This window comes from Lygodium microphyllum, chromosome 5 (genome assembly GCF_053477565.2).
Source record: "Lygodium microphyllum isolate KBCC chromosome 5, Lygodium_microphyllum_v1.1.10, whole genome shotgun sequence".
Taxonomy (NCBI): domain Eukaryota; kingdom Viridiplantae; phylum Streptophyta; class Polypodiopsida; order Schizaeales; family Lygodiaceae; genus Lygodium; species Lygodium microphyllum.
The window spans coordinates 95,175,565-95,319,743 of record NC_141139.1 but is presented as its reverse complement, the minus strand read 5'-3'; the positions used below and the strand labels follow the sequence as shown (position 1 = coordinate 95,319,743).

The window sequence follows — 144,179 nt, the reverse complement described above, 5'->3', positions numbered from 1 at the left end:
TCTTTTCCTTTTCCTTCTGCTGGGGGCGGGGGTGTGATTTTCGGCACACTGGTACTGGAACCAGGTGCCTCTGTTTGGTGCAGGCTCTCTGCGCCTTCCTCGTCTCTTTTGTACTACTCCTCAATGGAGCGACGAGTGGCCAGCGTTATTTCTTCCTCTTCCTTCCTTCTCATCTCCTCTTCAGTCTTCTTTTTTCTCTCCTCCTCATCCCTGACTAACTCCCTTCGACCCCTCTCCAGATCTTCATTTTCTTTCTTCTTGCGCTCCTCTTCCCTCTTTCCATGCAAGGCTTTGGTTCGTTGTTCTGCGTGCCTCTATGGGCTGCCCTGGGACTCTCCCTCTTCATCTTCGTCAGTCTCCGTTTCATCTGTTGACCTTCGCTGCTCTTCTGTGTGAGGTGGGGATTGTGACGGTGACTCGTCACTTCCTTTGTCGCCTCCCTTCTTGTCTTCTTCTTCTCGTCCTTGCCCTAGTGCTTCTTGGATGATGGCCGTAAGGACACCTCCAAACCCTATGGTTGCGGCTTTGGAGGATGATGCCTTGCGGGTTGATCGGGATGATCGGGATTCCCCTCCAGCGGCTCGTCCTCCTGTTGCTAGGGCCTTAGCCGAAGCCTCTATGGTTCTCCTCACAAACCCATTAAGGTTCACCTCGTCCAGCGATTGTGCCGCAATGTTGTCGAGCAGAGGTACGTTGATTCGGCTCATTATGCTGTTGTACCTCTAGCTTGAGAACAAGGCATGCACCATTTTTGCCTGCAGCTGGATTTCTGGGTTTAGGATGTCTGCCAGGCTAATCCCATCATTGGTATGGACCTTCACCTTGTCCATTCCCAACATGGCGTAGATGTCCCTCTTTGGCTTTCTTTCCACCTTACTCGGCAGCCCTAGTGCCCTTTCCACCAACTTCGAGGTCAGCTCGATCTGCACTTTCCTGGTGGCTTCATTCTCACGCACCGTGATGGTGCCTCTGTTCCCCTTAAAGGTGCGCAAGAAGTTAGTGCACTAAGTGTAGTCCACCCTCCGGCCCACTGCATCTAGGTACTTCTACAGGTGGCACTGATCTATGATTTGGCGCAGTGTCGACTCTTCGACGGCCACGTCTTCAAGGTTGAAGATGTGGCGGAACTTCAACTGGTTGAAGGCTCTCGTCTCCACCGTGAGGCCGTACTTCGCTTGCTCCTCCTCCGAGAAGGGGAGCTTGCCCGCTTTGTCATGCCTTGCCATGATCGCTACCTGCAAGTTTAGCCATTTCCACTCTTAGTGCTTTTTGACAAATAACTTGCTGAAAGAATAAAAGCATAGCAGATTTTATTGATCATAGTCTTAACTTTTCTTTTCAGACTTTTACCATTACATCTTACCCTTGCATTTCAAAATTAACTGACGTTTCATACTTGGTTTACTTTTTAGATTCCACCTCATTACCCCTTCTCCCTTTGGAATGAGAAGAATTCATCCCTGGATTGGAGGTTGAGAGGCCAAGGGCGTTCAGCATAAAGGGCATCGGTCTATTTGTGCAGGAGCCATGCATAGAAGTTGGGGTTATACTCTAGCTAAGCTTCCCTGTCTAATTCGAATGGGCAAATACCAACATGCGTGATGTAAGTCAAAACATCGGTTAGGATATTGCCAAAATCGACCTGACTTGCAATGTGGAGCTCTTCCTCTGTTAAGAGGCCGTCAAGGTAGGGATGCCCCTTGATGTGCTCTTCCACGGGTTGGCCACGGAGAGTGGTTAATACTCGATACGAGGTTGGTGCGACATAGGTGGGGTCGTACTCTGTTGTTTTGATTGCGCTGCGCTGCTCAGCATTGGTCATTATGCGGCACCCATCGACTTTCCATTGCAGCCTAAGAGTGTACCAACGCTTCAAAAACGTGGAGTCTGTATCAGCGAGCTTGGATAACTCGGTGATTTCCTGATCAGTGATAGCCATAAGTGGTTCGCTGATCGTAGGATGTGATGAGATGTTGTTTAATGGCTTGCTCTTTGGAGATCTCGCTATGCTGAGCAACTCAGCCAGTAGAGTGAGAGGCTTTTGCAAATGCGAATTCAAAAGTCTCCCAAGAGTAAGGCATATTGCGCACTTCCATTGCAAAGGGTTCTTCTAATAGGCCCAAGTCCAAAAGGTCATAGCTGAGGGCGAGCGACACGAAGGTGACATCGAGTCGTTTAATGTAGTCCACCACATCATCACCGGTGTCCTCGGCAAGGTCGATGGCTAGTGCTAGAAATAATTTCCATTCATAGGAGGGCATAAGGCCGACGGGCGGTTGAGGTTTGCTACAACTAGAGGCCTTGACAATACATAGTTGCGGTTGGGAGCTTCCTTGAGCCTGCAGTTGGGTTGTTTGGACTATGGGTAGATTAGTGTCAGCCACAACGTATGGGCTGCTGCAGTAAGCTTTGCCGTGGGGAGTCGGCTTGACTTGGTCGGGTGATGCCGCCTGGACGGTGGCTGTTGCTTGGGCCGATAGGTTTGTGCGTCTCTCTTGTGCCGAAGCGTAGATGAGACGGATGGCTGGGGCTCTAGAGAGCGCTGCGGCCTATGGTTTTGAGGCATTGGGGGACATGGGCTGATCAATCTTGAGGGTGGCGTATGAATAGTGCCCTTGGCCGTGGGGACCTTTGGGATCCACAGCCAGGTATTTTCCTCGTAGTAGCCTTGTGCATGCAAGATGGATTTAGGGACCCATCTTTGCTTGATTACGTGGCGCTTTCTGTGACTGCGTCTTGGTCTCCTAAGTTTAGAGTTCTGGGTCTTACGAGGATAGGTGCGTCGACTCCTAGGTGGTTGTTGCGGTTGTTTAGGCACCCATTGGAAGTGAGGCTGTTGGGTCTTCGCTTTGATCACTATGGACTGCGATTTATGGAAGTTGAGGAGTGGCAGCCACGCACTACCCCCCTCCTTAGTCGTGCCTACGGATGTTTCTATCGGTGGCTTTGCGAACGGTGATAGTGTCGCGCAGCCCTTGCTAAAAGCTGTGACAATGCGCACGTTGCCTATTGCTAGGTGGATGCACTGCGACTCATAATCAATATTGCAGTGAGTCTGCTTTTTGAAGGTTCGCCCTAGTAGTGACTCCGTGCCTGCATCTGTAGCGCTTGGCAACACGTAAAAAAGCATTGGAACAGTCTCAAACTCGATAGAAACGGCAACTCTGCACTTGCCGAGAAGTGCGTATGATTGAGCCCCATATGGGTTTAGCTTTGCAATTGTGGGTTGAAGTAGTGGTTTGCCAAGTTGGATCCAATGATTGTGGGTTAAGACATTGAAGTCTGCTCCCTGGTCGATCAAGGCGTTGAAAGCGCATGTTTGTTTGGCAGTGACCGTGACATGGAGGTAAGCGTGTTCTATAGCTTCCTCATCATCTTCGTTGATTTCAGTGATTGTACCTGCTTGTATTTTGATTGGCAGTTCTAACATTGGTGGCTCATGCAAAGGATGAGTGGGAGGGAAGTACTTCTTGACACAACTGCCATTGAAGAAGCCTATTCCTTCACCGTCTAGGGTCTCAAGCTCGACATTGTTGGTTCGGCTGATTGCCCGAACCTTGAAGGGTCCGAGACCTCTGAATTTCATTTTTTGCTTATGCCCTTTAACTGAGTAAAGGGGCACTAAGTCACCTTGTTCGAATTCGTGCTGCTTGACATGCTTGTCGAACCAGCTTTTGCGTCGGGCTTTCTCACAAATCAGCGCGTGGGTGGCTAGAAGACGAGTTTCTGATAGGCGTTCAGCTCGACCAGGCATTGCGTCCATGCCTCCTTCCCTTCCCATCATTCTTGAAGTGCTATTCTCAAGCTAGGAACAAAGAATTCTAATGGTAGAATTGCCTCAGTCCCATAGGTCAGCCTAAAGGGGGTTTGGCCGCGACAACCGTTTTATAAGTTGTGCGGTAGGCCCACAAGGCTGCCATCAACTTGTTGTCCCAATCGCTTCATAAGGCTGAGACTACTTTAGTCAGGACATTGATAAGAATCTTGCTAGTTGATTCTGCCTAGCCATTAGCTTGAGGGTAGTAAGGTGAGGATTTGCGATGGATGATGAGAAAGGTGGATAGGAGATGTGCTATCACTTCGTTGATGAAGTGTGTGCCTTGGTCGCTAACCAGTTCGATGGGGCAACCGAAGCATGAGATCACTTGCTCCTATAAGAACTTGGCAGTCATCCTAGCGTCGTTTTTTCATGTGGCTCACAATGTACTTGGCTTGTGAGTACTGCGCCGCAGGGCTGATAGGTCCTATGAAGTCAATTCCCCATTTTTCGAAGGGTTGGCAAGCAATAATTGGGGTTAACTCCATTTGATCTTTACGAATCAGGACTTTTGTCCGTTGGCACTCGTCACAATGCTTGACGAATTGCTTGGCGTCGTGGAAAAGTGTGGGCCACCATAGTTGAGACTCCAGCACCTTACGTGCTGCCGTGTCTCCGCTAAAGTGTCCTCCCACAATGCCGTCGTGCGCCTCCGAGAGCACATCATGCATCTCATGCTCACACACGCACCTATGCAGCAATCCGTCTTGCCCCAGCCTATAGAGTTGGCCTGCAATCAGCTGGTAGGGCTGGATCTTCAAGATCAAGCGCCTAAGTCGGGCCTTTTCTATTGGTCACTCAAGTATTCCGTGCTTGAGCACTTGGACTATGTCGTCCGCCCAATACGGCATTAGATCAGCCTTAAATAAGTCTCTCTCGTCACGCTGGACAGGTGGAATAAGTGGGCGTCAGGTAACTCGTCAACGATGCCTTGTCCCAGCGGCTTCTCCTGTGGGGATGCGTGACATGTGATCAGCCATGTAATGTTGTTTTCCCTTTCGTACTACCACAGAGAAATCGAACTCTAGGAGCAGGAGGAGCCATGGAGCTATGCGCCCTATAGCACAAGGTTTGTTTACTAAATAGAGCAGGGCTTGATGGTCCACAAAGAAGATGAAGGGTGTGGCCAATAGATAATGTCAGAATTTTTTCACAGCGAACACCATGGCTAGTCCCTCTCTTTCTGCTGTCGAGTAGTTCATCTCCATCTCAATGAGTTGTCTGCTAGCAAAGCTCACTGGATAATCTAAGTTGTGCTCACCAGGTTGGCACAACACTGCCCCCATGGCAAACTTAGAAGCATCGATGTGCACGTGGAAGGTAATGGTCCAATCTAGGGCTCGTAGAATTGGTGCTATTGTTAGAGCCTTTTTCAATTCTTCGTATGCCCGTTGGCATGCCTCAGTCCACGTGAAGACAATCAGCTGCTTGTACAATGGTCTGGCGATCAACGCGTAGTTTAGTACAAACCGCCGATAGTATCCTGTATGACCTAAGAAGCATTGAACTCCTTTGTAATTAGTTGGGGGTGGAAGGTCCACAATAACCCTGACCTTCGAGAAGTCGGTGGCAATGCCATTCTTCGACACTACGTGTCCTAAGATGCATCTGTGCTTTACCCAAAACTGACATTTCAAGGGGTTCAAGGAGAGACAATATAAGCAGCACCGTTCAAAGACTGCGCGGAGTTTGTCTAAGTGTTTGATCCAGGTCGAATGGACACACAGGTCACCGACAAAGACCTCTAACTCCTTGCGAAGCATGTCCTTAAAGATGGTGCACATGAGGTGTTGGAAAGTGGCAGGGGCATTGGTCAACCCAAAGGGCATGACCATGTATGAAAAAGATGCCCCACTCAGTGGCAAAGGTGGTCTTGTGCCTGTCGGCAGGATGCACTTGCACTTGGTTGTACCCTGAGAAGCCATCCAGAAAACTGTAGGCTTCCTTGCCTGCCACCCTTTCAAGCATGTGCTCGGTGTACGGCAATGGATAGTTGTCTCTCTTCATAGCAGCATTCACCTTCTTGTAATTGACACACACTCGGATTTTTCCATTCTTCTTCATCACAATGACTATGGGTGATACCCAATCTGTGTGGTCAATTTCGTAAATGAATGCCGCTCTCATCAGCTTGTCAATTTCCTCTTTGATAACATGAGCTTGTTTTGGATTCATATGGTACGGTCACTACTTGACCGGCGTTGCGTCCGTCATCATGGGTATATTGTGAGTCACAACACTCGGATCTACCCCTCGTAGCTCTTCTAAGGACCAGGCAAACACGTCTATGTACTCCCGTAAGAGAGCGACAAGACTCATTTATTCTTTACCAGTCAAGTCATCAGCAATGAACACTGGTCGAGGTGTTTCCTCTTCCTCGGCTAGGTCTACCTCCTTGACCTTGGCTGGTCCTTCAATTGGTTCGCTTGTCTACCCTTGACGTTTGGCACCTAACAGAACTACTACCCTATCCCCTTTTTTGAATTTCGTGAAGCGTTTAGGGAGATCCTACGGCTTTCGCAATTCTTCTGATTGTGTATCCCTAGGGTGCTTTGCCTTTTCCTGCCTTAACCGTCTGCGCCTCGGGTGGACAGGTAGGTCCCCCTTGGTGCGTTTGGTCATGGGCGGCCTAGGGATCTCTGGATCACTGTCCGAAGTAACTTCCGATTCGGAGTCAAACCCTCCATCTTCATTAGAAGAGGTGGTCTCCCCTAATGGCCGCAATTCAGATGGTGATTCAGTCCTAAGTATTGATGTCGTTCCTGGCTGGGCTAGGCCTGCTTGCTCAAGGTCTATGGCTCCTATGCGTTCCAACCAAGCGCGATCACATTCCATGCGCATAACTCCTCACTCTACTCTAAGGGCCTGCCTTTTCTGCGGCTTGGCATCTGCTCATATCTACTCAATTTCTCGTCCTTCAGTGTCGTATTCTATGGTATCTACTTCACCTTCGCTCTCATCGCTCACTGAAGGATTGGCAGTCTTCGTATTCATTGCTGGAATCTTTGTCATTCAACTGCTCGTCGTCTCCTAGGGCTTGGTATGCCTCGTGTCGTTGGTCAGGAACTAGTGCCCAGTTATACATGAGGTTTAACTCGTGCACCCTAGTCCATTGCCACTTGGAATCCTCTAAGAGATCCTGGAGTGGTTTGAAATTTGCAGCTGGATTGCTAGCTAGCTAGTCCGTTAGGTATTCCAGTACCCCCTGGAGTTCCCTCTTGTTGGATGGTACTAGGAAGGTGATGGGCTTAGGCTTTCCATGGAGGCTTGCTGCCATCATGCAGACTGGTGCAGAGAGTGCTTCGTTAGACTTGCCGATCGTTTTGATGGCTTGCTCGTACGTCTCCGGATCTGAGAATGGCAAGTCGATTGTAGCAAGAACGTGCATCCAATCCCGCTCATCCTCTGGGCATGGGATATACTTGGTCAAGGGCCCATAGGGCTTCTTGACCTGAGTGTTTCCTTTGAGCATAGCAGAGATGGCATCTAGGTCGACTGGTGAGGTCTTCCAAGTGTCCATCTCTATCCTTACGGCGTCCATTCTATTGCCAAGGAAGATCAAGCCGTTACCCCAATCTTCGATGACTCTAGTGTTGCGCATCCAGGGTTGGCCTAATAGGACATCGTAGTCCACTCCCTTCATGGCTATAAAGTCAACAGAGTACTGGACACCTGCGATCTTCACTGGCCAATTCTTCAGCACCCCGAATGGCTTCACTCTCATGCCGTTTGCTAGTGTGACATTAAACCTAGCAGCCTCGATAGGTGGGTTTCCCCAATTCTGAAGCACTGCGTGGCTAAGCACACTAACCCCAACTCCCGTGTCTACGATTCCCTTTCTTGTTGTGTCATCCAAGGCTAGGACCAGCAGGACCACGTGCATGTCAGAGCCTTCCCAAAAGGCGTTGATGTGCAAGGATTTAGGCATGGAGTGCAGCGTCAAACTTGGCAATTGCGTTTCTGCATCATGGTCTCGAGGGTCTTCCGTGACCTGCTCTTGTGATCCTTCGACCCATTGCTTAAGGTCTTGCCATAGGGTAGGGTGCTGCTTAAGCAGATTTCACAGGCTAAGTATTCCAGGGGTGGTCACTAGCGTGGTCAGGAGATCATTAGACACTCGTCCTTCCCCTAACCTAGACTGTCCGGGCCAATGGCCGCGGCTAATCTGCGGCTCTATTGCGTCTAGGCTTGGTCTTAGTGGCACTGCTTGTGGCATAGTTGCTCCTGCTAACTTAGGTTGTGGCGGTGATATTGGCGTGCTTATGCTGGAGAGGTCATCGATCTCGTCCTCTATGATGGGCTCAGTGTCTTTGAGGTGCTGTTGGGCCTCCTTCACCCATTCCTTCACCTTTTCTATGGCCTCTAACTATCACTTCGGATGCGGGTACTCCCCTACCTTAGTGCTTCCCTTTTCGGCCATCTTAGGGGCTGAAGTCTCTGCCTCTGCGTCTGAAACCTTCTTTCCTGCAGGTAGAGTCGTAGCACTCTCGGTCTTTAGTGTGACCTTAGCTTTCGATCTCTTCTTTTTCCACCTACGGCTTTTCTTTCCTATCGAGGTTGCATCAAGATTGCTAGGTCCTAGCAGAGAGATGCCAGCCTGCTTCGTTTGGGCTCAGGTCATAACCCGCAATGGAATAGGTGTGGCCTCCCCATCGGGATTTTCGACACCAAATAGCCCCAATGGGACGGATGGCAAGTTGGCTTAGCTAGAGGACGGCTTTCGCTTTGGGCAGTCTATGAAAAGATGGGTGATTCCGCACTCTGCGCACCTTTGGTCAGCCTTGTCCCTGTGCTCTCTTTCAGGGCAGCACGATGTGACATGACCGGGGTGTCCGCAAGTCCAACAAGTGATCAGATCCTATGGCCGCCCTCCTAGGCCCCTACCTCATCCTCATCCTAATGCCATCACCGGCACGGGTCGATAATCCATGAGGACCACATTGCCTTCATCGTCGCGCGAGACGTAAGGGTATATGTAGGTCTATTCATCAATCGGCTCCTCCACATAGTGTACTGGAGCGTCGCTCGATGGGTGGGTCACGTAAGGATCGGGCGGTCTAGGAATGCCTGTAGGATTTATGTCCATTCTAGGGGCGGCTAGTTTCATATCATTAGGTGCAGGAAGAGCCAATGGGACTCCCCTTCCGAAGAATGGCTGCGCCCTGTTCACTAGGTAAGGCTGGCCGTAGGGTTGCGAGTATGGAAGTCTTCTTGGTAATCTACAATGCGCGACATCATGGCCGAACCTACCGTAGTTAGCACAAGGTCTTGACCTAGGGTCTTGACACTCGGCCGGCAAGTGGTTTCCGCCACAGTACATGCATTGGACGTGTGGGCACATTGGTCGTCTCAACATGTCTTGTAGCTTGGCTAATTCCATCTTGACCTCAACCAAACCTTGGTCTGTCTCAACGGCCTTCCCCTTATCTTGGGATGATGGGATTGACCGCTCACTAGAGGCTGACATTCTCTCTGAGCTTCGTTGGTTGGTCTCTTCTAGATTTGAGCTCCTAGAGCTTTGCTCTTTCAGCTGGCCATCGACTCTGATGGCTTCCTCAAACACTCTAGCCACCACGTCCTGCTGTAGGCTTGAATTGTCTGCCAATGCCTTATATAACTCCTCGTCTTGAATTCCCTGATGAATACAGTCGAAACTGCTCTGTCGGTCGGTCGCTCACCTAGAGGGATTCTCTTAAAGAGACTCCTCACATGGGTCATGTAGTCGCGGATGTCCTCCTTCTCTTTCTGCTTGACGTTCATCAAGCACACCAGCAGGTTATCGAAGTATCCGAGCTCGGCCTTAACGAAGAGGTCCTTGAGATTATTGAAGTTGGCTCGCTCTACGGCATCCAGGCTTGTATACCACATCCTACCCTTGTTGCCTAGGCAAAGCTCGAATGCTTGCGAACGTTGAGTCTGGTCATTGAGGCCGTTGGCTTCGTAGACTTTCTCAAACTGCTCAACAAAGCTGTATGGGTCGTCATGAGGTTGGTACTTATCGAGTTTCTTGGTAACAATGGGTATTTTGGCCTGGCTCTTTGAGTCTTAGTTTGCCCCTAATCCTGCAAGCAGAGACACCGCTAGTGCGGTGGCACTCTGCTCTACTGTGGTGTTATCAAGTAGCCGTTTCATGAGGAGCTCGCTCAATGTCAAGTCTCCCTCTAGTGCTCTCTCATGGTCCATTTGGTTTCGGCCAACCAAGTTCAACACTCGCTGCGCCTCATGCAGCTCCATGATTTGCCTTTGGCTCCTAGCCTACTGATCCCTATTATAATGAGCTATTCCCTGCAATGCCTTGCGGGGTAGCCTTCTCTCCTCCTCTAGGTCTACAATGATTGCGTATGTTGTCCTGCCGCGATGCTCGTACCGGGCGTGCGCATCGTAACTGCTCACCAGCTTGCTGAATAGCATCTGGGAACATGTTCAAATCAAGCTCCTCACTAGACCGATGGTCGGAGCTCTCTTCCGTGATGGTTGAGTTCTTGCGCTCCACTACGCTATCGATCAGGGTGAATAGACTTGACAGATCCTCGTCGTTGGCGCTCCTTGCTTGGTCCTACCCTGCGCTTCAATTATTTGTCTATGTCTTGGGCTCTCTCCTATTGGTGGGTTCCTTGAGTGGTTTATTTGAGTGAATTCCCGTAATTATTGAATACAAACCTCAATTTATATTCACTCGGTGAGTGTGTTGTTTCTCGTGCACTTGTGCCCAATCAGGCTTTCAGCTTTCTTGAGTGTACTTCAAGTGAGGACATTCAATGTGAGTGCCGCAAGCAATTCCTCAGCGTCTTACACACTCTCGCTTGTTTCGGGCCTGATAAGCTTCGTTCTCAAGTCCCGGCCGCTCTAGCGAGTTCTAGGGTCTGCCCTCCTTCTTGCCGTTCACTAGGGGGTCGATCACAGGTCCTCCGATTGGATTTCCATTCTCAACGCATTAGGTCGCTAGGGAGTGCTCTAGCACTGTCCCCCTGTACCTTGGTCTTGACTCCTACTTCAAGAACTGCCTACAAGGCGTTCGCCATGTTGTCCTGGAGCGGGTTGCGCTTCCAGTCGATCGTAGGGGTCAATTTTTTATGTTTCCCCCCCTTTTTTTTTAAACCTAAGGGTATGTTCGTTTCTGAGAATCGGACGTCCAATTTACCAATGGTCCGATTCTACGAATCGGACTAGGTGGGTCTGAGTTTGAGCCATCCGAGTCTCAGAATCGGACAGGGGTTAGGTGTCCGATTTTCAAAAATTGGACAAGTGGTCCGATCGGACCAGGCGTGTGGTCCAATTGCTGATGTGTCCTAATTCGTGAGTCCAATTTCCTCGATCGGATGATCGAGCTTAACGTCCGATCGGACGGGGTTGGTCCGAGTGTCCGAGTGTCCGAGTCCGAGTGTCCGAGTCAGAGTGGTCCGAGTGCCCAAATCGGATGGGTTGGTTTGATCGGACGGTTCTTCAAGCGTCCGATTCTCAAAATCGAACACTGAATCGGGTGTCTAATTTCGCTGGTCCGAACGCACTTTCAAGCACAAATTCGTTCAAAATCTCAAGATATTGATGATTATAGACTACAAGATTCACCAAGAATGATGTTGGAGTGATGGGGGAGAGATCTATATACCTAGGGATCACCGATAGCAACATCACTCCTTGCCCTGATCGATCGAACAGTTCGCCCAAGCTCTCTCTCTCTCTCTCTCTCTCTCTCTCTCTCTCTCTCTCTCTCTCTCTCTCTCTCTCTCTCTCTCTCTCTCTCTCAGCTGGTTGCAAATGAGGATTCCCTTGCCCTTCAAGAACTTATAACCCTGCTGGACATTCCCCAGATGTTACCTATCACTCTCCTTGCGATTCCTACACATTCAAAAGTGTGTTTCCTCCATTTTCTCCCTGTTTTTTTTCCTATTTTACAGCAGCAAACCCTATGCCTCTCGGGTGTGATTTCCTACTATTAACCTACTCTAAACATAACACAAATCGAAAGCAAAAAAGTTGACTAATTTCTCCATGTTTTCCAATCATCAAACAACCAGAATATCCCAAAATTCTTACATGTTTTGAAGATCAAAAACACCCACACTTCCTACCTATCTCAAGCTCCGTTTCGGAGATGAATATCCTACTTTGATGCTCGATATGAGGCGCGCAAGTGCTCAAGCTTGAATCCGTTGGTCCCGACAAATGGAACCGAAATGTGGGAGCTTTCGCTCAGCCACCAAGACCCACAAACCGCTTATTGTTTCAAGCGTCCCAAGCAAGCTCTAATGGCTATCTCTCACCTAGCCGACGCGCCGTCGATCCTACGAGTGTAGTGAGCTTACCTTGATACTTGATCGAGTACCCTCCTCTCTCTTGCACTCGGTAGATCCACGATTCTTGATGCTAGCTCAAGCATCCTCAAGCCTCCTCCATCTCCAAGCTCCATCCTCCATAGCCGCGCACGCAAGAGAAGAGAAGAGAAGAGAAGAGAAGAAGAGAAGAGAAGATGGTGAAGAGCTTCACCCTCTTGATCCCTCACTTCCACACACACTCACTCCCTCACACTCTCACACTCCCTCTCTCAAGAGCACACACAAGCAAGAAGGAGAGAAGAGGAGAGGAAGAAGAAGACTATTTTTGCCACACACCAAAGAATGAGCTTCTCATTCACTTTTCAACTTTATATACAAAGCCCTAAATTCTTTTTGGGCGGTCATCCCCTTTTCCCTTTTTTACATGGCCAGCCGTAGCCTAGGCCCTTTTTCCCGTTTCCCACCATTCTAATTTATCCTATTCCCAACTAATGCGTACACTTTGCACAGGAGCGAGCCTGGCGCTCTTTTACAAGGATTCGGGGACGCTCCCACATTTTAATGGTGCGCCCTTTTACTCTTTTGTTGTCTTGCGGCGACACCGAGGCTTTCTGAGGGTCGTGCCCAAACATTTAAATTTTTCAGGGTCTGGTTACCGGTCAAGGCACCTTTTTCTACTTTTATCCTGCGCCTTTTTTGCTATTTCCCCTTTTTTTTCCATTTTCTGCTCCTTTGTGCTGCGGGAAACACGGTAACATCCCTCCTTGGATTTTTCTCAATCGTGCTACTGGCTAATAAACCCAGGGCCTTCTCCACCATTGCAGGGCTCTCCACCTCTACTTGACGAGCTTCTTCTCCTCTTCTTACTGTCACCATGCCATAATTTCTTTCAACATTGAAGCTCCTCAGAAATTCTGTGAACTCGCTGTAATCAATAACCTACCCAACCTTCTCTACATACTTCTGTAGACTGCACTGGTCTAGGAGTTGTTTTACAATTGGCTCCTCCATGATGGCATCTTTTAGGTTTAGGGTAAGCTTGAATGTAAACTAGCTCCTCACTTCCACCATTGAGTCATACTTTGCTTGCTCTTCTATCGTGAGCGAGAGCTTGCCACCTTAATCTTGCCTCGAATGTAGAGTCTGGCCAAAGCATCTAGGGCCATGCTCATGCAATGTGTGCTTTCTGTAGGGGTGACTTTCTCTTCCAGCAATGGGGCTTCCGTCATGGCTCTTTGTTCTTAGTATTTATGCTGGTTTCCCCATAATGGTTCTTTGTGGGGTTGGTGGTCTTGTGGTGACTTGGACATTTAATGCTTTTGTACAGAGACTTGTGTCGACCTACATTCACTTGGCAACTCATGAAAGTGTTGAGATATCGAGCTCCACTCGTGATATGACAGGGTGACCGTTGTGCATTTATGTCACCGACGTGTCAGTTGCAGATGTGGTTAGTACACCGCTCATGAATAATAGCTAGATGACAGCTATCCTTATCTACTCTAGTTCGTGGCTCAGTTAGTATGCCACCTTAGTTAGTTGAGTTTGGTTTGAGACCCATATATAGGGTTCTTCTATTTCTTTGTACTTGAGTTCTTTTGGCTTACACAACTAAGAAGAGGAAAACTGTTTTCAGCCTCCACCTCTGTGTGTATTCCCCCATTGTGCAAGCAAGAAAGCTACAAGTGAGACTCCTTCCTTCTCTCCCAAAATCTTGACATGGTATCAGAGCCTTGTTCGTGGTAAGGAGCTCAAAAAAGCAAGCCAAGCTCGTGATATTCTGGTAAGAGGAGCAGTGTTGCTTTTATTTTCTATTTTGGGAGCAGATCTCTGCAGGCAGCACAGCCGAAAAGTGCAGGAGTGCATTGTCTCAGGTTGAGACGCCCTTCGCAGTGAAGCAAGAGGGCAATATATACTGCGGGTGCCCTCGACGACCCTTTTTTTTTTATTTGAGGCCTTTTCGGGACCTGTTTTGGAGGCGGAAATTTTCTGCACGCACTCAGGAAAAGGCCCTGTTTTATGCTGTGCAACCACTGTTCTACAGGTTGGTGAAAAGTTACCACAGAAATTGCATTGTATGCTTGTATGCAGAGACATTGGGAGTTACAGAATCATCCTTGGTTCCTGTTTATGCAAAATCGTCACTAGGAAGTGACTGTGTGGCCAAATACCACATTCACCAGTTTTGCACATTTGCCCTTGTGAGGGTGAAGCTGTGTTTTTTGCAGTGACTGAGAGCGGAATTTTGGTGCCGGAAAGTGCTCAAAAATAGCTAAAAATTATGAATATCAAGGGAAAAATATTCACCGTCAAAGGCGGCGGCTCGATCTAGGACGATTTTAAGCGTCAAGCAGTCGATGGGCGCCCAAGCGACACGTCCGGATTTCTAGTAATTTTTCTGCCAGTTGAAACGGGACGCGGGAGCTGCAGGCCTGTCCGGGATGCCGAGACGGACGCCCAAAATTTTACAGCACGACAATCAGAGCTCGGACGAGGAAGATAGCCAAAAATCGGTCGGGGCACCCAAGGGAGTTGCCAAATTGGAGAAATGAAAAGGCATGATTAGTGGGGGAGTGCCCTTTGGCTTCCCCACCCCCCAATTTTTTCATGGAGGACAAGGAAGTGCCATGATCTGATCTGCGTCGAAAAAAACGGCGCCCCCCCCACAAATCGATTCTCAGGCTTCAAAGTGAGCCATGGATTCAATCAACCACATTCGATCTTTACTCTGCATCGCTCCGATTCACGCGAGGAATGGTAGCCTGTAGAGGGAGAGAGAAAATCAGTCTTTCTCTCTCCTCCCTCTCTCTCCTCTAAGAGGGAATTCATGTGGGAAGAGGAAGGAAGAAGAAAGAATGGTGGAGGCTTGTCCGGCATGGATCGGATTGCTCCACGAGCTGGAAATGGTGATTTGTGATTGTCATGAGCATGAAGTGCTGCTGATTCTCAGATTTGCAACCATGGACATGAAACCCGAAACACACAAATAAGCGGTAATTCAATTTTTTCAAAGGAAATTTGAGATTTCATGGCTTTTGATTGATAAAATGTTGTTCATGTGGGCTAAAAATTGTTTATGTTGCTGTTTCCCATGAGTACTTGTTGATCATAATCAGAAAATCAGAAAAATATGCATCTTGTGACTCAAAATAATACACTAAAAGACGTAAAATATGAAAAATCAAGGGAAAATGATGCTTTTGGGCATAAAAATGGGAAAATGAATAGGAACACCAACTAAATTTTCATTTTTGCTGCAAGAAGGAACTAACGGCCACAGCCCATAACCTATTATGAATTTTCAGTAATAAAATAATGCGAAAAGTAAGGGAAAATACAAGAAAAATAGAGAAAAACCACAAAAAATAGGGAAAAAATACATTTTGGATGCAGAAAATTAGTGAAAATTAAGAACGATGTTTGTGAATGTTTGTGGGGATTGAAGCATGAGGATTTGCCTCATTTTAACCCCACCTTCTTATTCTAGTGTGTTTTTCTCGCTTTTTACACATAAAATGATGGCAAAATGCCCTATAAATCCATACCACAATGCAATATTTGATCGATGGGAGGGTAGAGTGGTTAAAATGTGTCTAAATGTGGAGTAACATGATGAAAAGATTGCTGTTTTTGTTTGCATACCATATAGGTCGGCAAATAATTATTAAAATAAGAGCCTAGTAGCACGAGGGTTTCCTTGGTGCTAGGTTTGTGCAACGCCGCATAAGAACGGTAGTTGAAAATCATTGAAAGGATGTTTTTCGCATTTGCACAATATTGATTTCATAATTGTTTGAGCACTTGGCATCCACACTATGCATAAATCATGGAAATATTTAAAGGTATCAGAAATCCTGGATGCACAGCAATTGTTTTCATTAGGACCTTGACCTACATTGAGTGAGAGACAGGACACCCTAAGCCATAGGCTAGCCGTGGGGTCTAAGGGAAAGAGAAGTAAGGACAATGGTACATTCCTATATACGATTAAATGGTACCTTGAGTGAATTTTGTGCGACATGTTTATATGTTGAGCGACGCATCGAGGGGCCAATCCCCAAGGTGTAGGAGAGCCGCAAAGGGTTGACGGCATTCAGCCGTAGGAGGAACCCCATGTGTATGTGATTCGAGCCTTTTGGCTATGTGAAAGGGACTCCCTCTGAGGAGTAATATTGGGTTAGGATCAGTTGGACTAAAACGTATTACAAACGCAATGTTTAGGAAGGCAGAGATTTTGATAGACGCTCATGGCCGCGAGGCCGAGGGGTTGTCTTGTGCATAGTGACGAGGCCCGGCTAGTGCATGAGCCAGTGCCGGTCCATTTTTAGGTCCATCAGTGGTGCGTCTGTCGGGAGCCGCTTAAAAGTGGCGGTCCTCGAATCCTGGTTGTCTAGGGACCAACTAGTAGTTTATGCCAAAGGACACTGTGATTGATCCGTTATTTATTGATAAGCATCGTCTAGCAGAAATCCAAAAGCAAGAGAGAGATGAAAGAGCTAGGCGACGTGCTGAAATTTTTAGGAGATATTCCCCTAAGTGTAGCGGTGCTGAACCCTTACAAGGGAGTGGATCTAGTGGTCTAAGTGCCACAAGTAGTAAGTTAGGAGAAGGTGGAAGCTCTAGTGCTCCTCTTTCTTCCATAAGCCAATCTACATCAAGTGCGGGAGGTGTAACCCCAATATTGGTTGCGTGTACTCAACGTGACCCACCAAGAACCACACGAGGATATTCATGCTTATGCGAAGAAAATAAAAGAGGTTTTCCGTAAGTTGGACACCTCTATTCCTATCCCCGCAGCTGCCCAATTGCAATATTTCCTACATGGTTTGGACTTTAATATCCAATTGCAGTTGAGTAGTGTCCCCTTGGGGGATATAAATACTGCCATTACACGAGCACAAGAGGTGGAATCCCAACTACAAGCAGCCTATGCTTCTCGAGGCAATTCGAATATGGGTTTAGTATTGGGAAACAATATGGCGACGGCCAATGGCAGTGGTAGCCAAGGGATAGCGATGGCTAACCCTAATGGGAGAGGGAACATGATGCAGAATGTCCCTTTATTACCAGCTCCCCCTAGCATGTCGATGCCTATGGGCAGTCAAATGGCTCCAAATGGTGGAGGCCAAGCGGTCAATTCTAATGCCATGCATGTGGCTCAACAACCAGTGCCTAATCGAATTGTTAGGCCGATGGAACGACATGGTAATGACCAAGGCTATGAGTCGAGCGCTTCCAATGTTCTTGGCGAGGTTAAGGACATGATGAAGCATTATACCGACATGATTACGGAGCAATATCGACAAATAGCCGTTGATGTCAACTTCCTTAAAAAATAACAAAATTTGATGGGAAGTAGATACCCAGATGAGGGTGCACCTTCAAGGTTTAGTTGCAAATGGTGTGGTGGGCAGCACTATCCAAGAAATTGCCCAAATGTTAAGTGCGACATTTGTGGGAAATCCGGCCATTTAGCAGCTACTTGCTGGAGTAAGATCAGTTCCCTCCAGCGAGGTAGTCGGCAACTAGGGACTGTTAATCATCGTGCGCAAGGAAATGATTCCCAGCGAGAAGATGGGCCTAAACAAATACTTCAACGACCAAAGACTATAGTGGAGGAGCTACCAAGTGGTAGTGGGGTTAGTTTGATTGAGGCTGTACGCGTTAACGATGCTGAAACCCAAAGGAACGCAAGTTTTGGATCCTGCCATGGAAGGGGGACCTTTGAAGCCCGTGGAAAGTAAAGCCGATAAGGAACCACCAAAGAAGAAGGTGAAAGTTAAGAAAGAGGCAATAAAGCCGGTTCAGCGACCTAAAGAGCGGATGGTTTGGCGTGAAAAGCGAGCTCTATCGAACTATCATGAATTTGATTTGGCGAGCTCTCTTTGCAAAGTCAAGCCGGATGTGAATCTCTTACAGCTTATTAAGCTTTCCCCAGGAGTACGCAAGGAATTTAGAAAGATCCTACGTACCGGATATATCGTAGAACCTTTGGGTATTGCGCGAGTTGGTGATGACTGGTTCGAGCATGCTGAGAAGCATTGCCCAAGGGTTGCAGCCTATGTCGATGGGATATTAGTAGATTATGCCATTGTCGACACGAGATCATCTGTTAACATTATGAGTTCTGAACTGACGGAAAGGTTAGGTCTTGCGATCCAGAAAGATACCTCCACAATCCTCAGGATGGCAGATGATAGTTTGAGACAGCCGGAAGGCTGCATTACTAAGGTCCATGTCACTATTGCAAATGTAGAATGCCTGTTGGACTTTAGGGTGATTCGTTTTGCAGGCCGTCCAAGTTACCAAGTATTACTTGGACGACCTTGGATCTTGCAAGCAGACTGCCAAGTAGATATACCTATCGGTCGACTAATATTCGGCAGAGGTGCCCAGCGTGTGGTGGTTGATGCTTATCCTGAGTCCCCGCAGAGTGAGAGAGCTCCTCTATCTTCTACAGAATTGGAGACATTAGAAGATTTATCTGCCAGTGAGACATCATCGAGTGATGAGTCCAAAGAGGGATCCACCACGGAAGATATCTATCAGATTACTTTGAATGAGCTGATAGAGGGCCAAGATCGTATAAGAGATGCAGATGTTATCAAGCTAGACCTTGGTACGCCTGATGATTCGCGGCCAATCAAATTAGGTTCTATGCTCAGCACAGCAGAAAGGGAGGACTATGTGGCCCTGATCCAGGAATTCCGTGATATCTTTGCCTGGAGTTATGATGAGTTGAGAGGCATTCCTCCTAGTCTTGCTGTTCATACAATTCCGTTGAAAGAGGGCAGTCCTTCTGTACGGCAGAAAGTAAGGCGCATGCCTTTCGAACTGAGGGACGGGCTGTTTGAAGAGTTACAGAAGCTTCGGAAAGCAGGTTTGATTTTTCTGGTGCAACACACAGAATGGTGTTCGCCAGTTGTGATTAGAAAGAAGAAGAATAATCAAATCCGATTATGTATAGACTTTAGGGAGTTGAATAAGCAGACAGTTAAGGACTACTACCCGTTGCCATTTATTGACCAGATTTTGGATCAATTAGCGAGTAGGGAAATATATTCGTTCATGGACTGCTTTGCAGGATATAACCAGATGGCAATTGCAGAAGAGGACAAGTTGAAAACAACTTTTATTACTGTATATGGTACTTTTACGTACCATGTGATGGCCTTTGGTTTATGCAATGCGCCTGGTTCGTGGCAACAAACAGCAGATAAGACATTCGGTGGCATATCCCCTGAAGAGTTGAAGGTGTTTATTGATGACTTAGGGGCCGCCACCGTGAGAGAAAGGTAGTTGATCATTTTAAGGAAATGCTTTGAGCACTGTAGACAATTTTGCATCGCTCTAAACCCACGGAAGTGTGTTTTTGGAGTACCTTATGGGCTATTGTTGGGTCATGTGGTCAGTTCGGTAGGAATTGTGACAGACCCCGAGAAGGTTAAAGTTATAGTTGCCATGGGTCCACCACGCACTCCGAAAGAAGTTCGTAGCTTTTTGTCTTTGGTTGGTTACTACCGTAGATTCATCAACGCCTTAGCAGAAAGAACGTTGCCACTTACAAATTTATTGTCCTTTAGCTGTTCGTTTGTATGGGGTGACCCTTGTAAGATAGCATTCGAGGATGTGAAACATGAGCTAGCAAGAGCGCCCGTTTTAAAAGCACCTAAAAGAGGTGAGGTGTTTTATATATTCTCAACAGCCACCATGTATAGTATCAGCTGTTGTTTAGCCCAAATTTGGGAAGAGAAGTGGTACCACCCGATTGCTTTTGCTAGCCGGAAGCTGGGGGTATCCGAAATCAATTATACTTACATGGAGAAATTGTGTCTAGCGATGGTCTTTGGGACCAAGAAATTCAAGCATTATATTCTCTATGAGAAAGTCGTGCTTTATACGAAGGCGGAGGGGCTTCGATTATTGATGAATAAGCTACAATCGCCTGATCGTCTACCGAAGTGGTTGATCACTTTGTAGGAATTTGATTATGAAATCAGGAGTAAGCCACCAAGGTTGCAAGGCATCGTGGAATGTCTTGTGGACTTTGGGAAGCCAAAAGAATCTGTGGCTGAAGGTAATGACATGGAGTTGTTATTTAAAATAGATACGGCATCTATTCCCTCCTGGTATGCTGCAATAATGCATTATTTATCAACGGGAGAGGCGGGATCCGAATTATCTAAAGCTGAGAGAAGGAAAATTAAGCAGCAAGCATTAAAGTTTGCTTTGATCGCAGGTACATTATATCAGCAAGGGGTTGATGACATCTATCGTCGATGTGTGATGCCTGACGAGGTGCCATTCATTTTGGAAGAGTGCCATGATTCTGCTTGCCGTGGCCATTTTGCTGGACGGCTTACAGCACAAAAGGCTTTAAGAGTAGGTTATTGGTGGCCTGCCATCTTCCAGGATGCGTTTGCGTATGTTAAGAGATGCGATATTTGCCAACGGCATGATAGTCGAGAGAATAGGAAACGACCACTCACCCTTATTATGGCGATACTTCCATTTGAGAAGTGGGGAATAGACTTTGTGGGTCCTATTACTCCGTCGTCGACTACGCAAAAGAGGTACATCATTGTAGCAACTGACTACTTCACAAAGTGGTCAGAAGCACGTGCAACAAGGAAATACGATGCTAAAGAAACTGCTAGTTTCCTTTTAGAGCAGATAATATGCCGTTTTGGTCTGCCAAAAGAATTAGTGTCGGACCGCGGAACCCATTTCCTGAATAAGATAATCAAAGGTTTGACAGAGATGTAGCAAATCAAGCATAACAAGACAACCCCATATAACCCGCAAGCCAATGGGCAAGTTGAAAGCACCAACAAGCAGCTTGTGGGCATCTTGTCCAAAATTGTGTCGGAAAACAAACGGGATTGGGATAAAAAGTTATACGTGGCAGTATGGGCCTATAATACGACCTTCAAACGAGCAACTGGCTATACCCTGTTCAAGTTAGTATATGGGGAGGAGTGTGTCTTGCCTTTAGAGATTGAGCTGTCGACTATTCGGTTTACCATCAATCATTCTTTGAGTGATGAAGACGCACTTTTTGAGCGCTTGACGACACTAGCACATTTAGATGAGCTTAAGCTGCAGAGCTTATTGCACCAAGAAGTGGCGAAGCGCCGAGTGAAGCAGCTACATGACCTTAAAGCCAAGAAATACACCTTCAAGAAAGGACAGCTTGTTCTGTATTATGACGCACGACGTGAATTATTTCCAGGCAAGCTAGAGCCCAAATGGGATGGGCCCTATAGGATCGTTAGAATAGGAAAGAATAAATCCAAAGTATTGTTAGCTGACCTTGAGGGGATAGAATTTAAAAATAAGGTTAATCTTAATAAGATTAAACCTTATTATTTCTGATTGCACTAATACTATGACTGCCTTACAGGTCTAGGAGAGATCGATCAAATATCTGCAAGGAAATCGTGATAGAGGTTGATGGGTCGCCTGATCCCTTATCTAGAACACCCATATTTAGAACAGCGGTATCACCAGGGAAAGCTCATTTGGTGGAGCAAAGGATATAAGGTAATTGAGCAAGAAGGCGGGACATTTATTTGGGAGATCAAGGTCTTTTGCCATCACTGCCTACAAATTTTGACGAGCATCCCTGTTGAATTCAATGATGATGGAGGGATGGAGCCTACAGTCCACCCATTGAATATGCTGAATTTCGATTACCATAATTACGAGTAGAGTTCCGGATGGCGGGATATGTAAACCCTTTATGGACGTACACCTTGTACTTTGATGGGGCGTCCAGGGGTCCATGCAAAAAAGGAAGTGTAGGAGTTGTCATCCGAGACCCCCGACAACGCATTGTCATGAAGTTAGCTGCTTATCTCAGGGTGAATTTTACCAATAATATGGCAGAATACAAAGCCCTGATTATGGGTTTGAATATTGCAAAGAAGGGTGGTATCCGTCAGTTATTGGTGAAAGGGAACTCTCAGTTGGTTTTAAATCAACTCAATGGGACATACATGGTACGAAACCCCATCCTTTGCATGTACCATCATACTGCCATAGCCCTGCTAGACGAATTTGATAGAGTGTCTTTTCAGCTAATTCCACGGAATTGGAATCAGTTTATCGATTCATTGGCTAATTTTGTGTATGAAGAAGACCTCTTCTTTAATTGTGGCCCTTGTCCCGATATATCTATTGATGGTGAGACAGGACCTGGTTGTTTGTGGGTATGCTTTCTGAACATGCCCTCTTTGGCAGACGATGGTTGATCTGGGTGATGCAGAGGGTAAGCGAGATGCATCTGCCTTTATTATCTTGGACCCATAGACTGATTAGATGACATGTGATGCGAACACCTCTTGCGATATACGCAGGAGGGATGGGTCATAATTTAATGCACCTAGTTTAGGGCTACGAGCCTTTGTTTCCCTGGGAATGGTATGCTTTGATGTCTATCATAGTTGTTTCCAGGAGGATGTTATGTGTAGTATTGTTGGATTTCATTAGGCCAAGAGGGCCGATTCAGTTTGGTAGCAAAGTCATGTCTGATTTCATTAGGCCAAGAGGGCCATTTCCCTATCTAGTGCGGGTGCGTTTAATTGGATTTTTGTTTGAAGTGTTGTGCTGGACAGGTTTCGTGGTTCATGGAATTTGGTGGAGCCTGGAGGAGCCTTTGCTGCGATGGAAGCTTCTTGTGGCCAATCCAGGTGATACCTCTCCTTTACGAGTACCTTTCTTTCCTGTTGTATGTGTATTTGTACTTGTCGAGGGGATACATTTTTGTTGGGGACCGGCAATCAAGGCATGAGGTCCCAGGTTTAGGCTAAGTATGTTTGAGGGAGGTCGGAGTAGTCATTGCCTCCTGTAAAGACATTGTCAGGCATCGAAAGACCTATTTTAGAAGGAAGTCCTAGTGGCCCTGTTCTGCTAGCCTGCTAAGTAGCCATCCTAGGAGTTCTTGTTAGTAGTGAGGCAGTTAGCGAAGTCTGCCAGAAGATAATAATGATGATGCCAAGAACCTTGTACATCCTAAAAGATGAAAATAAATACGAAGGTGTGTAAAAAGGGGTTCTAACCCCTATCAAAGAAAAGAAAAGAAATGAAAATGTATAAGCAGTTGATCATTGCCTTGCGAAGGCCTGGTAGGTTCCTGGGGACGAGTCAGACCCGGGGCCGATGCCTTGTCTTCCTAGGGGTGGCTTCTTGCTGAAAAATGAATGACAAAACAAGGAAGGTTGGAGCGAAAATAAAAATGAGCGTTAGCAAAGGATTAAGTGTCGCCTTGCGAGGGCTTGGTAGGTTCTTGGGTGCCGAGACAGGTCCTGAGACCGATGCCCTGTTCTCCTTGGGGTCACTACGCTCAGCTCCCTCCTTTTTACATGCCCAAGTATGTTGATAAAATAAAAACCCTAAAAGACGAAATGTACTGAAAGAAAATATTCCTTGAACAGGCTATAGGAGTCCTCGCCTTGTAGGAGCTCCTAGTTGTGTTATCTTTAGTTGGTAAGTAGTTCAGACTACCATTTAGGGCAACCTCTTTGATAGGTTTTTTAGTTTGGCTGTGTTGGAGCAGGTGGTTAGTGACTCGCTTCGGATCTTCTATTAGGTGCTGCTAGGCCTACTCCTTGCGGATGTCATGCCTTGGTTCTGTCAGGGGGTAGGGGGAGCATTGTGCTAAGTTTTATTATATATTTGTTTTGTATCAATTTGATGATTCTTTGGTTGTTTATGTGCAGATATGTTCGTGGATTCGACGGGCTGAGTCGCCTATCCCGTGGTCGCCAATGAGAGCGGAATTTTGGTGCCAAAAAGTGCTTAAAAATAGCTAAAATTTATGAATATCAAGGGAAAAATATTCACCGTCAAAGGCGGCGGCTCGATCTAGGACGATTTTAAGTGTCAAGCAGTCGACGGGCGCCCAAGTGACACGTCCAGATTTTTAGTAATTTTTCTGTCAGTTGGGACGGGACGCGGGAGCTGCAGGCCTGTCCGGGATGCCGAGATGGATGCCCAAAATTTTACAGCACGACAATCGGAGCTCGGACGAGGAAGATAGCCAAAAACCGATCGAGAAGTCCAAGGGAGTGGCCAAATTGGAGAAATGAAAATGCATGATTAGTGGGGGGTGCCCTTTGGCTTCCCCACCCCCCAATTTTTTCATGGAGGACAAGGAAGTGCCGTGATCTGATCTGCGCCGAAAAAAACGGCGTCCCCCCCCCCCCCCCCCCACAAATCAATTCTCAGGCTTCAAAGTAAGCCATGGATTCAATCATAGAAGGCAACCACATTCGATCTTCGCTCCGCATCGCTCCGATTCACGCGAGGAATGGCAGCCTGTAGAGGGAGAGAGAAAAACAGTCTTTCTCTCTCCTCCCTCTCTCTCCTCTAAGAGGGAATTCATGTGGAAAGAGGAAGGAAGAAGAAAGAATGGTGGAGGCTTGTCCGGCATGGGTCGGATTGCTCCACGGTCTGGAAATGGTGATTTGTGATCGTCATGAGCATGAAGTGCTACTGATTCTCAGATTTGCAGCCATGGACATGAAACTCGAAACACGCAAATAAGCGGTAATTCAATTTTTTCAAATGAAATTTGAGATTTCATGGCTTTTGATTGATAAAATGTTGTTCATGTGGGCTAAAAATTGTTTATGTTGCTGTTTCCCATGAGTACTTGTTGATCATAATCAGAAAATCAAAAAAATATGCATCTTGTGACTCAAAATAATACACTAAAACACGTAAAATATGGAAAATCAAGGGAAAATTATGCTTTTGGGCATAAAAATGGGAAAATGAATAGGAACACCAACTAAAATTTCATTTTTGCTGCAAGAAGGAATTAGGGCCATAGCCCATAACCTATTTTGAATTTTCAGTAATAAAATAATGCAGAAAATAAGGGAAAATACAAGGAAAATAGAGAAAAACCACAAAAAATAGGGGAAAAATGCATTTTGGGTGCGGAAAATTAGTGAAAATTAAGAACGATGTTTGTGAATGTTTGTGGGGATTGAAGCATGAGGATTTGCCTCAGTTCAACCCCACCTTCTTGTTCTAGTGTGTTTTTGTCGCTTTTTACACATAAAATGATGGCAAAATGCCCTATAAATCCATACCACAATGCAACATTTGATCGATGGGAGGGTAGAGTGGTTAAAATGTGTCTAAATGTGGAGTAACATGATGAAAAGATTGCTGTTTTTGTTTGCATACCATATAGGTCGGCAAATAATTATAAAAATAAGAGCATAGTAGCACGAGGGTTTCCTTGGTGCTAGGTTTGTGCAACGCCGCATAAGAACGATAGTTGAAAATCATTGAAAGGATGCTTTCCGCATTTGCATAATATTGATTTCATAATTGTTTGAGCACTTGGCATCCACACTATGCATAAATCATGGAAATATTTAAAGGTATCAGAAATCCTGGATGCACAGCAATTGTTTTCATTAGGACCTTGACCTACGTTGAGTGAGAGACAGGACACCCTAAGCCATAGGCTAGCCGTGGGGTCTAAGGGAAAGAGAAGTAAGGACAATGGTACATTCCTGTATACGATTAAATGGTACCTTGAGTGAATTTTGTGCGACATGTTTATATGTTGAGCGACGCATCGAGGGGCCAATCCCCAAGGTGTAGGAGAGTCGCAGAGGGTTGACGGCATTCAGCCATAGGAGGAACCCCATGTGTATGTGATTCGAGCCTTTTGGCTATGTGAAAGGGACTCCCTCTGAGGAGTAATATTGGGTTAGGATCAGTTGGACTAAAACATATTACAAACGCAATGTTTAGGAAGGCAGAGATTTTGATAGACGCTCATGGCCGCGAGGCCGAGGGGTTGTCTTGTGCGTAGTGACGAGGCCCGGGCAAGTGCATGAGCCAGTGCCGGCCCGTTTTTAGATCCATTAGTGACAGAATTTTTTGCAGTGTTCTGTAATGGCGTCTGATTCTCTTTCACAGATTGTCACTGAAAAGCTTGACAAGAACAACTTCCAAGCATGGAAGTTTAGAATGACGAATTTCCTTATGGGAAAAGGATATTGGGAATTTGTTGCAGGAAATGAAGAAGAACTAGTTCTTCCTGATGTTCCCAATCAACAGCAAATGCAGGCATTTAAAGCATGGCATGAGAGAGCCAGGAAAGTTATGTATTGGCTGTCTATCAGCATTTCAGACTCTATGATTGTGCATATTCAGGATGCAAGTACGCCAAAGGATGCATGGAATACTTTGTCAAAAATGTATAGCACAAATACGCAAGTTAGGAAAATGCAGCTCAAGCAAGAGTTGCATAATGTGCAAAGAGAAAATATGAGCATCAATGACTACCACATGAAGGTGAAGAAGATTGCAGATGCACTTGCTTCCATTGGGTCGCCAGTGGATGATGATGATTTAGTTTCTGTGACCTTGAATGGTCTAGGAAAGGATTATGCACAGTTCCAAACATCCATTTCCATCCGTGAAAGATTTTTTGATTTTGAGGAGTTGATTGCTCTTCTAATTTCTGAGGAGCAGAGAAATGGTGGTGCATCCTCTTCAAGAGGAACTTCAAAAGAAGCTGTCTTCTACTCAAATGCTGAAAGAGGTAGAGGCAGAGGTAGAGAAGGCCGATTTGGAGGCCGTGGTAGAAATCAGAATATGCAGCAAACTCAAGAAAACCAATCCTATGGAGGAGGACGTGGTAACTCAAGAGGCAGGGGGAGCCAAAGAGGTTGTGGTGGATGGCAAAGAGGCCAAAATGCAAACAGTAATGTTGAATGCTACTACTGTGGTAAAATGGGTCATATGGCTAAAGACTGCTATAAAAAGCAGAATGACATCATGAATGGAAAACTGCAACAAGGGAATTATGCATCTTCTAGTAGACAGGGTGATGACAGAAATGAGCATTTGTTTATGGTGCAGCACATGAATAATTCTGTGACAAGTGCAGAAGAAAGCAACGATGTATGGTATGTTGACTCAGGTGCATCAAACCACATGACAGGTCATGTAGAATGGATGGAGGATGCAAGGAAAATGGAAAAACCAGGATTTGTGGAGACTGGTGATGATACTGCACATCCTATTGTGCAGATTGGAAAATTTCCTTTGTCTATGCAGGATGGGAAAAAGAAATACATGTTCGATGTATTTCATGTCCCCAATATCACCAAGAATCTGGTTTCTGTTGGTCAAATGGTTGAGCAGGGCTTGCAGGTCAGATTTAATCCTCATGGATGCTTTGTTGAGGATATGAAAAATAAAGGTCGCTTGATAGCAAAATGAAAGAAGAGGGGCAGAATGTTTACGTTGGATGCAGACATGCCTGAATTGAGTGCAGCAATGTTTGCACATGGGACCGATGTAGTTGCAGATATTGATATCTGGCATAAACGCATTGGTCATGTTAATGTACAACGACTTAAATCAATGCAGGCCCAAAATATTGTTGCAGGATTGCCCAAATTCAAGGTTGCAGAAATGCATAAGGTATGTGAAGCCTGTCAATTTGGAAAATAGGCAAGGAAACCATTTCCTAGACATGTTCAAGAGAGTGAGAAGCCATTGGAATTAATCCACTCTGATGTGTGGACTACTAAAGCTGCATCTCTTGGAGGCTGTCATTATTTTGTCACTTTTATTGATGACTATAGCAGAAAAGTTTGGGTGTATTTTATGAAAAAGAAAAGTGAAGTTTTTGGGCATTTCAAAACTCTTAAAGCCATGGTTGAAAAAGAAACAGGCCTGCAAATAAAATGCCTAAGGTCAGATGGAGGGGGAGAGTACCTCTCAAATGAGTTTGCAAGGTTCCTGCAGGAGCATGGCATAAAGCAGCAATATTCATGTAGTCATACCCCACAACAAAATGGAATTGCAAAAAGGAAAAACAGGCATATTGGAGAGGTATCTCGTGCCATGCTCAACGAAAAAGACTTGCCAGATTTTAACTGGGCTAAAGCAGTTGCTACAGCAGTCTATATAATGAACAGGACTCCCACTGCAGCAATACATGGGATGACTCCAGAGGAGAGGTATACTGGTAGAAAACCAGATATTTCTCATTTGAAATTTTTTTGTTGCATTGCCTATGTACATGTGCCAGATGAGTTGAGATCCAAGTTGGATCCAAAAATTGAGAAGTGCATCTTTATTGGTTACTTTCTGCAGCAAAAAGGGTATAGATGCTATAACCCTTCTACTCTTAAGTTTACAGTGAGCAGAGATATTGTTTTTGATGAGATGAGTAGCTGGTATAAACCAGTAAATGTGATTGATGATGTAGATGCACAAAATGGTAATGCTGCACAGAATTCACAGCAGCAGACACAAAATATTAGTGGACCTGGAGCGTCCTCTAGCAGTGGTTCACATTCTTCGCCATGGACAGGCAGATTGAGATCAAGAGAATCTTCTCAAAGCAATGCAGATAGTGGTATGCGGGTATCACGAAAAGGAAAAGAGAAGGTTGATCAGCCCATGTTTGATGTGAATGCAGGTCACTCTTATGTGGATGGTGAATCCAGTGGCTCAGAACAGAGCATTGATGATGAGTTGGGTATTCCTTCTATTGTTACACCTGGAGTAAGGAAGACCAGGGATGTTTTGAGAGCACCTGGGAGTGAACCTACTTTGCGCAGGTCTACCAGAGCTAGGTATCCTGTGGATAGGCTGAAATATGATGGATTTACAGCCATTCACTATGCATATATGGTTAAAGTGATACAGGAACCAGAACCCACTTCTTTTGAGGAAGCCATGGAAAAAGAAAAATGGGAGAAAGCCATGGATGAAGAAATGGATGCCTTGGAAGCAAATTCTACATGGGAGTTGGTATCTCTGCCTAAAGTTAAAAATGCAATTGGTTGTAAGTGGGTTTATAAGGTAAAGCACAATGCAGATGGTTCTGTGAACAGATACAAGGCAAGATTAGTAGTCAAGGGGTATGCACAAACATATGGCATTGACTATGAAGAAACATTTAGTCTGGTTGCAAGGATGGCAACCGTAAGAGCAGTCATTGCTATGGCTGCATCAAAGGGATGGTCTTTACATCAGATGGATGTAAAGAATGCCTTCTTGCATGGTGATTTGCAAGAAGAGGTCTATATGGAGCAGCCACCAGGTTATGTGCATGCTATTCATCCTGAGTTTGTTTGCAGGTTGAAGAAAGCATTGTATGGCTTAAAGCAAGCACCTAGAGCATGGTCTGACAAGATAGGACAGTATCTTATCACTATTGGCTTTCAGATTTCCAAGGCAGATTTCTCACTTTATGTGAGAAAAACAGAGAAAGGTATTATGCTGCTTGTCATTTATGTTGATGATTTGATTATCACAGGTGACAGTGATAAAGATATCCTTTATGTGAAAATGCTATTGAAGCAAAAGTTTGAGATGAAGGATTTGGGAGAGCTGCGTTATTTCTTGGGCATTAAGGTGATTAGATCACCAAGTGGGATACAGCTCTTGCAGAGGCAGTATGGATTGGACATGCTGTCCAAATATGGGATGACAGGCTGTAAGCCTATTTCAGTTCCTTTGGAGCAGAATGTGAAGCTAAGCGCAGATGCAGGTGAGCTTCTGGAAGACCCTACTATGTACAGATGCATAGTAGGAAGCTTGATTTATATGAATATTACCAGGCCAGATTGGAGCTATGTTGTTGGATTGGTAAGTCAGTTTATGCAAGCTCCAAGGAAACCGCATTTGGATGCGGCTAGACGCATACTCAGGTATGTGAAGTCCACACTGCAGAATGGACTACTTTATGTGACTGGGGTTCAGATACAGTTGCATGGATACACTGATGCTGATTGGGCCGGTAGTATTTCTGATAGACGATCTACCAGTGGATATGTGTTCTCTTTTGGGAGTGTTGCAGTCACTTGGAGCAGCAAGAAATAGCCTACAGTTGCCTTATCAAGCACAGAGGCTGAGTACAGGGGTGCAGCAATGGCTGCATGTGAGGTAGCTTGGTTGCATAAGCTACTTTATGATATGCATCAGTCTACAGATGGGCCAGTTGTCATTTATTGTGACAACATGAGCAGTATACACTTGGCAAATAACCCAGTCTATCATGCTAGAACAAAGCACATTGAGGTGCATTATTACTATGTGCGAGAGAGGGTTTTACTAGGTCTTATTGATCTAGTTTATGTCAGCACAGAGGATCAGGTAGCTGACATATTCACGAAGGCATTGGGCGTAGAGAAGCTACGCAAGTTCAGAGACCTGCTTGGTGTGCAGGAATTGGGATTGAGCTCGAGGGGGAGTGTTAAGATATCGAGCTCCACTCGTGATATGCCAGGGTGACCGTTGTGCATTTATGTCACCGACGTGTCAGTTGCAGATGCGGTTGGTACACCGCTCATGAATAGTAGCTAGATGACAGCTATCCTTATCTACTCTAGTTCGTGGCTCAGTTAGTATGCCACCTTAGTTAGTTGAGTTTGGTTTGAGACCCACATATAGGGTTCTTCTATTTCTTTGTACTTGAGTTCTTTTGGCTTACACAACTAAGAAGAGGAAAACTGTTTTCAGCCTCCATCTCTATGTGTATTCCCCCATTGTGCAAGCAAGAAAGCTACAAGTGAGACTCCTTCCTTCTCTCCCAAAATCTTAACAGAGAGTACATGCAAGTCATATGCTTCAACCACCATAATGAATAGGTGCAACTCAAAGAGACATCACTTATCTGAATCCCATGGTGTTGACTTCAATGCACATCACCTGGGCTTGATTATCATTGCTTGTGTATATGCTAGATTTGCTTTTTTGGTATTATTTATACACAGTCACAAAACTCGTTGCTTATTTATATACATGTTTATGAATCCATGTCACTTTATGAGGATAAAAACCAATTGTAGAACTTAGGATTGTACTAGAGTGGGGCACACCCATCTAGTACTCATAGTAGCCTACTCAATAACAACAAATATTTTGCAACATCAAGTAGCATAATACCTTGTCTGAGTCTACTAGCAACATGTAGCTCCTCCTTAGTGAGAATTTTTTCAATTAGAGAGTTCTCTTGGGTAGCTCCGGCTAAGTCCATACCCCGAATGGCAGTTAGTACTCGAAGGAAGTTGGCGCCACATAGGTTGGGTCTCTTTGTGACCGCCTTTTGGCCAGTCGCTCCACTAAGACTGTCATAATCTATAGTCTAGGCTCCAAGTTCGGCCATTGTAGCATGGTTTTCAAACCGATGTTTTTCAAATTGACTTCGACCCTCTGATTGTCACTTTAGTTTCTCTATCTCTAAGAGATTTGGTTGGCAAAGCACTTCGTTGAATGTCATAGTTAAGCGTAGCTCGTTGGCTTCCTCGTCAAAGATGAGTTGCATGCATTCATGTAGGAGCTTGCCATAGTGCTTGTTAAGATATTCTTGCTCTTCCCAAGATAGCGAATATGGCAAGTATTCCTCAAGCTGATCCCTAGAGAATGTGCCCATGTCCGCAAGGATGTAAATACATGCAAATAATTTGAGTTTAGCCTCCCACTCAGTCAAGCACTCTATGACACTTCTATGTTCTATGAAGTCTTGCTCGATTGCTATCTCATGCAAGGTTCTGGGATTTTTCCTAGGCTTTAGCATAGTTGGGGGTTCAAGCCCTAGGATTGCTTTTGTTATTGGGGTTTTCATGTTTCTCCTGAGGCTTTGCTTCTATTATGTCATGGTTCTCCTCAAATGTGACTGATATAGTTTCGTCAACATGTTGTGACAGTGTTGTATCCACTCTTGATTGGTCAATGCAAGTTATGTTGTTGTCAGTGGATTGAGTGTTGCAAGCAACCGTTGATAGTAATGGTTGCTTTGACAGATGTGTCTGAGGTTTCACCACTGTTAGGAGAGATGGAAATGGGTTCATTCATCGGTGGACTCGATGCCTTATTCATCATCTCTTCAGCACTCTTGGTCTCAATCTTCTTGGTGTCTACATCCACTTGCAACTGTCGTTGTTTTCGTTGTTTTGTCCTCTTTTTCTTGGGCAATCGAGGTGTATCCTTTAAAGACTTAGGACCCTGAACTAGGTCATCCCCCTTTGATGTGCCTGGTTGGACCTCAGCATTCTCTTTCTCTAATGTGTCCTCATGGGACATAGTTGCGGCCTACCGAATAGCCTCGCTAGGTTGTGAGGGTACAACTGCCTCTCTTTTTGGAGAGTCTAGCTCTTCAGCTAATTCTCCTCTGTTTAGCTCCTTATCCGATTGTATTGGCAATTCCTCTTGGTTAGGGGGCATTTGCTCTAGGCTCTTGTCCTTACCCATTGTTGGAACATGCCTCCATTGCTTCTTATCAATGCAGGTGTTGTGTTTAGAGCTGTTTTTCTCTTGCTCAGGAGGTTTGGGTGACTCTAGTGTAGAACCAAGAGATAATTTAGGGTTCTTGTCATGTAAGCTTGGACGAAACCAGCTAAAGAATTCAGGGTTGTATTGATGGGAAGCATAGAGATCTAGGATTGCAGGGTCTTGAGTGAGGCATAAGACATATGCACTAACATCAAGAACCATGCTCCCTACTCCTAGCATGCTAGCCACGTGTAGATCTTCTTCTAGAAGAAATTTATCGTACAAGGGATGTTTTTCGACAGTGGCAAAAATTTGGACCTCATGGACCATTGCCAACACTCGTATTGAGGTTGGGGCAACATACGTGGGATCATGTATTGATGTCCAAAGGGCTTTCCTTTGCTCAGCGAGTGTCATTAATCGGTGGCCAATTTTGGCTGCCAAACTTTGGTTGGACTTTGGTTGGAGTATCATTTTTGCACAAAGTCACCTTGTCCCTTCCCTTTTTGTTTGATTTCTTCGAGCTTTTCCTTGTTTGTCTCACATTGAGTAGTATAGAGTGAGGGCATCAGGCACAATTCTCTAGCTGTGGCTTGTGGGATATCCTTCATGACTTCTTCAATGACATCTACATAATAGGAGTAAACATGTTGTTGCTCATCCCAAGTCAGGGGTTCGACTATGAGCTTTGTGTGCTCTGGTATTGGCCTTCTGATGTCCACATGGACGTACGCACATGTGATGGCTATCAGCTTGTGATCAAGCTTCATCATGCACTTCATCCTTGGTTCATTGGTTAGATGCGCCATCTTCTTGCCAAATCTCTGATGGAGGTGGTTTAGCAAGGTTTTTGGTACCCAAATCCATTGGTTACCTACGTAATACCCTTGAGCACGTAGCAACATTTTGGATATCCATCGCAGCGTTGTGCTAGCTCTCCATCGATACCTTCGTCTATAAGGCTTGGGTTTTTTTTGTGGTCTTCTACAATATTTATAAGTCCAAAGCCTATCCTTGGCATTGACTTCTGACCTTCTTATTTCAAGCATGGCCTCGCTCACTAGTTCTCTCTGTTCAACATGCGCTTGTATCAACTCTTTCAAAAAGTCCTTACTCTTATTACTAGGCTTGCCTGGTATGTCAAAATGTTCCTTGTCTTTCCCTCGAGGTTTGATGAGGTCACCCTTACTAAAGGTTGTGATTATCCTCACACCCGGTAGTGTCAAGTGTATCCTCTGTGCTACATAATCGGCCTCACACTTCGTCGCCCTTTTGAAGGGTCTTCCTAGGAGGGTTTCCTTTCTACAATTAGCACTATTTGGAGGAACATGGAATAGGATAGGCAAGCTTCCAGTTTCAATAGTTACAAGGATTTTGCACTTTCCTATAAGTGCTTGTGGGTGTCCCCCATAAGGACTATGAGTTGCATTAGTCTGTGTGAGCTCTAGTTGGCCTAATAGCATCCATGCTCCATAGGTCAAGTTATTAAAATCTGCTCCTTCATCGATGAGAGAATCGACACTATGCTCTCTTTTTGCAGTGAGTTTGACCATAAGATAAGCTAGCGGTACCATGCCTTCATCTTTCGAGTCTTGCCTTGTAAATTCAAACCTTCTGATACATGCCTTTGGGTCCTCAACTGCACAACCAGATGGGGATTCTCCACTAATGTCTTGGGTCATTTGTGCAGTGCCATTCAAGGTGCATCTATCTTCAGGACTGTCATGTCTAGTCATCCTTGCAGTTGTAGCTTGATGTTGTTGCATTCTACTTTGACTAGATGCAATTCGAACGCAACCTATACATGTTTTTGTGGCATGGCATTTTTTCCCTTATTAGCTAGATTTGCCCATTGAAGTTCTAAGGTCTCTGTTTGTCTTTGTTCGGGTATGGGCTTTTGGTTGTTGTTTTGCAAGTGAGAATCTATGCTTGTGTAGAGCCATTACTACACTAGGATCTAATTTGGAGGACCTATCATGGTGCACATTTTCTCTCTAGCCCACTTGGGGTAGGTGCGGAGAGGGCAGCCCCCTCTATGGGGGTCCCCCTATCCCACCAGGCCGTTACACTAAACACCATGCGTGATTTGAAGGACCGTTCGTAGCCAAGTTTTGAACTACTTACTCTAGATTTTAGTTCGATGATAGATCTATGATGTGCTTTCGGCTCTATTCAGTCTCTGGGTCGATTTCAGGGTCTACAAGTTAAAATTTTGAAAAAAATCCAAATTTGGCTTTGCAAGTTAGAATTGCAGGGGTTGATGCCAAATTTCATCCTCGTCCAAACGGCCGAGGGCCGAATGCAACTAGTCCAAATATCAAATTCGGTCAGTCCGAATGTGGTTGTCCAAGGGTCGAATGGCCGAATGGCCAAGGGCCAAGTCAGGTGGGCCAACGTCCAAATGAAGATTTCGACCACAGCTTGTCCGAGTGAGGTTGGTGGGACAAGTCAATAGGGATGAAGGCCAAATCAAGTGCGCCAAATGCCAAGTTGGTCCGAATGGTCGATTCGGACGCGCCGAGTGATGGGCATCTGAGTGGTAGTGGGCCAAATGTTCGAATACAGGAGGGACAAGGGACGATTCTGGGACTCAGCCCCCCAGAATCCTCATCACTCAGATGGTCCGAATGCGGCACGATTTTGACTGATGCAACAATAAATCACTCGAATCACACGATTTAGATCATGGCCTATCGCACACACCTCTAGATCAAAGCTATGGATAGAGGGAAAGAGTTGTATATACCTTGAATAGCAATTAGGCTCCAAAATGCAAATCGGCAAACAAATCAAACACTTTGCCTTGTTGTGACAACAAAAATCGTAATGCTTGTTTTTCTCTTTTTTCTTTGTTTTTTCCTATCCTAATGCATCCAAATCACAAAGAAAACACCTACATTACTCCAACCTACTTTTCCAAATCCAAAAAACTAAAAACTTACTTGCTAAGGAGATTGAATACCTCTTTAAACTCGCTCCCTGTCTATCTACCTCAAGCACCGGTTCGGGGATAAAACCCTTACTTCAATGCTCGATTTGAAGTGCGCAAGCACTCAAGCTTGAATCTGTTGATCCCGACAATGGAACCAAAATGTAGAGGCACAAGTGCCAAGACCCACTGATTGCTTATTGTTCAAGTGTTCCAAACTGAGCACTAATGGCTACTTCTCACATAGCCAATGCGCTATCCATGTCTATGAGTGTAGTGAGCTTACCTCCATGCCCGATCGAGTTGCCTTCTCTCTCGAGCACTCCGGTAGCTCCACGATCCAAGTGCAAGCTTCAAGCAAGCTCCATGCTCCAAGCTCCATTGCCGTGACCAAGACAAGAGAAGAGAATAGAAGAGAAGAGAAGAGAAGAAGAGAGGGGAAGATGGAGATGGTCCTTTACCCTCACACTCTCATACTCCCTCTCTCATGCAAAAGCTCAAGAAAGCAAGAAGAAGAAGAAAAAGAAGAAGAGGAGGAGGAGGAGGAGGAGAGCTACTTTTGGCCACATAGATAATGAGCTTCTCATTCACTTTTTAACTTGATATACAAATCCCTAAATCCCTTTTGAGCGGTCATCCCCTTATCCCATCTTTTACATGGCTGGCCGTGGCCTAGGCCCTTTCTCCCATTGTTCTCCTACCTTCCTAGCTTCCTTCCTACCACTCATCTACCTTTACAATTTGCACGGGCTCAGCACTTTTACAATAAATCATAGTGCGCCTTGCACTCTTTTACAAAAAGTATTAACTTGTGCTTTTTCTTGTACACCTTTCTCCTTGATTTAGGACTTTTCTGCACTTCTTGTATTTCCATATTTTTCTTGGCGCACATTCGTCTTCCGTATCACTTTTCCCTTGGTCTTGTCTTTTGCTTTAGATTTTTCGAATTTTCCACCTTGTTCGTCTAAGGGTTAATAGGTACATTGGATGAAGAATGGCAGAAAGCTATTGTTCAAGCTGAACTAAGATATAAGCATACAATGAGAAGATTGACAAGAGTGGTTGAAGATGAGGTTCAGCAGGTTAACTTGAATATAGAAGGAGAACCTAAACCCATCAAGGTTAGCATTTTTGTGGAAGATAATTTCAAGCATGATCTAATTCATTTGTGTAGAGAGTTTCAAGATATTTTTTCTTGGGATTATACATATATGAAAGGATTTAATCCTAGTATAGGATAAACTTGAAAAAGGACACTAAGCCTATTGTTCAAAAGAGGTATAGAATAAATCCTGATTATGCCAAACAAGTCAAGGAAGAAATTGACAAGCTTTTGAGAGTTGGGTCTATCAAACCACTTAATGAGGTTACTTGACTATCTGCTATTGTTGTAGTGCCAAAGAAGAATGGGAAGATTAGAGTTTATGTGGATTACATGAAATTAAATGCAGCTACTATCATTGATCCCTTCCCCATTCCTTTTACTAATTCTCTTCCGGATGATGTAGCAAGTCATGAGATGTACAGTTTCCTAGATGGTTTTTCAGGATATAATCAAATCAGGATGCATCTAAAAGTTATGGATAACACAGCTTTCATTACAGAGTAGGGAGCTTATGTTAGAATAGTTATGAACTTTGGATTGAAAAATGGACCGCCTAAGTTTCAAGGAGGTACTCACAAAACATTTGAACCATATTTAACAACTTTTATGAGAGTATTCATTGATTATTTTTGCATTTTTGGCAACAAAAGTGAACACTTCAAACACCTTAGATATGCTTTCGGAGATGCAGAATGTTTGGCATGTCATTGAATCCTTTCAAGTCAATGTTTGCAACCAAAAGAGGTGTGTTGTTAGGTCATATCCTGTCTGAAGAGGGTATGATTATAGACCCCAAGAATATTGCAGTTGTTCAGAAGGCTAAGGATCCAAGTAATTGCAAGAAATTATGAGGTTTGTGGGAAAAATTAAGTGGCGTAGCAGATACTTAAGGAACCTGTCACATATTTGTTCTCCTCTTACAACTCTCACAAAGAAAGGGATGCAGTTTGTGTGGAGGGAAGATTAAGAGAGAGCTTTTCGTGTTTTGAAAAAGATGTTGGTGCTGGCTCAGATGTTGGTGGTGGCTCTAATTTTGCAACCTTCAACATGGGGTTTACCTTTCCATATTTTTGTTGATGAATTTGATTTGACTATGGGAGCTACTCTTATGGAAGATAAAGTGTCGAGTTGGTACAAGCCAATTTATTATGAAAGCAGGAGATTGAGTGCTGCTAAAATAAATTATTCTGTCACTGAAAGAGAAGCACTTGGAATGGTCTTCTCAGTGCAAAAATTCAGACACTATTAATTAGGAAATCAGGTTGTTTTCCATGTGGATCATCAAGCACTGTTATTTTTTATTAACAGGCCCCAATTGACAGGTAGATTGGCTAGATGGATGATGTTGTTGCAAGATTTTGATTTTAAGGTTATTCACACCCTCAAGAAAGAGCATCCCACTGCTGATTATCTAAGTAGATTGCAAACCGATGAGTCTAAAGCAAGGATTTATGATTAGTTGCCAGATGCTGAACTTTTTGAGGTTCAAGTGCTTGACCTTGATTCATATTATGACCAGATGTTGCATTTCCTAAAGTTAGGAATTATGCCTGCACACCTTTCAGCAGATCAAAGAAGAAGGTTGGCATTAAAGAGTAGATTATTTCATGTCATTTTGAACACACTATATAGAAGGGAAGTTGATAATGTATTGAGAAGGTGTGTTCCTGAATTCGAGCAACCAGCAATGTTGCATGAAGCTCATTCTGGATTATCAGGAGGTCATTTTTCAGGAGAGATTACAAGTAGGAAAATATTGCAGGTAGGTCTTTGGTGGCCTACTCTATTGAAAGATGATCATCAATATGCCAAAGAGTGTTTGCAATGTCTGAAGGAAGGTCAACCACTTGATAGGGATAGGATGCAAGATCATCTTGTATTATCATTTGAGCCATTTCAGAAATGGGGAATTGACTTTGTCAGGGCCCATCAAACCAACAGCTAAACAAACATGTAATAGATACATTTTGGTTTGCACTGACTATGCTACAAAGTGGATAGAAGCTCATGCATTAAAAGATAATAATCAGCAAATGTGGCCAAGTTTTTATACTCTAACATTATGACCACATTTGGTTGACCTATTGAGCTTATTAGTGATCGGGGAAAACATTTCTTGAATCAAGTGATCAGAGAATTGACTATCATGCATATGATTCTGCACAAGAAATTGAGTCTATATCACCCTCAAGCTAATGGTCAAGCTGAAAGTTCCAACAAGATTTTATTCCACATCTTGAAGAAAATTGTTGAGGATAATAGGGAAGATTGGGATACTAAACTTGATTCAGCATTGTGGGCTTTCAGGACAGCATACAAAGTTGCAATAGGGCTTACACCCTTCAGACTTGTCTATGGTTTAGAAGTTGTGGTTCCCATGGAATTTGTGGTACCACATTTGAGAATTGATGTTATCCATAACTAGGAGTTGGCTACGAATTGTGTCTTGCTATTGGCAATGTTCCTTTGGTATCTTGCGCTATTCTAGGTCTGAACTCTAATATAGGAATCAACTATAGGTCCCTTATCGCTACCAATATCTTTACTATCCACTCAGACACTTGGTGGTGAAAATTTTTTTGTTTGTCCTAGGAGATTCTTATGGGCTTCTCCACTATTTCTTTGAGCTTTTTGCTTGATGGGGTAACCACATTGACTTTTGGCCTAGGTAGCTCCTTGATCTCCATTGTATTGATAGATGGTGAGGAATGCTAATCCTAATTTTTCTACTTCTGATGAGCATCATATTGTTTGGCTTCCAAGTACTCTAGTCTCTAGTGTCCTTTTTACATACAAAAGAAGCATTGTTTATTTGGGGAGTGGTAATATTCTCCTCTACCACCTTGATTACTTCCTCATCCTCCACAGTCCACATTAGGAGAGACAAGTAATCTTGTTGCGTATAAGCAACTATTGGCGCACTATTGTCAATGGAATGGTGGTATTCTAGTTGGTAGGCTATGCTTATCGCGCACCTTATCATGCCCTAGGGTGTCCTATTTGACTCCTGGTATTGTACCAGTAAACCTCCATGTTGTGGATATCTACATGGCATATGTCACACCATCATTGATTAAGAGTAGTTGGTCACCAGATAACTCAAATTATTGTACTTGTTATGCCAAAAGGCTTTTATTGTAGGTTTTTGGGCACCTTTTGAGGGTTTGCACCCTTGTCCTTCCTCTTGGACTTTATAAGCTTCCAGCATCCATCATTCTCAGAGTCTTTTTCTTCAATTGCTACTCTCTTTCTTTAGGTCGGACTTTGTATCTAAGTCACTAGATTCCATACAACGAGGTTTATCAATGGATTTAGTTGATTTTTTTCCTCTCTTTTTTTTAACTTCTCCTTAGCCAAAAATATCTTAATGTAAACAGTGCATTGATAAAAATACTCCGAGTTATGACCAGATAGATCTTATGACACCAATGCTTTAGTGAGTGCAACATTTCACCAGTGGGTTGTGTGTTTGGGGACACTCTCCTTCTTAAGACTTTAAATTGAATTGTATAGCTTTGAACTATAACATTACCTTGTTTGAGACTATGGAGTCTCCCCAACTTAGTTAACCACGAGTGGAAGGCTACCTTGGCATCATTAAAAGTTTCCCAATTGTTTTTTGCTACAAGCCAAAGCCCTTGCCTTTTTCCACATTGATGGCTTGAATACAACCATCTTATGGGTTGAATCCGCTTGGGCGGCAAAATTAACTGTACATGCCATCTCGAATTACCTGAGGAAGGCATCTGGGTCCTCAATTAATGAGCCAAAAACTTCTAAAATGGAACCCATACTTGGATAGCCATCCAAGTATGGATTAGAATACCTCAAGGCAAAATGGGTAAAACCACAACACATTTATCTGGCACAAACACCTACCATGCTCACAAGAGTGATTAGCAAACTGGGAAGTACATCCTAAGGTCTAGGAATAGAGAGGGAGATTTTTTGTGGGGCTCTAGAGTGGACTTCTCCATTGGGAAGGCATCATCATCACTGAGGAAAGAAGTGGGGCTCTAGGGTGGACTTCTCTGTTGGGAATTCATCATCACTGAGGAAAGAAGTGCTCTCAAGAGATGGTACTTGATGCCACTACTCGTGCTTCAACATGGGTTAAACATCGTCTAGTGAACCCTAAAATCACGTGCACATGCAAACCTACACTCATGGGAAAGATCAACATGGTTGTAATTAGGTCCAAGTACAAGTTGCAATCGCTAAATGCAAACATATTGCACCAACTCTATGGGATGGCAGAGTCCTAGCATGCTTAGATCTAACATTGTGATATGCTAACATCACAAGTTTAACAGTCATATCATATTTAAAAAAGACTACCAAAATGGGCAATCATAGATAATACTTTGATAGAAAATAAATGCTCATGTATTCAAATAGCACAACTAATGTAATCTATACAAAGTATCATGGTCTCTTAAGGAGACGATCATAAGCATAGACAAAAACTCAAAAATAAATACATTCAAGGATGTAACCACTTAGAGAAATACAAGGCATAGATTAGACAACCATGGCTAGTAGCAATAGTCGTAGTCACAACCCGTATCACTTCCTCTTTGCTCCTTTTATACTATTTGCTACCCACAATGTCTTGAAGTTCTTCTACTATATCTTCAGCTAGACTGGCACCTTTCATTACTACATCACTGCAGTCAACATTGATTGCTACTTTTAGCCACTTATCTACCATGTCCATCCTAAGACATGTGCAAGCCTCCAAGAAACTCTAGCCACCTGACTAACTAGAGCTATAAATTCAATGGAAAATCATAGTCAAATGCTCTATGAAGAAACCCTTATGAAGCTATCCACCATTGACTTGGACATAGCACTGTATAGTGAAAGCTAACATAAAGTGAAAATGGAAGCATATAGGGATGTTATGACAAAGCAACAAGAAGTATTCAGAGAAGCTGCCTTGTTGGCTTGCATTCCACAAATAGAAGATATGGAAGAGCTCAAAGCCTGACTAGACTTGGTGGCTGGTACCTTAGAAGGATTGGAGTATATTCAAGGAATCAACCTATTGGCTATAGAGCAGATCAAATAAGATTTCATCTATCATTTGAAATAGAAAGGGTAGGGGAGAGAGCGTTAAAGGCAATAGGTCTCTTGTAGCTAGAAACAAGTCCCTTAGAGCCTCCCACTATCCTCGAGCCACCAATTGCCATGACACCACCCACGAATTTGCCCAACATGCTAGACTTTGATTTTGAAGAATCAATGGAACAACAATGGAGGAAATCCCATAACAAAAGAAGACTTCTAAAGCCATGATTAAGGAGTTGATAATCGTGTTTTATCCAACCTTTCAGTTTATCAAGGTGCTTGTGATTGTGTCATATGAAACATCAATTCAATGGTACTATTACTTGTTCGATGCCACCAAACTCATGTTTCATACATCAAGCCTTTGTTTATGCATATAATATTTGATTTTTCAATTTTTGTTGCTCGTAAGGATATGCTTTGCATTTTCTTGCTTTTGTAGGGTAAGGATGTCAAAGAGAAAGCTATCCCTTGATGGAATGGAGCAAGAGGAGTTGAAGGACTATTGTGATGACATGCTTTTTGATTTCTTGCAAAAGATAGGGAACTCATCTAAATTTATGTACATTAGGAATATGCTCAATGTTTCTTTTGGTTTACAAGAGCTCTTGGAAGATCTTGATGAAAAGCTTAAGGACTATAGAGAATATGCTAGACATGTAGAGTCTCTCACAATTGATAATTATGTTCATTTTGATGATGTGATCTAAGTAGCCAATGCTTCTAGGAGAACTTTGATTACTAGGTATAATCTTATTGATGAAGAGTTTAAAATGTGTGAAACAAACTTCCTTTTTCATAGGGATTAGCAAACAATGTCTTTTGATTTAAAAAGACATACATTCTCTTGTATTTCTCTAATGTATAGAGGATTCTACTTCAGAGGAAGTGCAAGAGAACAAGGGAAAAGATGCTACATGTATAGATAAGGAGGTTGAAGAGAAGACATATTTCAAGAGGATATTAAGAACCAACTGGTATAAGATTTTGATCTTACTATATTCAAGAGACAAAACATTACAAAGGTAAAAGAAGAGGAGATAAAATTGAGTGCAAAGATTAAAAAATGCCCTTTTGATTGTATCGCTACATTTCCTATCTACCTTATCAACAAAAATATATATACATTGCTCAATGATATTCAACATCTTTTTTATCTTAGAAAATATTACTTCTTAGCCATCCTAGCAGCACGAGACCATAAACTAAGATAAGGATTTTATAAGTTATGAACCATACCCACCACTAGTAGCTTTGGATATTGAGGGGGAGAATATCAAGATAGCACCATGGCCTTAAACACATGTATTAATTAGATTATGGAATATGAAAAGAAGGGGCTATCCACAGAAGAAGAGTTCTTAGAGGTGCAAAAAAGGCTTGGCATTGAGGGCATGGAGTGTGAAAACACATTGAAGCAACCATAAGAGAATAAGCCAAAGAACTCAATAAATCTTTATGATGAGAACTTTCTTAAAGATGATGAAAACCCAAAGGTATTAAAGATATTTCTAAGATCTTCCTAGGCTTAAGAGTAGAGTTTTGTTGTGGCTAATAGATAAGTTACATTAAGATTTTCATACGTTGACAAGGAAAACTTTTTTTTTCTTATGTAGATTGAAATTGAAGATCCTGATAATTTTCTTGGAGATCCAAGGGTCTAGACCACTAAAGTTTGGGAAAATTCAAGGACTTGGCCACTATATTGGAAGTTTAAATAATCAAACTATTACAAATTATCACAACAAATTCTCAAGCTCTCAAAGTTTGCCATTAATGGATTTAAAAGCTATTTTCAAAGTCAATGGACCTCAAGTTTTCAGTATAGGAGTGGATAATATAATTTTGGTGGAAAAGAAAGAACTCATAAGGATTTTTTGCTACATGCCTAGTTGTAATGGATTTAGAGCTGGATACTTTGGAGTTCTTAGCTCTTATTTACTCTCCCATATAGGAGATGCAAAAGATTTAAAGCTTCTCTGAGACTATAGAAAGCAAGATTTTTTGAAATGTAGAGGCCTTATTGAGTGAAATGAGGCCAAAGATTCCTCTATGAATAGAGACAAACTAAAGAATATTAAAGAATCAAGGGTTTCTTGAAACCCATCTTTTGTCTTCTCTTTGTTTAGTTTATAAGCATTTGTTAAAATATTTGTTTTGTTCAAGAGTTTAGATATCTCTCTTTCTTTTTTTGGGTGACCATTTATATGGTTTTTGCCAAAGATGATGCATTGCATGATGTGATCATATATTTAAGCTTGAATTTATATCAAATTTGTCTATAAAACCATTGAAAAACCTCTAATAAATTGTTGGCTTTGACTCTTCTTCCTCCATGTCTTGTGTACCAAAAGTATTTTATTCTTGCTTGATAATGTGATTTTTCCATACCTTGGGTTAACCAAATAGATAGACTTCCATATTGTTTGATGAAATATGGAGCATGGTTATATAAAATATATTACATAATTTAAAAATAGATTTAGTTAAAATCCTTATACGAGTTAAACAATCAAGAAGCATAACAATTTCTTACCATACAAATATAAAAACTCCTTATCACATAGTGAGTGAAGTGTTGATTCTCCCAAGCTTTTGTCATTGCCTTTTTGAAAAGATTCAATTAGTCTTTGAAGTCTTTGAGATCATCATCTTTTCATTTAATTTTATATTAATAAAAAATATTTTATCTAGTATTTTTTTTATTTTTGACTTTTTTGTTCCGATCCTATCCATTATCAGTAAGATCCTTGATTGCATTATGTAGGGATTTCCATTGATTATATTCAATGGTTGAACCCCCATTTCTAGAGTTAATATTGCCAATATTTCCATGAAAGCTTAGGAACCTTCTAGCCTTTACCCCACTAATAGATGGATTTTTTAAAACATAATCTTCATCCTTGGACTTTTGAAGATTTGGTTCAATAACAACATCACCTCCATATAAACCAATTGTAGATAAAACTTCCTCAATCTTTGTTATAACATCTTGTCTAGACTTTTTAATAGCAAAAACAAAGAAAATACCATAGCTGATAAGGGTTCTAACTTCCAACAAAATCTAGTAAACATGAACAAGCTTTTCAATTATTCACCCAAAATTTCTATCACCTTGTCATTAACTCTTTGTCTAATAGCCTTCACCATTGATGGCCTTGGAAGTAAACAATTGTGTATGTGACCTTGTTTTATATTTGATTGCATTAGCTAGAAATTTTGAGTATATGTATCTCGACTAATACCAATATTGTCCAAAGTCTTCTGCACTACCTCAGAATCCAAAGAATGATGCTTAATAAAAGAATCCAAGCATTGTCTTTTTACTTTTGTTAAACTTCTTCTCAAGAATATCCTTTGGGATTGCTGAGAGCAAGAGATGATAATAAAATAAAGATTCCTTTGAAACATCTCCCTCACTTACATTTGATTGAAAAATATACCTAAACAATATCAATATTACAGCTCAAATACTATTTTAAGTAAAGTTATATTTAACATTTCTTAAGTAAAAAGATATATCTTGATGCTTGGATTCTTTTACCACAATCACCTCCTCCTTGTTTAAGATGCTCAATATTCTTGAGAAATCTTTGTCAATTTTGAAGGCCTAAAATAGTTTTTTTCAATGATATGCTTTGATGTGTTTTTCCAATGAATGATTTTTTTGGTTGACAATCTTGTGCTTTTTGCAATAACTCATCTCTATGTTTTGTTAACAAGTGATTCTCCAATCTAAGAATATCATTCTCTGTAGCAATAAGATTAAGTATATAGCCTAAAAATCCATTATAACTATCACCAATAAATTGTATTAGTGAAGAAGTATTATAAAAAATGAGAGTACTATTTTTTATAAGATCTTTGAGGTAGAGCCTTCCATCTAACCAAAGATCAAGATTTTTTTTTCCTTCAAATCAAAACACATATTTCTTGGACTTTAAAACAATATTTTGTTTTATTATTTTCTTGATTGGTTCATACTCACATTCTAGCTTAATGTGAAGATGATAGAGAGCTCTTTTATTAGTGTTACAAGAACCATTAGATGATTGATCCATAGCCAAAGATGTGATTTACAACTTTGAATATGAATACTATGTGAATTAAAAAAAATAAAAGAATGAGTAAGTAACTAATGAGGAAAAGAAGAAGAAAAATAGAGAATGAGAATGGAGGGAGGCAACCAAATGTCGAAAAAATTCAAATTGAATATTTACTTTCACTTCTATTAAAACAAGATAGGATCTTCATAAGTCAATCATCATAATCTTTAGAACGATTGATATTTTTTAATATATTTATTTATTAAAATTTAAAATTTTCAAAAAATCCAAAATGATTTCTATTTTTAAAAATAATTTATCTCTAAGATCTTTTATGTGGCATTTTTCATATCTTAAATTTTTCCTAATGCCAACACAAGGTCAGATTTTCCCGGATACAAAAATATTGAGTCCAAACTCTGAAGCAGAAGTGGCTCAAGTTATGACTATAGCCAAATCAAATGCGGTAGATATGCTCATACAAGAAAGAGTATTTGAAGCAAAAATGTAGAAGGCAACCAAAGTCACGAAGGATTCTCTCTCTACATTAGTCTATTTAAGTCCGAAAAAGAAACTAGGCCAATATAAGTCAGTGCTCACTTGTAGCTTAAATTCCAAGAGTAGCTCATTGCTCTCATGATAAATTTAAAGATACACATTTATTGTGCCATCTCTTCTTTCCTAGTATATTTGCACTTAGTGACCACGTGTACGTACGTTATGGTACTTTCATAAATAGTCTTTTATCATGTTATAGACTTAGTTCGTTTGTATGAAAAAAGAAGAAGAAGAAAAAAGAAGATTTTTAGTCATATCTCTATGTATTCTTAAGTCTCCATTGCTTTGGTGTATGTGTGTGCTCTTGAGTGCTTTACATGTCTCCCCCTCTTATCTATTTTCATGGTATCAGGGCTGTCCCACGGTTGCGCGTAGCTCTATTGAAGATTGAGGCGAAGACATTAAAGCATGAAAACAAACAAACAAGCAACGGGTAATAAACTCTCCCATCTTGCTCGATGTGCCTTAGAAGATAGATGTAGGAGGCTCTTGAGGTTGGTAGGGCTATAGTCTCCGATTGCAATGAAACTTAGTGAGCATGAAGAACAATATATATACATTTCAGCCTCTATTCTGGACCTATAAGAACAATGGATCGCAATGAAACTTGGTGAGTAAGAAGAATAAAGAGAGAGAGAGAGAGAGAGAGAGAGAGAGAGAGAGAGAGAGAGAGAGAGAGAGAGAGAGAGAGGTGAATTTTAATATACTAATATTAATATACTTTATATTAATTTATATTTATATTTATATACAAACTATACACACACATGTAACATATATGCATAAACATTTATATGTAACATACAATGTTATGTATATTAATATGATTGTGTGTATGTGTATATAAACACAAACATATTTACACACACACACACACACACACACACACACATCTATATTTTTATTATATATATGTGTGCTATATATATTCTTCAAAGCCACGATATCATGTTCATATGGTTTAATCTAATCTCATTTCCTTTTAAGACTAATAAAAACTATAAAGAATTCCCATCACATGTGTGAACCCCTTCTAAATCCCAATTCCCACATCTCAGTTATGATGGTAGTACCGGAATTTTGCCATATGGTTCAAGAAAAGGCCAATTATAAAGCAATGGTTGTTGTGAACCCCATGATTTGCTAATTTTGGTCCTTTTGCTCGTTCTTTGTCTAGTCTAACTTGCAAGTAAATCCCTTAATATGTGATTTATTTACAAAAGAAAGCAAAAAAAAAAAGTAATACTTACAAAATATTTTACTTGCTAGTGAATCCCTCAACATGTGATTTATCTACAAAAGAAAGCCAAAAGAAGCAATACTTACAAAAGTTTTAAGCAATACTTACAAAATCTTTTACTTGATGCACTATTATTTAAATGTTTCTCTTTAGCAATGCTTTCAAAGGCACACAATTTGCCATTAAACTCTTGAATTTGTATTTTTCTCCTTCTCAAATGTCAAAGGCCAAACACACGTATGCATGCACTCAAAACTTAGAAGCTGAGAAATAAACAAAAACAATAAATAATAGCAACATGCATTATATTCTTTTTAGCATTAACCATTGTACAATATTCTTCATATTCTTTGTGGCTCGAAGATTGACTTCCAAGGCAAGCGTACACAAGTTTGAGGCATTCACGTGTAAGTCAAGGCTAGGTCACAGGTGGATCACGAGTTGTAGACAATCATGCAAATAGTTGAGTGGACGTGATAGTGAATAGTCGGGGCAATCGTGCATCCATGTGAGGGGGTTGGGGCAATTGTGCATGCGTGAGGGGGCAGTAGGCAAGTAACTAATGGCACCCATACCCTTGCATTCTCAATCTTTTGAGGGAGCTAAGGATTGCCACATGGTGCCCCTACCCCCCTCCTCTTAATATTATATAGACAGCGCTCTGCCCTAGTATCCACACAAGCACAGGTCTTCCTTAAGGGGACTTGAACCCCTTGTAAAACCATGTTGGTTTGCTCACCTAGAAGCTTCTCAACACCCATATGTTAAACCCACTCAAAAGAAATTATGTGTAGACTTGAAAATGGAAGAAAGAAAACTAAGACACCACACCTCTCTATGAGCTCAGCACATGGAGATCGCCAAAAGCAAGAGGATGGAGTCACCAAAATTGTATTGGAATCCAAATGTATCTTAACAGAACAATTTTATTGATTGAATGCGTTTAATAAAAACCCTTCGATTTGCTTAATGATTGATTAAAAATTATGGATCAATCGCTCTGGTCTACATTCTAAGATTATTATGTTTTTGGCATATTCTGAGTTTATTATGTTTCTTGCATACTATGCTTTCAATAATACAATTGACTACTTTGTAGTTGCTAATTGATTGAGAGGAATGTAACTATGAATAAACCCTTACGCAAGACTTATATAGGGTTATCTTGTTTGTGTTGGCATAGCAAGTTCCATTTCTCTGGACTACACATGACATTGCAAGCGTTGGATGTTTTGCGATTCTCCATGCACTTACAACCACACATGTAGCTACCACCTTACTATGCAATAGTAGACCCCTCTTGGCATTGCCTTTCACCATGGCTAGCTTGGGTTGGGCACTTGGCTTGGTAACACTTTTTCTCACAATAGTGGTGCCTTTCTATAATAAATGTTACTTGCTATCCCTATTCCCAAAGGAGTTTGAGACTCAAGAAAGTGATGCAATAACTTCTAGGATATTGCTTACAAGGTAGTAACTTGTGGGATATTTATTGATTGTGACATCATTAGTACCTATATAATTGAGAGAGAGAGAGAGAGAGAGAGAGAGAGAGAGAGAGAGAGAGAGAGAGAGAGAGAGAGAGAGAGAGAGAGAGAGAGAGAGAGAGAGAGAGAGAGAGAGAGAGAGAGAGAGAGAGAGAGAGAGAGAGAGAGAGATTTACATGATGATGTTAGCATACTCATGATAGGATCAATCTTGTCTCGATATTGGAGCAACATCTCCTCTTTGCAAGTGAGACAACTAATTGAGAATTCAAAAACTTGGTAGAAATCATTGGTTCAATCCAACATACACCATGAATATGTGTATGGGGGCTTTGTCATAGAGAGCGACATAGCCTATCCTCCCAATGACACTATTCATGATGTGCATGCATGTGTTTGCCTCTCTTTACCATCTTATCACCTCCTATGTTCCATCTCAACTCCACCATTGCTAGCACTAAATAGATGACCCTTTCTTGATGTAGCTCTCTCTCTCTCTCTCTCTCTCTCTCTATATATATATATATATATATATATATATATATAGAGAGAGAGAGAGAGAGAGAGGCCATAGATTTCTACAAAAAAAACGACCGTGTTCATGCATAACACAATGCAACGAAGCTCCATCAGGTCTAGACATGATAAAGAGAGACTATCCATAGATGTATCCACACAAAAAATCATTTTGATCATGCATGGCATGACATGAGTGTATTTTGCATGATTATGAGTATAACCAAGGATGCATGATGAACATTACATTACTTTGATGGTCTTATGGTTGCCTAAGGCGATAAGACATTGGAGCTAGTGCCACATTAAGATGACGAAAGTGGAGGCCTTCTACTATATTGTTGTCATGCTGAAGATTTATATCAGCATTAGTGTGGTTCTCAATATGATGTGCAAGATAAGAATCAATACCTGTTCCATGTAGTTCACATGGAGAGTACATTGATTACCATGTATTGTATGAGGGATGCAATTGCGGATTATCCAAGGTTATGAGAGAACTTCTCTACATGAGCTAGAATAAGAGCAATCAAGCAAAGTGTTAAATAAAGCCCCAATGAGAGAGAGTTTGTGTTTTACTAGAGATAGACATCAGTATGGACAGGGGTCCAATTTTTATCATTCCTTGAGACCAGCGCACCCTATAGGCCGGTTTTTAATCTAACTATGTTCAGCGAGATACTGAGGGCCTCAACGGATTAATCATACACATTCTAACTGCAATTTGTGGGCCGTCGCCATGTGGAGAGAGATCGCCCTAATAAAAAAGAGGTAGAGCGAGATGTTTCTATTTTGAGAGAGTGCGTATGTGTGCGTGCATAAAATGACTTTTTTCAAGCATGCAAGGTGAGGCATTTTTACATTTAAATGAATTTTAAATTCTCTCTCAAAGTTTTTGGGATGCATCTCACATCACATTGTGCCAAGTTCGATAGGAGCTTCTCTAAATGTGAAAATAAGAGATAGTATTGATTAGATAGATGCTCATGTGTGAACGCCCGAGCTAGTGGAAGAAATCACACAACGTGCACCATGCTTGCACCAACGACCTCTCACACCCACCAAGCAACCCTTGTGCAGTGTTGTGTTGCTTAGCAGGCAAGGCCATAGTCCTCATAGGCCTATGCAGCTTTCACTTTAGTGTCGAACCAAACTCCTCTATAGTGCCAACACGAGTGTCGCCCTCAACATGAGTGCTCGAGTGGCCCTGGTCCATTCAAGATTCTGGGTCTCCACATGCATCTGAGTTAAGTGTTCACTCAATTTGCACTTCTCATTTGGTCTATATATAGTGCAACATGTATTGACCAATGTTCATTTTATGGTCATGTTCATAATGTGGCATGTTAATAAGGAGCTACTTTTCATTATAACCCTACAATTTGCAAACAGAAGGCCACATTGCTATTTCCACGCTTGTTGCTTATTTCAAGGATCCTAGCTGGGTATCCCCATTTGCATCCCCCACCTTCTCCACTTCAATCGCATATTCTCCCTCATCAACTGCAACATGATAGTGACTACTCTCTCTCTCTCTCACACACACACACACACACAACACACACACATGCATCATAGTACATACCCTTGTTTGGTTGAGGGCAATGTTGACATACTATTGTCTCCCCCTTTCTTGCTCACTTGCTTGCGTGCTCTCTCTCTCTCTTTATGTCCTTGTTTGGTAGATGACAACAACCTACTACACAAAAACTCTCTCTCTCTCTCTCTCTCTTAGTAGTGATCACCAAGTTACAATGCTATAGTAGAGCATGAGATTCTCTCGTTAGGATGTTTATATTTTTACTTCAGTATACATTTCTACTCCACATTTTAAGAAAAACCTTGTGGATGAGAATCCACCACACAAACAAAGAGGTATTGACCATATGTGCTAAAGTGGCCTCTAGTACTCATGTACTCAAATTTTCAGGTTGTATCTACTTTACTTTCGTGGATTATACCTTACGTAAGATGTACATATAGAAATCACAATTGCCATTACGTCCTTTCATCCAATATCACCCCGTCAAGAAGATAAGAAGGGGGAAAGTTTGCACGGTGGACGAAGAAGAGAAGCTGGCATGAAGGCTGGCTGCCTTCATGCCACATTTTGATGCTAGGAAGGCCTGTTGCGTTCTGTGTATGTGCGTGCCTATCTTACCAGGGAGAGCTCGTTAGAGCGGGCTTGCTGAAGAATCGAATCTACTTTGCCTGTCCTCCCATGGCGATGCACGCGAGCCTGCCACCTCCAATGTAAGTCAGCCGTTAACGCTCCACCTTTCTTTTCCATTGCCTCATTGTCTGATGAAGGAACAAGCAAACCTGAGGTCTCTGTAGATTTCAACTCTCAAGGTGGCATTAGAGCAATCCATTTGAAGTCAGTGGTTTTCTTGCAAAGTTGGACGAGACCAGATTGTGAAACAATGCCGCAGAAACAAACGCGATCTTTTTGTTCTGTGTATCATGATAGGTAGTATGCATGCTGCAGGTCATCCTTAAGCTGGCATAGACCAATTCAAATATGTTATCATTTGAAGAGCTCATCAAGATCGCTACATCAAAGTTGGTTGAGGAAATACTTTTCTCTGTGCTTCCTTGTAAGACAAAGTTGCTTATTTAGTTCTAGGACACTGTAAAATTTCCCTCCATTGCAAGCACAAACAGTGTCTTCAGGTAGGTTCATTAGCAGTTAAAGCAATTTCTATTGTAGCTTCCTGCACATTTTAGATGGTCAATCTATGAGATGGATGTGAAGTCTGCTTTCTGAAGTGCTGATCTATGTAAAAAGATACACATTCAGGTTTTGCATAACTGATTATGAAGACTAAGCATACCCGCTTGTAACAAGGTGTAGTGGCGGTTAAGACAAGCACCAAGGCACTGTATTATATCATATGCTAATGTCTTTTAGTAGCTCCACAGCAGTCCACTTATGATTTTATCACCTACATACCACTACATATCTCTTCACCATTACTTCATTGACACCATTGTACATGACTGTATACATACTCTCTATTTTGTGATTTGTAAGCCGATCATCTCATCTCCCATAGGCATAGTTTCATCCACAAAGGGGGGGCTAAAAAAAGGTTTAGCCATAGAGGCATTCATAGACAGCTCTACCATAAATTTTGGCAGATAGTTGTAGCTTGGGCTTAATTTTACATTCTAGTAAGGGGCGATCATATTTGTTCAAATTGTCCCTTTTGATTTGGAGAGCATAAGGCAGATGAATGAAGGTTTTCAAATAAGTGGGAGGGATTCTTAGATGTCGTAAGTGTAAGGCTTTGAATGAATTGGTTGATACACTACCTTTGCAGGTATTGATTGGCTACTAGGGTAGTTGATGAGCACCCTTTGTCCAATGCCTTGATCTTTCTGGGGTGGCAAAACCAAAGCCTCTTTAGTCTTGGCAAATTCTTGGGTAGTTGATGTGTACCCATTGACCAATGCCTTTGCTGCTTTGGGGTGGGACGTCTCGGGGTAAAATGGGGTGAGCTTTGCTTGGCAATCCTTCTTGGTTCTGGTTTTGGGCTTGAGAGGGGGTGTTAAGCTAAAAAAGGTGCATCACACATTAAACATTCATTAGCTCATTAAATAGCCCCAAAACTCAAATGCACTACTTAGTGTGTTTTACCATAAGCTAACTCCTCTACTTTTGGTTGGTTCCATCTCTATAAATAGAGAGTGTGCTCGGTCATTTGCATTTCTATCTATACCAGTTTCTTTTGTGTCATCACATGGCTGCCAAGTCCATTGCTTGCTGCTGCCCACTTATTCCTCATCACCTCTAGCTATTGCCGTGGACATCCTTCAGCTGCCCTTCTGTCTCTGATGGATTGCATTTGTTTCCAGCCAGCTGTTGCCAGTTCCCAGCTCCTGCACTGGCCATCCTCAGCTGTCACTTGCCATCTGGAGGCATCTAGTGGCTGCATTTTTCCACAACTGCTGTCATCATCAGTTCCAGCATCATCATGACCACTTTCAGACTGTTTTTCTATTGTTCCCATCAACACCTAACTACTGGTCACTCTTTGCATCCATTCGACAGCCTTCTCAACATCTTTTGTACTTGATTTGTCCTCTCTTGTAGCTGCTTGTTGCTCCACTGATATCCACTTGGTCATAAATACTGTTTCGTAGACATATTTGGTCTAATTTTTGTTTGATGATCTAAATTCCGAATCCACTCTCTGCCTAAATGTTTGTTTGTTGGATCCATATCCGCTGTTTGGAAATTGAGGTTATCATTATATTCTTGAATCTCAATTTTCAAATTGGACATGACACAGTGTCCCATATCATACTATCTTGTCCTTGCATCATCTTAACTACATATTGATATTGGCGATAGTTGGGGAAGCTTTAACATTTTGACAAGGGTATAGTTTATAAAATTGTGAGTGGTTGAATCATCTATTACGATTCCAACCTCATGACATTCAAATCCACACATTCTTACCAACTCACTTGGTCCAAAAGTAGGTAGGTTCTTCCCACATAGATGTTGATATGTTTCACTTATGTGCATTGTCCATATGCAAAACATCTAAAGATATATACTTTTTATGGCCTCTAATTTCCGAGGTTTGTACTATATGTATTTGTTTGTCTTTTTTGCCCTCATCAATTTCCTTCTTATTAACTTCCCCCTTTTTCTTTTTAGGGCAAACACATTTTTTTTTTCTTGGCCTTCTTAAAATATTCTTGACTTAGTTTAGATACATAACCCTTTTTTCTTACAAAAGGTGGTGGTTTACTATCCCTTGAAAAGGCCATTTTCCTTTATATTTTCCCATGGGTCTAAATGTGGCTTGTTTGTTAGATTTGGATTCCATCTGAGTAGGGGTGGCAAATGCAACAAAGTGTGTAATATCTTCATAAATCATGGTAAATTTAATTGCCTCCTCAAGGGTCAGTACACTCCTCTTTACTTCCTTTTCATGGGCCTTATCCATCCCCCTCTTTAGTGTTTTGAAAGTCATCAATCCCTTTGAATTTGAGGATTATTCTGTGGTTCTTTGTGATATATGTCAATAAGGGTCTACTCCTTTGCATGATCTTATTCCAAACCTCCCAAATTCTTTCCATTTCATTTTCTGGAAGAAATTCTTTCAAAAGGACCGATTCAGATTGAGTCTCTTTTTTAAAGGTTCACCACCTATATGCTTTTGGGCCTAAAGGCAAATTGGCCTTCAACACTTGATATCCTAGTGATGTGTTTTTAATTTACTAAGATGGCCTAAATGCACTATGGTTGAAGAGTGTTGATAGTCATCTCCTGACACGTTAGCAGTGCCACGTGGCAGCAGTCGGACTGTCCGACTACAGTTATTTAATGCAGTCGACCTGGTTATTTCGGGTCATTTTCGAGGCATTCTTTTCAGCCTTTATAAGGCTGAGTTTTCAGTAGACTTTCATATTGGTATCTGACAGATTTCAGCCTGCTGGTGACGGAGATTGCACTCGGGGCTGACGGAGATCAAGGTCCTCGATGTGGAGACATATGTAAATATTTTCTCTGCACCCGTGTATAAATTTGCATCCTTATATAACATTCTTCACTGCAGATTTTCTGCGTTTCACTGTCTCTTTCTCTCTCTCTCCTCTCTCTATTCACTCTTTGTCACGGTCAGTTGCTTCTGCATTGCTTCACTTTGACATGGTATCAGAGCATTGAAGGATTGGACCTATTTGAAGAGGAGTTTTCAGCGTGACACAAGGCTGCGTTTTCAGCGTTCAATTGCGAGCAGGTGGGCTGCGTATGAGAACAAGACTGAGGCGAGCGTGGACGTGCGAGAAAAAAGAAGATTTGCTGAAGCTACTGCTGTTTTTTGCTGTTAGAGAAGGAAGAAGGCTGCGTTTTTGGCCTTCAAGTGCAGATTGTACCTTTTCATCGCCTCCGGCGGTTGAAGAAGGTCTGGGACGTGAAGATAAGAGCCCTAGCAAATTGCGTTTTCACAGTCAAAGGGGGTTTCTTTTGTGCTTGTGTAGGCATTGCAGGTGAAGATGTCTACAGAGATTGACGTGGAGTTCCAAGCGAACATGGATTGGAAGGTGCTTGTTTTACTTGCTCTTTCATCAAATCAAAAGCTCGATGGCGACAATCACCGCATGTGGCGTGTGATGATGTTGGCCATATTGGAGTCTCACGATTTGGCGGAGCTTGTGATGGAGGAGATCAACCGGCCCTTGGTGAGAGATAAGTTTAAACTCTCTTCAAATGCTCGTGCGGAGTTGACCAAGGCCAGTCTCATTGGGACAAGCTGAATGCCAGGATTCGTTCTTTTCTTTTTCTGTTATGTACAACTGCCGTGATATCCCATATAGAGCACTTGACGGTGGCTTAGGAGATATGGTTGGAGTTTGACCAGATGTACAGTTGGATGACCCTTATGAAGAGGGTTTCTTTGGAGGTGCAGATGCGGATCCTATCTGTGAATAAGTCTTCTTCGCTTCAAGAACACATCAACAAGCTTCGGCAGCTTCGGATGCAGGTTCAAAATATGGGAAAGTCCATTTCCTTCAAAGACATGGCGATCATCTTATTGTCCTAGTTGCCGCCATGATTCGGTTCCTTTTATTTCACTCTTATTGCTTCAAGGCGGTGTTACGCGAGCGGTGGTCGAGAGCAAGCCTCACTCACAACCCGATAACAAGATGTTAACGAGTGTCGGTTGGGAAAATTAACTTTGTCAGATGCACAACACAACTCAAAAATTTAAATATTTCGACAAACGCCACTCGAAACACACACGAAACCAAATGCCAAACAACGAATGCCTCTTGTAGCAACCCGAAAGCGGGTAGAGCATCACTTTAACTCAAATTTCAAAAACACCAACAATTCGAAGATGAAACCAAGTGAATTGTATTCTCATACCTTGAAAGCCTTGAGCCGACGCTTAGCACCACAACCTCCAAATTCTCCGACTTCACTAGTTGGCACAACAAGAGTTTCTTCTCTCCCATGCGACCCTCCTCTCACATCTCTCATAAGAGACAAGAAGACTCAAAAGGGAAGCGCTCTTAACTCCTCTCCTCTCCTTTTATAGTTTTTTCCTTCTACTCTCACGTACGTTAGGCTTTTTTGCTTTTTATGTTTGGCTTTCTCATTGTCTATATTTTTCAATAAGCTTTAGACCTTAAACGTAAAAAAATAAATAAATCTAAAGGCTTTTCATCAAATCTGGCTGCCCTGCGTTTCAGGAAAACACCAACTTGTATGTCATATTTAAATTCCGATGCAGTCACCTTTTGCTTTCTGGAATGCCGCCGTTTATCTGCACTATCTGTGATCATGTTGAATGCCACCAACATTGTCATTGTTGAGTTGTTGAGTCGTACGACGTGCGTACACTCTTCCTTAATAAATCTCTCCACAAGGTGCTCTCTCATGTGCGCGTGCAACTAGAATTTACTGCATATAGTTGCAGCGGGCCTCATGTCATACAAGTGCTTAATGATGGTGCAAAATGTGCATAAACCCAACCCATGGCATGGAAGTATTTGAATAAATCAGGAGACGATCCTCGAGTACAGTGTATCAACAATTGCAAGGTGAAGTGCTCGTAAACCCATAATCCCTGTGATGTGCAAGAGTCTCGGCAAGATAACATACCTTGTTTTTACAAATTTGAAGCTACTAACAAACTCTAGCTTCAACCTGTCCAAAAAAATACCAAGCTCGACCAAGGCTATCAAGTTTCACACTCAACAAACCAAACAAAATGACAGAAACAAACCCTAAGCTAAACAAACACAAGAAATCCAATTACAAAATAGCAAAACAAACAAACATGCAAACAACTTAGGTAACAAAAAACAAACCTAACTACAATTTGACTAGGGGTTTTCAGTTTCTAGAAAAACGCTTGATAGCGGGAGTCGACTCTTCGATGGGAAGAGTTAGTTCCTATGGTCTTGGACCAAGAGAATAGTTGAAGGGACAGAATGCTTCCAAATCAAAGGCATTGATTGGTCAAGCCTCTTAGAAGAAGGGGAAGGACCAAAAGAAGAAGGATGACAAAAAATCCAAGAAGGACAAAGAGAAAGAATCGACATGCCATATTTGTGGTAAGACCGACCATTGGAAGAAGGACTTCCCCAACTAGGACAAGAAGGATACCAACAAGAAGGATACGAAGGATTTTGGAGTGGTGGCTGTACCCTCATCAACTGCTTTTCTACACTTAGCAGTCATTGAGGACACTTCACTAAAGACTTCTAATGCTGCGATGACAGCTCCCCAGGCTCGAGGGTGGATTGTGGACAATGGTGCCTCATGGCACATGACTCCTTCGACAATTGGTGTTGCCCATTTGCGACCTTCGCGTGGGTAGATTCTCATAGGAGACAACTCTTCTGTGTCTATTGCTGCACGGGGTGAGATGCAGCTGATTCCAGATGGACATGGTAGTACCCACACTTCCGAGGTGTTGCATGTGCCAGGTTTAGGGTATCATTTGCTTCAATAAATAAGATTTGTTCTCTTGGTCTCTTAGCGGAGTGTGACAGTGATGTTCGAGTTCTTGATCGTGGATCGAGAAAGTTTCTCTTTTCAGGGTATGAGGAGAATGGCATGTTCAAATTGAAGTCTTTTTCCGCTCTTACCTCTCTTCTTCTTACCTCTTAGACACAGTCCGAGCTATGGCATGCTCGGTTTGGCCACATGAACTATGAGTATCTTCGGAAGGTGTTGCGCGAGGATCGCTTGTTCGAGGTTTGTTGGATATAGTGGTGAGCCAGCAGCCATTCATCTCCTGCATTCGTGGGAAGCAGCCGATCATTGGTGGAAGGTGATGGAAGCCGAGTTGGAGGCTATTGAGCGGAATGGCACTTGGTTTCTTGTGCCTCGTCCCTCTCACAAGAAGGTGATTGGCGTCAAATGGGTCTTGAAGACCAAGTACCATAGTGATGGCTCTTTGGACAAGCACAAGACTCGCCTTGTTGCTAAAGGTTTTGCACAGCACCCAGGTGCTGACTTTCATGATACTTTTGTCCCTACAGCTTGCATGGCGACTATTTGTGCTATTTTTTAGTTGGATGTAAGTCGGTCTTCTTGAATGGTGATTTGAAGGACGAGATCTATGTAGAGCAGCCTCCTGGCTTTGGTTCCTTAGATGGGAAGGTTTATAGGTTAAAGAAGGCCTTGTATGGCCTAAAGCAAGCTGCACGTGCTTGGAATGAGAAGATTGATTCGTTTCTCCATGCCAAGTTGGGATATTGGTGCTCTAGGGCCGATTCGCAGCTTTATATGTACACTTTCGAGGGTGGTCGTGTGTCGTTTGTTTTGTATGTTGATGACTTGATTGTTGTAGGTGATCATACCCAGAAGGTTGACGAGATGAAGGCAGCCCTACATCAGAAGTTCGAGATGATGGATTTAGGACTTTTCCATTTCTTTTTGGGCCACGAGATTTATCAATTTTAGAGGGCGATTTCCATCTCTCAGCAGAGATATGTATAGGAGCTCTTGGTGAATTTTGAGATGGAGGATTATCGGCCCATTTCTACTCCTATGGATCCAAATTGGAAGGCCACTTCTCACGCAAATTTTCCTTTGGCGGATGCTACCTACTACTGTTAGCTGATTGGATCATTGATTTGGCTCCTCAACACACGGATTGATCTATGTTTTGTTGTAGGTCTCTTGACTGGGTTCATGAGTGCCCCTCAGCTGGTGCATTAGCAGGCTGCTCAGAGGATACTTTGGTTTCTGAGGGGGACTTCCAACCTTGGGATTTTCTATCCAACCGGTACAGGTGCTTCTGATCTTTTTCTTGCAGACTGGAGTCATTCAGATTTGGCTAGTGATGTGGATCAAAGGCGGTCTACTACAGGTTATTGTTTTACCTTGGGTATTGGTGCTATCTCTTGGAGTAGCAAGAAGTAGCCCACAGTAGCCCTATCTTTGACTGAGGCAGAGTATCAGGCTGCGTCTTCTACCACATGTGAAATTGTGTGACTTCGGCGGTGGTTGGAGGAGCTTGGTTGCCCCCAGACTAGTTCTGCTATTTTGCGGTGTAACAATGAGAGTTGCATTGCCTTGGCACAGAATCCTGTATTCCATTGCCGGACGAAGCACATAGAGATCCAGTATCACTTCATTAGGGGGAAGCTTCAGGATGGGACCATTGATGTGGAGTACTGTAAGACTGAAGACAATCTTGCAGATTTGTTTACGAAGGCACTTCCCCAGGCTTTACTTCATCGACATTCCAGATCCCTCCGTTTGCTGCCGTGTCCGGGATTTGAGAGGGGGTGTTGAGAGTCATCTCCTGTCACGTCAGCAGTGCCATGTGGCAGCAATCGGACTGTCCGACTGCAGTCGGCTGCTTTAAATGCAGCCAACCTGGTTATTTTGGGTCATTTTCGAGGTATATTCTTTTCAGCTTTTATAAGGTTGAGTTTCCAGCAGACTTTCATACTGGTATCTGACAGATTTTAGCCTGCTGGTGACGGAGACTGCACTCCGGGCTGACGGAGATCGAGGTCCTTGAGGTGGAGACATACGCAGATATTTTCTTTGCACCCGTGTATAATTCTGCATCCTTATACAGCATTCTTCAGTGCTGATTTTCTGCGTTTCACTGTCTCTTTCTCTCTCTGTTCACTCTTTGTCATGGTCATTCGCTTCCGCATTGCTTCACTCTGACAAAGAGTGCTGCTGTAGAGGCTTGTTTGCGTGTAATCTTCTCCATGGGGTCCATCTGATGCTTGTACCTTTCAGAAAAATCATATCATCTAACCATTTTTGCATGAGAAGCACAACTCAGCTGCTGGTTGTTGTCTTGTTGACACTATCTTGCTACAATGAAAACAATGGGCACTCTCACTTTGAGGCCACTCTGCCTTGATGACCCAAAACAGAACACTTGATGATGATCATTTGATGCAAAAATAGTTTGGATTTCTTTGTTTGTTTTTTTTCCCAAGGTAAGCTTTACTTTGTTCTATATGTGAGGGACGCTTTAGGAAGAGAGTACTTGAAAACAAGTTAAGTTATGAGGTCGTATCATTCCAGAGACAGTGAGGACCTTGGTCTTCTTGTTCCCTTTGCACTAACTAGAAAGGCACAAATTCATTGGAACTTGCTCATAATGTTGAAACCTTAAGACTTGGGTTGTTGCGTTGCATTAAACTGCTTTAATTTGTACTGCTTCAAATAGGCAAATAAGTAACTTCACCATTGTACAGTGCACTCAGATCAATCAGGTTATTGGGTTCGCGTTCATACCTTCGAATTCTACAATTAACACATCAACATTATGTTTTTGGTGTTGTGCAGATATCCACTGACCATTGGTATCCAACAAAGTGCAAACTCTTCTTGTACTGTAGAATGTTACCTCGGCAGTCACCTAAGCAGGTCCCCTCATATGGCAGGTTTTCACTTGCTTTCTTGTTTAATGTTCTTGTCATTTTGTCCTTTCTAGATGCGACTGAGAGTCATATCTTGTTGCTTTTTATACATAACCGTATGACAAATATTGTTACAATGCAATGAAGTACCAATGCTTAGTATACATTCTCATTTAGCTTTGTCACTGTGGATGGATTCTCTCACTAGATGGACACATGCCTACACATTTTTCTACAAGGTGGAAAGCCCAGCAAGAATTTCTTTGTCCAGAAAGGATTATCAGAGGCCACAATAAAGGTGCATGATCACTCCACAGTAATAAATTACTGCCAACAAGTCTTACATTATAACCATCTGGTTGGAGAAGTCATTTACTTGCATCTATAGTGGTGCTTTAGATCTGCACAAGTTTTTGTTAATTCTATTGTAAGAGATGGGAGGCTTTTCCAAATGACCTTGAGAAACAGGTAAGGGAATAATCACATGAAGAAAAATGGGCTGATGGCTGCTGTTCAAATTACGGAAGTCAGAAGTCCTGTTCAAGAAGTTTGTTTGGCATATGAAGTGATGCATACATTCAAATTGACTAGACTAAATGTTCAACTCTACTTGCTGTTCTTACCTTCATTGGACTAAATTACAATCATCCTAGCATCACAGACAGATGGCATCTTATTAGAGAAATCAAATTTGACTTCTGTCAATCCTGTTGAATGACAAATCTCTTGTTTGATGGGGGGTTTTCTTATTCCGTGCTGGTTGACTTTCCTGAAACTTTATTTGATGCACTTCAGACAGAGATTGAATTGAGTTTTGGGTCCAGTTTGCAAAGCTTTGCAAGAATGATGAGAGGCAGGCATGTCAGTCAGCCTTGGTTCAGAAAGAATTTGCACTTAACATGGAAATACAGGCAGATCGTAAGAATGGATAGCCCTTCAAACTGTCACTCTGCATGAAACTGGCTAGAATTGAATGCCACATGCAGCTCAATGCAAATTGGTGGCTGTGGATTGCAGCCAGGCAGTCTGAATTACTCACTGACTACAGACATGGACTGGGCGCCGTCATGTAGCAGATACTGGGCAGAGCATAGCATAACGGATGCTTTTCGACGGACTTTCTGGCGCCACCTATGGGAAAGCTGGAGGCCGAAGAGGGTATCATATTTCTTATGGTTAGTGGCACATGGAGGCCTGGCGGTGGAGAGTTAGTTAGCCCAGATGCAAAAGGATGGAGGGTGTAGACACTACACACAGCAACTTTTGGAAACTCCAAAGCACTGCCTTTGATCGTGTGAGGCGGCGCAACTTGTGTGGAGAGGAGCATGCCACATCCTCCGCAGTATAGCACCCAGCCTTGGATGTTTCTCATGGGGAGCTTTCTGTTGGCAGGCACGCAGTCAGCCAGGGCCGCCACCTTTTGTATGAGGCTGGGATGTAGACAGACCGCTCTGAGGTATGAGAGATCATAGGGAGCCCCACTAGATGGCATATCTAGAAGGTGCAGTGTCAAGAGGTTTTTGGTGGGGAGAGACTTTCTGTACAGGCGACTTTAGCAGAGCTCTGGACCTCCATCATCCACTCCCTTTGCTGCTGATGGGACCACGTGCAAGGTGATTCAAGCTCGTCAAGAGCTCCGTTTTCATTTCATGCACACTCCGGGCGTCGAGGACCTGTTTTTTGTGATGCAAGCAGGCAGCCCCAAATGACGATACACCCCCCCCTCCATGGCTGCTTGCCCCCATCCCCCCTAGACCACCCTGAGAGTCTTGTATACTTGATATATCTGTGACTCTGCATCAGCTCCAGCTAGTCTGTTGAGCATGAGCACTTCTTTGTATTCAGGTTTTTTCTGAAATAATATAATTAGCCACACTTTATTTGCAAAAAAAAAAAAAAAGGGCACAGGCATATGGACAGACAAGCACAGGCAGGCACAACGGTCACATGGCAGGTGGACATGATGGCGCATGGCACTCAAACAAGTAGCTCATTGGTTGGCTACCTGGTCGGGCATCACAAGGCCCAGAGTCATCATGACTGATCATGGATGATTGGAGCCTTGTTTTAAAAGAGCAAGTATACATGGAATATGCAGGACTGCATACTGGCTGGCTTTCCCAGCTTGTATGCATCATAAATACTGCTGTGATATATAAGGAAGAGGATCATTCTGCCTTTGGTTTCTTATGTCTCTTGGAGTGGTAGTACATGAGGTTTATGGACCTTATGCACAGGTTTTCATAACACAAATACTGACGAGCTCATCATCTCTATATTTTCTACTCAAGACAGCTTATTTCTAATAGCCTAAACTTAGAATGTGGTGGTACAGAGCCCTGAATTTGGAGTCTTTCATTGTAAATGAATGTGGAGACCAGCAGTTTCAAAAAAAAATGTAAGTGATTCTTGAAGGGGGGGATGAGAACAGGAGGTGACAAAGCTAGAGCCGCATAGGAGTCTACATTACTACAACTTTTATGAGGTTGCTGCACGTTATAGAAGTAGCAGGCAATTGACATCTTGCATTAGTACGTGTCTGCCAATCCTGGTTGTGTACTCCAGGAACCTTGGTGGCTTCTTGGCGACTGTAGTGGCCGGCCATAGCCACTCTCTTGGATCCCACTCTAGCTCATCAAGTGGCCCGCCCTCCCAAATCCAAAGGTGCCACTCCCGGAGCTCATGCGAGAAAGCATAGGGGTCCAGCAGCCATGTCTTCCCCTGAGGGCCAACCACCCCAATCCTCCTCCACAAAAGGACAACTATCCCCTCATCCTCTTGTCCTTTGTCAAGGGCCAAACACCCTCCCTCCTGTACGGTGAAGAAGGTCCCATGTGGGGCGCCGCTCACTCTACCTGCCACCTGTAGGGGGATACTTGTCGGTGAAAACTTAGCGGCCCATACCTCCCCGGGCTCTGTCGGCTCTGGTATCGGGGGGGCAAATCACTCTTGAGGTATTGCTGCGTCAATCTCCCTTCTCCTCAATTCAACTCCTCTTAGGCAACCTGATGCCCGGTGCAACACCTCCTCGTTTACCATCTTGTACACCTCCCGCTAGGTCCTGATGGTGCAAGTTGGGCCGGCCTCCCAACCAGCCCATTGGATGTGGGGGTGCTCGCCAATCTATACCTCCTCTTGATCTTTGACTTGGGTGTTCCAAATCACCGGCTGGTGACCTATCTCCTGCTGGCAGCCTGGGGGGCTCTGAACTAGGGCCTTATGGAGACCTTTCCACACACGAAGTAAGCTTCGTAGGAAGGGGGATTTGGGGGGTGTGATTTGGGCTATCGTGAAGATCCATCTCAAGGACGGTCTCCAATCACTGCAAAGCCTCGGTTTACATTCCTGGAGACCCTCTTGTAGTAGAACCTTCCAGGTTTGCCCTCCTGGTGTGAGACTGCGGACTACTAGCTTGCCCAAAAGGGCCAGACTCTGATACTCTGGGTCTATGATCCCAAGCTCTCCCTCTGACCAATGCCGGATGATTGTCGCCCGTGCCATCTTGGCCCGAGAGTCCTTGGAACCGTCTGATCCGGCCCAGGGGAAATTCCGCACTAGGCGGTGAAGCTGAACTATAGAGACCAAGGAAAAGCACCAACATGAGGCGACGTACCAGGCCATCGCTAGGAGGACCTGATTAACCACCAGGGTTCGGCCTGCTAAGGAAAGGCGAGCAATACTCCAGTAGGTCAGCTTTCTCCAAATAGAGTCGAGGACTGGAAGAAATTGTTGGGTGGGAGTGATGTCGAGACCCACTTGGAACCCTAGGTAACGGATGGTCCAGCCTCTGTACACCCATCTACCAAATGGACGCCCCACTCTGTGCTAGAGTTCGGGTCTGTAAGGGAACCAACCGACTTTTGCTAGTTGATTTTCATTTTTGCTACAATACAGAACACCTCGAGAGCTAGTCTCACTCTCTCCAGATCAACTCATCATCCTCTATGTAAAGTGCTGCGCATCTGCTCATTTGGGCTAGAGTGAATCCTCCCATATTGATCTCGAAGGCTGTGTATCTGCTCTCCTAAGGTGCGGGGCTAATGTACCTAGAAAAGCTCCCTGCACATCGTGTCCCCCTTCCGCGCCTAGAAGGTTGTTGAGGTGCGGAATGAGAACTCCGAGCACCTATCCTCTAGGCCGGTGATGGCTGCTCATGCACGCACCTCATGTGTGTGGAGAATGGGGTCCCCTAGTGCCTCCTGTAGTAATCTTTGTGTGGCTGCTAGGTCTCGCCAGAGTGCTCTCTCCTTCTCCCAGCTCTACTGCCTGGCTTGTAGGGCTGCCTCCTGGCAGATATTGCTCGACTCGGCTAGGACCTCTGCCACCTCCTATGTGATCCGGTTCCTCTTGCTCCACTCCCTAGTTAAAATCTGCTCAATGTGACTCTTCACCTCCTCCCTTTTATAGATCGAATTAGGGATCCCATAGGATCGTGTGTCTAGGGAAGATGCTAGGGGATCAAGTGTTAGGAGAACCGGACAGTGATCAGACAAAGTGGTGCGAGTCAACTGCCCTATCTAGCCTCTGTGAGAGCATCCACACTCTCCCACATAGAACCTATCCAACCGCTCTAGCAAGTCTCCGCCTAGTCGCCTGTATTCCCACGAGAAGTCCAGCGACCTCTCCCCCCTGTGGAAAGCTGGGTCTCTCTAAGCATCGCGTGCTCCTATTGCCAGTAGGAATACCTCCCATGACTCCTGCTCCTCCCCAACCATGCCTTGGTAGTTTCTGCCTCTGCCTTGCTGGTCCTCTAAGGCCTCTAGGTTGTTGAAGTCTCCTCCAAACAATCTAGGAGTCCACCTCTAGGAGTCCTGCTGCAATCTCCACCCAAATTCTGCTGTGTGCCCTGACCTCAGTAGGGACATAGACATTGAGGACTCCAAGACACGAGTCCCCAATATCCAATTTGATCCATAGAATCCTCTGAAGTGAGCGATGGGCAATGGCGATGCAATGTCCTGCGATGAAAATGTAAGGTAGAGAGCAAAACATGAGCAAAAGTAGAGGGTGAGAGTCAGAGAGAGAGATGCACAATGTTCTTGGGTACAATTTTTGTGTTTGTACCTCTTTAGGTTTTAGATAGATATATATGAAAGTATAAAACTGCTAAGGGTGTGTTCACACCTGTGCACATATGAAAGGCATGATGGCCCTTTATTCCCAACAACCTCCCACCTAAAGGCAATGTGCCTTAAGAGGAGAAAAGAATCAGCTAAGTCTAGGTATGTACAAAGCCGAAATACATATACCTATCCAACTCCCATCATCTATCGGCAATGAGCAAACCGCTTTGTTGGAAGACCCTTCGTAAGAAGATCTGCAGGATTATCATCTGTATGTAAGTTGACAAGCTCAATGCTGTTCACATTCCAAGATGCGAGATGTAAGCTCATAGGGAAACCTTTGACTGACTGAACAAGCATCTGTTCGGTGTGGAAGCTGCTGATGAAGAAGAGGATTTGTGAGGCATGCGGATACACTTCACTGTCGCCCTGGACGGTGAACTCCATTCCCCCACGGTAGCCCTCGGGCGGACCATGGGGGTGATGGATGCGCCTGGTGGGTACTGCCGGGGCATCTATCAGCCAGGCTGAGAGGTGGGACTCTGTGCACTGGTAGAAATGGGCCGCCTGTGCAGGGGGCCACTCCATCACATCCATCGGAGCTCTCCATTGCGGAGGGCTCGAAAGATAATGCTCAGTTGTAGGACCTCCGCCCAAGCCCACTAGTTAATATCCATCATGCAACCTGGCCATTGCTAGGAGAAAAGTGTCAGCCCTCCTCCCATCCACTGGGAGATGTGGTCTGCCACCTGGCTCTTCATCTCCTCCTCTATCTAAGTCATCATCGAGTTTCCTGTGTGAGAGGTCTGAAGGAAGAAAGCGTAGTTTGCTCCATTTGGTGGTGCTAGTAGATGGACCTTGCCACTCCTTGACTTGCGTATCACAAAGATTTCCACTTCCAGGGGGAGTGGAAACTCTCCGCACTCTGCAACTCTTAGGTAGGACCATGGCCCACCGCGAAAGAACTCCTGTGGTAGCGGTTGCGCTTGTCCTCGGAAAGTGTGGGGAGGGGGAGGGGGGACTCGACTGCCTGTTAGTGGAGGATGTCGGCGTGTGGGGCTCCTCACCTCCTCTGGGGGGGGGGGGGGGGTTCACCTGTACTGGGTGGGGATCAAGGGGGGTTCACCTGTATTGGGTGGGGATCAGGGGGGGTGATGGTGGGGAGGGGAAGGATGGAGGGATGGAGGGGTAGTCGGATGCACAAGGTGGGTGTGTGGGGGGGGGGGGGTGCGTGGGGAGGAGGGCGTGGGGGGAGTGGGCCCACAGGTGAGGTGGCCTGTGACGCCTCCATGGGGGGTGGATGTGTAGGTCTGTGGTCTTGCCGAGTGTGGTGGGGGGCAGCGTGGTGCTCTGCCGGGGGGGCGACGCTCGCCCTCGTGCACCCTGTTGCCATGGCTGTGTTTGAGGGGCTGATTACTGCTCCCCCTGCCATCTCCCTCTTTGTCGTCTCTGGACCTGTGTGAAACCATCTGCATCCAGATGTGGGCCCGTCGACGATGTTGCCTTGGCTCCGAAGTGCGTGCACTTTGCTGATTGATGCCCAAAGTCATGGCAATGCAGACACTGTCTTGGCTGCCCAGTCACAATAACTTGCTGCCTGAAAGAGTGACTGCCTGCCTTGATCTCTAGAAACTGTGGTATATTCTTTGTCTCTTTCACTGCCACCCGTACCTTTGGGACACTTGCGGCTGCCACTGCGTCTGTGAAAGAGGCGGGAAGGACAGTGCCGAAGAGCCGTCCAAAGTCTTCCACTAACTGGTGATACTCTATTGCCAGTCCGAGGAAGAGTAGGGTGACTGGGTGTTTAAGGAACCTGTTGTGGAGCGCGAATGCCTCCTCTGTGAAACCACTGTACCAGGGAACCACGAAGATGACCCCCTTCGTGGAAGCATAGGGTGGACTGGCCAGTAGCTCATGGGCTGCGTCTACCAAGGTGAGTCGTACCATGAAGATCCCTCGACCCATTAGAAGTGCCTCCATGATCTGTGCTGTGTTGATTCGCAATGTGGAGTGAAGCCAATCTCGAAGCTGGGCTCTGGACGGGGAGTGTCCAACTACCTAACCAAAGATTATTGTTTCTTTAAGCTCAAGCTATGTGGCACGGATGGCTAAGAGCTGTTTCTCAGAGGATGAGTTGACTGGGGGGACACTTGCAGAATGCACCGGCGTCTGACCAGAGGTTTCCATTGTGCGTCCCTGATGTGAACCTACCAATCACGTTGCTGTGCTACCGGGGGGGGGGGGGAGTTGCTGCAGAGGGAGAGAGCAATTGGAGGGGAGGAGGGGGGGACCGATGGCGAGGAGGGGGAGGGGGGGGGGATTGCTGTTTTCTGTGTAGGTGGTGGGTTTGTCAGACGGGGCTGGGCCTCAAGGCGGAGAGGCGGGGCAGCGCGCGGGGGGGTCAGGGTGGGGGTTGATTGGGCAGAGCCTTGCCTGGCGGGGGGGGGGGGGGGGGGCGCAGCCAGGGGCAAGGGAAGGCGGAGCAGAAGCAGGCAGGACAGGTGCGGTAATAGGCGGGGCGGGCAGGAACAGGTAGGTCGGGCGCAGGTGGAGCAGGCAGGGCGGGTGCAGGTGGAGCAGACAGGTCAGGCACAGGCAGGATACCGCCAGGAGCAGGCTGGGCAGGCGCCAGTTGGCATGAGGGTGCAGGAGGGGGCGGGGGCAGCAGTTGTGACGTGATGGGCAGGGAGCTCAATCCGTCTTTTCGTTCCTGGTAACTATGGGCCAAAGAGATGCCTGTGCCCAAATTGTATGCCTGGTGTACTGCTGTGTTCCCTGCTAGGACTACAGCTATCCTTAGCTGTGCTACACCTGTCAACAAACATGCAACAAGTCTCTTGAAGTTTGCCACAAGGATCTAGCCCAAAGCAGACACTATATAAACCTCTCATTGTTGCTTTTCCTGCAGAAGTGTCCTCATTCTTGAGGATCTGTCATTGCCACCTCCAAGTATCCGTCCTAACAAGATGATCACAAGCAGAGCCTGGTCACTTCTTAGTAAGAAACTTCTGTGCTCACACTCCTAGTAATTCTGAGTAAGAAACTCTTGTGCTTGCACTTGTCCAAGCAACTGTAAAATTGAAGAACTCCATCCATTCGACATGATCAGCTCAATGCTCCAATGAGGCCTCTTAGCCACCAACCAGAAAACGGCCAATCGGCAGCCTATCTTCATATCGCTTTTCGGTTTGCTCGACTTGTTATTGGGGACTACAGAATCCCATCTTCACAGCACATGTTGGGACTCTTATTGACATTCCATGTCTTGCACAAGCAAATCTCATTCTCCCCCTGCTAGGGCTAGATACACCCTGGAAAGAGCCAACAACTGGTACACTTGCATGAGATGCAGACTCCACATCCATGTCTCCAGCAACATCTTAATCCCTTTGAGAGGAAAGTGACTACCACCCAAGAAATCCAGTTCAATTCAATCTTTGCTACATAAGAGAGCCATGCTGCAACACCTCCGATCCATGCCATGCACAATACATTGCTCTTCCACAATGCCTATGCAAAGAAGACACATTCAGAGCCAAAGCTCTTGATCATTTAAGAAATTGTTTGTTAGTATCTTATAACTGCTAGAATTTGCTAAAGAGACATTGTGACTTCTTTAAACTGACTTTTAGGGCTCTTCCTTAAACTGACTTGTAGGACAGCTCAACACTTGGTTGAAAGGAAGGAGCGGTCAAGGTTGGCAAGGGAGCAGAAAGAGGAGGAGGAAAAGGACGGGGAATGGTTGAAAATGAATAACTGGTATCAAAAGGTAACCTAGATGGGAGGGGAGGGGTTAGTGGATGGTGAAGAACCACTTGCAAAAGCATCACCATCAATGGGAGTATCCGAAGCTGCAGCCTTGTTAAAGATCATGTGCTAACTCACATCTATCTTTCTTTTAGTTGGACCCTAGAGCTTGTAACCCTTCGTGGTTGTACTGTAACCAAGGAGGATAAATATCTTTGAATTCATGTCAAGCTTGCCCATTTTCTTCTTCTCCACATGGACACGAGTTTCATATCTAATTATGTGAAAATGAGAGATGAAGGACTTCTTACCTAAGAAAGCCTTATAGGGACTCGTGTCCTGTAAAGCTAATGTTGGAGGCCTTTCATTGTGTAGTCGATGTGGAGAATTCCACAAGAGGAGATTGTCAAGAAACGAGTGCTGTGAAAGCAAACCAGAGAGACAATAGGGTTTGTGGGGAGAAACACACAGTGTGTATGACACATATTGAGAGAGAAGAGAAACTTAGAAAGCACAAAGGATGAAGAAGATGAAGCATTGAATTAGGGTGAGCGAACAAAGCAGATATAGCGGAGCCGAAGCTCTGAAGATGACTACACTGTTCTATCTGGATCAGGTGGCAGCACCTGAAGGGAACTTGCACCATAGAGGGAGCGAAATGCAATCCTTCAGTAGTAGGATGTCAATAGTAAATGTTGAAGGTGAAGTACAACTTTGAGGGGGCGGAACGGAGCCCTTAGATGCTGTCAAGTCAAGGAAGATCACTAGCTGCAAGTGCATGCTTTGGAAGATGAGGATCAATAGGACGGCCCGCCAGATGAGGAAACCCAACCCTTGATGGAGTAGGAACTACAAAAACACAGGTATCTGAGGTAGCAGGTGCTTGTTGGAGTTGTTGTCAATGCTAGGGAGGTGTCATACTGTGAAACACAGCTTGAGAGACTAATGCCAAGTGGAAAGCACTATCGGTAGATAGAGAGAGGTGATTTGCTAGCAAAAACACAGGTGCCTATTGATGCCAAATGGAGATGATGCTCACTAGGTGGAGGAAGAGAATCAGTAGCAAAATGGTTGTCAAGTGGAGGAAGAGAATCTGCAACCAAAAACGCAGCGTGAAAGGCATGGTGGATAGGGCACTTGGTCCAGGGAGAGATGAAGACCATGAACTGCAATGTCCTCTGGGTGGCGTGTGAGTAGTAGTGGAGAGATGGAAGAGAGTGATAGAATGTCGGAAGGAATGAATGTGGGATGGATAAATGGGTGGAGTCAATGCCGTATGTGTAGGCATAGACTATCTAGAGTGCCGCTCATTGAAGTCTCTTGGTGCTGCCCTGACTCTCTTGGAAGGCACCCAAAAAGTCTTTTTTGGGATTGTAAATGGAAACCAGAAATAGAAATGGAGGGAAATGGTATTGAATGATATGGTCTCTCAGCACCCCCTCTTAGGCCCAAAAGGATCACAAAAGAGAAGAGAGAGGGAGAAGAAGATCAATCTGGTAATCCTAGTATTCCACCTGCAAGGTATTCTATAGTGAAGAATAGTAGACATGATAAGCTAATAGGAGGTGAAACTTAGCCTTAGGAGAGAAGCCACGAGCTCTGTTACTCCATGCTAGAAGTTATATGCAGGCCTAGCCACCAACCCATGGCTGAAACATCCAAAACCCCGATCTCGAAAGAACTCGTTGATATTGGATATCATCAAAAAGAAAGGGGAAGGGGAATCTATTGGTGAAGTGACAGGGAGATGTCAACCATCCCAAGAAAGTGAAGGGTGTGGGAAGAACTGTAGGATGTGTAGGAACTCCCTCTGAATTTGAAGGAATGAGATATCTAAAGAAGAAATATTACCCCTCTTTGAATCCCTTGTGGAATCCCCCTCAGAGAGAGATGGGGAAATCAAGAAACTCATGGATCATGGCCTTTGAGACATCAAAAGATGAAGGAAATGTTGCGGATGGTGCCAAAGAAGATATTTGGGCTCCAACGGAATAGAAACTAGGCATCTCCTAGAGGTGGCCTCTTGAACCTAAGTAGAGGAGGGAGTGGAGGAAGGGGTATCTCACAGAATCTCCGGGATGCTTGCATCGTAGTCACTATTCGTGGAGCAATCCAAGGGAGGGGAGGTAATAGATAGCTCTCTGGGAGTTGGGGGTGGACAACAACCACTATCTCTCAATGGAGCAGATTGTGGAGCCAAAGAAGAGGAAGGAGTTGAACAGCCTTTGTCTCTTGAAGGAGTGGATTGGTGAGACAATGGTATCCAACAATCACTTTCTCTTGGTTGATCAGATTGCAAAACCGCATGATGTGGCTGTGGAAGCTATTGGACTTGAAAATAGGTAGGGGAGATCTCTATAGCACATTGCAAAAGACTCTAGAAGGTTGGGACACCTAATGATCCTCCTTTTGCTCATAAGGACTTAGTGCGCATTGGATGCATCTTATGGCCTGGAGCATAATACTTTGATAGCCGATGAGGAAAAACCCTTGTGGCAAAAAGGGAGTTGTGGCACAAAAAGTGCATGGTGTAAATGTGTGTGCTTCGGTGATGTAGGGAGCAAAGGTTGAAGTCAATAATCTTCGGTGGTATGACTGTTCTTGTCATGGTAGGAGCATCTAGTGGACTTTGTCAAGAGAAGCCATAGCACTAATGTGTTAACTTGGAAAAGGGAGGGTGGGAGGGGGAATAAGAGAGATATCTCCTGATGAGGTAGCAGAAATAAGGAGGGAACTCAGAAGATGATGTTGAACCTACTACTTGTCTTTGCCTACTTTGATGTAGAGGATCATTGTGGCTCTCTGAGCACCTTTGGCTTTGGTACCATGTTAAGAAATGATTGCTGTAAATAAGCAAACCAAAGAGATAGTAGGGTTTGTGGGGAGAAACATAGAGTGTGTACGCGAAACTTTGAGAGAGAAGAGAAACTCAAAAAACATAGAAGAAGAAGATGATGAATGTAGCCCTCATATGTTGTCCTAGCCAAGAAAGAAGATCACCAACCACGAACACGTACTCTAGAAGATGAGGATCAACAAGATGGCCTGGTAGATGAGGAAATCCAACCCCTAATGGAGCAAGAATTGCAAAAACACAGGTATTTGGGGTAGCAGGTGCTTGCAGGAGTTGTTGCTGATGCCAAAGAGTGTCAGTTTGCAAAACACAGTTTGAGAGGCTGATGCCAGGTGGAGAGCACTGTCGTTAGATAGAGAGAGGTGATTTGGTAGCAAAAACGCAAGTGCTTGTTGATGCCAAATGGAGATGATGCTCACCAGGTAGAGGAAGAGAATCTGCAGCCAAAAATGCAAGTACAATTTGACACCAGATGGTGGAGATGGTCGTTTGGTGGAGAAAGAGAATCCATAGCCAAAAATGCAACATGGAAGGTGTGGTAGACAGGGCACTTGGTGTAGGGAGTGATGAAGACCACAAACTGCAATGTCCTCTGGGTGGCTTGTGAGCAACAGTGTAGAGATGGAGAGTAATAGAACATTAGAAGGAATGAATGTGGGATGGGTAAATGGGTGGAGTCAATGCCATATATATAGGCATGCATGAACATCTTTTATTGAGACTAGAACAATATGTGCATTGTGCATCCAATTGATGCAATGGCCACTCCACATGCCCCTTGATGTTATAATGGTGATGGCTTTCCCCTGCAATTGAAAGCTCATCGAGTGTGGAGAAGTCAATTGGCTTTCCAAAAAAGTGAGCTCTTTGTGAAGGACCTTTGTCTCCATGTGTATGGCCTCCACTTGCAATACGAGCTCTTCATATGAAGTTGCCATGGTGAATAAGGAACCCTTGTGGTTCTATTGTGAAGAAGAAGACATGAAAAATATGGAATCCTTTAAATTCAGACTCCCCACCAAGGCTTTGTGCTATGTTAAAGGTGGGGAATTGAAATGCTTTTTTTTTTTTTTGTATAAAGCATTTAAATTTTGTATAGCAGCTTCACCTTCATCTAGATCTTTGGCTTCTTTACTAGGTCCATGAGTTGGCTCGGATACCATATTCCAACTATAAGACTTTAGTCATAATAAACAAAGCTCAAATAGATGAGAGAACCCAAAGGAAGAAATGAACTCCTACTATGTATACAAGGTGAAAAGGCTGCCGTAACTTTTGCATTCTATTTCATAGAGAATGCCTGCTTTTCTATATAGGATAGGTCTCCAAATAGCCATAATCAGCCACAAACATTCTCGGTTGCGATACTTTGATCCATGAACTTGACTCTTCAAGTGCTCCGTTCTTTTTTATGCAATGAGAAAAGGGGAAGTGCCTCTTTATAGGAGATGGACCTGGCCGACAAGCCAACCAACCAAACAGCCACTTGCCTGATCTCCATGTTGTTAGCAGATATATCAATTCATGGTTGAGTCTGTGCATATCAGTGGGCTAGGGCACTAGAATATTATCCTGATTATTTAGGCATTTTATGATGGTCATTTTATCATTTATTGCTGACCGACCAGCTATAAATGCTGGCTGACCTGACATGATTTACATTATTTTTACCTATTTATTCAGCCTTCTCCTACACATTGTGATCATTCATCACCTGATTGGTTTTGGTAGAGGGAGAGGAGTAGGTGCCAGTGCCTTCATAGCCACTGACTCACATTGGTTCTGTACTGTCTCATATCTTGGTATATGGATTCCATTTCCCAAGTATCTCTTTGCTTCTGAGTTCCTTGTGCAATGTTTTTTTTCTTTTGCAGTGTCTCTTTCTCTTTTCTTTCTCTCTTGCATATAGGAGTCTATTACAGCAGTTTTCCACATGCTTCTATCACTACATCCGCTTCTGAAATGGTATCAGATTGCATGATCATTGTTCCTGCTGCTGTTTTACAGTGTTTCAGGTCTGAGTTTTGACTTTTCATTTGCTGACTGGACCTTTCTGAATGCTGCAACTGATTTCCAGCTTGAGCAACCATCTTCTGATCATTTTTGGCATATCTTGTCAATGTTTTTTAGACTACCATTTCCGTTTTCAGCTTTTTGGGTCTGTTTCAGGGTTGGGGACCTTCCAAATCTGCATTTTTGTGTGTGCTGCTTGCGTTTTACTGATCAGCACCTGTGTTTTGGCTCTTTGCTCCCATGCAGGGCTGGGCGACAATATTTTCAGTTTGGTTCAAGTTATTTTTGGTCCGTCTTTTCATTGTGTGGTACACTGCTCAGCTGTAGAGAGGGTTCATGTGCATCTAGTGATTGTGTTCTCATCACTACACTGGTTACTGTTGATCTTTTCTCTATGTGCTTTCTTTACAGCTTGGAACCTATGCAATCCCTGCGAGTTTGTATTTTTGGCATACTTTTCTCTTTGAAGATCCCTTATCTTTCTTCATCTTCTCTATATCTCCCTCATCATGGCTCATCCAGCTTATCCTCTTGATGCTCAACATGCAACTATTCTTTACTCCTCTATAAGTGTTATGTTGGAGACTTGCTACGTTCAGCTTCAGTTTTCTGTGAGGATGCTATCTCTTGGTGCTTTTCACATTCCAATTTCAAAGAGGGGTGCCATACGGTAGAAGCAAAAGTCTCAATGCTCTTATTGTGGCAAGAAGGGACACCTTTGAAAGGACTACAAGACATTAGTAGCTTTACAACAAGAGCAATTGCAGACGGTGACGATGGGTGATGACTCTCTCGGCGAGTCTTTCTCTTCTCTAGGTCTAGGTTTAGGCTCCATCTATGTGGCCCCGGCAATGGCTATAGGGGCCTTCCTTCCATGCTACTAGTACAAGGGATGTTGGGAATAAAGGCCCTCGTGCCTTTAAATGTACTCGGGTGTGAACACACCCTTAGCACTTCTACTTACACACGTATATCTATCTAAAAAACCTAATGTGATACACTCGTCATTGTACCTAAAAACGTGCTCACTCTCTGCTCTGCTCTCTCTCACTCTCTCTGTCTCACTGTGCGTAACGAACACTGACTGTCTCGATCTTCGTGCCTCTAGGTCACTACAAACTGGTATGAGAGTCAATGGCTCATGCAAGTTGTTGAGGGGTAGACCAACAGGTGTAACAGTCTCGTGGATTGTTGAGGAGCAGGCGACACGTGGCGAGTAGACGAACAGGTAAGCAAAGAACGCCTGACGGACAGGCGACTGCTGGTCGGGTGCAGTCGATGGCAGACTGATGACACGTTAGACGGGCTGCGTAACAGGTGACGAGGTTAGGCTCTGTGACAGGTGATGAGGCGACCTGAACGTGACGTCAAACGATATCCGTGATAGGTGACGGGGCGAATTGAACGCGGTGGGGCTCACGGCGCATGACTGACGGGTCAACGGGCCCATCATCCATTTTTTTTTCTTCTTCAAATTTTTTTGAAAGTCCTCTCCCTCTATCAAGGGTTCACGCGTTGGAGGCACAGATCTCAGATTTGTGCAAAATTCAGCCAGAAATTTGGGGCTTTTTCTGAATTTGTGGATCTTAACGTAGAATTAGACAATCTGACTTAGAAATTGCAAAGTTGGTGCACATTTGCCTGGGAATTTTGGGGCTTTTCACATTTTAGTGAAATTCTTTCAATTTCGCTGAAATTAGTGCACACGCAGGACTTGGAAAATTTGGGGATTTGTCCAGATTTGGTGCGAGCAAGATGCAATAGTGATATCTAGCTCAGAAATTTCAGGAATTTGTGACATTTTGTCCTCGACATTTGGGGCTTTTCATGTACATGCACAAATTGGGCTGAAATTTACCCAAATTCTCAAGATTGATGCACATTGGACCTCGTGCAATTTGGGGCTTTTGCAGTTTGGGCAAAATCTGTGCAGCATTTGGTCATTTTATGTACATGCAGGTTGAATTCCATGCAATTTGGACATCAACACTTGGTAAAATTTGGGGGTTTTGCTGAAATTGCTCTATTTTGGCAAAATTGGCCTATTCTATACATGATATAGAAAATGCAGATGTGTGGTTGATGCTTTGAGCACAAAAATTTTGGGGCTTTTGACCGTTCGTGTCAAATTTTATGCCCATGTTTACATGTACAACAGAAATTGTAGCTAAAATTTTGGGATTTCTCACGTAATGTGATGTATATGCCCTTGGAACAGCTGTAATCAGTTGTGGAATGCTGTAGCACATGGTTTGGTGCTTCTGAAAATTTAATTACAGATCTGAAATCTGTGCTTCTAAGTGGTCATTTATTGCTGGTTGGTACTCGTTTGTACCTTAGTCACTTGGACTACAATTTTGGGCCTGCATTTGCTGTTTTTTGGTCACATTTGGGCTGAGAATCATGGCTGGCAGCAATGACAGTAGTAATCTAATGCACATAAAGAAGCTTGAAGGAGCACATAACTTTGCAGTTTGGAAAAAATAGTGCTACAATATCCTGTTGCAAAAGAAGCAGGCAAAGCCGATTAAAATCAAAGGGGCAAAGCTTGCAGACATGGAATAGGAAGATTGGGATGAATTAGATGAGCTTGCACACTCAACCATCGAGCTATCGATTTCTGATGCCTTGCTGTTTAACATTGAAGGTTTGGATTCTGCATATGCTATATGGCCTTGATTGGAAGAACTGTATGCACAGAAGAGTGTTGCACGCAAAGTGTATTGGCCGAAAAAGCTTATGGATTTGCGTATGAAAAAGGGTACAACAATGTCTACTCACTTGAGTGAGTTTAACTCCATTTTCAGCCAGCTGGTTGCCTTGAAGTTCATGATTGATGAGGAATTTAAGGCTACTTTCTTGCTTGGCACTCTACCAAAGAGTTGGGATACATTCAGGACTGCTATGAGCAATTCTAATGTGAGCTGATATAGAGAGTGCTCTACTCATGGAAGAAATGAAATGAATCGGCAGAACAATGCATCTAATAAGTCTTCCAGTGCTTTGCATACTAGGGGTAGATCACAGCAGAAAGGCAAATATGATAGCAAGGGACGCAGTAAATCACGTGGCAAAGATGTTGAATGCCATCATTGTGGCAAGAAGGGTCACTTTAAACGTGATTGCTACAAATGGAAGAAAGAGAAAGGAAAAGGCAAGAAGACAAATGATAGCAAGAAAGAGAAGAAGGACAGTCAGTCTAAGAAGAGCAGTGTCAAAATTTAAGAGGTGAATGTAGTTACTGATGACAGTGACAGTGAAAATGAGGTACTCTTTGTCTCTTCACACTTTATTACACATGCTTTACTTGCACATACGGATGATGATATGCATACTTGGATTCTAGATTCAGGTGTTTCCTTTCATGTCACCCCTCATCGTGAGTGGTTTTTTGACTATATAGGGGATCGACATGGTGTTGTCCATCATGGGGACAACTATGCATGTGAGATTGCAGGTATTGGCAATGTGCAGTTACAGTTTCAGTATGGCTCTCTCTTTACACTTCAGCATGTACGGCATGTACCTCAGCTCAAGAAGAGCTTGATTGGCACAGGGCAGCTAGATGATGATGGTTTTCGTACCACCTTTGGTGATGGAAAATGGAAGATCTGTAAGGGATCTAGAGTGATTGCCAAAGGTTGCAAGAGTAATACTTTGTATCCACTTCATGTATCTAGTGTGCCGTGACCGAGTAGCCAAGTGTTTCTTTGTGGCATGGCCGGTTGGGACACATGAGTTAAACATGAATGAAAGTGCTTTCTCGTTTGGGTTACTTGCCTTGTCTTCGTTATGCTGATTTTGAGCATTGTGATCATTGTATTTATGGTAAACATGCATCGATATCTCATAAAAAGTCTCTTTCTTTGAAATCTTCTCCTCTAGAGTTAGCACATTCAAATGTATGTCAGATGCCAGGATTATCTTTAGGAGAAAGAAATATTTTGTCACCTTTGTCGATGATGCTACACGGAAGGTATGTGTTTACCCTATTCGTAGCAAGGATGAAGTGCTTCACAAATTTAATAAATTCTTGGCATTGACTGAAAATCAGATTGATAAGACACTTAAGTGTCTTCTGTCTGAAAATGGTGGGGAATATGTGTCCAAGGCCTTTCAGGCATTTTGTGACAGCAAAGGGATAAAGAGGGAGCTCACTATCCCTCATAATCCACCCCAAAATGGAGTTGCAGAGCGTATGAATCGGACCATATAGGATAAGGTCCGTACGATGCTGTCTCATGTTGCATTACCCGCATGGTTTTTGGGCAGAGGTTGTTATGACAACCATTCACTTAATTAATTAGTGGCCAAACATGAAGCGTGGTCGGGCAAGCCACCTTCGTATGCTCACTTGAAAGTGTTTGGCTGCGAGGATTTTGTGCATATTTGTAAAGAAAAACGTAGCAAACTTGAGCCAAAGTCCTGTAAATATATTTTCCTAGCATATGGTAACGAGGGTGAAATGAGGTATAGATTGTGGGATCTCGAGAACAGGAAAGTAGTACGCAGCAATGATGTTATCTTCCGGGAAGATCGCATGGATAAACAACTTGAAAAGACTGAGGAGGTCCGTAGGGTTGTATTCCGGGAAGAAATACCTTTTGGACAGCAAAATGTGCCTGCTGTACAGCAGCAAATACCTGCTGTAAATGAACCTGTAAATGCAGAAAATGATGCTGAAAATGATCACCCAGCTATTGGCGCGATAATGAGCCACTACATGTGCAGGAACAGCCAGGATAGCAAGCTGTTAATGCTGATTTGCAAGCTGAAATACCAGTACAGCTTGTTGAAAATGGAAATTTGCAGGAACAGCCAACAAACAATGCTCATTGGGTTGAGGAGATCGTCTAGGGCTACTAGACAACCTAACAGATTTATTCCTGGTATAAATAAAGTGGCTGAATATGTCATGTTGACAGACTATGGTGAACCGTCTTGCTTCAAGGAAGCAATGGAGAGACGGGACAATAAGAAATGGTACAAAGCCATGTTGTCAGAAATGGAATCTCTTGAGAAGAAAAATGGCACTTGGAACTTGGTGCTGTTGCCTAAAGGGCAGAAACGCTTCCATGCAAATGGGTTTACAAGATGAAGGTCACTTCTAATACCTCACGAAAGTACAAAGCAAGATTGGTTGCAAAGGGGTATAAGCAGGAGCATGGAATTGACTTTGATGAGATTTTCTCTCCTGTAGTCAAGATGACTACATTGAGAACCATTTTGGGCTTGGTTGCAGGTGAAGATATGGAGCTCATACAGATGAATGTAAAGACTGCGTTTTCACATGGTGATCTGCATGAAGACATATATATGCAGTAGCCTGAAGGTTTTGTGGGAAAAGGGAAAGAAAAGATGGTATATAAACTCAAAAGGAGTTTGTATGGGCTGAAACAAGCACCAAGAGAATGGTATCATAAGTTTGATACATTCATGCAGTGCCAAGGCTTTCATAGAAGTCAAGTGGATCACTGCTTGTACACCAAGAAGGCAGGAGATGGCAACCTGATTATCTTGGTTTTGTATGTTGATGACATGTTGATTGCTTGTAGAGATACTCATGCCTTGAATTCACCGAAGCAAAGTCTTAATGGCAACTTTGACATGAAGGATCTTGGTGATGCAAATCACATTCTTGGCACGCGAATACTCAGAGATAGATATACAATCTTACTCTATCTATCTCAGCAGGAGTATATCTCCAAGGTTTTGCAGCATTTCAATATGGAGGGGGGGAAAACAATTGGGGTACCATTGTCTCCATATGTGAAACTCAGTGCAAAGGACAGCCCTTTATGTGATGATGAAAAGGCTGAAATGGCCAAGATACCATATGCTTCAGCTGTTGGCAGTTTGATGTATGCTATGGTTGCTACATGTCCTGACATTGCCTTTGCAGTGGGAGTGGTTAGTAGATACATGGCAACCCCTGGCAAGAAGCATTGGGATGCAGTGAAAGGTATTATGAGATACCTCAAAGGCACAAAGGAGTTTTGCATTTGCTTTGGGAAGTAGAAGGCATTTGTTGTTGGCTTTACGGTTGCAGACTATGCTGGTCATGCGGATTGCAAGAAGTCCACTTTTGGGTATGTTGGTCTCTTGGATCTCTAGACTACAAAGTGTGTTGCATTGTCTACTACACAGAGGGAGAGTATGTGGCTGCCACTGAGGAATGCAAGGAGGCTTTATGGTTTTCACGTCTGGTGGGAGAGCTTGGCATCACAGAGTTACCTATTCTCCATTGTGATAGTCAGAGTGCTATCATGCTAGCACGGAATCATGTTTTTCATGCAAGACAAAGCATATACAGATGATGTACCACTTCATTAGAGATGTACTTGATAGCAAGAGCATTGAACTTGTCAAAGTGCATACAGATGATAACCCTGCAGACCTTCTCACGAAGGGTCTTCCAGTAGAGCAGTTTGCTCATTGCTGACAGATGATGGGAGTTGGATAGATATATGTATTTCAGCTTTGTATATACCTAGACTTAGCTGATTCTTTTCTCCTCTTAAGGCACATTGCCTTTAGGTGGAAGGTTGTTGGGAATAAAGGCCCTCGTGCCTTTAAAAGTGCTTGGGTGTGAACACACTCTTAGCACTTGTACTTACACATATATATCTGTCTAAAAAACCTAACGTGGTACACTCGTCATTGTAACTAAAACGTGCTCACTCTCTGCTCTGCTCTCTCTCACTCTCTGTGTCTCACTACGCCTAACGAACACTGACTGTCTCGATCTTCGTGCCTCCCGGTCACTGCAAGTGATGGGGTCATTTCTCACAACTCTCCAGTGCTAGAGAGGGAGTATGACAGGGCGGTGAGATGCGGTAGGTGAATCTCATCTATATAGATATATGGATGTATAGGTTCTAGGGAGGGACGTTTTTGACACATCGATTGAAGTATGGTAGATTCAAATCCTGGAGCTGGGATTGATATCCAGGTTCATGATGGGCTGTTCTTTGACAACAAGTGGGATTGATTCCTAGTTTGAGCTCACATGAGAGGACACTTTGGCGGTTTGGCCAATGCATGGTCACATATGTTCAGAGGCATTTTTGACAATATGGTCTTGTATGCGACCGCGAGACATTGTTGACAGATATTGAGAGTTGCTATGATTGTTCTCTATTTTCAAGTGTTGGTATGATCGACATTGATATTAGGTTCTCTCCGAGGCACCTTGGTGGTGGCTTGTGCACCAATTATTGGGGTATCTACCATGGTTCTACTCTGGTGGTTCTTGTTGTATGTACTATGATGGGATATTATCATTGTATATTGTATTGTATCAGATCATCCATGATTTGAGAGAGGGTGTTAGCAGATATTTCAGTTCATGGCCGAGTCTGTGCATGTGAGTGGGCTAGGGCACCAGGATATTATCTTGATTATTTAGGCATTTTTCATGGCATTTTACGGCCGACCAATATTAAATGCTTGCCGGCCTAACATGATCTATGACATTATTTTTGCCTATGTATTCAGGCTTCTCCTCCACATTATGATCATTCGTCACTTGATTGGTTTTGGTGGAGGGAGAGGAGCAAGTGCCAGTGCCTTCATAGCGAGTGACTCACATTGGTTTTGTACTCTCATATCTTGGTATATGGATTCAATTTCTCGAGTATCTCTTTGCTTCTAAGCTCCTTGTGCAGTGTTCTTTTCTTTTGCAATGTTTCTCTTTCTCTTTTCTGTCTCTTGTATACAATAGTCTATTTTAACAGTTTTCCACACGCTTCCATCAATGCATCCACTTCTGACACATGTTGCATCATGTGTGTCTGACAATTCCCATATCGTTGTTGTGCTTACTGGCCCATACACTTGTGGCCAAATTACCTTGGGGAGCATACACTCCGTATATTACCTCATCCAATCTATGAAAATATCATGAGCTTGGGCAGCGATTTAATGATCTTATAAGTTTGAAGCTGCCAAGAAAATATGCTAATAATTAAGATTGACTTTGTAAGCATGTGGGAGTATAAGAATAAGTCTACAAACATGCTTAGTTATCTCCCTCTCCTTGATTGATTGGCACTATGAGAACAAAGTTTATTGATTGGTTGAGATTGCCTCAAGTCCATACTCTCACTTTTAACTTGTTCTTGTTGGGAATAAAGGCCCTTGTGCCTTTAAATGTGCTCAGGTGTGAACACACCCTTAGCACTTGTACTTACACATATATATCTATCTAAAAACCTAAAGGTACACACTCATTATTGTACCTATAATCGTGCACACTCTCTGCACTGCTCTCTCTCACTCTCTTTGTCTCTTCGCACCTAAGGAACTCCTACTGTCTCGATCTTCGTGCATGACCACAATTGGAGTTTCATTGCCTCCAAGTGTGAAACTCAGTGCAGAGGACGGCCCTACATCTGATGATGAGAAGGCTGAAATGTACAAGACACCATATGCTTCAGCTATTGGCAGTTTGATGTATGCTATGGTTGCTACATGTCCTGACATTGCCTTTGCAATGGGAGTGGTTAGTAGATACATGGCAAACCTTGGCAAGAAGCATTGGGATGCAATGAAAGGTATTATGAGATACCTCAAAGGCACAAAGGAGTTGTGCATCTGCTTGGGAAAGCAAAAGGCATCTAATGTTGGCTTTATGGATACAAACTATGTTGGTCATGCGGATTGCAAAAAGTTCACTTCTGGGTATGTGTTTACTTTTATAGGAGAAGCGGTCTCTTGGATCTTCAGGCTACAAAAGTGTGTTGCATTGTCTAGTACAAAGGCAGAGTATGTGGCTGCCACTGAGGCATGCAAGGCTCTATGGCTTTCACCTTTGGTGGGAGAGCTTAGCATCACAGAGTTACCTGTTCTCCATTGTGATAGTTAGAGTGCTATCATGCTAGCACGGAATCCTGTCTTTCATGCAAAGACAAGCACATACAGGTGAAGTACCACTTCATTAGAGATGTACTTGACAGCAAGAGCATGGAGCTTGTCAAAGTGCATACAAATGATAATCCTGCAGACCTTCTCACGAAGGGTCTTCCAGCAGAACGGTTTGCTCATTGCCGACATATGATAAGAGTTAGATAGATATATGTATTTCAGCTTTGTACATACCTAGACTTAGCTGATCCTTTTCTCCTCTTAAGGCACATTGCTTTTAGGTGGGAGGTTGTTGGGAATAAAGGCCCTCGTGCCTTTAAATGTGCTCGGGTGTGAATACACCCTTAGCATTTGCACTTACACATATATATCTATCTAAAAACCTAAAGGTACACACTCGTTATTGTACCTAAAATTGTGCACACTCTCTGCTCTGCTCTTTCTCACTCTCTCTATCTCTTCACGCCCAAGGAACTCCTACTGTCTTGATCTTCGTGCCTGGCCCGGCACTATAGTTCTTGAACACTTCTAATAGAAGTCCTTTGTAAAGCCACTACTTTGATACTAGCTCTATGATCATAGCTGAAGCACCTTTTGATGGGTTGACTCATACATGACTTTCCCAAGGATATCTATTCTTTGAGACAGTCTTGCCAATGCATTTGCAAAAGTTGGATCATCCCTTCAAAGTTGGAGAGTATCCAAATAGCATCGCCAAGGCTCTTGCTACATGCAAATTAATCTTGATTCCAGTGTAGTTCCAAACCTACAAGCTAGATACAAATGCCAAGAGTTGAGCGTGTGATTGAGATGCTTGTGAAATAGTTTCTCAAGCATCTTTATCTGGTGAGGGGTTTCTTAATCACCTCTATCCATCAGTGGCAACTTCATCTAGCTAAATTGTGTTGTGATTAAAGAAAGCATGTATATTTTTTGTATGCATTCTCATTTGGGCCTTGTATTGTCGATAGCTCACCATTTTCCAATCATAGAGAAGAACTTGTCAAAGAAACTATGACACCCACTTGTCGCAGCCATAGTACCCTAAAATGGCATTTTGGGGGCCACGAAACGGAACGGCCGTTTCGGAATGAAACAGGAATGGGAAAACACATTTTGACACCTTGTGGCGAACGGGCAGATTGGTTTTCAGTTTCATTGACGTCTTTTTCGCAACTGTCTCCTCCTCTTGCTCAAGCACATTTCCTCTTGTAGCTCGACCCCATCACTACCACGACCACCACGACCAAGGGGCACAGCTGACAATTCGACTTGAAGGACAAACCATTGACGTTTGGGCAATGGGGACCAGGATTAGGTGTCAAGTATTGAGCGTTGGGGCGACCAGCGGTGGCAGTTGGTGCAGGCGTGGGACAGGCGCCGGTTCGTGAGTAGCGGTGGCAGTCGATGTAGGTGTGGGACAGACACTGTGTCATTGCGATTGCCAGGCGGGGGACTAGCGTAGAGGTACTAGTGCTTGACGATGGGTCCAGCTGGGCCGCCATTTGACAGGTCAGGCCGCGTGTGCGTTGGTCACCCCACTCGTCTTTTTTTTTATGTTACAAATTTTCATTAACTTCTCCCATCCCCCTCCTCTGACGAGAGTTCGCGCGTGGAAGCATAGGTCTTAGACCTGTGAAAATTTGAGCCTAAAATTTGGGGCTTTTCCCAGATTCGAAGCTGTTCATGCTTGGCACCGATATTCAGGTTAGAAATTGCAGACATTGTGCGTGTTGACCTCAATCAAATTGGGGATTTTGCCAAATTTGTCAGAATTTCACTCTTTTGAGTAAAATTTCCTAATATTGGACCCTGGAAAATTGGGGTCTTTCATGCATTGGTAAAATTTTGCTCAGGTGGGTCAGATTGGTTGACAGTTAGCACTTTTTTTGGGGCTTTGTGCAGAATTTGGTAAATTTCTGCAGTTTTTACCCGTGAGGTGGCTGGTTCATGTACAAACAGCTGAGATTTATTACTATTTGAGGAAGAAGAACAGTGTATTTGCTGGTTCACAGCTTGTGCTTCTGAAGTCCAGGGCATTTACTCTTGTGTTCGTGATAAAATGGCTGCAACTTCTTCCAGTTCAAACATCAAGAGTTTGATGGACATCAAACGGTTTGATGGTCATGGCATTGATCTTTGGAAAGACCTCATGAAGGGCATTTTGATCCTAAAGGATTGTGAGGATGCTTTGCAAGAAGATAAACCCGCACTAATGTCTGATGCAGATTGGGCCAGAGTCAACAAAAAGGCTATGGCATACATTAGGATGGGTGTCATTGATGACATTTGACAACCATTAAGGGTTTAGATATAGGTTATGCAATATGGGAGAAGTTGAAAACTACCTATGAGATCACCGCACCTGTTAATCAAGTGCATTTAATGCGCAAGTTGGTGAAAATGTGATTGGATGAGTCAAAGTCTGCAGCTGAGCACTTGAGTACATTTACAGGGATTCTAAATTAGCTCAAGGATGCAAATTTGGACTTTGATGATAAGTTGAGGGTAATCTTTTTGATCATGACACCGCCTGATTCTTCAGAAACCTTGGTGGTTTCTCTTAGCAATAACCCCAATCTCTCGTATGATGGGGTGAGGGGCTCAATCTTGAATGAAGAAATTAGACGTATGTCTAGTGGAGAAGGCAACAACTCAGCTTATAATGTAAGAGGCACGGCTGAAAGAAAAATGCAAATCAGGACAGAGAAACGGGCATAAGAGCAAAGGAAAGGAAAAGAGTGACATTACTTGCTATCATTGTGGTCGGAAGGGCCATAAGAAACCTGATTGCAGGTATTACAAGAAGGAACAAGAGAGAAAGAAGAATACAGGAGATAAAAAGGAGGAGGAGGATAAGACAAATGCATCTAAGGCAGTCAAAGGCAAGGAAAAGGCCAATGTGGCCTCTAGTGTGGTCATAGAGGAGCTTTTAGATACAGAGGCTGATGTATTATGTGCAGTTAATTATGATGCCCTTGTATGCCACATGGAGGATATGTAGATTACCAAGACTGATCTGATTGATGCACTTTTGTCAGTTGATGATGGTGTCACTTAGACTCAGATTTTAGACTCTGGTGTCTCTTCCATGTAACTCCTTGCTTGGAGTGTTTTGCTATGTTCAATGCAGGTAGTTATGGAAAGGTGTACCTTGGAAATAACCATGCTTGCAACATTGATGGGATTGGCACTATACACTTGTCTCTAGACAATGGACAAGAGTTTGTGTTGAAAGATGTCAGATATGTGCCTGGCATTAAAAAGAGTTTACTATCTGTTGGTCAGCTTGACTTGCATGGCTACACTATACTGTCTGGTGGTGGATTGTGGAAAGTGAAAAAGGGCTCCATGCTGATTGCAAAAGGAACCAAGAATGGCACCTTGTATTGTTTGCACTGTAAAGCCTTGAATGGCAAGTGTCTTGCAGTTGCTGAAATTGGCAGTCACTTGGAGTTATGGCATAAGAGATTAGGCCATATGACCTAGAAAGGACTTGATGTCCTTACCTCTTTGAAGAGGGTTGATGGAAAAGGCTCTAAACTCGACTTTTGTAATGAGTGTCAGTTTGGAAAGCAAATAAAAAATTCATTTTACTTTGGTGTCTCTCGTAAGTCGAATGTCTTGGACTTAGTGCATTCTGATGTATATAGTATGCTCGTGAAATCGTTGGGTGGTACTGCATATTTTCTCTCCTTTATTGATGATTGTTCCAAAAAGATTTGGGTATACCCGTTGAAAAGGAAAAGTGAAGCGTTTGCTGTTTTTAAAACTTTTTATGCATTTGTGACCACTTTGATAGGTAGAAAGTTGAAATGCTTGAGAACTGATAATGGGGGTGAGTTTACATCTACTAAATTCAAGTCCTTTTGTGACTTGCATGGTATTAAGAGGGAGCCTACAACTCCTTACAGCCCTTCTTCAAATGGGGTGGTTGAAAGATATAAAAGGACTTTATGTGAAAGAGTGTGGTGCATGCTGTCCACTACTAATCTCCCTCATGAATTTTGGGGAGAGGCACTCAAAACCGCGGTTCACATTTGCAACCGCTCTCCAAAAAGGTCCTTAAATAATGGCATCCCTGAGGAGGTTTGGTGTGGCAAATCGGCCTCATATAACCATTTACGTATGTTTGGCTGTGATGCTTTTGTGCACGTTAGAGATGAGTTGAGGAACAAACTTGACCCAAAATCCACCAAAGGCATCTTCATCGGCTATGGTGATGAGGGTGAATTTGGCTACAAAGTGTGGTTACCTCAGTCCAAGAAAATTATTCGCAGCCGTAATGTTGTGTTTAATGAGGCAAAATTGTTAAAAGGTACTTTAGGCTCAAATGAAGATATGAAAAAGACAAATTTTAGAGTTTGCAGCCACCTATTACTTCAAAAAATGAGCCTCATGGTGTTGTACCAGAAGCTGAAATTGATGATCAGCCGGTTATTTTTGAGCTAGACGATGATGGACAGCAAATAGGAGCACAAGGAGGTCATGGACAGCAAGATAGACTTGCTGATTATGAAAATGCAGGTGCTGATAAGGAAAATGAAGGTGTTGTACAGCATGAACAGCATGCTGAAAATGGCTTACAGCAGCCAATAAATGCTGAAAATAATATACCTCTAGATGTAGATCCAATTCCTGAAAATGTTGATCATTGGGTACGCAGGTCTACATACATAAGAAGGCAACTGCATAGGTTTGACCCCTCTTTGCATTATGTGATGCTCACAGATGAGGGTGAGCCTCTTACATACAAAGAGGCCAAGTCATGTAAATTCAGCAGTAAGTGGGAGCTAGCTATGCAGGAAGAGATTAAATCTCTATATGCAAATGATACTTGGGATCTTGTGTCATTACCCAAGGGAAGGAAGCCACTTCCAAACAAATGGATGTACAAAGTAAAGACAGTTGATGGGAAGCCTAAGTATAAGGCAAGGCTAGTTGCCAAAGGGTATGCACCATAGTGACAGGAAACGGCCGGAACGGCCCCCCGGCACGTGGAATCGCCGTCCCCGGAATGTATCCGTCATGGACCGCGTTTCCCAATGATGGAACGTTCCTTGTCCCGTTTCAGACAGGGAACGCAGCGTTCCCTGTCTGAAACGGGACAGGGAACGCCACGTGGCAAAACTTACCTGCGCCCTGTCGCATCCTGCTTGCGCCTGCATCCTGCCCCCAGCCACCTTCATTCTCTTCCTTCTTCTTTCTTCTCTTTCTTCTCCCACCTCCAACCTCTTCCTTCTCTTCCTTCTCTAGGTTTGGCGTTCCCGTTCCTACTTACTTCATGAATTTTGATTTTTAAAATGCCGTTCCCATTCCCAAGTCCCCGTTCCCTAGGGTCCCCGTCCCCGTCCCCGTCCCCGTCCCCGTCCCCGTCCCCGTCCCCGTTCCCGTTCCCTGTTTCATGTTTCTATGGTATGCACAAAAGGAAGGGATTGACTTCCAAGAGGTCTTCTCACCTGTTGTGAAGATGACCACTTTACATGTGCTTTTTGCTCTTACTGCTATTTTGGATTTAGAGCTATATCAAATGGATGTAAAAACAACTTTCTTGCATGGTGACATTGATGAGGAAATCTACATGAAACAACCCGAGGGCTTTGTAGTTCTTGGAAAAGAGCAAATGGTGTGTAAACTAAAACCCAGCCAGTATGGGCTGAAGCAAGCACCGCGACAGTGGTACAAAAAGTTTGACACTTTTATGCTATCTCATGAGTTTACACGCAGCCATGCAGATCATTGCTTGTACATGAAAAAGGATACATATGGCAGCCCCATCATACTTGTTTTGTATGTGGATGATATGTTGCTAGCTGGGAAAAGAAAGACTAGCTTGGATACTCTAAAAAATCAGCTGAAATCAGCTTTCTCCATGAAAGATTTGAGAAATGCAGAGCATATTTTGGACACGAGGATTTGCAGAGATAGAATGCAGAAATTACTGTTTTTGTCTCAAGAAAAGTACATTGAAAAGATACTGGACAGATTTAACATGGCTGAAGCTAAGCTTTTTGGGGTACCCTTACCTTCTTATCTTAAGCTTAGTAAAGCCAACAGCCCAAAAAATGACGTGGAAGAAAATGCTATGAAGGGAGTCCCTTATGCATTAGCTTGTGGCTCTCTTATGTATGCTATGGTTGCTACTCGTCTAGACATTGCTCATGCAGTGGGAGTTGTTAGCAGGTTTATGTCAAATCGTGGCAAAACACATTGGGAGGCTGTCAAGTGTATTCTTCAATACCTAAAGGGTACACAAAGAAAGTGTATTTGCTATGGGCGGGGTGCACTTAGTTTGTAGGGTTATTGTGATGCAGACATGGCAGGTGACTTGAACACTTGCAGGCCCACCAGCGGATATGTCTTTACAGTTGTTGGTGGGGTTGTTTCTTGGTGTTTTAGGTTGCAGAACATCGTCGCACTGAGTACTACTGAAGCTGAATACATATCAGCTATTATTGAAGCTTCTAAGGAAGCTATATGGTTGACCAGACTTGCAAAGGATCTTGGCATGTCTAGGGATACTGCAGTTTTGGGATGTGATAGCTAGAGTGCTGTGTATTTAGCTAAGAATGCCATGTATCATTCACACACAAACCATATAGATGTGCGATATTACTTTATTGGAGAGATTTTGGAAGATGGTTTAATCACATTGACCAAGATCAAAACACAGGACAATCTTGCAGATGTTTTGTAACGTTCCATCGTTACAAATGCCCCCCCTATTATTTAAAAAAAATTTGAATTTTTTATCCTTCCTCCCAGTCGTTGCGGATAGGTGGCGAGGGCGAAAAGAGGAAGGCATGAGGAACGACGATGATGACAAGTGGGGAAAGAAAGAAGATGATGACTGACGAGTTGTAGGTGGTCGCAACGAGGCCACAAGTACAGTGGACTGCTAATCGACATCGATGAAGATGAGGATGACAACGAATTCGATAAGGGGAGGGGCACACATCTTCCCCCCCCCCCGCCTGGCCCATCGCAAAAAAAAAGAAAGGCCATGGCACGCGGCCCATCGCAAAAAAAAGGAGGGCCATGGCACGCTGAAGGAGGACAGGGAGAGGGTGATAAAGAGACAAAGAGAGAGAGAGAGGAGAAAGAGAGGGAGAGGGAGAGAGAGAGGAACAGAGAGTGAGAGAGAGGAGAAGAAGAAAATAAGAAGAAGGAGAGAGAGAGAGAGACGAGAAGAAGAGGAGGAGAAGAAGAAGAAGAAGAGAAAAAGGAGGAGAGAGAGGGAGAGAGAGAGAGAGAGAGAGAGTTATTATGGAAAAGAGAGAGAAAGAGAGAGAGAGAGAGAGAGAGAGAGAGAGAGAGAGTTATTACGGAAAAGAGAGAGAGAGAGAGAGAGAGAGAGAGAGAGAGAGAGAGAGAGAGAGAGAGACTCTTTGAAGGAACCCATTTCTCTTCCCCTCTGTAGAGGGTGTCCACACGTATTCCTTTTCTCCCGTTGGCCGCGGACCCATACCCGGTTTCCGCACGATTATCCTTCGACCGTAAGCTCACCTCGCTCCCTGATTGGCCCTCGCTAATCGAGTACAAGACGTGGAAGTCCTGTGCGAAGCGTGACTAAAAGAGAAGAGATTGGGGATGACATGCAAGCGGAAATTGTTGCACCCAGATGGCAATCCCTCAACAAGCAATGAAGCCTTGGGCGAGGGCATCACTGCCAATCCGCATGCGATACCGGTCGTAAGTAATGTATTTCCAAATTGATAGATACTTGCTTTGATTCTCGTATGAGATACATTAGGCTCCATACTATGATGCACGAGAATAGATCATCGAAAACGATAAATTTCATCTCACATATTCGAAAGATGGAGTTTGCAAAGTGCATGTATCAAGGGAAGTTAATTGCACTTAGTTGTATATGGCTTATTCGTTGATAGAGCAATTAGAAGGAAGAATCGGTCAGGGGTTATGAATGGCATAATCGTAAAAAGAATGACACTAAGAATTGTGCATATAAGTATTGAGTAAATTTTGCATAGAATCGCTCTTTGATCCCAAGGGAAAGAGCGAATATGAGATGAAATCGTTATCGCGTCTATTCTTGTATTGTTTGGGAAAAATACAATTAGTTTTATTGATTGATTGAACAACACCCTAAATACTTTTACAATCAATTGATTGTTGCATTGTGGTTTGGATGATTATTCCAAGTGCTTATGATTGTTGGAAAATTCATGCAAGGGTCTGTGATGACAAGTTGCCATGGGAATAAAGGAATGTTTTAGAAAATGATATTAGGGTTGATTGCCTTGATTGTGTTTGATTCTTAATTGGATTTATTAAGGAGAGAGTATTTTTGCGCGGGTAGATCATCTCCAAGGTCACGCTGCGTTTTTAACCCGAGAGGGCACTGCTCGATTTACGGTCTGAAGGTGGAGTGGTGAAAAGGCCAACCACGGAAGTTGTGTCTTACTCCTAGGTCGCTTGGGATTAGTGGAGCTCTGGACATCCCTTGCCTAGTCCGGAAGAGAGTTGTAGACTGCCATGAGCCCAACGTCTAGGGTGTTGGAAGATCCTATTCTAGAATGCTGTTAGAAGGCCTTGACCCCTAGCAATCCAGATTTCTGGTCCATCCTATTGGGTTCCGCTGCGAATGTTCTATCGTGAGGCGTACCCCGGAAACTGTAGGCGACAAACCCCGTGACATTCCATGGGAGTGTCGGGTGGTGACGCTTAGATTTGTTTCTTGATAAACCGCTAAAACGCGCTTGGATAGCCAATAGGCGGGCATATTACAGTTGGTATCAGAGCAATACTTCGTAATGATATGTATATGGTTCATAGGCATATCCTAAACAGAATAACCTAAATGGTATGGCTTGATGGTTCGAGAATGAAATCCCCAGCTCTTCCGAGATGAGGACATCTCGAGTTTTTAAGAGGGAGAGGATGTAATGTTTCGTTGTTACAAATGCTTCCCCTATTATTAAAAAAAAATAATCGGTTTTTTTTTCCTTTCTTCCCTTCTTGTCGTCGCGGACAGGTAGCAAGGGAGAAAAGAGGAAGTCGTAAGGAATGACAATGATGGCAAGGAGGGAAAGGAAGAAGATGACGGCTGAGGAGGAGCTAGAGGTGATTGCAGCAAGGCGGACAAGTACGATGGATTGCTAATGGACGCCGATGAAGACGAGGACGACAATGGGTTCAATGAGAGGAGCGGAGGGGCACACGTGTGCCACACAACCCCCCCCCTCCCCCGCCCATCGCAAAAAAAAGGAGGGCCACGGCACGTTGAAGGAGGACAGGGAGAGGGTGTGTGCGTGTGAGAGAGAGAGAGAGAGAGAGAGAGAGAGAGAGAGAGAGAGAGAGAGAGGGAGGGAGGGAGGGAGGGAGGGAGGGAGGGAGAGGAGAAGAATAAGAGAAGAAGAAGAAGAGGAAGAGAGAGAGAGAGAGGAGAAGAAGAGGAGGAGAAGAATAAGGAGAGAGAGAGAGAGAGAGAGAGAGAGAGAGAGAGAGGAAAAGATATATTAACGTCTACATAAGGACAATATGGCCTACGAGACAAAATCCAGAGTACTTCCATGTCTAATGTCATCTCATTAGTAAGGTAAAGATAACATTACAAATAAGTGGGTGGCCTATGAAACAATACTGAAAATATACTGAAAATAAACTGTACGATGGGACTATACGAGGGTTGAATCATGTGTAGTGTTGTTCCATCGATAGAAAAGAAAAGGAAAGGAAAGGAGAACGAGATCTGATAGAGCTATGTACAAAAGTGTGGTGGAGACTATGGACTGTAGGTGATCTCAAGATCTGCACATGATCTCAGCTATGAAGCGGTCCCTAGCTGCTTCATTGATATGCCTGGTGGTGAGCCTTTGGTGTCTGGTGATAATGGATCTAATCTGACTGTGGTGTGGCCTCCTCGGACGTGGTCCTAGTAGATGGGGTTGTCGTGCTCGACGAAGGGAAATGACTCTATCCAATGTGACTCCACAACGTGGCCTGTAAGGTGTCTAGCGGGGTGGCTGTCTCTGCTAGGCTGGTAGTGTCAGTAGGTCGGCTCTGTATAAGAAGTTTGTCACTGCTCTCTCTGTGTGTCCTTTTGGATGAGCTGGCCTCCTCTCTTGCAGTAGTGCAGTTTGGCACCTCTCGAGCTCCAGGAGGAAAAGACCTAGTCATCTCTGGTCCTCGTACTCCATGACGCGACGAAGAGGTTCAAATCCATCACGGAAGGGGCAGTGGTACCGTCCTCGTATGTCATAGTATACTGTGCATCTGCATATGTAGTGCTCCTCTGTCTCAGGCTCTTAACTACAAAGCTGACAAGTCCAATCCTTTGCTAGGGTATTCGTCCATCTGCCTGTCTCCATTTGAAGTCTATACGAGGAGGTGCGAATCTGTCTGATAGCAACCTGTACGCTATGGGAGAGATGGGTGTCCATATATGCTGGCCGAATAGTGAAACCATCATTAGAGAGACACAAGAAATGACTCCTGTAGAACTCCATCCTCGATCCTAGAGGGAGTGGTGGATGGATCCATGTCCTTGCTGTCTCAATCCTCCTAGAGTATCTATGGCGTGGAAGTTCCCATAGTCTGTGCCAAAAGGTCACTGTCTTGAAGAGTGCCTTTGTAACTATGGGTGTTGCCCCTAGCTGTGCTCTCACAATAGAATGTGGGGTGGAGAGCTTACTCCTAATCATGCGTGCTATCATCATGATCAATGGCCTTTCCATGCTATCCCAACCATCATAATAATCCCTCTCTATTCCAATCTGATCAGTGAGTGGACTAAGACGCCTGTGGTACAAGCTGCAACACCATACCTCTACTCCATGTAGTAATATAGGTGTGACTATGGTATCAAACAACTAGAGTTTGGTGCGGGGATCCTCGAATTGTACGTGAGTACATTGACTCTCGAGTGCCCCTAGTGCTATGTATCCACGTACCAGACGTGCCTCTGATGCCTCTCTCAACGAAAAACGTGGCCTAGAGAAGGTGACTCCCAAATAGACATATTCCCTCACGAGCTCCAGCATGTCTCCCCCAAATGTGAACTGGTACATAGATCTAGTCACCCATGCCGTTGAAGTATTGAAATCCATGGTTTTGGTCTTCCCAAGGTTCAGTGTGAGGTCTTTAAAGTTTTTTCTACACAGGATGTACAAAGCGTCTAGATGGCACTGCAATCTCTCCAATGAATCTAAAATGAGAACAATATCATCTCTATATAACAATATCGGTATCAGCACCCCTGCCAGGTTGGCTCCAGCTCCTCCTCAGTCTATGTAATCAAACACTTCATCTATGTATAGACCAAACAATGTGGGTGAAAGTGCACATTCTTGTTTTACTTCTATGGTACTGTCAATCTTCTTTGATAGCCACGAAGGTGCTCGTACAGGACCTGTCCCTCCCTGCACTCCCCCCCCCCCCCCCCCCCCCCCACCATCGCAAAAAAAAGGAGGGCCACGGCACGTTGAAGGAGGACAAGAAGAGGGTGATAGAGAGGGAGGGAAGGAGAGAGAGAGAGGAGAAAGAGAGAGAGAGAGAGAGAGAGAGAGAGAGAGAGAGAGAGAGAGAGAGAGAGAGGAGAGAGAGGAGAGAGATGGCAGACCCCATGACCTAGCGTCCAGGTCGTCGCCTCTTTGCAGTCGCTGAACCCAACGGTCGTCGCTGTGCCCGTTTGTCCCTGCGCACGTCTGCACCTGTCCTTCGTACGCCTATCGTAGCAGCTGTCGCCCGTCTGTACCTGCGCCTGACGTCTGCCCTGCCTCAGGCCTGCCGTTTGCCCCGCCTGTCAAACGTTGCCCGTCGCCGGTACCTACAGCGCCCTGCAACTCTACACCGCCTGCGCCTGACCCCTTGGCGCCTGCCCCGTTGACTGCTCTGCCTCAGTGTGCAGGCCTGCCGCAGCCGCATGTAAGCCACATCCGTGTTTGACCCGTTGCCCGGTACCCCGGTTCATCTGCGCGTGTCAGTCTTGTTCTCCGTTGCAGTCCTGTTGTTGCAGCCGGGTGGCGCACTGATTTTGCAGTCCTGCCTCTGCTCAGAGAGAAGCATGGCTGGCTTGGACATGGCTTTTATTAACAAACGGTGGCTGCTCTTGGTCCGAATTCTGATGTAGAGGAACCGGAGGATATGGTGCCGTGTACAGAGGAGATGCCGCTTGCTCCTGACTTTCAGCTTGCGGGTAAACGCTCCAAGCATACGCCCGAAGAGACAATCGGTCATCAGGATCGTTCTTATGCTCAGGTGGCCTCTGATTCTGTGGATTCCCAGGAGATTGACTAGGAGCATTTGCTGGAGTTTACCAATACGTTGCTTGGCGACTATGTCCAGCATAATCATGAAGCTTTTTCTAACGCGGGAACTGAAGAGGTTCTGGAGGCAACGGTGGATTTGAAAACTGTCCTGCGCTCTTTTTCAGTGTTTTACGACCGTGCAGTTATACTCTTCTTCACTGGCAAGATCCCAGTGCTTTTTCATATTCGCCAATGACTACACCATTTATTGCAAGGGGAGTGTGTTGAGGAGATTTTTGTTGGGCCTCGAGGCTGAAGTGAGTGATGTGCTGCGGAGATGCAATGTCCGGCGATGAAATGTCAGGTAAAGAGCAAAACACGTGAGCAACAACAGCGAGTGAGAGCGAGAGATGCAAGATGTTCTTGGGTACAATTGGAGTGTGTACCACTTTAGGTTTTTAGATAGATATATATGAAAGTACAAGTGTGCTAAGGGTGCGTTCACACCCGTGCACATATAAAAGGCACGATGGCCCTTTATTCCCAACAACCTCCCACCTAAAGGCAATGTGCCTTAAGAGGAGAAAAGAATCAGCTAAGTCTAAGTATGTACAAAGCTGAAATACATATATCTATCCAACTCCCATTATCTGTCGGCAATGAGCAAACCGCTCTGCTGGAAGACCCTTCGTGAGAAGATATGCAGGATTATCATCTGTATGCACTTTGACAAGCTCAATGCTCTTGCTGTCAAGTACATCTCTGATGAAGTGATACTTCACCTGTATGTGCTTCGTCTTTGCATGAAAGACGGGATTCCGTGCTAGCATGATAGCACTCTGACTATCACAATGAAGAACGGGTAACTCTGTAATGCCAAGATCTCCCACCAGACGTGAAAGCCATAAAGCCTCCTTGCATGCCTCAGTAGCAGCCACATACTCTGCCTCTGTAGTAGACAATGCAACACACTTCTGTAGCCTGGAGATCCAAGAGACTGCTCCTCCTGTGAAGGTAAACACATATCCAGAAGTGGACTTTCTACAGTCCGCATGACCAGCATAGTCTGCATCCGTAAAGCCAACGACAGATGCTTTCTGCTTTCCAAAGCAGATGCACAAATCACTTGTGCCTTTGAGGTATCTCATAATACCTTTCACTGCTTTCCAATGCTTTTTGCCAGGGTTTGCCATATATGTGCTAACCACTCCCACTGCAAAGGCAATGTCAGGACGTGTAGCAACCATAGCATACATCAAGCTGCCAACAGCTGAAGCATATGGAATCTTGGCCATTTCAGCCTTCTCATCTTCAGATGTAGGGCTGTCCTCTGCACTGAGTTTCACATATGGAGGCAATAGAACACCAATTGGTTTCCCCCCCTCCATATTGAAACGTTGCAAAACCTTAGAGACATACTCCTGTTGAGATAGAAAGAGTAATCCTTTGGACCTATCTCTGAGTATTCGCATGCCAAGAATGTGATTTGCATCACCAAGATCCTTCATGTCAAAGCTGCCATGAAGACTTTGCTTCAACGAATCCAAGGCATGAGTATCCCTGCCAGCAATCAGCATGTCATCAACATACAGAACCAAGATAATTAGGCTGCCATTTGCGGCCTTCTTTGTGTACAAGTAGTGATCCACTTGACTTCTTTGAAAACCTTGAGACTGCATAAATGTATCAAACTTATGATACCATTCTCTTGGTGCTTGCTTCAGCCCATACAAACTCCGTTTGAGCTTACATACCATCTTCTCTTTGCCTTTAGCCACAAACCCTTCAGGCTGCTGCATATATATGTCTTCATGCAGATCACCATGTAAAAATGCAGTCTTTACATCCATCTGTATGAGCTCCATATCTTCAGCTGCAACCAAGCCCAAAATGGTTCTCAATGTAGTCATTTTGACTACAGGAGAGAAGATCTTATCAAAATCAACTCCATGTTTCTGCTTGTACCCCTTAGCAACCAATCTGGCTTTGTACTTTGGCGAGGAACCAGAAGTGACCTTCATCTTATAAACCCATTTGCATGGAAGCGTTTTCTGCCCTTTAGGCAACTGCACCAAGTCCCAAGTGCCGTTTTTCTCAAGAGATTCCATCTCTGACAGCATGGCTTTATACCATTTCTTGCTGTCCTGTCTGTCCATTGCTTCCTTGAAGCATGACGGCTCACCACAGTCAGTGATCATGACATAATCAGCCACATTATTTGCACCAGGAACGAATCTGTTGGGCTGTCTAGTAGCCCTAGACGATCTCCTAACCCAATGATCATTGTTTGCTGGCTGTTCAGCCTGCATATTATCATTTACAGCTTGCTGTCCTGGCATTTCAGCCTGCAAATCAACATTAACAGCTTGCTGTCCTGGCTGTTCCTGCACATTTAGTGGCTCATCATTATGGGCAATGGCTGGCTGATCATTTCCAGCATCATTTTCTGCATTCGCAGGTTCATTTACAGTAGGTATTTGCTGCTGTACAGCGGGCACATTTTGCTGTCCAAAAGGTACTTCTTCCCGGAATACAACCCTACGAACCTCCTCAGTCTTTTCGGGCTGTTTATGCATGCGACCTTCCCGGAAGATAACATCATTGCTGCGCACTGTTTTCCTTTTCACGGGATCCCACAATCTATACCCCATTTCACCCTCGTCACCATATCCTAGGAATATGCATTTACAAGACTTCGGCTTAAGTTTGCTGCGGTCTGCCTTACGAATGTGCACAAAAGCCTCGCAGCCAAACACTCGTAAATGAGCATAAGAAGGTGGCTTGCCCGACCACGCTTCCTGAGGGACCCCCCCCCCCCCCCAAAAGACCTGTTTGGTGACCGATTGATCAAGTGAACGGCTGTCATAACAGCCTCTGCCCAAAAACCCTGGGGTAATGCAGCATGAGACAGCATAGTACGGACTTTATCCTGTATAGTCCTGTTCATACGCTCTGCAACTCCATTCTGGGATGGATTATGAGGGGCAGTGAGCTCCCTTTTTATCCCTTTGCTGTCACAAAATGCGTGAAAGGCCTTGGACAGATATTCCCCACCATTGTCAGAGCGAAGACACTTAAGTGTCTTATCAGTCTAATTTTCAACCAATGCCAAGAAGTTTTTAAACTTGTCAAGTACTTTATCCTTGCTACGAATGGGGTAAACCCATACCTTCCGTGTAGCATCATCGACAAAGGTGACAAAGTACTTCTTCCCCCCCAAAGACAATCCTGGCATCTGACATACATCTGAATGTACTAACTCTAGAGGTGAAGATTTCAAAGAAAGAGATTTCTTATGAGATGTCTGCGCATGCTTACCATAGACACAATGATCACAATGCTCAAAATCAGCATAATGGAGACAAGGCAAGTAACCCAAACGAGAAAGAACTTTCATTTCTGTTTGACTCATGTGTCCTAACCGGCCATGCCACAAAGAAACACTTGGCTGCTCGGTTACTGCGACAACATGGTCACGCACACTAGATACATGAAGAGGATATAGAGTATCACTCTTTGAACCCCTGGCAATGACTCTAGATCCTGTACTGATCTTCCATTTTCCATCGCCAAAGGTGGTATGATAACCATCATTATCTAGCTGTCCAGTACTGATTAAGCTCTTCTTGAGCTCAGGTACATGACGAACATTCTGAAGAGTAAAGACAGAACCATGCTGAAACTGAAGCTGCACACTGCCAATGCCTGCAATATCACATGCTGAGTTGTCCCCGAGATGGACAACACCATGTCGACCGCCTGTATAATCGGAAAACCAATCTCTGTAAGGGGTGACATGAAAGGAGGCACCCGAATCTAAAATCCAGGTATGCATGTCATCAGCCGAATCGGCAACCAATGCATGGGCATCAAAACATGAAGACACGAAGAGTACATCGTTCCCACTGTCACTGTCCTGAGTGACTACATTCACCTCTTCGATCTTGACGCTGCTCTTCTTGGGCTGGCTCTCTTTCTTCTCTTCCTTGCTGTCCTCTGTCTTCTTGCCTTTCCCTTTCTCTTTCTTCCACTTGTAATAGTCACGTTTGAAGTGACCTTTCTTGCCACAGTGGTGGCATTCCACATTCTTGCCGCGAGACATGCTGCGACCCTTGCCATCAGATTTTCCCTTCTGCTGTGATCTGCCCCTGGTATGCAAGGTACTAGACGACTTACTTGATGCATTATTTTGCCTATTCATCTCTTCCATAAGCAAAGAGCTTTCCACGTCAGAATACATAAGCATAGCATTCGAGTTACTCAAGGCAGTCCTGAATGTATCCCAACTCTCTGGTAGAGTGCAAAGCAGAAAGGTAGCTTTAAACTCGTCATCAATGACAAACTTCAAAGCAACCAGCTGGCTGAAAATTGAGTTGAATTCACTCAGATGATTTGACATAGCAGTTCCTTCTTTCATCCGCAAATCCATAAGCTTTTTTAGCCAATACACCTTACTAGTTGCACTCTTCTGAGCATACAATTCCTCCAGTCTAGTCCAAATGGCATAGGCAGTGTCCAAACCCTCTATGTTAAACAGTAGAGCATCAGAGACAGATAGCTCAATGGTCGAGCGTGCAAGCTCGTTCAACTCATCCCAGTCATCTTGTTCCACATCTGCGGGCTTTACCCCTTTGGCCTTGATCGGCTTAGCCTGCTTCTTTTGCAACAGGATATTGTAGCATTGCTTTTGCCACACTGCAAAATTATGTGCACCCTCAAGTTTCTTGATGTGCATAAGATGGCTGCTATCGCTGCTGCCAGCCATGATTTTCAGTCCAAAATATGACCACAAATTCAGCAAATGCAGGCCCAAACTGTCAAACAAGTGACCAAGGTACAAACAAGTACCAACCAGCAATAAGTACCAGTTAAAAGCAGAAATTTCAGATCTGCAAATCAATTTTCAGAAGCACCAAATGTTGTGCTACAGCACTCCACAACTGATGACAGCTGTTCCAAGGACAAATACATCACATTACATGAGAAGTCCCAAATTTTAGCTGCAATTTCTGCTGTACATGCACCCACGGGCATAAAATTTGACCCGCACGGTCAAAAGCCCCAAGGTTTTGTGCTCAAAACATCAACCATACATCTGCACTGTCTCTGACATGCATAGAGTAGACCAATTTTGCCAAAATGAAGCAATTTCAGCAAAACCCCCAAATTTTTCAAGTGTTGGGCGTCCAAATTGCATGAAATTAAACCCGCATGTACATAAAATGACCAATTTGCGCACAAATTTTGCTCAAACAGCAAAAGCCCCAAATTGCACGGGGTCCAATGTGCATCAATGTCAAGAAATTGGGTCAATTTCAGCCCAATTTTAACATGTACATGAAAAGCCCCAAATTTCGGAGGCAAAATGTCACAAATTCCTGCAATTTCTGAGACAGAATCTCACTGTGTGTCTTGCTCGTGTCAAATCCGGACAAATCCCCAAATTTGTGGCTCAAATCTGCCCAAAACACAGAACTGTGCTTACACGCGCGAACTCCCGTCAGTGGGCAAAGGGGGCAGCTTGCAGTAAACCTTTGAAAATTAAAAAATTTTGCAAGAGAAATTTGACGAAAACTGTCCCGTAACGTGACGACTGCTGCGTTTTGACCTGCCGCCAGCTGCATGTGGCCTGGAAAGTCACGAACTGACCTGGCGTGACCTGCGTGACCAGCGCCTGTGCAAAACACGTCACTTCTGATCTGCGCCTGACCTGCACGCTGCCTGGAACTGCACGCCTGACTGCACACTGTCCAAGAACAGTGATGAGCTGACCAGAAAATGACTGACTGACCTGCGCGCAACCTGGGAAATGTCGCCTGGCTGAAAAACGTGACCTGTGGACTGCGAGAAGCACGAACACCTTAACTGAAGCTCTGCACGGACTGCGAGAAGCGCGAACACCTTAGCCGAAGCTCTGATACCAGTTTGAAGTGAGTGATGCGCTGCGGAGATGCAATGTCCGGCGATGAAATGTCAGGTAAAGAGCAAAACACGTGAGCAACAGCAGCGAGTGAGAGCGAGAGATGCAAGATGTTCTTGGGTACAATTGGAGTGTGTACCACTTTAGGTTTTTAGATAGATATATATGAAAGTACAAGTGTGCTAAGGGTGCGTTCACACCCGTGCACATATAAAAGGCACGATGGCCCTTTATTCCCAACAGAGGCTTCTATGAGGTATTGCTGAACTCGGAGAAGCATCGGGCTGAGCTCCTATTCAAACTACCATTGTTCTTTGATCTTTGTTTGGTCCATGTTGTGCCATGGCGCCCTATGGCAGACTTTCAACGCCTGCTTCAACATGAATGCCTGGTGTGGGTTGAGGTGGAAAATTGCCCGGCTGTCTATTGGCCATTGTTAAAGGATGCCATGGCTGTTGTGGGAACGGTGCTGGTCCCCCCAAGCCTAAGGGCAATGAATAGAAACCGTTTGTGTATGTTATGGGACACTACTAGGAAGAGGCCTGCGTGGCTGCACCTTAATTGCTCTGGCATGCATCCTTTGCATTTTCGCTTGAAATGGGGCAACTTTGCGGGACACTGCTTTTCGTGTGGTAAATTGGGGCACTTTATGGCCGTAGCAATGACTGGATAGAGGCACGTCCCAAAAAATGTAAAAAGTTGGATTCTGCTCTGCCGGATTCTGGGCCTACTGTGTCACAGGATTCAATGCGCACGTATATGCGCAGGAAAGAAATGTTCTCTTCACAGCATGCTGCGCGTACTATGGTTCCTTCTGCTCCCCGTAATCAGTCTATGAGAAAAGTATATACAGACGGTCCCAAGGGCCCGCCTGCTAAGTTGGCATTTGATTTTAAAGGCAATGTGATTACACCTTCGGATCGTCATTATCCCTGCTCCATCCCCAAGAGAGTGGATATCCCATCTACCTCTAAAGCTGCCCGGCCGAATTCTTTTGCAGTCTTAGCTGATTTTCTGGATGATGGTGTCCTTGACATTCTAGCAGACAAGGTGAAATCGAGGCAAGCGGTGCCTCCTTGATTTTTCTTTTTACAGATATATGAAGATAGCCACGTGGAATGTGCAAGGCATTTGTTCTCGCCATAAGCAACATGCCATGTGGACTGTCTTGCATGAGAATCAGTGGGATGCCTTGTGTGCGGTGGAGCACAAGAGTCACGGTGAAGCAGGAAAAGTGGTGGATTGCCATGGTTTCCGCTTGTTTTATGCAGGGACACATGCTGTGCATTATTCTGGTGTGCTTATGATTGTCCATGAGAAATATCAGCCTGTTCTTATTAAAAATGATGTACAGGGCCGCTTTGTGGTAATTGAAATTTTATTTGAAGGAGAGATCTTATGGTTACTGGGCCTCTATGCTCCGAATGACCCTTTATCTCGCTGGGATCTTTGGAAGACTTTACAGAGCTCCATGTCACTTGGCAGAAGGGGTTTCTTGATGGGAGATTTCAATATGTATGTTGACTCTTCACAGTCCACTTCAGGGCATTCGGTGATGGATGCTCCGGAAAGTCGGGCGTGGAATGCCTTTGCTCTTGCGGCACTTAAGCAAGATCTATGGTCTTGGTTACAACCTTCATCTCCAGGGTTTACTTTCCATTCCGCACAGTATGCATCTACATGGTCGCGGTTGGACCGAATGTACATCATGCATGATGATGATTTTCTTCCTGAGATGCTGGAAATGAAAGTCTTGCAGCAATATGCCTTGTCCGACCATTTCCCTCTCCAGCTTGAGATACTGACACAACCCATTGCACCTTTTATGCAGTTGTTGGATAAACCTTTACGTTTCAACTCCTCTTATTTGAAGCATTCAATCTTTCAGGGCTATATGGAGCAATTGATTGAGAGATTTTTATTGGACTTTGCCTTTGAGGGCACAGTTTCTTTTGAACGATTGCTCTCTAATGTGCAACGGGTCGCTCACCAGTATGGGATACATCATGCCTCTCTTTGTCGGCGGCGTCGACATGTAGCGGAAGGCTTACTGGCTTTGGTTCGTTCGCTACTGGTGGATACCCCAGATGATGATTTTCTGTTATCACTGGCGCAACGTTTGGCCGATCTTATTAAAGAATTTCAGTTGAAATCCTACCAGCAGGCCAAATTGCACAATTTGATTGATAATTTACAAGATAATACTTGTCAGACTCATAAGTTCTTTCGCGCCTTGCATGCTTCTCCTGCTCGAGAAAATATGACCAGACTTCAGGATTCAGAAGGTCGCATGGTCACTGATCCGCACACCATTGTCGATATGTGCAGGAATTATTTTTGGGATCTTCTTGGTTCTTCTCCGTCGCCTTCTAATGAGGTTATGTATGCACGTTCAGTCTTCTATGATCTGGTCCGCCATCAGGTTCCACTTGATATGCGAACTACTTTGGAGGCAGATATTTGTGAGGAGGAGGTTATGGATGTTTTGTTACATCTGCCTAAGGATAAAAGCCCTGGCTGGGATGGTCTCACCAATGAATTCTTTGAGAGCTTGGCTACCCAACTGGTGAAGCCATTGGTGGCTATGTTTCAGCAGGTTTGGGAAGCAGGGGTCATGCCTTCCTCATGGAAAGAAGGCCTTATCAAACTGCTTCCAAAGGTTCCTTCACCGTCAATGTTGCAACAGTGGAGACCAGTTTCATTGATGGGCTCGATGTATAAAATCTTTTCCAAAGTCCTGGCGAATAGGCTCCACAAGCACCTTCCCGCTATTGTGCATCCTCTTCAACATGGTTTCATTAAGGGCCGCAACATTCTGGATAATACCTTAAATGCGCAAATGGCCATTGACTATGCAAGGCACTGTAGTCAGGAAGTGGTATTGATTCAATTGGATCTGGAAAAGGCCTTTGACTATTTAGATTGGTCTTTCATTGCTGAACTTATGTCTGCTATGGGTTTTGGTACTCGGATGTCCCGATTGATCTACACCATTATTGCTGAGGCTTCTTCGCGTGTTATGCTCAATGGTGGGGTTACAGAGCCATTTGTCCTTGCATGCTTGGTGAGACAGGGTTGCCCTTTGAGTCCTCTCTTCTTTGCCCTGGCGACCCACCCGGTTCTTTCAATGCTATCTTCAATGGCAGCTTCTGATCAGCTTGCCGGATTGTCTCTTCCTTTGGGGCAGCACTTCATTAGCCAATCTTTGGCTGATGATAGCTTTATGATTTTGCGTGCAGACAAGGGCAACATTCGCAAGGCATTAGATGTTTGGACACTCTTTGGTCATGCTTCGGGTCTTCGCATCAATGCCTTCAAATCAGCCATTCTCAGCTGCACGGAGTCGGATTTACAGTCATTGGGCTGGCAGGGTTAGGTTGTTCCCCGTGGCTCCATTGTCAGGCATCTTGGGTACCCGTTGGGTGTTGATGTTCGGCCAAAGCAGCTACTGGAGTGGATTTCACAAAAACTGGCAGCTAAGTTTATGTATTGGAAGTCGCGAGCGTGGCCCTTTCATGTCCGCCTCAAAGTGGCGTAGACAATTATGTTGCCAATGCTCACATATTTCTTGCTATTGCTGCCCTAGACTCCTACTACTTTGAAGGCTCTCACTCGCCCTATTCGTTTCATGTTATGGAAGAAGGATTCATTGCACGCAGGTATTTCGTGGTCACATACATGTACCCCCAAACGCCTGGGTGGTGGGGCTATTTTGGATGCTGAAACTCATATGTTGGCTCTTTGTTGGTCTCTTTTTCGCGCTATGTGCGTGGATCATCACCCGTGGACCATTATAGCCCGTTATTTTCTAGAGGACAGCAAGCTTCGGCATGGCAATACACAAATTCGGGGCTCCTAGTGGCATGTCCTTAATGCAGACTCTCGGTTCTCAAGCCCCTCCTCTTCTCTATTATTGCATTTGGTCGGCTCCTGGAAAGTGGTGCTCCAAAAGGCGAGTTGGCATCCAGCGGAGGACCGCGTGCATACTAACTCCTTTCAATTGGAATTGTTGGCAGTCTCAAGATTACTTTCATGGGAAGACAAACATGAGCTTTGACTAAAATTTAACCGCATGGCCCATCTGGGTGTGACTTCAGTTGCGGATGCCACCCTTGCCAGTCGTAATGTCTTCGCATCGTTTCGTACGGCCAGGAGACTTTTCAGAATCCTGCATGGATACCTTGACTTATGGGAGCAGCTTTTGTTGGTACTTCAGGGCAGGCAACCTTTTCCTGCCCTTGCGGTGGATCGTCCTTGGTAGGACTAGGACCTTGTAGGCCAGTTAAGTCTGGAAAAGGCCTCTGCTAATCACGTGTATCATCTTCTGATTAAAGATCATCAATGGCTGGGTGTTAAAGCTAATTTTGTATGGGGATTGCGGAAATCTCAGTCATGGTGGAAGGCAACGATGATGGAGGGCTGGTTGAATAAGACACTGTTCAAATGTAAGGTTTTTCTTTGGCGGGTGATGATTGGTGGTCTTCCTCTTGCCTTGGCCCTTTCCAAGCGTCGAATCTTGAATGGCAATTGTTTCTTCTGTACCACTACTGTGGAATCAGCCCGACATCGATTTATTTCTTGTCAGCTGGCCAAGAAGATCTGGTCGCTCTTGTCACAGGTTTGGCGTACAGTGGTGGGGTCCTCTCTAACCCCTTTCGATTGGGTTTTTGTGCGGCCAAAATACCCCACACCGCCACAGTTGCATATGAAGATCTTGTTTCACTTTTTCAGATTTTGGGGATGCTGGCACAATTGGACCACTCGGAATGCCTTTCTTTTTTATTCCGCCTCTAATGTTGCGAAACACATTGCCCGGCTTAAAGGTCTCTTGCATTGGCAGATAGATCTCATTCGGCACTCGGACTTGCTCCCTCGGGAGGACTTGCTTCCCTGGCATATGGCAATTTCCTCTGGGTCTTTGCCATGACTTGTGTAACTTTTGTGTGGCTTAGTACTGGGATCTTACACACGTTGGCTTAGAGCCATCGTGTATCTTGTAAACTTGTACCTTTTTTCGTAATTAATACAATTACCTTTTACGAAAAAAAAAGAGAGGAGAAGAAGAAGAGAAGAAGGAGAAGAAAAGAGAGAGAGAGAGACTCTTTGAATCCATTACGAAAAAAAAAAGAGAGACTCTTTGAAGGAACCCATTTGTCTTTCCCTCCATAGAGGGTGTCCACACGCATTCCTTTTCTTCCGTTGGCCATGGACCCATACCCTGTTTTTGCATGATTATCTTTGACCGCAAGCTCATCTCGCTCCCCAACTGGCCCTTGCTAATCAAGTACAAGACGCGGAAATCTTGTGTAAAGTGCGACTAAAAGAGAAGAGATCGGGGATGGCACCCAAGCAGAAATTGTCGCACCCAGATGGCAATCCCTTAACAAGCAACGAAGCCTCGGGCGAGGGCATCACTGCTAATCCACATGCGATACCATCATAAGTAATGCATTTTCAAATTGATAGATACATGCTTTGATTCTCGTATGAGATATGTTAGGCCCCATACTATGGTCCACGAGAATAGGTCATCGAAAATAATAAATTTCATCTCACATATTCAAAAGAAAGAGTTTGCAAAGTGCATGTATCAAGGGAAGTTAATTGCACTTAGTTGCATATGGCTTATTCGTTGATAGAGCAATTAGAAGGAAGAATCAGTCAGGGGTTATGAATGCCATAATCGTAAAAAGAATAACATTAAGAATCGTGCATACAAGAATTAAGTAAATTTTGCATAGAATCGCTCTTTGATCCCAAGGGGAAGAGCGGATATGCGATGGAATCATTATCGCGTCTATTCTTGTATTGTTTTGGGAAAAATACAATTAGTTTTGTTCGTTAATTGAACAATACCCTAAATGCTTTTACAATCAACTGATTGCTGCATTGTGGTTTCGATGATTATTCGAAGTGCTTGTGATTGTTGGAAAATTCATGGCAAGGGTCTGTGATGACAAGTTGCCATGGGTATAAAGGAATGTTTTCTTGAAAAATGATATTAGGGTTGATTGCCTTGATTGTATTTGATTCTTAATTGGATTAATTAAGGAGAGGATATTTTTGCGTGGGCGGATCATCTCCAAGTTTACGCCGCGTTTTAACCCGAGAGAGTACTGCTTGATTCATGGGCCAAAGATTAAGTGGTGAAAAGGCCAACCACGGAAGTTGTGTCTTACTCCTAGGTCGCTTGGGATTAGTGGAGCTTTGGACACTCCTTGCCTAGTCTGGAACGGAGTTGTAGACTACTGTGAGCCCAACGTCTAGGGCGTTGGAAGATCCTATTCTAGATAAAGGATGGAAATTATGGTGCCATGTGATTTGGACCGGGTATTTCTATTGGACAGAAGGGATACATAATTTCTCTTGTATGGGTAGGAGATAAAGATTAACTTGAAGATAAGTTAAAAAACTTGTTTGTCAAAAGGACTACTTGCTTTGCTTTCATGTTTGTGTTGTAAGTTACGTGAACAAACCATGTTCCCTAAAGGCTTAATTAAGGAAGCTGGTTTTAAATGTCGCACATAAATGCCATGGGACCTAATTAGAAACTAAAGCTATCAAGGGAAGCGGGTGGGCAGAATCCCCGCCGGGTTTGTCCTATGGTAGGATGGTCCTAGAGAACTGGGAGGCTTCTCACAAGGTTTTTCCGTCGTTTGATCCTTAGGTATGGTTAGGTTAGAACCCGAGTCATGCCGTTTTAGGGGACCGGAATGGACTATGCCCTATGTGCAGAGAGGTTGAGCGGCGCATCGCTCTCGTTTCCCATTCTCTTTGAACCACTTGCGGTATGGATCTTCTTCGGATTGGGTATCTGTGCGTAAAGTAGGATGTCCAAAACTTGACTTTAAGAATGCTGTCAGAAGACCTTGATCCCTTAAAAGCTAGATTTCAGGTCGATCCTAGTGGGTTCGGCCGTGAACGTTCCGTTGCGAAGTGGTCTCAGGAAACCCTAGGCGACAAATCCCGTGACATTCCATGGGAGTGCGGAGGGGCGATGCTTAGATTCGTTTCTCGATGGACCGCTAAAACGTGCTTAGAAAGCCAATAGGCGGGCACGTTACATGTTCTCACTAAAAGTCTAAGCAAAGCTTAATATGAGCATTGCATACGACTAGTGAGTGTTGGTTAGAGGTTCACTTCGGACCTTTAAGTGGGAGGTTGGTGGGATAAAGGCCCGTTTGATCTTCATGTAAAGTACACACATATTATTTTGCTGTACATGTGAATGCACCTTTTTGTGTCTTAAGTATAAATAAATTTTATTATTTTTGTGCCAACACATTGTTGGTACACTTAAATCGAATCGTACTTTCACGCTGCTCTCTCTCTCTCTCTCCAGCCGCGCCGTCATACTCTCACGCTCATTCCTCCTCGAACTTCTGTCACTCTCAGTTGAGCTCCAACATAGCAGTGTAGTTGTTAGTTACCAGTCACCAATGGCATTACACATGTTACATGCACATAATAATATCATGATTGTTCATTGATGTTGATAGTTATTACTTAATAGTTACTCGTACTCGGTGCTAACTGGACTTTGGATAGATTATTCACATCACACAGTTACATGTATCTTGATTTTACTTATTATGCATCTTGGTTCCACGATTCGTGATATCAGTCTTGAGACGATTCATGAGTTATAAATTATAATTTTTTTTGTTGTTTAAAGTTTTTGAAACTATCTTAATTGTGTTTAACTGTCTTGACCATTGAGTCTTCACTCATGACATGTGTAATGAATCATGATTTCGATCATATGATACGAAGACCCAAAGGTTTTGTATAAAATTTGGATACATGTTGTTGTAGGATTGATATATCTACATATCCATGTAATAGCATATTTATTTTAGTGTGCAATCCGAAACATTGTTTCCCCGTTTCCAAAATTTGGCTGGAACTCCAGTTTTTCTCGTTTTTTTCTCTCCCATTTCCGAAACTCCCCCATACTATGGTTGGGGCATAACTTTTAGATGTTGCCTAGACTCTCTTAAGCCAAAACAAAAATCATGATCAGTTTCATGTGGCCTCAAACAACTGCTGCATTAGCTTGTTGTATTGGCAAACTCCCCCCTCATTGAAGGTATATTGTCAACTCATACATTCTTTGAAGTCCCAATCCAGTCACCCTTGAATGATAGAAATTGGCTTGCTTATTGGCAAGGTGGTATGCTTGATCTCCTCTCCACACAATGTACATGTTAGATGCTTTGTGTATAAGATATGAATAACTTACAACCAAAAAGTAAAGAGGTTCTTCAAGCACTGCCACCTTTTTCAGTCCTATGTTCATTGTCAATAAAATCAGACCTGTGTGCTGTGTCCAGCCTCCTGTGTACCAAGGTACAAGCAGAGGTAACAAACGTTTGGGTGAGACAGGGCCAGTTATCTTGATGCGGGATGAAGGGTGGGAGTGCCTTCTAGGTGTATAATACAACCTATGAGTCCAACCAAAAATGCGAAGAGATGCTTGGGATTGAGGTGGAAGGAAAATTGTGAGGCAGCTGCATGATGGGTTCGTTCACTCACGGTCATAGTTTTTGTGATATTTTGGTGCACTAGTGTTTTTCTGCTGCATGTTCCTCCTAGTGCAAGTTTGTGCAAAATGTTTGAGCTTTTGGTACATGAAAGTGGTTCCTCACGTTGATGATACTTCATTGAGATGGTAGCCAAACTCATTTGTTTATTTATATTTGGAAAACCTGCTTCATCTTTGGTTGCCGGGTTTAGAACTCTTCTCACTCCTCAAATTGCTCATATGTGAATATCTTTAGTGTGGAATGTATACTAACTGCTCTGATTATATGTGTTGTTTATGTTCATGAAGAATGATATCTATCCTTTAGTAATGATAAGTTTTGATTCAGCAGGCTCGTTCAAACGGGGCTCTCGATTTGTGGTCCACTTTTGGGATTCCTTAAGATCAGGGTGAGTAAATTTTGTAGGAAATGTCCCTTGTTTTATTAAATTTTTGAGTAGAATTGCATTATGATTTCAAAGAATTTGTAGAGTTCCAAGCTAAGAATCCTGCTGTCTCTTCTTTGTATGCACATCTGGATGTGTTTATTCACCTACATTTTCATAATTGCTTCTTGTGTGGTGCTGAAGTTAATCGCTAGCTGTTTCTAAAGACATGCGCAGCTTTGTCAAGCAACAGCCCACAGTAGTTGCAGAGCCAGATGAAGAGATAGGTGATGAGGTGGCTTTAGAAATCGAGGAAGTCACAATCATTGAAAAGGTTCAGAACGATGGAACAGTTGAAAAGATAATTTTTTCTTCTGGTGAAGATGTTAATGTGCACGATTTAGAAGCCCTCTGCATAAAGGTACTGTTTGATGGAAATAAAGTTAATGCTTTGGCTTTTTCAACCATCTCTACTTGAAAGTAGTGTGTGATGTTAGGCTCTTGGAAAAGGACTGCTGATAAGTAAGCTATCTTATGTGCCCATATGCAACATCATTTGATTATTCTTGATGGTTATCCTGCAGTATCATAAATTTGAACCCTGGTTTTGGTAAATCTGAAATTAAACATGGTCAAAGATGATTTTACTGACCTTTTCTTTCTCTGTAGGCATACATGTAGACAACACTAATAGCCTTGCTTTCAATCAACCTCATCATGGAATCATATCTCCTTACTAGCATAGGTGAAGCACAATCTTGAGAAGCCTTTAACTTTCCTTTACTAACTCTAGCATCTCATATCAGACAAGAAAACTTCAGCACATTGGTTTTCTAGATCTTGTTGTTGAATACCACTGATAGAATGGGCAAGGCCTCATCACGCTAGAGAGATGTGTCCGAATCCAGTTTCAAGAGCCAAGATCAAAGCTATAGCTGACACACTTATCTCCCTATTTGTGATGTGTGGAGCTGCTTTCTAGAGACTTGACCTTTGTAGTGGATGGCGGAGGATGAAGAGATGACAAATTATGACAATTGCCAGGGTAATGTGCAGTCAACCATCAATATTACGTGAGGTTATATGTTCAGTTCTAGCTGCTGCCCCCATGGTGGTTGAGGGTCTCTTCCAAGTGGTCATGTACATCAGTGTACTACAAGAGTTGACTCCAAACAGGTACCCCTAGTTGGCACTAGTTTATGTCTCTACAATATCTACACAACTTGCATGCATGCAATTAGTCCTCTAAATATAGGGTCATGTATATACACAAATAGAAGAATATTGTCTCAGACATTCATATAATTTTCAAACATATACCACCTAGTCACACATGCGCTCATGTGTACACACGCACACATCTACCTCATAGAGTAAGAGACACATTGTCTAAGCAAAGTACTCATTAGTTAACCGAATGAAGAAAAGTCCGAAGGACCTCATTCTTACCTTGTAATTTCTCTAGTAAGGACTTAATATTGGCTTAAAAAATCTAAGTCTAAATTGATCAATTCATTTTTGACACTTTGTCGCAAATTTAGGTTTATTCTATCTATTTTAGAACTTTGATATGCACTGCTATGACTTATTGTTTATATTCATTTTCATCTATAGCTAAGATAATTCTTCATCTTCCTTAAGCCTTTGAACCTAGCCTCTACTGTTAGCTTGGTAGGCCCTTGCAATTATATCACCTTGTTATTCGACTGTTAATCTTTGCTTTGGGTAGGTTGGTTGGCCAAGGAGGCCTTTATCAAAAGTTGAAGCAGCTTTAAAGAACAGTTATATGGTGGCATCTTTGCAACTGGAAAGGCAATCTCCTTGTGCAGGTAATGCTGGCAACTTGAACATGTATTTTCTGAAGAGGGCACCATTGAGTTGCACTAAATGTGAACTTAATACTTTTTCTGAGAAGATGAAAATGCCTTTAGTAGTCAATCAATAGGTTATAATGGATCAAAAGCCATGGTGTAGAGTGACAATATGCATTTATATTAAACCCTACATTTTTGAACTTTCCCTTGGGAGTTACTAGTAGTAGGAAAAGATAGCAATGCAGAGGCTTGGTTGCCCTTTGCATTAGAGCGACAATTTTTCTCATGGGTTTGGTCTTGTCCATCAATAGTACTTTTGCCTCAGTTTCTGGCTGTACTAATCTTAGCTTTTCTCTTTTGACCTCTCTGACAAATGTTACTGTTGGATCTTTAAGCATTGGTAAAGCTTTCAGTGTCTTTGAGTGAAACTTTAGTAACTGATCACAGTCACCTACCACTTTGTTAGCTTCCACTTCTTGGGCTTGTTTTGTTGTGCTAGCTCTTTTTTAAGAGAGCTAGAGTTGTAGCTTGTAATGTGTTTCCTACTTGCATTTCATGCTTGAGCTGGTGTGCAGGTAGTGTTGTCCTGCCCAGGGGTCTTCCTGCTGCTTGCCTTGCACATTTATCCTTTTATTTGACAGCACTGTAGTGCATATTTCTTTTTAAATCTTTCGAATACGGTGTGGATCAGTGTCTCATTCTGCAGGTCAGCCTTGCATTTTGTAGAGCACTTTTGCATCTGGTAGCTTCTGTTGTTGTGCTGTTATGTATGTCTCTTCCAAGTTTTAGGACAGTACAGTGTATTGGTACTGTCATCGACATCTTGAGATTGTCTGACTCCCAAAATGGATAAAATTATTTTCTTCTCATTAATTCAACAGCCAAAGTTTCAGAGTTGAAGTCACATTGGATATAGTCTAATTGATTCGCCTGAGAGGTACACTCATATATTTTGGAGGATGCAACTAAGTAGAAAGTGCGTTTTCATTGTTGCATAAGGAGTAGTTTGACCAAGTAATAAATGATTGGCATGAGGGTTATGCCTCTCTAACCAGTTTGACATTTGCTTTCTTCCAAAGCTGCAAGGATGATGCACAAGTGTTAATTACCTTTAGGAACACATCTTGTGGGTTGTCCAGAAAAGCTCGGAAGAATCTAGTTAAGACCATTTCCACCAAGGGATTTGCATTTGATCAATGCTTTGAAGGAAGATGTAAGTCTAGCCTTTGTGAAAAGTTCTTTTTGTATTATGAGCATAGAAGCAGGAAATGAGTTAAACACACCTTGTATGTTCTTTTGAGTTGCTTTGCTATGAACGCACCCTATCCACAGACGGTTTTTACCCTCTTGCGTGGGGGGAGGGGGGTTTCCCCATGTGGACACAGTTCACTATATAGGTCTATATAACCTTAGGGTTGTACCTTGTACATTCATTCTTGTGATTCATTTCAATGAAGGTACTCCTGCACGCTTCTTTGTGTGTCTACCCTCACTCTCACTCTCTACTCCACTTCTTGTCTATTGAGCTGTCCATTTGATCCAACAGAGGTATCAGAGCCATTGTGATGCCGGCCTTGCTGCCATTGCTGCATTGGTTCTGTTGCCACCTTCAACCTGTGGAGTTTCTCAAGGCATGGCTGCCCTCAGCTGTTGTCACCTCAACCGCAACATTTTTCTGCTGCACCCTCTCTTTGTGCAAGCAGCCTCTCTCTCTATGCAGCTTGCACACAGCGTTGCCGCCTCTCTGTTCTGCCCGCCATTTTTTGCAGGTCCGAAAAGAAACTTAGAAAATTTAATTTTTGAATTTGGGGTTTTCAGAAAATTGTGCAATTTCTGGTCTGCCTTACTCATCTTTGCCATTTGTAGCTTTGTAGAAAAACTCAAAAAGTATAAAAAGTGTACAAACCCTAATTTTTGAATGTGGGGGTTTTCAAATATTTGTGCAAATTCCAGTCCATCGTGCTCATCTCATTTTGAATTTCAAAGAAATTTTCAGTTTCATGCACGTGACACCCAAAAAATTGGAGTTTTTAGACCGACTTGCTCAATTTCTGCAATTTCTTAAAGTGTTCATAAAAAAATTTGGGAATTTTGCTGGATTCACCCTCCCTTGCATGAATCTTCATGAATTTTTGTAAATTCAGAAATTACTCTGATACTTGCGTGCAAAATCTGGGATTTTCGTCCCAATCTCTTGATTCAACTTTGATTTCAATAAATGTTGGCTTGTTGTGGCAACATTTTTGTAGGCTTGAACAACATTTACATCAATATTTGCATTGGTTGTAAGCTCTTTTTGGCCTCGTTTTGGTTTCTTAACCTACTTTTTTGCACATAGATGTTGGGGCAGTAGCTCGCTTGTCCATTTTTGGACGAATTTGAGCAATTGCCTCAGTTGTATTCGTGTAAGCATGTGCAAAGACAACATATGATCAAAATGAGGTGTTTGGGATGCTGTCTATTGATGGCAAGTTGAATGATGCCAACTATTTCCCTTGGTTGTACTAAAGCATGTATTAGTCACAAAAGGATTTCGGCTACTTCTACTTTAGATGGTCCTCCTGCCACTTCTAGCTCTTTAGGAGTTATTGTTGTTGCTTCTATTGTCATTTAGGTACTTTGGGGTATGTGTGATGCTCAAGCACACTCTTTGATCACTGTTTTAATCAAGAAACTCATTATTCTACACACCTACTCATGTTAGACAGTGAAAAGTGCTTCAAATAAGCTCACATTTTTTCATTAGATCAAGAATGAGACACGTGTTGCCTATTTGAGGAAGCAATTAGATTCCAAGAAGATGCATGAAGGGGACTATGTTTGGATGTCTATCTCACATGGATTACATATTGGCATGAGTAGTTTGGTGAACATTGATAAGAAGATATCCAAGAGCTACCGTGTCCCCACAGTGCTTGGCGGACTTCCCCGATCATATGAAATATTTCCTATTAACTTGCAACTAGTTTCTTGGGGCAATGGACCGAAGTTCTCTCTTGATGAGTTGACCACACTTCTATTGCATGTGGGGCTGAGTTGTCTCAATCACTTTGCTACTACCTCAGATGATTGAGCCTTTGCCTCCTCTCATCATAGAGCCAAAGAGAAGTCATTAGGTTCTTCATCCATCCATTAAAAGGTCAAGGTTAACTTATCGCCTTCTTCTTTGCACAAAGAAGAGGACAAGCAAAACAAGAAGAGATGGTAATATTGCCACAAGCCAAGGCATGAGATTTTTGAGTATTGCAAGTGCAAGGCTATGGAGGAGAAGGAGCAAGCCTCATTGGCTATTACAACTACCATGTCTAGTGCTCCTAGTGGTGGGAAGGATGAGGTTGCTCATCTTGTAACGACTTTCAGTTCATATGCTTTTGCAGTGCCTTGCTCTTATGACCCCACCATACATGATGTAGGCCTTTCAGCAAAGGACAGTTAGCATCATTGGTATTTTGATAGTGGTGCTAGCAAGCACATCACCTCATGGAGGCATCTTTTTATTTCTTTGGTTAATGCTACACAAGGGTGTTTTGTCACATGTACCAACAACGCTACTTATATAGTCAAACGTATTGGGAAAATCCTTATTAGTGTTGTGATTGGGGATATTTTCACCTTAAAGGATGTTTTCTATGTACTTGGTATTTAGAAAAATGTGTTATCAGTGGTACTCATTGCTACTAGTGACTTTGAAGTTTGATTAGTTGGGTCATGATGTGTGGCTAAGGATACACATGATGATGTGATTGTCATTACTAGTACTTCATGTTATGGGTTGTACAAACTTGATATTTATGATAGACAACATCGTTTAGATGATATTGTTGTGGTTCAAGAGCCTTGTTGTGTTGAGGATGCTTTGGAGGATACACATTGGTTGGATGCTATGAGATCAAATTTGCAGAGTATTGAAGGTAATAGTACTTGGGAGTTGTGTGACTTGCATAAAGGCAAGCATGCCATTGGCACTAAGTGGGTCTTCAAGCTTAAATGTCATATAGACAGTAGCATTGATCGTTACAAAGCTAGTCTTGTGGCAAACGGTTATGCTCAGGCAGAGGACATTGGTTATGAAGAGACCTTTGCACCCATGTCACCTATGATGATCGTTGGTATAGTCATTGCTTTGGTTGCACATCAGGGTTGGTTGACATTAAAAACTGCTTTCTTACATGGTGACTTGAATGAGGAAGTCTAGGTTAGCCAACCACTAATGTTTGTACAAGAGGGTATGGAAAAGAAAATCTGTTGTTTGTAGAAAGCCTTGAATGGGCTGAGGCAGGCATCACGTGCATAGTACTACAAGATTCATTCTTAGTTGATTGGCCTAGGCTTTCAAAACAGCCCGATTGAGAGCAACCTTTGCTTTAGATAGGAGGGGCATGATCCCCTCAGTCTGGTCTTGTATGTGTTGATGATATGCTCTTGACTGGGGGCAATGAGCAAACAACTTCAGTGTTTCAGACTGATTTACGGCAAGCATTTCCTATGATAGATCTTGGCCACTTGCATTCTTAACTAGGTATCTAGCTTGATATTTTTGAAGGGGGGTGTTGTTTTGAGGGAGTGAGGACTGCAAACCTGTCTCTATTCTAGTTGAGTCAAGCTTCTGTTTTTCTCTTGAGGATGTTGGTGATCCTTTTGATTAGCAAGCAGTTGGATATTTGATCTATTTGTACAATACAATGCTGTACATCCAGTATGCGTATCCTACTTGAGCAGATTTATGCACATGGCATTGGCAAGTGGTTAAGTGTGTTCGCCGATACATGAACGGCACAAGGCTTTGGGGTGTTTTACCCTTGCAGCATCTCGACTTCCTGGCATGCTTTTATGGATACTGATTGGGCAGGGATGTTTTGACAAGAGTGTCCACTAGTGGAAATTGTTTTGTACTACTAAGCGATGCTTGCATCTCTTCTCTTTGCAAGAAGCAACCTATAGTGACCAATTCGAGTTGTGAACCTGAATACAAGGCACCTTTTACAGCTAATAGTTGAGTGTATTTGGCTTAAATGCCTTTTATTATACTTGCATATTGCACTTTCATCTCTACACTGATAGTCAGAGGCATTGGCAGTTCTACGAAATCCAGTATTTCATGCACATACAAAGCACACTGAGGTGCATTATCACCATGTTAGAGAGAGACTCCATGTAGGGGAGATTGATTTGGTCTATGTACCTACATAGGACAACATAGTAGACATATTTACCAAGATTCTATCCAAAGGAAAGTTTAAGCTTTTCACAAAGCTTTAGGCTTGCTTCCATTTGGGGTTTGATCTATGACATTTTATTTCCTTTACATCATTCACTCTAGGGTGGTTTGTTAAATTCACATTTTCTTTTCTTCTCAGTCGTTTTGGTGTGAATGTAGCCTATCCATGGCCACTTTTTACCCTCTTGCGCGGGAGGGGTTTTCTTCCTCGTGTGAACACACTTTAGTCTGTAGGTCTCCATAACCTTAGGGTTGTACCTTGTACATTCATTGTTGTGTTTCATTTTAGTGAAGGTACTCTTATTCGCTTGTTTGTATGTCTACTCTCACTCTCACTCTACTCCACTTCTTATTTATTGAGTTGTCCATCTGATCTAGTAAAACACCTCGAAATGCTTGTCGGAGGTGCTTGAAACTTAGAAACACCTTGAGAAATCTTCTCAGCCTCTGGTGATCTCAATGTTGCAATCTTTGGAGCAAGGCTGTAGAAAGGCTGGGAGATGAGAGAGAATGCTGAGGAGAGAAAATTCAATCTTTCTTCGCAAAGAATTGAAGAAAATTTGTCATTTATTGTTGCTGCCTTGACTCAATAGCTTGTAGATGCAAAGAACTGAAGAAAATCAGTCATTTACTGCTGTTGCCTTGTCTCAACAGCCTATAGATGTTGTTACCTGTTTGCTGATTGGTCTTCTCCTGCCCTTGGCTATCTTAGAAGATCCTCGAATGGCTGCAAATCAAACCGGCCGCATCTCCTCTCTCTCTCTTGCAGGCTGAATACACTAAAAATGTCTCTCCAGTCTCTAAAGGCGTTTTTCAGTCTTGCATGGGCATTTTTGACAAGTGGTAGCCTTCCCAAATGGTTTTTCTAGTATTATCCATATTTAAATATTAAATTTTTAGTCTATGAATACTGAAAATTAATCTAATAATTATTTCGTCATGAAAAATAATCTAACTGGCCAATAATTAAATTGGCTAGGAAACTTCCATTCCCGAGTATCTCTGCGTCATCTTTGATCATCAGATTGGCATTAGGTACCATTAAATACCACTTCTCTAGTATCATCAACTGACACCTCTGGCCAAATGAATGACCTAAGCCAAGAATTGGCTCTAGATACCACCTAGTACCTATGCAGCATAACTTATAGCAACTTTTGCCTTTGACATCCCCTAATTTCCTTGGGTCCCGGGCTCGTAAATTTACTCTAATCCCAGCTACACCTCACATGTGCAACATTTACTTAACCATGTGATTAAAAAGTAATCCACATGTTAAGTGAGGTTTCAAAAATACATGTCCCCATGACAATGAGATTAAAGACTTACTGGTCATTTTGAACAGCAAGGGGAGTTGGAATACCAAAAGGGATTGGGAGAATCTTATTATACATCAACTTCTTGTTCAATTAAGTTAAATAAATACGGAAAGAGGCGCTAGTTTTGATGCCAACAGGGTGTCCAATGTCCAAGATTATATGAGAAAGTGTACTTTTTAGTTTTGTGAATATGTGAATTGTTGTAAATAGTACTTAATCAGGTTATTTACCACCCTGTCCAAGGAGGAAGGTTGGTTACATGATTGTCGAAATTTGAGCCCGGGTCGCCTGGGTGAAAGCCAAGTATCCTAACCGGTCTAGATGGCAATGGAAAATGCCCCAAATTCAATTATTTGTTGGTCACTCCACTTGAATAGGCTTAAAAGAATTTCAACCTTGTTGAATCCAAGTCTTGGAGCTTCCAATTTCTGGCATGCTTCCCACGGCTGTTGCTAAATCCTAATTTCTGCTGCAGATTAGGGTTTACAATAGAGAAATATGAAATTTCTTAGCCTTTGGTGATCTCAATGCTGCAATCTTTGGAGGAAGACTGTAGGAACGTTGGGAGATGAGAGAGAATGCTGAGGAGAGAGAATATTCAGACTTTCTTCGTGAAGAACTAAAGAAAATCTGTCATTTACTGCTGATGTCTTGTATCAACAGCTTGTAAATGCTGTCACCTGCTGTTGATTGGTCTTCTCCTGCCCCTGGCTGCCTCAGAAGATCCTCCAATGGTTGCAAATCAGACCGACAATATGTCCTCCCTCTTGTAGATTCAATACACTAAAAATGCCTCTTTCCAGCCTCTAAAGACGTTTTTCAATCTTGCATGGGCATTTTTGACATGTGATAGCCTTTCCAAATAATTTTTTTAGCATTATCCATAATTAAATATTAATTTTCAGTTTGTAAATACTGAAAATTAATCTAATAATTATTTTGATGCCGTGAAAAATAATGTGACTTGCCAATAATTAAATTGGCTAGGCAACTTCCATTCCTCTCTACACCATCTTTGACCATCAGATTAAGGTGTACCATTAAATGCCACTTCTCTAGTGTCACCAACTAACACTTATGGCCAAATAAATGATCTAGGCCAATGACTGGTACCAGATGCCACTTAGTACATGTGTAGCATAACTTATAGCAACTTTTGCTTTTGACATCTCGTAATTTCCTCGGGTCCTGGGCTCGTAAATTTACTCTAAACCCAGCTACACCTCACACGTCTAACATTTACTTAACCATGTGATTAAAAATTAATCCACATGTTAAGTGAGGTTTTAGAAATACATGTCCTCATGACAAAAGCTATAAGAACAGATAATGGGGGCAAGTATATTTCTAATGAGTTCAAGAAGTTTTGTGAGATGATGGAGCCGATGGACCTGGACTGAGTGAGCTGAGGGTGAGCGCGTCGAATATGACACAGAGAGTAGAGAGCAGTAGAGAGGAGAGTAAGTACAACACACTTAATGTTCAGTACAAAGACAAGACGAGTGTACAACTTTTTAGGTTTTGATAATATATATAAAGCACAAGAGTGTAAGGGTGCGTTCACACCCGAACACTATAAAAGGCACAATGAGCCTTTTTTCCCAACAACCTCCCACCTAAAGGCAACGTGCCTAAAGGTAGAGTAAAGAATCAGCTAAGTCTATGTAAATATAAAGCTGAAAGACACATATACTATCCAACCCCCATCATCTGGCGGCAATGAGCAAACCGTTTCGTTGAAAGGCCCTTCGTGAGAAGGTTTGCAAAGTTGTCATCTCTATGTACCTTGACAAGCTCAATGCCTTTGCTGTCAAGTGCATTCGTGATAAAGTGATACTTCACCTATATGTGCTTTCTCTTTGCGTGAAAGATAGGATTTCGTGCTAGCATGATAGCACTTTGACTGTCACAGTGGAGGATAGGAACCTCTGTAATACCAAGCTCTCTCACCAGACGTGAAAGCCATAAAGTCACTTTGCATGCCTTTGTGGTAGCCACATATTCTGCCTCTATAGTAGACAATGGGACACACTTTTGTAGCCTATCCAAGAGAGTTATTCTCCTGTGAACATGAATATATAACTTGGAGTAGACTTCCTACAGTCAAGATGACCAGCATAGTCTCTATCCGTGAACCCAACAACAGATGACTTTTAATTACCAAAACAGATACAGAAATCCTTTGTGCCCTTAAGGTATCTCATGATACCCTTCACTGCTTCCCAATGCTTTTTGCCAGGATGTGCCATGTATCTGCTAACCATTCCCACTACAAATGCAATGTCACGACGTGTAGCAACCATAGCATACATCAAGCTACCAACAACTGAAGCATAGGGTATCTTGGCCATTTCAGTCTTTCCATCATCTGATGTAGGGCAGTCATTCGCACTAAGTTTCACATATGGAGGCAATGGTAGACTAATGGCTTTCCCTTCCTCCATATTGAAACGCTGCAAAACTTTCGTGACATACTCTTGTTGTGACAGATAAAGAAGACCCTTTGATCTGTCTTTGAGTATACGCATGCCAAGAATGTGATTGGACTCACCAAGATCTTTCATATCAAAGCTATTATGTAAACTCTGCTTCAAGGAGTTCAAGGCATGAACATCCTTGCCTGCAATCAGCATATCATCCACATACAAAACCAAGAGAATAAGGCTACTATCAGTTGCCTTCTTGGTGTATAAGCAGTGATTAACTTGAAAATGATGAAATTTCTAAGATTGCATGAATGTATTAAATTTGTGATACCATTCTCGTGGTGCCTGCTTGAGCTCATACAAACTCTTATTGAGTTTACATACCATGTGCTCTTTTCCCTTTGCAGCGAAACCTTTAGGTTGCTGCATATAAATCTCCTCATGCAGACAACCATGTAAGAATGCGGTTTTTACATCTATCTGTATGAGTTCCATGTCTTCACATCCAACCAAGCCCAAGATGGTTCACAAAATAGTCATTTTGACTACAGGAGAAAATATATCATCAAAATCAATTTCATGTTCTGGCTTGTACTCTTTAGCAACCAAGCGTGCCTTGTACTTTGGCAAAGAACCAAAAGTGACTTTCATTTTGTAAACCCATTTGCAGGGTAGCACTTTTTGTCCTTTTGACAAATGTACCAAATCCTAAGTGCCATTCTTCATGAGGGATTCCATCTCTGATAGTATTGTTTGTGCCATTTCTTACTATCCTGTCTGTCCATTGCTTCCTGGAAGCATGATGGTTTCCCACAATCTATTAACATGACATAATCAGCCACATAATTTACACCAAGAATGAATCTATTTGGCTGTTTTTGCACTTTGGTCAACATACGGACCCAATGATCAAGATTCGCTTGCTGTTCAGCCTGCAAATATGCATTAACAGCTTGCTGTTTTGCAAGTTCAGCATGTTGTATAGCTGGTTCAGGTTGTTCCAAAGACACATGTTCTTGCTGAATTTGTGGGAAATCATGGGCAAGATCCTGCTGATCATTTTCAATATCATTCCGTGTATTTTCAGGGACATTTACAGCGGGTATTTGCTGTTGTCTAACGGGCATTCTTTGCTATCCTAATGGTACATCCTCCTGGAATACAATCCTTTTGACCTCCTTTGTTCTTTCGGGCCGTTTGTGCATGCGATCTTCCTAGAAGATAATATCATTGTTGCGTACTACTTTTCTTTTCTTGGGATCCCATAATCCATACTCCATCTCACCTTCATCACCATATTCTAGGAAAATACATTTACAGGACTTTGGCTCAAGTTTGCTATATTTTCCCTTGCAAATGTGCACAAATGCCTCGCAGCCAAACACACTCAAGTGAGCATGTGAAGGTGGCTTGCCCGATCACTCTTCTTGAGGGGCTCCTTTCCCCAAAGACCTGTTTAGTGACCGATTAATCAAGTGTATGGCTGTTATAACAGCCTCTACCCAAAATCCATGGGGTAAAGTAGTATATGACAGCATTGTATGGACCTTGTCTTGAATGGTTGTGTTCATACACTTTGTGACACCATTTTGGGGGCAGATTATGAGGGGCAGTAAGGTCCCTTTTAATCCCTTTGCTATCACAAAAGTTCTAAAAGGCTTTGGACACACATTTCCCACCATTGTCAAAGCAAAGGCATTTAAATGTCTTGCTAGTCTGATTTTCAGCAAGTGCCAAGAATTTTTTAAATTTATCCAAGTTCTCATCAACGAAGGTAATGATACCATCATCAACAAGTGCCAAGAATTTTTTAAATTTCAGCAAGTGCCAAGAATTTTTTAAAGCATCATCAACGAAGGTAATGAAATAATTCTTCCCTCCTAAAGATAATCCTGGCATTTGACATACCATCTGAATGTACCAACTCTAAGGGTGAAGACTTTAGAGAAATAGATTTTTTGTGTTATGTTTGAGCATGTTTACCATAAATACAATGATCGTACTATTCAAAATTAGCATACCTCAAAGATTATGCAAAACAAACACGCAGCCATGTTGAAATTCCAGTTTCACACTGCCAATGCCTGCAATTTTACATGCATAGTTATCCCCCAAGTGGACAACACCACATACACCACCATTGTAGTTAGGGAACAACTCATGATGTGGTGTGACGTAAAGTGTGCATATCATCCTCAAAATCTACAATCAATGCATGTGCACTCAAAGAAGAAGCAAGAAGTACATCACCATCACTGTGAATATCATGAATGACTACATTAACCTCTTCTATTTTCACATTGCTCTTCTTTGTAGGCTGGCTGTCCTTATTTTCAGCCTTGTTGGTTTCAGTGTTTTTGTTTTTGCCCTTCTCTTTTTTCAATTGAAAGCAATCCCGTTTGTAGTGCCTTTTTTTGCCACAATGATGGCACTCCACATTTTTTTCACGAGATTTGTTGCGTGCTCTATTTTCAGAACTGCCCTTGTGCTGAAATCTGTCTCTACTGTGTAATGCATTAGAAGACTTGTTTGCTGAGTTATTCTACCTATTGAGTTCTTCCACCAGCAAAGAACTCTCCACATCAAAGTATAACAAGTGAGCATTCGAATTGCTCAAAGCTGTCCTGAAAGTATTCCAACATTTAGGCAAAGTACATAGCAAGAAAGTAGCCTTGAAATCTTCATCAATATGAAAATTCAAAGTAATCAGCTGACTGAAAATTAAGTTAAACTCATTCAAATGTACAGACATGGCTGTACCTTCTTTCATGCGAAAGTCCATTAGTTTTTTCAGCCAATAAACCTTGATGGCTGCACTTTTATGAGCATACAAATTTTCAAGCCTTTGCCACATTGCATATGCTGAATTCAGCTTCTTAATGTTAAAGAGCAAATTGTCTGACAGTGAGAGCTCAATGGTAGAGCAAGCAAGCTCATCCAAGTCATCCCACTTGTCTTCTTCCATGTCTACTGGTTTGATTTCCTTTGTTTTGATGGGCTTTACATGTTTCTTCTGCACCAAGAGATTGTAATTTTTTATTGCCAAGTTGTAAAATTATGTGCACCCTTAAGCTTCTGAATGTGCAAAAGATTACTGTTGTCACTGTTTCAAGATCTGCAAATAGATTTTCAGAGTTAAAAGAATGTCTTTTGCTGCACTCCTCAAGCAATTACTGACACATTTAGAGACCAAGCCACCAGCTACATGTGAAATCCCCAAAATTTCACTGCAATTTCTGTTTTAAAGGCATTCTTGGGCACAAATTTAACAATTTTGATCAAAAGCCCGAAATTTTTTGAGGGTAATCCGTCCAAATTGTATCAATACATGTACCCAAGTGCATGTACCATACATTTGTTGCACAAATTGAAGGGATTTTGCAAAAGCCCCAAATTTTTGGGTTCAGAGTGCACACATTTTAGTAAAATTGAAGAAATTTCACTAAAATGTGAGAATCCCCAAAATTTCTCGAGTAGATGTGCACCAAAGGTGCAATTTTTGAGTTTGATTGTCTTGTTCCGCACAAAGATCCCCAAATCGAAGAAAAGCTGCGATTTTCTTAGACAAAATTTCACTTTGTGCCTTTGCATGTGAACACCCGGTAGAGAAGGAAAAAAAAAGATATTTCCAATTTTAAAAAAATGTTGATTGGTAACCATCATTGCCTAGCGCCGCGTGCGAGTCTTGTGGCGTCCCATCGTCGCCTTGGCCATTGTGGATTGATAGGTGTGTGCCAATCTCGTGGCCGCTAGTCCTGGTCATCGTCATGTCCGACTTGTGCGTCATCAATTGCACCGCACGTCATCAACTCCTCGACCCCTTGTCAACCTGTCGCGTGCCCCGTGACCTGCAACTCCTGCTCACCTGCGACACCTACAACTCCTCTTGCTCACATGTCCCATGGCCTAACACCCGTCATTGGCTCTTATACTAGTTTGATGGAGCCAACAAATCTGGATTGAGTGACCTGAGGATGAGCACATTAGATATCACACAGAGAGTAGAGAACAATAGAGAGGAGAGTAAGCATGACACACTTAATGTTCGGTACAAAGACAAGTGTACCACTTTTTAGATTTTGATAATATATATAAAGTACAAGAGTGTAAGGGTGCATTTACACCCGAACACTATAAAAGGCACAGTGAACCTTTATTGCCAACATGAGATGCATGGCATTAAGATCAAGTTGACAGCCCCTTACAATCTTATATCAAATGGCATGGCTAAAAGATATAATCGCATACTTTGTGAGAGAGTCAAATGCATGTTTTCCATAGCTAATCTCCCGCAATAGTTCTAGGGAGAGGCTCTTAAAAGTGAAGTTCATGTATGCAATTGCTCTCCCAATTGTGCATTGGAAACCGGTATTCACGAAGAGGTTTGGTCTAGCAAACCTGCTTTATATAACCATTCACATGTCTTTGGTTGTGATGCTTTTGTGCATATTCTTGTAAATTAGAGGATAAACTAGACATGAAATCCATCAAGGGCATCTTCATGGGATATGGAGATAACAGAGAGATGGGTTATGGATTTTGGCTTCCTCTGGACTGGAAGATAGTAGTAGTGGAGACATAGTATTTAATGAGGCAAAGTTGCTGAAAAATGCTATATATGGTGATCTTGACAAAAAGAAGGTCAAATTTCAGTATGAACAGCCAGTCATTCAGCAACCATTAGCTGAAAACTCTGTTCCTTTTGATACTGAAAATGAGCTGCAATCTATTGTGCTACAGCCAAAAGATAATGGATAGCAAATAGATGCACATGATGGAATAGAATAGCAAGAACATGCTGAAAATAGGTTACAGTAGCAAGAGAATGCTGAAAATCAATCCAAGTGATGGTGTGCACATACCTGAGGATGTAGGCCCATTGCCTATCAATACAGATCATTGGGTAAGAAGATCTCACGTGTCAGAAGGCAAGCACAGAGGTTTCAGCCATCTTTGAATTGCTTTTTATTGACTGATGAAGGTGAGCCTCTAACATTTATAGAGGCATAGTCATGTGAAAACAAGAGAAAGTGGGAGCTTGCTATGCGGAAAGAGATGAAGTCTCTATATGCGAATAACACATGGGAGCTTGTACCTTTGCCCAAGGATAGGAAAGCTATTCCTAATAAATGGGTTTATAAGGTGAAATGTATTGATGGGAAGCCCAAACACAAGGCATGTTTGGTTGCTAAGGGCTATACACAGAAGGAAGGCATAGACTTCTAGGAGGTTTTTTCGCCGGCGGTGAGATGACTACGCTCCATGTTTTGTTTGCTCTCATTGCATCCTTGGATTTAGAGTTGGATCAAATGGATGTGAAGATTGCTTTTCTTTATGGTGACTTGTATGAAGAGTTGTACATGAAACAACTCGAAGGTTTTGCTATTCGAGGGAAAGCGCACTCAGTTTGTAAGCTGAAATGTAGTTTATATGGGCTGAAATAAGCCCCTAGATAGTGGTATAAAAGGTTTGATACTTTTATGCTCAGCCATGGATTCAAATGCAATCATGCAGATCACTACTTATACACTAAAAGGGCTGATGATGGAAGCCTTATTGTGCTAGTCTTATATGTGGATGACATGCTGATTGTAGGAAGGCATAAGATTACTCTACATGCTCTTAAAGGTAGTTGAGTTTAGTCTTCTCAATGAAAGATTTGGGAGTAGTTGAACACATTTTGGGCATGCACATTAAAAGAGATAGAGGGCAACACTTGTTGTTTCTCTCACAGGACAAGTAGATCAACAAAGTACTTGACAGATTTAATAGAGCTAATGCTAGCCCTCTTGGTGTGCCTTTATCGCCATATGCAAAGCTTAGCAAAGCCGATTGCCCAAAAGGTGATGCAGTTGCTACTGCTATGAAGGGTATATCTTATGCATCAGCTTGTGGTTCTTTGATGTATCCCATGGTTGCAACTCGTCCTAACATTGCTCATACAGTGGGAGTTGTTAGTAGATTAATGTCTAACCCTGGCAAACCACATTGGAAAGTAGTGAAAGGTATTTGGAGAGACTTAAAAGATACACAATACAAGTATATATGCTATGGAAAGGGTACACTAGAGTTGCATGGATTCGTGATTGGCACATGGCAGGAGATATTGACACTAGAAAATCTACGAGTGGGTATGTCTTCACTTTGGCTGGTGGGGCTATTTTTTGGTGCTCAAGGTTGTAGAAAATTGTCACGCTGATGAGTACTATAGAGGCTGAATATATTTCAGTCATAGAAGCTTGTAAGGAAGCTATTTGGCTTGGCCATTTGGTCAAGGATTTTGGTCTTCCTTCACGTACTCCAGTGTTTGTTGTAATAGCTAGAGTGCAATATGTTTGGCTAAGAATTCCATGTTCCATGCACATACCAAACACACATGTTCGGTATCACTTCATTCGACAGGTCTTGGATGACAATCTTGTCACACTGACTAAGGTCAAAACCCAAGATAACCTTGCAATTAAAAGTCTTGCAAAGGCTCAGCATGAGCATTGCATTCGACTAGTAGGAGTTGGCTAGCTTAAAGGTATCACTTCAAGCCTTCAAGTATTGGACGATCTTGCATGGAGATACCCATATTTGGGCCTTGTATTGGCATGCTACTGAGGCTCATCAGCCTATTCGTCTTTAATCTTCCATTTTACTAACTGACTTGGTCCCGTTCTTGGAAAGTGGTACTTGTACTGTCTTCTTGGCATCCAACTGGTTATTGTTTACAAGCTAATTCTCCACAAGCCGAATCTCAAGGCTTTGTTTCATGGAAGGGAAAAATCAAGCTAGGGCCATGTTGATCAAAATTGCAAGGCTTGGGCAGATTTCTATTGCTGATATGCTTTTGTTTGCATGACACATTGTGATGTCATTCTGATCAATTTTGTATTCTTTTCTTTTTTCCTTTGAAAAAAACGTGGAATACATTATTCTAGTCCTCCTCTTTGTCTTGTAGCTATGCAATGAGAGGACTTAAAAGATTGTTCCATGCAAGACTTGCTCATGAGATAACTCTTTAAGGCTAGCCTAATTGCTAGTGTAGTGATAGGCAAGAATGGGTGGTTACAACTTGTAAACCAACTCTCGTTCATGTTCTCTAGCAGGCCAATGCGGCAAGCAACATGGTAGCATGAAGAATTAATCTAGCTATTGCATAATTATCAATGGTTGCATTCACATCAAAAAATAAGGGGTGGAGACCATTATCTAGTGTTCACGGTTAGTTGAGCAAGATTACTTAGCCCATGCATTGAGCTCATGCCCTAAAATATATTTGTATATTTTGGCCAATGTGTGGCTACAAAGAGAGAGAGAGAGATTATTTACGAAAAAAAGAGAGCTCTTATTAGTTTTTAGAGAGTTTCTGCTCATGTGGTGGTATGTTTTGATAGCATGATGGCTTTATGTGAGTTGTTACCGTTCTCTTTGGTTGGCTTGAAGGCTTGATGTAAATATTTCATACATTAATATACACTTATTTATGAAAAGGGAAAGTGAGAGAGAATGAAATGATATATTAATGTTAGCAAGGGCAATAATCTCCTATATGTGCCTATGGAAGTGTCATCAATGCTTATGTTGGGATCTGGTCTCAAGAAAAGTACGGGACAATATGCACTCATACCATATTAGAAAGTCGGTAGGGTTTGCGGGGAGAAACATAGTGTATGGCAACACAGAGAGAAGAAAACTTAGAAACTTAGAAGAAGAGTGCAGAAGATGATGAACAATAAATCATGTTGATACAATGGATCAAAAGCTCAAAGATGATTGCACTGTCTTGGTTGATCAGATGATAACACCTAGAAGAAATTCGCATTGTGAAGGGAGCGAAACGTAGTCCTTCAAGTAGAGGGGTCGATGTGACGAGGGAAAAAGCTGCTTTATGGAGGGAACAAGCACAGTCCTGGGGGCCATGGAATGTCAAAGTAGACACTAGAAGATGAAGGGCAACGATAGAGGGAGTGAAAGCAGTCCTTAGGAGCTGTCTGAGATAAAGGATATGCTGAAATCTCTTTGAGAGGCTGGCTGCTATCAAGGTGACTGTTGGGCAACCAACTAGAGGGGAAAACACAAGAATATCTGATGAAGATCTCTCTGTGTAAGTGGTTGCACACACGCGAATGCTGGGCAGCCCTTCAGGAGAAAAGAAAACACAAAAACGCAGGTATTTGATGTAGGGATGATAAAGAGAGTGTAACTTGCTATAAATAGCTTGAAACTGCTGAAAGTAGCCTCCATAAAGTGGCTGATGGCTGGGAACTGTCGCTTAGGTGTTGGGATTGCAGCGGGAGCTGGAAACACACAATAACAATGAAGATGATCTGCTATACCATTCCAAGGAGGAGTGGAATCAGTAAACCTAGCAATCGGGATGATGAACAGGCTGCCAGGCTGAAAATGCAGCAATGGAGTTGATGGCAATGTGAAGAAGACCTCAAGAAGGTGTCATGATCAGTCGGACAGTACCATAAACTAAGATATTTGCCAAGATAGGGCTGTGGAGTGTGGACAGTAGTGATAAGAGGGGTTGAGACCAAAGGTATGATGGGGGAATGACAATGAGAGAGTAAGTGTGGAGTGGAGTGAAGAATGGATGAATGCCCATGCCTTATTTATAAGCACGTGAGCTATTGAACTCTCTTGGGTGGTGCCCCAACTTTCTTGTGTGGCGCCCACTGAAGTGTCTAGTGTGGTGCCCTAGTTCTCTCAAATGGTGCCGAGACACTAACTAATGATACAAATAAATCCTTTTTGGTGCTATAAATGGAAACCAAAATAGGAATTAAGGTAATGAAATGAACTTAATGAATGGGTTTCTCAACACCCCCTCTCAAGCCCAAAAAGGAGCTACAAGAGGTGAGAGAGAGAGAAGAAGATCCACCCTATAATCCCAATGTTCCACTATAGTGAAGAACAGTAGACATGATGAGTGTAGAGCACCTGAAATTCAACCTCAAGAGAGAAGCCACAAGCTCCGTGACTTCATGCGAGAAGGAATATGAAACCCTAGTCACTAAGCCATGGCTGAAACATCCAAGGCCCTGAACTAGGAAGAACTTGTAGATCTTGGGTATCGATGGGAATTAATGGGAATGGGAATCAACGGGTGAGATGGTGATGTCTCAATGGGTGAGATGGCATTGAGATGCCAACCATCCCAAGAAGGTAAAGGGTTGTCGACAAGGTGTGTGAAGAAGCACTTGATGACGAGGGACCCCCTTTGAATGAGAGAGAGAGGGAATAAAGAAACTTATGGATCATGGTCTCTAGAGTGTCTGAGACGAAGTAAATGCCAACAATGGTGCAGTGGTCTCTGCATCTGAGACGAAGTAAATGCTAACAATGGTGCAGAAGAAGGTATGTAGGGCTCCAATGAGACAAAAGCTAGGCCACTCCATTGGTGGCCTCTCAAACCTGAGTAGAGGAGGGAGTGAAGGGAGGGTATCATTTAGAAACTCCTTGATGCCCACATTAGAGTTGGTGTCGATGGAGCAATACAAGGGATGTGAGAAAATAGGTAGCTCTTGGGCAGCCATCGGTGGGCAACAGCCTCTTGTCTCTCAATGGAGTGGACTGCAAACTTGCAAGAGTGAAAGGAGTCAAATAACCAATGTCTCTTGGCGGAGTGGAGTGAGGAGGAAACAGTACCCAATAGCCACTGTCTCTTGGTGGAGCGGAGTGTTGAATTGGTGGCTAGGAAAGCCGTTGCACCCGAAAATGAGTGTGGAAAACCTTTGTAGCACATTGCAATGGTCTCCAAGAGAGCTTATTGCCATGTGCAGTCTTAGAGCCTTTGTTTTCTTTCAAGGGCTTGGTACGCATTGTGTGCGTCTTATTGCCTTGAGCATAAAAGTTTATAGTCGATGTGAAATTATCAGTATGGCCCAAAATGGTGAGGTGGCACATGGAAGGTCAGGGGAAAGGTGCATATACTCCGATAGGGTAGGGAGCAAAGGTTGAAGATCGCAATCTTCAGTTGTATGACTGTTCTTGCCACAAGAGAAGTACCTAATGGTCTATCCTGCTATTTGTGGAAAATCCATAGCACTAGTGTGGCAAACTTGGAAAGGGAGGGTGGGATGGAGAAGAAGATAAGGATATCTTTTGATGATGTAGTGGAAATGAGGGAAATTTGAGGGTGATGTTGAACCCACAACCTTTGTTTGCCTTCTCCGATGAAAAGGATCTTTAGCTCTTTGAGCACCTCTGCTCTAATACCATGTCAAGAAAAGTGACGAGATAGTATGCACTCATACCATATCAAGAGAGACAATAGGGTTTGCGAGGAGAAACAGAGTGTATGGGAAACACTAAGAGAAGAAAACTCAGAAACTGAGAAGAAAAAGGGTGAAGAAGATGATAAACACTAAATCATATTGAATAAATTATGTTGATACAATGGAGTAAAAGCTTGAAGATGATTGCACTGTCCTAGCTGATCAGGCAATAGCACCTAGAAGAAATCTGCACTATGAAGGGAGCGAAACATGGTCCTTTAGGTAGGGGTGTCGGTGACGAGGGAAAGAGCTGCTCTATTGAGGGAGTGAAATGTAGTCCTTCGGGCAATGGAATGTCAAAGTAGACATTGGAAGATGAAGGGCAGCAGTAGAGAGAGCGAAACTAATCCTCAGGAGTTGTCAAAGATGAAGGATATACTGAAATCTCTCTAAGATGATGGCTGCTGGGCAGCCAGCTAGAGAAGAAAATGCAAGAATATCTAATGAAGATCTCTCCGTGGAAGTGGTTGTAGACACGCGAGTATTGGGCAGCCCTTTAGAAGTGAAGAAAACACAAAAACGCAAGTATTTGATATAGGGATGATAAAGAGGGTGTAACTTGCTGTAAATGGATTGAAACTGCTGCAAATGCAGCCTGCATAAAGTAGCTGATGGCTGGGAACTGTCATTTGGGTGCTAGGGTGGCAGCGGGAGCTAGAAACACACAATTACAATGAAGATGATCTACTGCACCAATCCAAGGAGTGAAATCAACAAACACAGCAGTAGGGATGATGAAGAACAATCTGCCAGGCTGAAAATGCAGGGATCTGGAGTCTGTTGAGCTGATGGCGATGTGAAGAAGACCTCTTGAAGGTGTCATGATTAGTTGGGCAACACTGTGAATGAAGATATCCACCAAGGTAGGGGTATGGACAACAGTGGTAAGAGGGCTAAGGTTGAAGATGTGATGGGGGAATGATGAAGAATGAATGAGAGAGTAAGTGGGGAGTGAAGAATGGATGAATGCCCACCTATTTATAGGCACACAAGCCATTGAACTCTCTCAAGTGGCACCCACTAAAGTGCAGTGTGATGCCCTAACTCTCTTGGGTGGTGCCTGAACACTAACTAATGATACAAATAAAGCCTTTTAGGGGCTATGAATGAAAACCAAAATAGGAATTAAGGTAATGAAATGAACTTAATAAATGGGTTTGTCAACATCTGGGACGCCTAAATTGGCTAAGTTGGATGGCTTGATGAATCAATATCACCTGTGTATGTGTAGATGACTAAGACTATGGCTATGCTGAAACCGGCTATGCTGAAACCTCCTAGGTCTCTCTCACGAAGAAATCTGTAAGTTGCCTCTTCATCCCAATGGTGGAATGAACAGGTGTTGAAAGGCCTCCAGGTGTCCATACTCTAGCAATAATCCTCTCATATAGTGCTAGAATCCCCTAAATGAGCTCCTCAGGCACTCCCATATCATGTAATTTGTGTAGCAACCTGTCTCTTGGTACTATATCAAAAGCTTTGCGGAATTGGCTGTTGTAAGGTGGTGTGTTCCAAAAGGTATGCATTGCCCACTAGCTGGGCTCTTTGCTGAACTTCTGAAAATTTTCCTATTATGTTTCCTTCATCGCAAAGCCTATGAACTATGTAAAAGCCTCACTCTCAATAGGATTAGGCTCCCATTGCACAACCTTTTACTCTAGGCTAGGGTATTTGACTGCACTAGGATTGGCTGCCCAGTGATGATAATCAACTGCTGCTAACAGTGGTGTCCATTGCTATGATATTGATGGTTGCAGGGATCTTCTTGATGTTCATAGCATTCATCGGAACCTTTGGAAGACTTGTTCTTGTCTTGTTCTCAGCAAATGATGCAGAAACCACCATGCCCAAGAAACACTGAAAGTCGTTCACAAGATGATGGTATTTCATGGTCAAACAGATTGGGTAGCAAGGTAAGTTATGATAGATACTCAAAGCTTTTGCATAGAAGCCATTGCACAAAGGAACAATGATCCCATTTTCCAATGCCATCGTGGAGTTGTGGACCAATGCTTGGGCAGCTTTTGAATGTTGTGAGCCAAACCATGAAGTCTCTCTTGCTCTTGCTCTTCCACCATAGGTCTTGCTTCCACTCGTGTGGTTTCACTCCAGGCTCACTCCCTTCACTATCCTTTTAGATTCAAGATCTCACAAATGATAGCCCATTTCACTTGACTCTTATACTAAGTGACTCTTATACTTCTTAGACTTGGGATCAAGCTTACTCTACTTGTCCCTAAGTATATGCATACATGCATCAGAGCCAAAGGCGTGCAAGTAATCATAACTAGGTCTCTTTTCGGATCATAACTCCTTTAGTAACTTTCCATCTAATGGCATGCTAGGAGACCTATTGATCAAATTTCAACCCAAAATCCATTATAAGCCAATTTTTGGAGAAATGTGTTGTCGTCTTGTACATTGGGCGCGCCCGAGTTTCGGGACGGGGGAGATCCCCCGCCCAAAAGTGTCCGCCATCCGTAAAAATCGGGCCCAATGGCGTTTTGACACGTAGGGCAGTGGACGCCTCTTTTTCCACCCTGCGTCCGTCCATAGCCCGGTGTGTATCTGGCCTTAGTACCTCGTATAATTGATCCACTTAACTATTAAGTTATTTCTTTATGTTATGGTAAAATAACGTCAAGAAATTGAAGAAACAAACTCTTGTGACTTATGATACAAATGTTGGGAAATCATCAAAACCATAGAGACAGATTTGGGCAGAAATTAGCAGGAGAGAGTGAGGAATTTGATCACGAAGAGGTGGAAGATGGTAAAAAGGATCATTGTAGCCATTTTAATGGCTATCTTCAGCTGTTATGTGGCAAATTACAGCAAAAAAAAGATGAAAGGGAGCTATTAATAGAAAAGGAGGGCTGTAAGTATGAGGAATGAAGGTGGAATTACACAAGAGAAGTGTTTAACCACATATCATGAAGCGAGACAAGTGGAGGGGCACTTGGAAGCTTGAATGACTAGTAATTAAGACACATGTCTCTCACCTAACGCTTTCCTTCTTTGGCTAAGTACTGCTAAACAGAGAAATAACCAAATTTAGGTATGAAATTTACTATCCTCTCTTCTTACAATTAGTATTTTTAGGCTCGTTGGAGATCCTAAAATTTAGGGATCATGTGAATTTCAAGGACCCGTTTAGATTGCAACAAAAACATTAATAGAATCTCTATGTTCTTGGAAAGATATATGCATAAGAAACTTTCAGTCTACATATGCACATTGAGTAAGCATTTATGATCATGCCATATTATTGATTGTAATTATTTGCTTTTGCAAGTCTAGCCCACACATTAATCCCAACTGTGTGACTTTGACCCTAATGAGTTCCACCCACAAGTGCACTCAATTGGATCATACAGATGGTAGCCTTTTTGTTCTAGCCCATTTTTTGAGTACACTATGGCATGCCAACCACTCACATTAGTGGCTAGGTTTAAATCTAGATTGTAGACGAGTTCAATTTAAAAATGCATAATTTCTACCTAAGGATACATAGGTATTTTTCTGTTAGTTGAGACATGCATGTTTCCTTGTACTCTTGAAACTAGATGGTAGCCGTAGAGAAGTGAAGCGTGAGCTTATTGGCTTGGCTCGTGCAACATCAGATCATGTATTCAATGCAACAATTTGGGATGTGTTAGTGGACCCACTATATCAGGTGAGTACAAAGTACATAAGTAAGCTTTATATGATTCGATGATCACTGCATATGTTTACGGTCTTGTTTGTCCTGTGCGCAAATGAATCATTGTGTGCTAAGCAGGGTGAGATGCACTGATCTGGATGCAAAGGTTTATAATTCAGCTGTCTTCTCCTTAATGGAGCTTACCAAAGTTCCACATTACTATGTTTGATAAGAAATGATGATTGCTGTATATTTTGTTCATGTCTAATTCGTGTCATAACCCGCTTTCAATCAGAACTCTTGAATATGGCTTTATGGACCACGTGTGGATTGCAGGGACAAGGATTAGGGAAGGCACTGGTAGAGCAAATGGTGCGGGCATTGCTCAGAAGGAATATAGGAAACATTACTTTATTTGCTGATGCTCAAGGTAAACTTCAAAAAACTGGATAAGAAATAGGAAAATGTTCAGAGGCTGAACACTTGTTCAGATATATTTCTGGTCATGTCATATAATGTTCTGCATTTGGAAATAAGGAAAAACAGGATCTGTTTGCTTGTCTTGCCAGCAGTTGAATGTCGTGTTTGGTAGGGGCTTTTTCATTCACCTGTCATTATGTTCTAAGATCAGCTGTGCTCTCGTAACAGTGGTAGACTTCTACAAAAATCTGGGATTTGAAGCAGATCCTGAAGGGATCAAAGGCATGTTTTGGTACCCAAGGTTTTAACAGCTGAAAGCACTCTTTGAGGAGATCTCAATGTATAAATATTCAAAAAGTTTACTTGGGAACTGTGTCAGTTTTCTAAAAACGCTTAGAAGCTGGCGAATTCACCTGCTGATACTTGTATCATAGCTCTTGAGTAGTAGTCTAATATAATAACTATGTCGATGGTTTTGATTTCTTACAAGTCTCCTTAAGTTTCCCTGATCTTTTTTACTTGCATTTTGAATGCACGTGTCCTTGAGGGTATTGCATACACCGTGTAGGGTAGATTGGAGGTGACTAAAATGCTAAGTTAGTTGCACATGCATATAAGAAAATATTTGTTTCCAATAGATCCTGAGGCCGAAAGGCCGATGCAAGAGCATGACTAGAGTTGAGCTCCATTGGCCATTGATTACAAAAAGCATGTCCATAACTTTCATTATGGACCCAAGTAATGCATGGAGAATGACCCTTGTTTGAACATTGACTACAAAACAAGAGCCAAATATTGACTATGGTCTTGAGAGTAAAATAAAGACTTAAGATTCGCATGTGAACAAAAGTTGTCCTCTCAAAAGATAGAGAGAAGAATTAATAGATTGTAGTATGAGATAAGAAGAGAATTGAAGGAAAGAGGTAAAATAAGATCACTAAAGACCAATGTAAGAGCACATGTCACATACATCCTCCAAAATGGTCAAAATACATAAGAGCAATGATCTCAACCATCCTTAACAATGGAATTAAAGTAGTTCGATGCTACAATCTTGCCATATCAAGGAGAAAAAGGAGTCCAATGTGAATAAGTTGTGTTCCATTGAGAATATTATTGAAGTAATGAGTATGTGTATTTCAAGGGAAATAAGTCCTAAGCATCAAATGAAGAAGGTGCATAAGCTATAATGGCATTCAAAGGTAGACTTACATTTAAGAGTCATTGCTACCATTTTATTTGACATTTGTAGATGTATATTATTTAACATTTGTTGAATGAATTTAAAGGTATGGGCTTGTGATAGTTAGAGTTTTCATGTGGTGTGTAAACATCACAATTAGATTGTGTAAGTTCTCATGTTTATGTTTGCAACCCATTAAAATAAGCTAGTCCTTGATGCTTTCATTTTGTTGGTTAGCATAATGCATATTCATGAGCCTTAAAAATGGTTATGTCGATTGGAAAAGGAGAATCTTTTTTCCGGCTTGCTTGATTTTGGAAGTAGCCTTGGATTCCAATTATGCTTTTATGACTTGTGTACTTCATACTAGAAAGCCATACTTATAGCACAACACCCTCCATACTAGATTTTGATCTCTTGCCAAAACCTTACTATAAGCTATGTGAAGAACTTTGAGGCCTAAAGTAGATTAACACTTAACAAAATTGGAATTGCATACTAAATTTCACATATAAGGTACTCCTAGATGGATCAATTGACTTTGGATGCTTCATTATAGAAAGCCATATTTGTATTACAACATTGTTTGTGCTAGGTGTCAGTCTTTTGCACAAATCTTACCGTAAGAAGCCTTTGGAATAACATTGTCTATGCTAGGTGCCAAACATTTTGCAGGACAATTTAATGACCCTTTCACATGAATGATTTTGCATGATTGAACATATTTATTTTAATGATGTTGCTGCAAATTACAAGAGTTTATCAAATCATTTTAGTTGTACTCTATGTTCAAGTCTAAGAGGTCATCTCGGACTTTTGTAGACATAAATATATATTTTCTATTTTCTTTCATTCTCATTCTATTAGTATGAAATATTAAACTAGAGGTCTTTTCTAACAACCTCTCTCTCTCTCTCTCTCTCTCTCTCTCTCTCTCTCTCTCTCTCTCTCTCTCTCTCTCTCTCCAATCGAGGGGGGGGGGCGGGTAAGTATGAGGGAAGAGAGTGTGTGGCTTGGGCAACCCCATGTCTCCCTCCCTCCATGGTGGTCGTGCCTCATGGAGCAACCATCATTTTTGCCGGTTCTCATTTTGAGCGAGGCAGTTGGGCCCCCTGCTTCGAGTTCAAGTTGACGTGGCTCGTAGGAGTTGAGACAATGAGGAGAGGTGGGATTAACCCGTGTGGCCCCCGTGGTGTCGAGGTCCAAGATGGTTGAAAGTGGATCCTTGTGCTCGGAACTCTTCCATGCCATGATTCGATGATTCCAAACGCCAAGTTACCCATGTGTGAGTTAAACAAATGCATTATGCATGTTGTGAGCGAGTCGCAACACGGGAAGGATATCAAGGGTGTGACTGCTCGTGATGCGACACGACATGAAGGGTGGATGCTATGATGCAATGGCGTCTTCTTGGCATATCTTGCAAGTTGGATTTTGTTGCGTATTCAAGACATGACGCAGTGTTGCGTGCCTGCGAATCATGTTATTTGTGTGAGTTGTCGTGCTACCGACCCATGGGACAAAGAAAGCATTGTCTCACACGCACACACACTCTCTCTCCTCTCTCTCTCTCATATATCATCCACCATTATTAGACATGACCCCAATGAGTTCTCAATGGATTGGTGTTATATCTAAAATCAATGCCAAAATCCAATTGGCAAGATTCCTCCAAGTGTTTAATGCTTAATGGGATGAGAGAGTCGAGAGGACCTAAAGAAGTTAAGAATGGAAGGTGTTACCAAGAAAATCCAAATGCTTCAAAGTGGTATTTAGACATGGTCAATGCCACAAGATTAAAGGAAAGGGTCAGATAAGTGTGAAAACTTGTTGTACGTGCAATCATCATTGTGGAGAATAAGGGAACATCTTTAGAGTAGGATGGGATGCAATAATGTGAAAAGATAAGCTACAAGAAAGAGGAATCTCTCCATTTCAACAAAGCTATGGTCAGATTATGGACCCATACAATATTAAAATAAGAACAAAGATATGACCTTTGCTATAGAATGTAAAGATTTGTTTGTAGAAAAATTCATTGTGAGAATTATCAACAAACAAGACACAATAAAACATTTTCACGAAACTATGCAATCTCCCACTATAGAATACAATTTTCCAAGTTATAGTTGTCTTTTGGTTATTAGCTAGGTAGAAAGCTAGTGGATAGATAGTTAATTAGGGACTAGGTAGCTAGTTATGGACTCTTACCTTGTCAATGCTTGCTAGTTTTCAAAAGGTATTAATTGCTTGACTTATTGAGAAAGTAGTCTATTTGAGACCTTTTAGTTGTTGACTAGGTAGCTAGTTAGCATTATATTAGTTGGCTAGGGACTAAGTAATACCTAGTTGGTGACTAGTTAAGTTGTTTATAACCATTAGAGAAAGTTAAAACATTAAGCAAGCAGTCATTGCCCATATGGCACTACAAACTCCACCATATTATTTCAACTTGTCCTCAACAAGCAAATGCATGTTTGCCTTGATACATGTAGAACATATCATTATGTATTACAAGAATTATTGCATGAACCTCAGTTTGAAATGAAGCCTACTCTATGCAATCCGAAAACATTGAAATGATTGTACTATGCAATTGGGTAAGATCATAATAATGTAATTTCTTATTACACTCTCTTTACTTCTACTATGGGGCACCCGCATGCACATCCACAGTTTACCAAATCATCAATCTTGCACCAACTAATGAAGTACACAAAGATTTGGCCTTACCTTATGCATGTTGTCTATCAAGGGAAATAAAATAATCTCTATCAAGGGAAATTAAATTTTGGAACTTGAAGTTCCTCGCAATGCCAAGACTAGAAACATTCCATCCAATCTAACCCAGCCTCATTGATCTCCATATGCAAAAATTGTACATGGGAAAGGCATAAGCACCCATCATATCCTCTAAAACATGGTCTATACTCCACAAAAAAAAAAATTGATTCTAATTTATTACAGTATGTGCTAATGAATTAATGGATCATAAAATCCTTACCATAGATATTCATAAGTTCTCTCTAAGATAGTAGACCTACATTATCATGTCGCTTTGTTACCACATATATTCGTAAGTTGTCTCTAAGATAGTAGGCCTATGTTATCATGTTGCTTCATTGTATAAGGACACGCCAAGATGAAAGAGGGACTAAATAATGAGGACCACCAAGAATGTGAAGACTTAAACAAGTTGGAGACCAAACTAAGATCAATGTTGGAAAAGTGAGGGTTCAATTAAGTGACACCATAGCACATCACCAAGAAAGGGTAGAATAAATAAACTTTGGAATTCGAGGTCATATAATAGGAAGTTGAAAATTTAAATCGATCAATATATTTCAAGTGGACCAAAATGTGGATCACAAATGAGCTTAGATCAACACGATTCAAAGCATGACTAGGTGAGATCACCAAGATGAAGGCAACTAGAAAAGAAAGAAAATGGACAATGTATGGAGGTGGCAAAGCCATCATGGGAGGTTTGAAGTAGCCAGGTACATGTCTACTTTAAGGTCATTGATTTGTGCAGTATCCTCATAGCTTTAGCATTTTTTTTTCACTCCCAATGGCATCTTGAAGTGGATTTTAGCTAAAATTTCTCAAAGTGGATTCTAACCCAAATTATAAGTTGTAGTTTTATCATTCTCTCTCTCTCTCTCTCTCTCTCTCTCTCTCTCTCTCTCTCTCTCTCTCTCTCTCTCTCTCTCTCTCTCTCTCTCTCTCTCTCTCTCTCTCTCTCTCTCTCTCTCTCTCTCTCTCTCTCTCTCTCTCTCTCTCTCTCTCTCTCTCTCTCTCTCTCTCTCTCTCTCTCTCTCTGTGCATCATTATTGAAACCATGGATTTGCAAACATGGAGGGAAAATGAATGTAGAAAATAACAACATAGATTAAAATCATCACGAATTGATGATGAATATGGATGCAAAGCTAGACATATTCAAGAAAGCATTGAAAATGCTAATCAACAATACCAAAAAACCCTAGACAACAACATTAATCAAGTGCAAGGTGGCCTACTAGACTAAGAATACAAAACTTGAAACCGAAGAATGGAGGAATGAGAAAGTAGCCATGTTAATGGAAATCGTGCAATTAAAAGAGGATATTATGGCACCGAAAAGCAGTGGATGAGAGAAAGGGGAATCCAAGAAGACATGATCACCATTACAAAGGAGGAAATCACCAAGACGATGGGTGTTAAGCTCGAGGCTATGCAACAAGCATGGGTAGTGGTAGTGAATAAGAATATCCAAAAAGAGGTGGGAAAAGATAATAAAAGGAAGTGCACATTGTCAATGCCCTGCTTGAAGAAGAGACTATGCGACAAGTGAGGTGATTGAACATAAGGGTAAATGGTGTACCTAGCAAGGAGGGCTCATTGCTCTAGGAGGATGGTTACAATTTGTGCATATGCCTCATATACAAGGAGGAAGATACATTTCCCTTTACCAAATCGTGGAGAGTTGGGAAAAGAATGCAATGTGCATGCACATCATGAGATTCTGATATGAGATGGAGAGGATGGCCTTCATGAAGGAAAAGCTTGTACTACACGGACTTCTAAGGGAGACAATGATCTTACCAGGATGCACGTGATTTCCTTGAGTACATGGATATATATGGGAGTCCACATACAGGAGCAACATGAGACATTAGAGCACCACCTGAGGGTCAAAAGTAGTAGTGTTGATCATATAGGAGTAGCAGATAATGTGACACACATGATTTTAAGGATCTAGGGAGGCTACAACTGATGGATGTAGAGGTGACATGCACAAGCAGAGTATTAACTGCTACTAGAGGAGATTGTACTCATTACCACCAGTACCTACTAGAGCTAGGGTCATGATACCATCTCATTATTTACAAGGAGATGAAGAAATGGCCTAGATCTAGAGCATTCACTTGCTTCTAGCTGTCTGGCTATAATATGGTGGATTGCGTACTAGTTTCCATTGCAACGATGGAATTAGTTAGATGCTTCACCATCCTTCCTTGTCCAATTGAAGTAGATCATACCTACCTGTCCCTCACCATATCCTCCTTCCTGCACCCACAAGTACTAGTCACCACCCACACCCATCCCACCACTTTCCACTTCACATATGAGCTAGCTGACATATACAACCCATCATGTCTATGATGGGCATACACTGTTTGAGCATATTGCTCCCCTAGGGACACTCACCTCCTAGCTCACCTCCATCCTACACTCAAGCTCCTCTCTAGAGCTTTTTGCACTCCAAACACTAGCGAACTTACATAACCTAGAACCATGCACCAAAACAAGTGATATAATTATGAGTGCAAAGAGCTATGTAGGAACCTCCGGAGCTAGAGAGGACATGGATCTATTACAATGAGGGGCTCACAAGGCCCATGATGACCTTCACTCGCCATAAATGGCAAGAAAATGAGGAGGCATAGTATTGGGATCTTTACCATTTATTCAGGAGCAGAGATGTAGCCACATGGCACAAAAGAGAAGTAGCCACATGGATGCCACAGACTGTGGGAGCCACACTGCCCAATACTATATGATGTACCACACGAGCCACACTGCCCAATACTCCTATGCATAGGCACTATATGATGTACCACACGAGCCACCGATTCTTCACCCCCACTAGAGTTGCGCCCTCCATATCCACCTTCTTTACATATGATATGGTGAGAAGAGCAATGGAGCACCTATACAACATGATCAATCCATGGATCACAAAAGTATATAGGGTGAGCACTTCATTTATGCAATGGATATTTTGGCTCCTCTCCTTGCTTTTATGTTTAATAGGGCTCTAGTAAAAGGCTTACCATATGGCTAGACCATGCATACCATCATTACTATCCATAAGTCAAGGATCCCTTAGATTTGGACGACTACAAGACCATCATGGTGGGCCACATGTTGGCAAAGATATATGGAGCAGTGATGAAGGCAAAGCTCAATGCGTATGCAAAGAGAGGAAGATTGAGAGCAACAAGATGGGTTCACGTTCAGGAGCATGATTGAGCAAGTAAAAGTGAGAAAGAAGAGGCTCTATTGCTACTTTGTGGATTTTCAAAAATCCTTAGATACAGTTCCACAAGATAGACCACTATAGAGGCTGCAAACACTAGGGATCCCATCTGGCATGTTTTGGGACATCTATGCACTGTGCAAGTGGGTGGTTAGCTAAGTGAGATGTCCAAAAGCACTTTCAAACATGATCTCTAGCACCATCAAAGTGAAGCAAGGATGTTCCCTCTCCCCTACACTCTTCAAACGCTACATCGACAAAATAGAAGTTTACATCGCATGAGGTGATGGGGTCCCAAAGATAGCAAGTATATTGGTCAATATTATGCTTTATGTTGGTGATATTGTTTTTGTCTCTGAGTCACAAGAGAGTCTACAATGACATCTTCATGCACTTCATGACTTTTGCACATAGCATGGGTCAGTAGTTAATCTTGGGAAAACCAAGATCTTGATATTGTTTTGGTCTCTGAGTCACAAGAGAGTCTATAGTGACATCTTCATACACTTCATGACTTTTGCACATAGCATGGGTTGGCAGTTAATCCTTGGAAAACCAAGATCTTGATCTTCCACACATTAGCCCCACTGAGGAGATCAATCTTCAACTTGAGAGAACATGTGGAGGTTGTGGATTCATATATCTACTTATGGGTCACATTCACTACATCGGATGGGAGATTTATCACTTAGCTCATCACACCAATACATTCTTAATTGCCTCTTAGCTCAATAATACACTTTCCTCATAGTTTCTCTCAATCACTTCTAGTCTTAATAGAGTTTTACTCTTTTGTCTTCTCAATTCATGGTTTTAAATTAACCTTGTTGCACAATCTCATCTTAAGCTTATTGTTTCTCCCCCTCCCTTATCCCTCCACCCTCTTTTACATATGGAGAATTCACACATACAAGCTTGAATGGTCTCTAATCTCACTAATCACCTCTCTATGGTGCAAGGTTAACGCCCAAGGGTTAGGGTTTGACATTAGCTCTTTTCCTAACAACAAGATATACTCACTTGCCAAAAGACTTGCGCTTGGCAAAGTTGGAGAAAATGTTGGTAACAACTAATAAGAAGACTAAAGGTGAAGTTAAAAGAATAATGGCCAAATTGCAAGAGAAAGTCCAAAAGGAAACCAAAACAAGGAGGCAAATAAACAAGGTATGGCAAACATAATCTTAGTTAATAAAGCTATAGTGCAAATGAAGATTGCATTCCATCCATGTTTAGGAGGCCTCATGATGGATGGCATGAAGAAATATTAGAGTAACTAGACACTTAAGATCACCGAGGATAACATATAGGCTAAAGACCAAAATAAGGCCAATCCTAAAAGAAAAGTGTTCAAGTAGATAATACCATGAAACCATCAAGTTACAAAAGAATCAAGCAACTTTAAAGTTTGAAAGTACGCACGATAAAATTGAAGTATTGGAGCAATCAAACTATTTCAAGAGACCAAAGCATAGATCATAGAAGAGCTTCCACCAACACAACTTGCAAGATGACCAAGTAAATTGCCCAAGATGAAGGCAACCAAAAAGGAGGATAGATGGGTACTTTATCATAGAGGAGTTTAGAAAGCCTAAGAAGCACT

General features: G+C 43.0%; 1 protein-coding gene across 7 annotated transcripts; it reads left to right on the top strand.

The window, feature by feature from the left end:
- The first annotated feature begins 51,305 nt into the window (after positions 1-51,305).
- LOC148036158 (histone acetyltransferase TAP1-like) lies at positions 51,306-135,853 on the top strand. Of its 7 annotated transcripts, XM_087678168.1 has the most exons (10): positions 51,311-51,562; positions 51,798-51,906; positions 60,603-60,696; positions 60,885-60,974; positions 110,227-110,284; positions 110,498-110,681; positions 111,990-112,089; positions 134,875-134,984; positions 135,288-135,381; positions 135,600-135,853. In XM_087678168.1, the coding sequence occupies exons 1-10, from the start codon at positions 51,423-51,425 to the stop codon at positions 135,677-135,679; spliced, it is 1,059 nt and encodes a 352-aa protein (XP_087534294.1). In that variant the 5' UTR covers positions 51,311-51,422; the 3' UTR covers positions 135,680-135,853. The 7 variants fall into 7 exon arrangements, with proteins under 7 accessions (XP_087534299.1, XP_087534298.1, XP_087534294.1 ...); XM_087678172.1 differs by lacking the exon at positions 134,875-134,984 and having other exon boundaries at positions 51,308-51,562; XM_087678175.1 differs by lacking the exon at positions 51,798-51,906 and having other exon boundaries at positions 51,315-51,562; positions 60,603-60,683.
- Positions 135,854-144,179: the final 8,326 nt, after the last annotated feature.

Excerpts from the sequence above, each read along its gene's own strand:
- LOC148036158 (XM_087678168.1), top strand. The coding sequence starts at position 51,423 with ATGCTAGGAAGGCCTGTTGCGTTCTGTGTATGTGCGTGCCTATCTTAC. Across the intron at positions 51,907-60,602 it reads ACTTTTCTCTGTGCTTCCTT|ATATCCACTGACCATTGGTA; the intron begins GTAAGACAAAGT and ends GGTGTTGTGCAG. Across the intron at positions 110,285-110,497 it reads TGGGATTCCTTAAGATCAGG|CTTTGTCAAGCAACAGCCCA; the intron begins GTGAGTAAATTT and ends AGACATGCGCAG.